The sequence below is a fragment of the Falco biarmicus genome, chromosome Z (genome assembly GCF_023638135.1).
Source record: "Falco biarmicus isolate bFalBia1 chromosome Z, bFalBia1.pri, whole genome shotgun sequence".
NCBI classification, from domain to species: Eukaryota; Metazoa; Chordata; class Aves; order Falconiformes; family Falconidae; genus Falco; species Falco biarmicus.
The window spans coordinates 70,478,677-70,622,855 of NC_079311.1; the positions used below are offsets into that span (position 1 = coordinate 70,478,677).

General features: G+C 39.9%; 3 protein-coding genes across 3 annotated transcripts; 2 read left to right on the forward strand and 1 right to left on the reverse strand.

The window, feature by feature from the left end:
• Positions 1-13,509: 13,509 nt before the first annotated feature.
• Positions 13,510-38,400, forward strand: PRKAA1 (protein kinase AMP-activated catalytic subunit alpha 1). Its single transcript, XM_056325324.1, has 9 exons — positions 13,510-13,710; positions 20,305-20,446; positions 22,046-22,139; positions 23,804-23,948; positions 25,753-25,840; positions 26,712-26,936; positions 31,271-31,757; positions 32,127-32,253; positions 35,271-38,400. The coding sequence occupies exons 1-9, from the start codon at positions 13,581-13,583 to the stop codon at positions 35,513-35,515; spliced, it is 1,683 nt and encodes a 560-aa protein (XP_056181299.1). The 5' UTR covers positions 13,510-13,580; the 3' UTR covers positions 35,516-38,400.
• Positions 38,401-39,615: 1,215 nt separating this feature from the next.
• Positions 39,616-87,802, forward strand: TTC33 (tetratricopeptide repeat domain 33). Its single transcript, XM_056325327.1, is given in 6 exon segments — positions 39,616-39,763; positions 40,263-40,491; positions 67,067-67,124; positions 67,126-67,149; positions 75,541-75,672; positions 85,029-87,802. Coding segments are annotated over 5 exon segments (786 nt in total). The 5' UTR covers positions 39,616-39,763; positions 40,263-40,270; the 3' UTR covers positions 85,380-87,802.
• Positions 87,803-92,968: 5,166 nt separating this feature from the next.
• PTGER4 (prostaglandin E receptor 4) lies at positions 92,969-103,824 on the reverse strand. Its single transcript, XM_056325326.1, has 2 exons — positions 102,818-103,824; positions 92,969-95,107 (listed from the first exon to the last, which is right to left on the reverse strand). Exons 1-2 carry the CDS (start codon positions 103,646-103,648, stop codon positions 94,514-94,516), a joined length of 1,425 nt encoding a protein of 474 aa, XP_056181301.1. The 5' UTR covers positions 103,649-103,824; the 3' UTR covers positions 92,969-94,513.
• Between the last annotated feature and the right edge of the window lie 40,355 nt (positions 103,825-144,179).

Here is a 144,179-nt window from a genome sequence, read left to right on the forward strand (position 1 = left end):
CAAACCCTCCCAGCACTGGCATAACTGCACTCTCTGACAGCTGCAATCAAACTCCTATTAGTCTAACTGCTAACACTGCTATCAGTGACATGCTGACTGACTGCAGCAGGACCAGCATTTGAGGTAGTCCAGGCTCCCCTAAAAATACCACTCTAAGTGATTACTGTAGGAAAACACCATGATTCTTGGTCTGAAAGAACCAAGTATCAACGAATGAGGAACCTGAGGTAGGGAAGGAAACAGCTTTTTTGGTTATGTGGCAACTATAGGGGAGAAACCCAGACCTAATTTTTCTGAGCCCAAGCAGGTTAGTTGAATATAAGCCTCATTGTTTAAAGTTATGCCAAATGCCATTCTGCTGATGTCTTTGATTTCTCACAAGATATCTCATCCTGTTTCAAAGCCCTCAGCTATTTGAGAACTGTTCAAGGTAGGCTACAAGGACATCATCCCACTCCATATTGCTGCTTCTCAGAGAAGGCATCGGCAGAACTGTGGCTGCTTGTTATTGCTGTGACAAAGCTAGGACCATTTTCTTTGATTCTTTTTCTTTCTTGAAAGAGGCGCTGCTTGGCTTTACTGACAGCAAAGTAATTTTAAGCTCCTAAGAATCCAATTGAAAACTAGATAAGTTTCCAAAATACTATTTAAGAACATACTGACGTGCGGAATTAGACTCTATAACTCGAAAGTTATAAAGTAGGTATGTTTATTGCGCGCAGATGCACGGGGGATCGCTCCTCCACAAGCGTGCATACCCGAAGTGAGGAACCATCTCACATTTATACAATGAACAAATGAATATTCAATTAACGCCTATACATATTCGTTACCTAAACCCCGCTTCGTATGTTAATTAGCTTATCAGTCCATATCCTGGAATGTGGTGGTGGTCTTGCAGGTTTGTAGGTGATTCATGTTCTTGTGACCATCCGATCTTCTTCAGGTGATTCATGTCCTTGTGACCATCCAATCTTCTCCAGCAAGGAGACTTAGCACTCCCTCCCTCTAGATAGCATTTGAATGTCTCTCATCTTTTCTCATTCTCATTTAGATAGCTCCTTTGTTAGAGAAAGAAGGGCAGGCGTCTCCTCAAAACTGTAGTTGTCACCGCACCCATGACTAGTCACCATACCCACATTCCTTAAGCAGACACATACAATCACAATCGATGTCCATTATCCCCATTTCACACTATTTCTCCATATCAATACCATTTTCATGAATATAAAGCTTGTCTCCTTACATGTGGCAGAACAGTGAGGAGAGAGCATGCCACAGAAAAGCCATTCTGTCTAGCATGGTGTCAGAGAACAGTGAGGAGAGAGCATGCCACAGAAAAGCCATTCTGTCTAGCATGGTGACAGAGTGTCCTCCCAAAAAAATGGAGACTGCAATTACTGCTTTTCCTCTTGTGATATGCCTAGACTACAGGAGCTGGCACAGGTGAGACATGCATACTATTAGGAGTGGTGAGCTCATAAAACAGCTGGCAAACTTTCTGTGCTGACTGCTGACAAGCTGACTTGTTTTCTGTGAAACATTTAGGACTTGATGTTCCCAGGCTTGTGGCACCTCTCTCCATATCAAACAGCCAAATATGCAGACTTGCTTCTTCCTGTTTTGTTTCCTTATTGCCTGAGAAGTGGAGCTGGTAGTACTTTTTGTCTTGTGACTACTCAAGAGATGATGTGATAAGCTGTAACAATTTGTGAATATGCTCTGCCTTCTCTCTACCTAAGCCTTCAGCATTGGCTCAACTCCTTTTCTCTTGATGGTGATTACAGTGGCCTCCTGGTGAGCTCAGAGTACATGCCTTCAGTTCTCTGGCAGCACATGAACTGGAAAATACAAACCTGACATTTGGCTGGGAGACAAGGGAGGATAAGAGAGTAAGAAGAGCAAAGCTATGTGGTTCTGCTTTTCAAGCAGACACACACCTGGGTTAGTGTACTGTGGAAATCCTTCAGACCTTTGGCTTCCAAGCAAAATGAAATTCAGTTTTCACTGTATTTTATTGTCTCCAACAGTATCTCCTTCCTTTTTGCATTGGTGAGTTGAAACATTTTGTTATTAGAACAAAAAGTAGCATAATAAATCATTCACAGTTTGTAGTCTGCAGCATTGCGAAGCTACAGAATTGTGTAGATACTGCAAGAACATCTGTTTTTCAGTGGCAGTTTTTATGCTTCAGTTCACCCTAAGAATCTTGGAGTTTGCAATGCAGAAAGATGTAAATGCTTTTTCAGATGAGTTTTGTGTAAAATGTATTACAATAAAAAGAAATTTTGCCTCTTGTTGTTCTCTTCTTATTTTTTTAATTTGGTTGTTTGGTTTGTTTGGTTTTGAGTGTTGTGGGTTTTTTTTAGGATGGTAAGACAGTTAGACCAGGAGTAGCCATGACAGATCTTGCTGCTGGATTGTATACACACGGAGCAATTATGGCTGGTTTACCTTAGAGGTGTAAGATGGGGAAATGACTGCCACATTGATGGGAATCTCTTGTCATCTCAGGTAGCAGTTTTTTTAAAAAATTGCTTTTAGTTGTGTAGATGTTTGAACCTAAGAATACCATTTTGACATAAACTAATGCAAATTAGTTAGTACAACTAATAACAATAATAATAATAACAATAATGGTATAGTGACAGTTTCCTTATTCTGCCATTAGTGGCAGTGACCATTTCATATGATATGGTTATACTTACTACAGCATTACATTTGATTTTCACTATTTACAAACGACCTCCATGTTCTTTAAAAACATGGGTTAATCAAGGTGAATAACATCCCTGAGACTGTAAGTAACAGTTGTAGATTATTTGAGATTGACAAGCATAAGTGGTGAAACCATTGTTGGAAAAGGGGCCTTGGCACTGGGTAAGGATACTAGCAGATTCTTGATTGAATGGCTTGCGCAAAATCACCCACAGTAAACAAGCATCACCGAAGTGCCAAAGTAATCTAATCCAGGAGGTCTGCCTTTTGGCTCTGGGAATTAGAGAATAAAGTAAGCCTGAAGATGCAGCATTTTTTTTCCCTAGATGCCTTCAAGAGAAATCTCATCAAAACTGTAAAGACAAAGATGTTTTGATCATGAAAGGTATACCACATACCATGAATGACGAGAACTTTAAATTGCCATTGAAGAGTTGAGCACTATTGATGCTATGATTTATACTTCAAAAGGAGAAAGTGTTGTTAGTATGAGCTGCACATGATCAGGTGATACATTGCCTGATCTGGCAGTAGATACCTACTGGTAGCAACAGGGTATATGGTAAGGAGGATTTTTTGTGTACATTTTAAAATGTACATCAAAACTGCATGCAGTACTAATCAAAGCTACTACAGAGCTCAGTTATTTTCATCTTTATTCAATGGTATGTTCACATTATACCTGTCAGTACAGTTGAGTTATGGTACAATGCCCATTGTGCAACAAGTCAGCTCTGGTGTGAGCAGGAGGTTGGACTAGATGACCTCCAAAAGTTCCTTCCTATATTGTTGTATGATAATAATGATTCAGACTAATGATTGAGGTTACTCTTGCTTTAATACCTACCGAAATCAGATCTGGAAAGGAGGGGAAACCTTTGCTTAAATCAGCAAAGAATTTTTCATTTGTTTCAGAAATGTTTGTAAGGACTGGACTCTTCATCATACTGATATATATTTGTACATATTTTGCCTATATTTTAAAAATGTAATAAGCAGTAGAAAGATATTTTAAATGTATGTTAAGCTCTTATTAAGTATTTTATTTATATATGGAAGTATTTTTTTTTGCTTGTGGTATCTTACAATGTTTTACAGTATGGTAGCTTCTGCTTGATTTTTTTTATTTCTAATTTTATTAAAAGGACTTCCAGTAATTTCTAGTAATTTCCAGAGTAATTCTTGTTCCACTGCTTTTTGGCTGTTTTTAATGGAGCCTTCTTGATGATTATTTGGTAGTTTACCAAATGCCAAAAGGAAGAAGATTTAAAGTTACAGGCTGGCTATGAACAGGAAGGGCTTTGGAGGCCATGGCTGGAGGAGATGGTCTGTCAAGCGCCAGGAGGAACTTTTGTTTTTTAATAGATTTTGCTGATTTTTCTATGTATGCTTTGAAAAATGAAGGTGGCCTTATATTTGGTGCAGCACAGTAGCTCTAGCTCAATCCATGAGCATGGTCACAGGCTATAAGAATAAACCACAATGAAGTGGAGAAGAAAGCACTCAGAATTTGTTTTGGCAGAAATTGGTTAATTAAGTCTGTTCCATTGTTAAAGGAGAAATTTACACAGATGTGGTACTGGTTTGTTTTAATCACAACTCAGAGTTGGGTCACCACTCCAGTGAGTGGCAGAGAACAAAGGGATACAATATATAGTTTATATATACTTATCAAATCATTAGTCAATGGCCGAAGTTTTTAGAAGTTTCCTTTGGACTTGTCAGTTCTGCAAATCCATCACTTGACTCTGTCCCAGTTGATTCATCTATTCAGTTCCAGTTTTTGCCTGGGTTCCAAGGTCCTCCTTGGATCATGATCTTCTTTCTGCCTGCTTTAACTCACACAATCCTTCAAGCACACTTAGTCTTAGAACAAGCAATGCCTATTCACATGTACTATTTTTTTTCTAGAAACACCTGCGTTTCTGAGAGCACCTGTGTACACAAATAGATCATCTATTGTTTCTCTATTCTCCCACTTGATTAACTTCACCAAGTTTTAAACCACCCTTGGATTGGGGCTATAGAAGGGACGAGGCCTGGTTCTGCAACGTAGCAGCTTCAGCACTTTAAATTTCTTAATTCAAAATATATTTCCTTTAACATCCACATTACACAAACCTTAGCTTGGCCAACTTACTATCTTTGTTAAATATGTGGCTTCCCAGGAGTAAATCTAGATGGAATCTCTTAGTATTAACTCATTTTTTCACTGGGAAAACACAAAATTTGTGCAATTGCATATATTGGATGAAAGAAATACATATGTTTGCAGTATTCCATGAAACTCAACTTTTCCAGAAAGAAGAAAATGTATGAATTGAGCTGTTTGGTTTAGGTGCCATATTGAGGGAAACAGCAGTATTTTCTTTATGTTATGCACCATCACTCCCAAAACTGGAACACAGATTCAAACAGCAAAAGGTGAGTATGATATATTAATGACAGCGTTTTAAGAATATTGATGTATCAAGAACAAGTCAAGACCCTCTTCAGTGTCTCAGATGACTTGGGACAAGCACCCCACATATTCTTCCTAGCTTAAGCAGCTGTTGCTAGAACTAGGTTAGGTAATATCTCTTCAGGTATTAGTCAGGTGATTGAAATAAATTTATTAAGGTTCATGGCAGCACTTTCTAACTGTAGAAAAATCTTCCCTGGTAGAAGAGTGTGATTCTGGGAAGCCAAATGGGCTAAAATTGTATATGGAAGACCTCAGAGATACAGAAGAGTGAGCCTGGAGACATGCTAATTTTCTTCTCACCAGCATGTGAGAACTAATATTCTTCTCACCAGCCTACCTTTAGCACACAGTAGACTTGAGTAGGTTCAAGACCTATTCTTCTTCCCAAATATATGGATAAATTAATGAAAATATAGAAATAATTTATGTTTAAAGGAAATCAATGGTGCAAGGGGAAAACAGCAATGTTCTGCCTCAAAATATGATTCTAGAGATTAGTTACAAAAATCACTAAGTTAACTGTGAGCTCATTTTTTGTTTTAAAATTCTGTCTGATAAAACACGCTCAGCTCGGTGTGAATAAAGAAACATAAATGTGGTTTTAAAGTAGTTATGGGCTTTTCAAGGTAAAGACTGTGATGAACAGGTTACCTGAAAGTAAGTAATCTTAAAAGACTAAGGGAGTAATTCCTCTGATCTGTCTTGTTCCTTTAGCTAAGCCAAGATGCCAAAGAGCTGTCAGCCACGGATTTTTGTAGTATAAAGGAAACTCCTGGGTTGTAAATTTTTCAGTTTCCAGGTCTGTGGCAGTCATGTGTTTTCTCTCTCTGCACCTTTAATCTAATGGACATCTTTGGGCTGAGCACGGGATGTGAATAAACACATTACATTGCTCTAAGTTGCACCAAAACCAAACCCAAAAGCTGGGGAAAAAAAAGCTCAGTCTTTGAAAATTATTCTTATAAACAAAAGATAAGAAAGTAAGCGGTGCTGCTGATTAGCATTAAAAAGCTTCTATCATTACCTTTTACAGCGAGTAGAAGTTCAAGTAGCTTCATATGTCTTATACATATGCATCAATATCAATCTGCTGTTTTCTTATTTTAAGGCTGACCAAAGTCTTGGCCTAGGTTATCACAGACTCACAGGAGCTTGGGGTTGGAAGGGACCTCTGGAGATCATCTACTCCTGCTTTAGCCTCTGTTAAAGCAGGTTCACCTACAGCAGGTTGCACAGAGTTACATTCAGGTGGGTTTTGAATGTCTCCAGGGAAGAAGACTGATCATGCTTGATTCGACTTAGTTTGGGAGACTTCACTTATTCTGAGTTTTATGGTTTGGGTTTTTTAAAAAAATCAGCTTAATACTTAAGCATTGCAAACAACTTTGAGTAAAACTAAATGTAGTGATATAAATACATATACAAATGAACAAATATTCTAGTAGTACGCTTGGCTGCAAATATAAAGGTAATGAATGTCTGCTATAGTCTACTTCCCATCTGGTTTTAATAGTCTGCAAAGTGTTTCCAAAAGGTTAAGATCATGCTTTTTGCAACACATCATCGATTTTTCTTTTCCTGATGTTAGATTATTATCCAACTCCACCCTGAAATGTGATGGCCTGACAATAAATATTTTGTCCTAAAATCTCAGATCATAAATTAAGCTAGTTTGTATATTCTGATTTGTGTGTGTGTGTGTTTCCTACACTTAAAAAATGTTTATGAATGAAAATAAAAAAGCTATTCCTACAGGTTTTGTACTTAAAAATTATTTTTCTAAATTCTAGCTGTGACAATGTAAATAAATTACATTTGGATTCCAAGGAAAGAAATTAAGCATTTAACACTGTAGTGAAAGCACTGAAGTAATTTGTAATTTGTCAGGAATTCATTCCTCTTGACTGATGTGCTAAATGGAAGCATGTAGGACATTAAAAGGATCTTTTATAAATATTGGTAGTATTTGCTACTGCTTATGGAATATGTACATGTTCTGCTATTGATTTGCTTGCAGCCACATAGTTAAACTGTAAGATTTCTGGCTGGTAAAATCCCTGTGCACGTATAATGGTCTTTCTGTGCTTTGCTCGAGGAGAATGGTGCCAGCTTTTGCCTCAGTATTTCTGGCTCATTCCGCCTCAGTATTTCTGGCTCATTCCACACAACATAATTTTGTTAGTGTCTAATTGCCAAAAAGTATCAGCTCTGCTAGTTAAAGCAGTTAGAAAGTTTTCTTAATAAAATTTGTACACAATCTTATATTTATATACTGTTAAAAATATTAGTTCAGGGTGTCCTTTGTAGCCCATTCATTTTCTTTAGAAAACATTCTGGTTACAGGTTGGCTTCTCTAAGATGTCACTCAAACTCATGATATGTTTGCCATAGTGTGGTAGTGCTATGGCATTCATCATGGCAGTCACTCCGACTACCAAAGGTAATGAAATTTGGGTTTCACATTTTCTCTTGAGGAACTCTATAGGTTTTGCTTCAGATCAAAAACATGGACCTCCACCTGTTGTCTTAGTATAAACACACAATTCCTCAAAGCATCTGCTAATACCTCATTGAAGCAAACAAGACAACCAATCGTTTGATATGCAGTAAAGAGAATGGGTGTCCCTTGGATATTTCTCAGACTGATTTAGGTATTTTAATAGGAAAACCTCAGTCAAACATTTAAATAATATTAAAGGCAATGGGCCAAACTATTTCTTGTCATTCTCTTTTAGTTGGTGACCAATCTGGCCCCATTTGAGTCAAGCAGTACAACAGTGAAGTACTCTGTTCTAGTACTTCTCAAAGGAGTAGCTGTCAAATATTTAGCTACTTCTTTATCATGGTTTAACCCTGGCTGGCAACCGAGCTTCACGCTCGCTTACTCTTCCCACAGTGGGATGGTGGAGATAATCAGAAGGGTAGTAGTGAAAACTTGTGGGTTGAGATAAAAAAAATACTTTAATAGGTAAAGCAAAAGCCACACATGCAAGCAAAGCAAAACGGGAATTCATTCACCACTTCCCATCGGCAGGCTGGTGTTCAGCCATCTCCAGGAAAGCAGGGCTGCATCACGTGTAATGGTGACTTGGGAAGACAAACGCCATCACTCTGAACGTTCCCCCCTTACTTCTTCCCCCAGCTTATATACTGAGTGTGACAACCTATGGTTTGGAATTTCCCTTTGGCCAGTTTGGGTCAGCTGCCCTGGCTGTGTCCCCTCCCAGTATCTTGTGCACCCCCAGCCCTCTCGCTGGCAGGGACTGAGAAACTGAAAACTGTAAACATCACCCAGCAACAAACAAAAACATCAGTGTGCTATCAACATTGTTCTCACACCAAATCCAAAACAGAGCACTGCAGCAGCAACCAAGAAGAAAATTAACTATCCCAGCAGAAACCAGGACATTCTTAAAAGTACAAATTCCTTGTTGTTAACAGCTGTTTATTGGTTGCCATCACAAGTGCAACATTATTTGGGATTTCTGAAATAGGGGGAGCAATGTGTATCATTCAGTTAAAGCAGTGGAAAAATACAGTTTAAATATGCATACAAGAATATAGGAAAACAATCAGAAACATAATTGCTAAAAATTGAGAAAGAAAAATTATTTGAAGTCATAAACAAAAATAATTTTAAGTCACAGTATCAAGTAGAAAAAAATCTGTTCTTTCCAACTTTCCTTTTTTTTTGGTAGAAGTTTGTTTAGATATTCTTTAGATATAATTTTGCACTTGATTTGGGATATAGCAAAATACGGTAGCTTTTTATAGTGATAAGGACAGCTTTTATTTCAAACTTTTTGCTTTCCATTACTGTATGACAGTCTGCAGGTATCTACACCTCTGTCTTCCATAGTGAGCAAACTAATAAAACCAATCTAAAACTGTATGTGCAATGTTAGCATATTATGAAGTTCACCATCTGAATCCACAGTTACAAATCAGCAAGACATGCATGGGACAGCATGCATAGCAAGCGGCACTCCGTGTGTTGTTACATTCTCACATTGCCATAATTAGCACTTGACCTTCAAAGTATGAAATAGCATGTCTGTGCAGATGACATACTATTCAGAAAAATGATTCACTGAGTTTTGATATACGTTCATAATACTACTTGCACAAATGGCCCTGTGCACTGCTTTTCCTACAATGCTATCTATTGCCCTTTCCACAAAGCCCACAGACAGGACCTTACACAAAATTTAGCTGTTAAGACGCTTCAGGTAAATGTCAAAATTCTTAAGACCTTAGACACAGCCTCTAACTTCGAGCCTGTACCACTTGCTAAGTACTTTTATAGAGACACTTCAGCTTCACCCTTCTGTACTGGACTTAACTCGGTCAGTATACAATAGCCTGGAGGAAAGCAAGAGCAATCACTGACCAGGTGGTGGGGCTGGATCTCACCCAAGTATTAGATCACCTTGTTTTGTAAATACAAGGAGGATGAAGAAAAAGAAGGGAGGGGGAAGGGGAAGCAAAACTCAAACCTGCATTCCCACCTGGCTGCAATAATGAACTTTCCCAAAAGATCAATAACTAAAGAAAAAAAATGTTAGTGGTCTCAGCTTGTGTGTTGTTTTTACTAACAATAAGCGCTAACATGGGATAAAGCCCAAGCAGCTTTTTACATGACTTGTCACATTTGTTACAGACTAGGGACTATAAAGGTCCGAGCGCTCTTTAGAATTTGAGATGTAATTGATCACTGGTGTCCTGTCATCTCCTCAGGTACACTTACAGAAACTGTTTTCAGCTATTTTATTGAATAGGAGCATTCTTACTATGTATTCCCCATATATCTTAGAAATACTGGTACGCTGTTTTAGGCTTTTGGCTGACTAAAGTAACTGCAGATGGTCCCAGCTATCACTTGGCTCAAACACACTCTAATGCACAGTGTTCAACACTTGGAACTGAACTTTTGTTTTTATTTACATGTCTGATTTTGTATTTCTGTGACTTCTGCCAACTTCAGTCTCTCTTTTGTGGTTTCTTCTATGACGCCACTGAAGGCTTCTCGGGTGTAAATCTACTAACTGACCTTCTACAGAAAACATTTTAAATAAAACAATGTCTGGCTTTAATGCTGATTGTTTTTCTGCTTCAGGATATGGGAGGCAGACTGTTGGTGGATAGAATATGCCACCAAGTAAACAGGTGCTGAGTTGACATAGTCAATGTCAAATACCTTTTAATTTTAGCATTTTTTAAAGCTAAGGCCTCATTTTATTTTAGAACTGAAATTCAAGTAATTTAAAAGCCATGCTTGTGGAAGCTAATAGCTGTGAACTTGTTCTGTTTTTCCTTCATGCCACTTCCATTTAAGCAGACATGGATACAGACAATGCCTGATGCTTGCTCCTCTCCCTTCTGTGCTCTTTTTGCACATATGCTGAGGCTCTGTTAGGAACTGAATCCAGCAGCAGAAGACAGGAAGCTCTGCTACAGAGAAATTGCCAGATTTCTGTATTCTCTATTCTCCTACTCTGATTAGAAGAACAAAAAGAAATTGCAGAACAACATGGTTTGCAAGCCTACTGATGCTGAGCATGAATTGTGATTCAAATTAGACTTTGTGTGGGAATAATTCTCTTTAGATGATGACCAGAAAGAGCATAATTAACAGGCCTGAGTTTGGAAGTCAGGACTGGCACCTTTACACATTAACTCACGCTTACTGAGGAACACTAGTGCCAGCTTTTCCTGCATTATGTACTGTCTTTTCACATTAATTTCTTAATATTAAGGCTGAAAGCCTTCACATTTTCCACTCAAAGATGATCCTCACAAAAATGTTTGAAATTAAAATTCTATATTACAAAAAGTATGTATAGTTTTAGTTTCACTTTCCTTGTTTTGACTATCTTACCATTTAAAATGTTATTTTACTTCATGTCATGCAAATTTTAACAGGGTAATTATAAGTAGTCTCTACATTGCTTAGCAGCCTGTGATTTGGCACTGGCTGATCAAATTACTTGGGTTTATAATTTTTATTTTTTTTTAAAAGGATTCTTTATATTTTCTAGGAAATCTTTCAGTATTTTTCTTCCACAGTAATGAGCAGATGGGGTTTTTAATTTTTTACCCCATTAGGGTAGAGGGATATTTTAAAATATAAGGATCTTTCCATGGACCAGAATTTCTGTTTTCCAGCTTCATGTTAATGACTGTAACACAAGTAACAACAAATGTTCTCTGAATCAGATTTAGGACCATTACTAGAAAAAATCAAAATTTCTATGCACATTTAAAAATCTTTATATTGTTTCTGAAATACATTTATCTATTTGCAAACACATTCAGGGGCTGTGCTTAAAGTAGGCAACTGAAAGCATTTTAGTCGATATTCACTTAGTCTGGAGAATGGGGGAAAGGAGGTGAAGGGATGGGAATGGCCTGTAACCTTCCTCTTCAGTCGATGACCTCTCCATGCAAAAATACCCATCCAATTGTCACTCTTTCTGTAGGTTCATCTGTTTCTTTGAAGGCAGGATTGGAAAGTGATTAAAAAATAATGTAGTTATAGTCAATAATAAAAATTATGGTCTATGGTATGCAGAAAATACACAGTGCAGGACTTAAAGGAAGGCTACTGGCCTAAATGCAATATTAATGAATGACTTGGCACAACAAACCAGAAGACAGGTTATCTGGTCAAGATGGCAGGAGTATTCCCATAACAGGGTCTGGATTTGGACCAGAGAAGAGGAAGGGAGAAGGGGGAGAAAAACTTACAGATTTAATTTTCAAGGTTGATTGGGAATAGAGACTTGAGAGGTCTATTTTTTGAGGGTGGCTATGTTTTCTGTCATAGTGTCATCTCTAAAATGTGAATCCATTCCTGCTGTGCAACAAGCCAGTCTTACACACTGAGAAGAGATACTGTTTTATTACAGAGCTGGGCAAGTCTGGATGCTGGCCAGCATACTGCATACTGCAGTACGAAGTTTACAGAGTTACAAACATTATATGCAAAATGTTACTGGACTTTCACTGCCCAGAGGGCAGGTCCATACAGATGATTTGGCACACATCTGCATATCCATTACCTATAGCATGCTCTCTGAGGAAGGGTCTGAGTGGGCCTGGGACCTTCCCTTAGGGGTGTGATTTTTTGTATTACAATGAGGATAGTTCACTCCCAGGGCCAGGCTGAAGGCCGTCGGTGCTGACTCATGAGTTTAACGTGACCACGATAGTCTTAAGTGTGCATGGCCTCCATCACAGAGACAGCATGCTCTTTGTTCTGTCTTTCCCGAGGCTGACCCCCTTCATTAGAAGCCCCTTCATTTGTCATTCTTGACAGCTCTAGAGGGTCAGCTTGACCTAAACTCTTGTGTGCCTATTTGCCTAACATAACAGTTAAACACTCAACCTGAGTTCAGCACTAAAGCAGAGTTCAAGAATTTGGGAGTTTACACAACAACAGGATCCCTAGTGCTCATTTTTTAGTAGAATTGACCTTCTTGGCAGCTTACTCTCTCAAATTACTGTAACGAAGGACTGGACTGGACTGGCGTTTGCTTACGTTGGAGCCAAGGAGGGAGGCCAAAACACAGCTACACCCAGCTTGCTTCATCCTGAAACCGTGACAGACCTGTCTTCAGTGATGCGCATGGGTGGTCTGGAAACACAGTATGCTCCCTATGCACACGGGGTTTGCTGGCCATCAGCCGCCACAGCATCGCCGCCAGAGCCAAGGGTATCAGCAAGCAACCGTGTCTCGCACGGCCCGCGGCAGCGGGGCACACAAGCCACCGCTCAGCCGGTGTCGCAGGCCTGCCCGCCCGGGCGCTGCAGGCCCTCCGCCCCCGCAGGCCACGGCCGTACGGCCACCTCACCGGCACGGCGCGGTCCCTGTCAGCAGTACGTGCCTCTTCCCCACATCTCCGCACGCTGGTGCCAGGAGGGGGGAGCGCCACAGCCCCATCTGCCCGCGGGTACAGGCCCCGCGACGGCGCCGGTGCCAGCCTCGGCGGCCGGGCGTCCTCGCCCCACACCCGCCGGCTGTGCCGCCCCCGGCACCGGCGGGCCCGGGCGGGAACCGAGGAGGGAGGCTCGCACCCGAGCGCCCCACGCCCTGAAACACAGGTAAAGCCCCTCAGCTCCTCGGGTGGGTGTTAAAACAGGGACAACCCCCCCGTCCCCTCCCTCCGCTGCGCAGCCTTTGGGGGCCGTTCCCCCCCCGCGCAGTCCCGCCTCGCCGCCAGGAACCGCACCTCCCCGGGCGCCGCTGGGCCGAGCCGGCCCCCCCCGCGCACCGCAATGGTTTAACCGCGGGGGGGGGCCGGGAAGGTATTTAAGTGCCGGGTTCGCTTCCGGGTTTCGGTGCGGGCGAGCGCTGTGTGGTTGCTCCTCCCCTGCCGGCGCAGCCCGGGCAGGCACTATGCGCAGACTCGGTCCTTGGCGCAAGATGGCGGCGGCGGATAAACAGAAGCACGAGCACGGGCGGGTGAAGATCGGCCACTACATCCTAGGCGACACGCTGGGCGTCGGCACCTTCGGCAAAGTCAAAGGTGAGCGGCGGGGAGCGGCTCCGCCGCCCGCCCCGCGGAGCAGAGCGGCACGGCCCGAGCGGGGCGGGGGGGCTGCGGCGAGCGGCGCGGCCCGAGCGGGGCGGGGGGGCTGCGGCGAGCGGCACTGCCCGAGCGGGGCGGCGGGGTTCCCCTCACTGGGGCCGGGCGGCCGCCGAGGTCCGGCCAGGAGGGCGTGCGGGGCCCCGGGGCGCGGGCCGTGCGTGTCCGGGGTCCCGCTGCCCTGGCGCGGGCTCGGCGCCGCTCCGCCTCCCGCCCGGAGTGCTGCGGCGGGCCGAGCTGCGCGGGGGCGGCGCCGCTCCCGCCGGGCCGGGTGAGTCACCGGGCTGCGGCGGCGCTGGCGGTGCGGGGCGGCGTGGGCGGAGGGCCGGGGAGGGCTGCAGGCCGGGCGGGGGCCCGGCGGCGGCGCTTCTTGGGGCAGTTAGCGGGGGCCCGGCGGCGGCGGGAACGGCTGTCTCGTCTGTGTTTACGGAAATAATCGGTGGAAACTAATGATGCTGCATTTATTGAAAGTAGTGCCCAGTACGTGAGGGAAGGGGGGAGTCCTGAGCCGCCCGTACGTTGCGTTTTGCCGCACAAGTACTGGCACTTGCTGCCCTGGTAAAGAAGGCAAGATTTCTTTCTCTATAAAGAGAGAAATAAGCATAAAAAGATGAGCCTGGAATTGTTGGATTAACTGGCAACACAGCTGATGCACGGACATGCAAAGACTTTATGTGAAATGTAGTTGATCCAGTGGTTATCAAAGGTTTTTTTTCAGCTGAGGCTTTAAAAATATTTCCTAGTAGGAGTGCAGGCACTATGCTGCAAACTTGAAGCCTAGTAGAAATGAAATAGAAACTAAACTTTCCCTTGATGCCCGCCACCTGTGGGAAAACTGCATTAGCTTAGACTGCTCCTGCTGTGGTGTTTGTGAGAATTGTTCAAATATTGGGGAATGCAAATTGAAAACATTCTTTAACAAATAAGTTGGTCTAGATTCAGGTTGTATTATTCATAAGGTTTTTTATGGTTAACTTAATGAATTGCTTATGGTTATAACCAGTAAAAAACTCTGGCTAATCCTGTTGTGTCTAATGTGCTGGCTGGCTTTTAACATGATTCTTTTTTTTTCAGCATAGATGTTCCTATTGTATGTTTTCTACCCAAGCTCTTTCAACTATTGGTATGTCCTGAAGAAATCACTGATGTATAGAAAATCGGAGTATATTAATCTCTAACAACATTTGGAAAAGTAGTGGAAAATATTTTGCGAGTAAAGCCCTTTGAGTCTCCTTTTTTCAAGGCAGGCTTATAAATTGCCACCCCCAGCCACAGTGGGGAGCAGTGAACCTCACTGGCAGCTGCCATACCGGTCTTTTCCTTGGGAATTTAGCACCTCTGTAAACAGAGAGATGAGATAGGGCAGAAAATGGCATTAGATTCTCTTTCCTCCGGGAGAGACTAATGGTTGAGGGGAGGAGTCAAAGGCATGCTGCCGTTTTTTTTGGCCTGCCAGTGCACTGCACAAAGCTAAGGCTGGCATACCTGTTAATGTTCCAGTGTGCTCTTAAATTTCAAAGTGCTGTTGTACTACTACTGCTGTTATCTGCATTGGCAAAAATGTGTCTGAAGATTAAACCTTGGAAAGATGATCAATTTGTGGAGCTACTGTTGTAATTTTAGTATATTATTGGACTTTGCTACTATTAATATTTCATGAAATACACTTAGCTTGAAACACTTAACTGAAAAAAAGTTGCCATTTTTATTATTGCTCTATTTCCTTAATACCCCTCTGTCTTCCTTATTTGATTGATGTTAGATGTTCTTTTAGGCTGCTTTGCAACTACTGACTATGTGAAGAGTACACATGTGCATATCTGAACATATTTTTTCTTAAGGATGGGGGAGAAATCACCTGGTGGTGAAATGCAGCATCATTCTGCATACAGAATACCTTAAGTGGCTTGAGAATATATTTAGGATTCAGAAGCAAGTGTTAGTGGTCATGGACTAATACTTGGTTTCCTTATACATACTGGTTTAAGGTTTGGTTTTTTTCTCCTGCCCCTCCATGATGCACTTTGTCTTGCTTTAGCTGTACTTAATAAAGTATTCCATCTATATTGCACTGGTTTTCTTCCTGAGCATGTATTTCCTTTATTTACTACCAGACAATCTGTGATTGTTTTCTGGTAATCATCATTATTTTCCTTCTCTGACTGATAAGATTTTGTCAGTTGACAGTCAGTTGGTCAAGACAATGATGAAAGACCCAGAAATGGACAGAGAAGATCAGTTTGCTATCTGATGTTGTGCAGCAATATGCCATTGCACAACATTAACTCCTGGGGTCTTTTTGTTGAAAACATTTCTTTAGCTCGTACTTTTAAAGACTGCTTTCATCTGAGCCTGGGGTTGGCTGTTTGATGTATTACTGAAATGTTTCATTAAGCATGATGTATGCTTGTTAAGCTTTTTTTTTCTACAAACTTAATTACAGGTACTTATATTTCATAGGAGTGTTGTGTTTACTCGGGATGGCCTCATAGTCAGTTTTCTTTGCAACTGAAGACATGCTGAACAGAAACAGTTGAGAAGTCACTGCTGCTTTGAGATTCTTGTCACTGTCTTGGAAATCTTGATGTTATGCATAGTCATCGTGAAGCTTGAAGACAATTGGTATTATCAGAGATTACAGACCTAGTATTTCCCTATACTTCTTTAAAGTTAACTTTCTGCAGTGATGCTTTTGAAGGACTGAGACCTGGTTGAGGATTAGGGTGACTAACATAAATATATTTTGATTAGTTGCAATTTGTGAGACTTTCCTTTTACAGGTAAAACTTCTGTCAAGGGATGATACAAAGTAGCTTTCTGAAAGATAACAATGGCTGCTTACTTTTCTACATGCTGTTACCGTATGAGGTCTTGCTTTCAGTTCTGTCTTCATGCTAAATTCAAAAGTAGTCAGCAGTCTTACCAGTTCATGTCTGCTGTTTTACTGGTAACAGATACCTTGAACCGTTTCCAAGAAGACTATTTTATTTCCTGAAGTAGGCGGCTACTGGAAACTCATATCTTTAAAAGCTAGGTTTGTTATAATTTAAATTGAATTTAAAAAGGAAGGCAAAAATTGCTGAAGAAAATGGTGATTTAATTTGAAATGTTTTAAGCTAAGTGAACAGGCTTTTTAGGACCTGCACAAAACTACAGTATGTTTTCATTACAAGAGTTTATTCAAATTTGGCAAACACAGTTGAAGCAAAAAATGTTGTTTTCTTCCAGTCAATGAATAAAATCAAGGCTTAGGCACAGTCTTGAAGGTTGTGACAGCTAGAATTGGTTTCAGTCAGCTGCAAGTTTTGTTAAATTGTTAGGTGAAAAATGCATTTTCAAGAACCTCTTATGTGCCTTGTATATTGAACATAAATTGTTATAGCAAATAAATTGCTTTCTAATGTTTTTCTGAGTTCTAATGAAAGTCCAGTTTTCATCTAGACTGACAAATCAGAAATGAAACAAATTGGCTGATAAATGAGACTTTATAACACAGTGCATGTCAGAACTGAATATTTATACCCTAAGCTGTAGAATTGCTAAAATATGTATGCTACTTACTAAATTAAACACCTTCTTAAATCTACTTTGTAGAGCAAAGGAAGATGTGAATTCATGTATTCATGAAGATGCAAATTCAGTTCCATCTGAGTGAGGAAAGAATGAGGAAAAACTTCCTTACTTTGAGGGTGACAGAGTGCTGGAACAGGCTGCCCAGAGAGATTGTGAAGTCTCCTTCTCTGGAGACATTCAAAACCCACCTGCATGCAACTGCAGCCTGCTCTAGGTGAACCTGCGTTAGTGGGAGGATGGCTATATGATTTCCAGAGGTCCCTTCCAACCCCAACCATTCTGTCTGACTGATTTTTTTTGGGTAGCTTCTAAGCTACTTTTTTTGCTTACTAACAAAAATTAATGTTAAATTTTAACTTACTGATTAAGATTTTGTCAAATACTTCTGGCTTACTTCAGTTCACAGTATTGATAGGCAAAGGCTGTAATTCAAATGGAAAAGTTGGTTTTCTAATGCTTTGTGTTAATGATTCATTGCTCCTTAGGGTTTGAACATAGGTAGTATAATTTGTTGGGTACCTTTAAAAGTTCAATCACATTTGAACAGGGGAGAACAAGGGGAATGTGATTGTTTTAATTGTAGATCTGGTTGAAAGAAAGTAATTCTTATAGGTGATGTTACCGAAATCTCAGAGTGAAGAACTTATCGACACCAATGTGATGTAGATAAGCAGACACTTCTTTATTAATGGCCAGGTGCGTGAGCGAGTCCTCTCACGATCAACGCACGCCAGGTCCCAAAATCAGATTCCATATATAAAACTTGTTCATACATATTCATTAAATATTCATACATAATCATAATATTTCCTGTAAATCATTAACATACTCTCCTCCTATATCCGATTCTGCGCAGTAAAGGTTAGAAAGGTCTAGAAATGGGTCTAGGGTACGATTTGGGTAGGTGGTATATGAGTCAGTGGTCGCGATCTCCCCCTGCCGGAATTACCTTTTACTAAAGTTCACAATTTCTTGGCAGGTAACTACAAGCTGTTCCAGTCAACTCTCCCCGGTTTCCATTAATCTCATATTCTGACATTTCAATACACCTCTACATACAGAAGACTGGTCAAATACAAAAAACCTTTCAAACCCTAAAGTTATTACCTAAGTTTTAACAATGGTTCTAGCCCCTTCTAGCCTTGGTACAGGATGTACAGAAGATCTCATAACAGCTTTTACTGTGCGGCTATAAGTTTCATTTAAAATTTTTCTTATCCTTCTATATTTTCATTTTATTAAATGATTTTATAAAATCAATCAATCTTAACTTATTAACAAATCAATAACAATGTGATTGTACAGTTCTAGGTAATCACCTACCAATGCTTTGTGGTCTGTCTAAAACTTGTGATGGATGTGTGCTTTGTCAGGCATTCATTGGCAGTGCAAATGTGCCTATCCAGTGTTTTGGTTATTGTGGCCATTTTTAGGTAATGGCCCTTCTGAGTAAGGGGATGTGTTTTTTGACTGTGCAGTTGGAGCCTTTCTGTATTCTCGGGTACAAAAGGCATTTCAATGCCACATTGTGATCCTTCAGTCTTGGGTAATCCACTGTTTAGTTTGCTCCCTACAGGAACTTGGATCAGCTGCTTTATTTTACACAGTGGCTTTTTTTTTGTTTTAAGAATAATCATCTTGTTATCTCTGTCTGCTTAGAATTTCTTCTCACTTGCATTGGTTTTTAGCTCAATACAGAGGCAAAAGGCAGCAGTAAAGTCTTGTGTTGGGAATGAGATTTAAAGATTGGTAGGTGATTGCTAATTCTATCCAAATTATCTATTGGATGCAGAAGGATTTTTGTGCATCACTGGTGTTTATCACAGCTTTCCATGGATATGTTTAAATAAAGCTTGAAGCAGGTCTTAAATTCTCAAGTGTGGGGAGGCACCCAGGTGAGTATTGTGTTTGGTACATGTCTGTCTGGTGTCCATTCAAGTGGGCAAGGATGAACCATTTGGGTGTCCCTGGAGTCTGGTTTATCTTCAAAAAGTAAGAATTAGTGTGGCAAATGAAAGTAATGTAAGTTATGGTTTGCTATGCAACGGAAACCAATGCAGATACCGAAACCTTCTAGTGGAAAAGATACTTATCTTCTGTGGTTTATCTGTGATCCAGTGTTGGGTTTAAGAAGAATATCCTTAGCAACTTTGCAGCTATTTCCAAGAGCATCTGCAAAGTTAAAGACTTTAAAAAGTGTAACTGTCTAAGAAGTATTTTATACTTTTGTGTTCTACTGAAAGAAATTGAAACTCCTGGAAGTAGGAAAGAAGCTGACAGATGTATGAGGTTGTGTGTTTGCATTACTTCTTGTGGTTATGATTGGATTTTATTTTGTGCATTTCCTATAGCTTTTGCCACTTGTTTAATAAAACTGATGTTTACTGCACAAACTGCGGAGCTTGCATAGGGTCACACTGCTCCAAGGACAGACAAATAATGTTCAAGTAAACTGATAAGATACTTTTAGTGGTGAGTCAGTGTAATTGCTGAAACAGGCATCTTGAGGGAAGGATAGCATGATTTCTTGAAGAGTGATCCTTGCCCTTGCACGTAAAGTAGAAGAGCTGCAGGTAAACATGTCTGAGTGGGTTACCAAGTAAGCCAAAACCACAGGGAGAGAAAATGGTTTCCCTAATTAGCAAGGGTGACAGTGCTTTGAGTTATTTATTGTTTGTTTGCAATAGTGCAAAAAAGTATTCATCCTACAAAACTTCTGAGGGCCAAGTTTAAGGTTTTTCTTAAATACCCCATTCATCTTGCAATGATAGACTTGTGGGAGAAATTGGAGTAGGGCAGGAGAAATGACATGCCATCTGATTTTTTTCAACGTCCCCACAGATAATGGGGATATGTGGAATGCTAACAACTTGTTTTTCTTGGCTAAAGTTGAAATGGGGAAATTAATGTCTTTACAGAGCAATTGAAAACCCTGGCTAAATACTTCTTTTTTCCTTGCAGTTGGCAAACATGAGTTAACTGGGCATAAAGTTGCGGTGAAGATCCTGAATCGACAGAAGATTCGCAGCCTTGATGTTGTAGGAAAAATCCGCAGGGAGATTCAGAACCTCAAACTCTTCAGGCATCCTCATATCATTAAACTGTAAGTTTTGCTTTCTATAATCAAACATAATTAAGCAATAATCTTTTTGCTCTTGCTGATGTGAAACGTTTAAAAGGCAATACTGCTAGCAGTGTCTTGTCAGGAAAGTAACCAGCTTCCAAGTATGCAGTCAGTATCCTATGTGTTTTCACAAAACTGATCTTCCCTACAGGCCAGAGAGCTACAGATAATATAAAAGGTAATGACATGATAGATACTTCTAGTAGCATCCCTTTTAGGTTTTAGCTGCTATGTCAGTTTTCTTTTTCTGGTTTTATTTGATCCTTTTTCTGCTTTGAAAATGAGTTATTAAGAACAAGGTTGTAAAGTGCATTTCTGTAGTCAGTTTATTATGTTTTCTTATTTGAAAAACATGTTTCTGACTGTATAGAAGCATGGATTTAACTTTTGGATTGAAAGGGTTAAAATACTATTTCTCTAGTAGTCTTAGCTGTGATATTTAAGTACATGAGGTACTTTGAACCAAGGTATTAGAGAGAAAATTGGTAAAGGTAAAGCATCTTGGACTATAAGATTTTAGGTAAAACTAACTTTGAAGATCTCATGTAAATAACTGCCTCAGAGTATGGAGGTTATTGAAGTGTTACACTATAATACTAAGCTGCTAAAATAGTCGCACACATAATCATTTGTGTGTGAACACATTTTGAGTCTGAACTCATTGCTGTCAGTGTAGTTCAAGAATAGTTTGTCTCAGTAAGCTGAAGCATGTCTATCTTCCCCTTTCTGTGGGAATCAGTGTTTTGAAGAACATTGCGGTTCTGTAGTGTATGTGTGATTTCAGTTGTTATTACAGTTTGGATATTTGCAGGCGTAAGTGTACTGTCTTGAAACATTCTTTCTTTGCTACTTCCTGTCTTCTCAATATAATATCTGAATTTTGGCTGGAGTGTTACCAGTGTTCATTTTCTTGTTCCATTAAAGATTACTTCTGGCTGCTGTAAGCTGTTTTTATTTTTTCCCCTTTTAGGTAAGGAGGATATGTAGGACAAAATCAGAATCTCTTAAATGGGGAGTTTGGCAATAAACTAGTTATACCAAACCTTTGAAGTTTTGAAATAATTCTAACTCTAAAGTATCAGTACTTAGACCTAAATTTTTCATTAGTATTTTTCTCTGAAATATTATGTTCATGATTATTAAGAGTATTTTTTTCTGGTCTTGAAATACACTTTATGGCAAGTCAGGTTTTTGCATGTTAAGGTTGCAAAGTGTGTATTTTTGAGACACTGGCAAAGTTCTTCTGAATTCTTTTGTCACTGCACCAAGCTGTCTGTGCAGCAGCACTGCAGATAGTTTTATAGAAATCATTTGGACTAAGCTTAGTTCTTTGAAAGTACAGTGACTAATATTCCTGGCATGGAAAACAAATTTCCTGCTAGCCTTGGCAATGATAACATCACATAGTCAAAGGAGAGGAGATAGCTTCTGAAAAGTATTGTCATTTCAGTAGCTGTAAATTGGCTGAAAAAAACTTTAAAGAATACTTTTATCTGACTCTTCTGCACAACTTTAGTTTTAACTCAATGTAACTAGCATCTTTTACTGTGTAGTCTAACAGGTATCTTCTTTTATCAGGTACCAGGTCATCAGTACACCAACTGATATTTTCATGGTGATGGAATATGTTTCAGGAGGAGAACTGTTTGATTATATCTGTAAAAATGGAAGGGTAAGGAAGCAGTCCAACTCTACAAATAAGTGACTTGTGTTCTGTTACTGATTTTGCAGCATTCCTGTGTCACCTGACACTGAGGGGACAGACAGGTTTTTCTTTTGGATCCTTGGGCAGGATGGTGTAATTAAAGCTGTACTTAACATGGTATTATTAGTGTAGACAGAATTTATGATTAGTGGCACAGGATTTCTACAAGCAGAATCAATGTAGTACACTTTGTAAGTCACATCATACAGAATTTATAGTACAACTTGTCATTTCTAATCACCTAGACACTCTGCATATGTGGTTTGCAGTATCAATATAACAATCACAGTCTAGACCTGAAAAATCATATGAAAGAATGAGCTGCCCACTCAGCCCCTGGAGGAAGCAACAGATGGTGGTGTCGTCCCTGGCCGCCAGACGTCATGGGTCTCACTGCCTAGCAGCAGTTGTGGTCCAGGTTTCCCACTTCGGACTTGTAACAGTGTGATTTGTATGGACAGTGCTCTGGGTGCAGTTACACTTCTCTGTTCTGTGATGGGGTTGGGGCTGGCTGGATGCCTGGGACCTTGAAGGCTGGTAAGGAAGGGCTTAATCAAGCCTGGTGCTCACGAGTCTTGAGGCCGGTAGGGATGACAAGAAATCCCTTTGGTTTGTCTGCTTGGTTCACAAGACCTTCAGGGCCTGATAATGAGGGAAGGGGCATGAATATGTGACTTGCTTAGTCACAGAATCACTACTTGCCTTATAAAATGGCACTAGTTATGCTAACCACATGAGCAGGGGGTACCAGTCGCACTCTGTTAAATGTTTGTTTTTATGTATTCAGCATTAATTTTCCTGTTAGCAATTAAAATACACTTTATGACTGCCTCTTCTGAAAGTAAAAATTGTAATATGTTAACATATTTCAGATCCTTATGTATGACTTGGTCATGGCATTTTTCCTCTAGTGATTACTGGTATGTTAATTTACAGTAACTGGGTATAGACTGGATGGATATGTATCCAGCTGAAGTGGCTGAAAATTATTTCCTCATTATAACCCATTACTGCAAAGCTACCATTGTGCCCTTATTACCCTCTTCTACTAGTGGAATAGCTTCTGTGAAAGCTCTTGAAGTCACTTCTGACAAACCATCTAGATAGCCAGGATGCTTTTAATTAGTTGTTAAAACAAACTAATTTTTGGGTTAGGCACAGGTTGGTAGGAAATGCCCAGTTAAGCCTGCTGTTTGGGACTAGCTGCTACTGGCATAAATAGCATCTAAAATGTATCACTTCTGTGCTGCATGTTTGCAGCTTGTCTACTTAAGTCTTACACTGTGCTTAGATGTGGAAGTTTGTTGATACTACGGTAAGACAAAGTTAATACTTGGGTGCTAGTGTTTCTAGTTACTTAGTATGTAACATCTGTCTAACCAATTTCAAAAGCATTACAAAATTTCAGTGGCTTTGAGTCTGTGGGTGTGTTGTAGTCATTTTAGAGCTATAGTACTAACAAAACGGTGTAAGCTATGAAGCTTTCTGTTACAAGTTCTGATAATCTGCTGTAAAAAGTATAAAAATGATAAATGATAACTTCAGGTCATGGGAGAATTTTCTTTAATATGAATGAAAACAAAGTTATCTTCCACTGTTTTGTAATTGTTTAAAACCTTTGTCTGTCTTAGCTTGACGAGAAGGAAAGTAGACGTCTGTTCCAGCAAATCCTTTCTGGTGTGGATTACTGCCACAGGCATATGGTGGTGCATAGAGATCTGAAGCCTGAAAATGTGCTGCTTGATGCACACATGAATGCCAAGATAGCTGACTTCGGTAAGCATTGCTGTGTTATATCTGATTGCATTTCTGGTGTTTAGATCCTGTTAATTACTATGGAAAATATTTTAATTAAAAGTATACACTTGAATATCCTGTTGGTGGGACACAATACAAAAACCTGAGGAGAATGAATGTAAAGCAAAATGATGTTTTTGCACATGTGTAGAACTTGTTTTCCTCTCAAACTTTTTTAGGTATTTTTGGTAACTGGGTGAAATTGTGAATGGATTTATTTGGTTTTGTGTAACAGTTTTCTCTGAAATGCTAAATAGGTTTATCTCCTGACCTTTCTACTTCAAAATTTACTCCTATTGCCTGTTTCACAATCTGTAAAATGTAGATGCTTAGCTCTCTTGGAAGTACAGTGCAAGGGCAATTGATCATATTTAAGAACTACATTGCTGTAGTAGAATACACTAGTCCTCCTATTAAACTACTCTAAAATCACTTCAAAAACTCCAAATATGTGATTGAGAAATTGGGAATAAAGTAAGAGCAGTTAATCTTGCAAATCATGCTTTTTTTGCTATAAACAATTAAGCTTTCTAATTAGGCAGCTATATACTAGCTGTGAACAGCTGCTAAGAAGACTTGGGAGCTAGTTCTTGGAACTATGTGAATCAGGAAAACTTGCCATATAAGCATAGTAAGGTATCCATACTGCTACATCATGATATATCTCTTATAGTGGATAATACCTGCCCTTGTAAATCATTTCGAGGTCTTTGAGGAAAGGTGTTAAGGTAATGCTGAGTATTTTAAGTATATTTTGTAAGTATGGTGTTGCAGTATGTGAGCACTGGGAATCGTATTGATTTCTTGTGTATACAGAATGCTTTGGCTGAAACTGCTTATGTGGTAAAGAAATCAAGTACAGTAACTTATAGAAATGTATTCCTGTAACTTAAGTTTATCAGCAAAGCTGTAGTGTTCAGTTAGTTGTGACTAGTGTATTAAATAAGAGCTTAATAAAAGCTTTCGTGTATTAGAATATGAAAGCTAACCAAGCTGTACTCTTTCATCTCCCACTCCCTTCCCTTTCTCCCATAAAAGGGCATAATTCCATCTCTGAGACGGAGTTCTCTGCCTTATGGTAGTCTTGATCATGCAGCACTGAGGAAACTAGAACATATTATCCACAGCTATTCTTTAAGTGGTAGTTCTTTACTAATATTAGTCTGTACTGAGGGCTGGTGAATGAAGATGGCTTAGTTCTAAAGTACACTTCAGTAATTGCTAATGGAATATCTAAAACCTAACTACTGAAATGCAGTGATTCAGGAACCAGCTGAGCAGTGTGGATGTCTAAATTGTGGTGAAGTCATGTGTACTCCTCAGTCTCCTTACTCTGTATAATAACCTCTTAAAGATTTTTAGGCAATTCTCTGGTATCATCTTCCACTTTTGCATTTCGAAATAAATGTGGTTAAGATTTTCTTGTTAATGACCAAAATTGTATCTGGCTGTGCTGCTCCATCTCCCTTAGAGCAACTGTGTTCTGTCATGCCTGTGTCATCCAGATCAGACTGTTTTTTTGTCTTGGAGTGAATGTGTTCTCAAATTTTTCTAGGTCATGTGCAATAATGGATTGGTGTTACTCATCTGGTAAACTAAATGAAAGATTATGTAGCACACTTAGATAAAAAAAATCAGTAATTCCAAACAATGTTATTTCTTTACTGAGATAAATATGTTAATTTTCTGATTTGAATTACTAGTTGTTTGTTCTAAGTGGAATATGCAGTGTGAAATAATTTTGCTGTCTGAATTTTTAGTAGTTACTTTTATATACTTTCAGGTCTATCAAATATGATGTCAGATGGAGAATTTTTAAGAACAAGCTGTGGTTCCCCTAACTATGCTGCACCAGAAGTAATTTCAGGAAGGTAGTTTCTTTAATATCGGATGCATGTGTGCATGTATTTCATCCATTTTGCTGCTTGATTCTAAAGGCTGTAAAGCTACTTCAGTGGACAAGCTTGATGCTGAGAAACTGTGGGCTGACCTTTTAATTGTCTTGATAATTTTTCATGAGTACTTAAGGCTTCTGTGACCTAATTTTGCAATACCTCCTGTAAGGTGGAGGTCATTTCTAATGCCCCAAATCCAGTATGTACAGTGGGCCTGAATTGGTTTAAAATCTCACTTACAGCTGGGATCTTGGAAGTAGAGGTATGGCTAGAATTACAGGCAAAAGTCTGGTGTGAAGCTGAGTAGCAGGGAAATAACTGCTGCAGGGTAGATGCTTAATCATAAGGTAACTTTGCCTTTTTTGGAATCTTATGATTGTCAAATCTGCTGCTTTGTTACCCACCCTAATGCTGCCTCTCTTGACTGGAAGCCAAATGTCTTTTTTATTCATGTGACAAGTTCTGCTATATGGACTAGTCAAACTTTTCAGCCTCCCAGATTTGGAGGATAGATGGTGTTGCACAGGTTCCATTATAACAGTGGTAACAATGTACGACATGAGCTTTCTTAGTAGTTGCGAATTTATTTCAGTTTGCCATTGCCTTAAATTGCATTTGTAGGTTATTGTTATACAGTAGAGGAGAAAACTACTACATGCTTGTATCTTATATATTTAAAGAAGGAGGAGGATGCACGGCATACAAATGAAATGGTATAGTACTTGCAGATTAGTTGTCCTAAGTGTATACGCTTTTAATTATTGTGATAGAATGTAAGAAAGTAGAGGAAATAAATATAAACTTAAATGTATTAAACGCAAATTTCTAATGGCTAACTCTTTCCCAGATTATATGCAGGTCCAGAAGTAGATATTTGGAGCAGTGGGGTTATTCTCTATGCTTTGTTATGTGGAACGCTTCCATTTGATGACGATCACGTGCCAACCCTTTTTAAGAAGATATGTGATGGTATCTTTTATACCCCTCAGTACCTGAATCCATTGGTAATTAGTCTTCTGAAGCACATGCTGCAAGTCGATCCAATGAAGAGAGCAACAATCAGAGACATTAGGTAAAACACTAACTGATGTCTGATCACAAGATGCTGGAATGATAATCTCAGTGCAGATACACAGAACTATTGTTCATATAGCTTGTCCATGTTTTATAGGCTGAGATGAAAAATTCAACGTCTGGTGGTTTGGCTTTAGCTCTGATGCTTCTGATTTCCAGTGGCCAATGAAGTGTCTATTGGAGGTCACAGTAGAACAAATTATATACATGACATATAGCAATTCTGAGAAACTGCTGGTTTAAGACTGTTACAGCAAAGCTGTTTAACGGTAGAACAGTTTGCAAAAAATACAATGTATTGACTTCTCTGGGCAAAAAATTCATTGCTGTTAAACCCCACTATTCTGTACTGTGAATGTCTGAAAGGAAGTTATGGCTCCTTAATCTAACTACTGCTTTTATTTGTAATTCTTTGGACTCTGAAGAATCATCTGTTAAGACTGAATATTCCACGTGCAAAATAAAACTTTCTAGCTTCAAAACCTTAGCATGAATTTATGTGTAAGCGATAGTTACCGCATTGAATACTGGTAAGTTAAAGTTTATAGGTACAGATAGCCATTGTAGGCTCCAGATTCAAAGAGGAGAGAGATTCTGGAGAAGGTGACTGCTTTGACAAGTGTGCAGTGGGTTGAATGTAAAAAAATAAAAAATTGGTAGCTGATAGACATTACATTACATAGCAGCTTAGTTATGTTTTCCTGCTTCCTTTATAAGAAGCTCTAAGGAGAGAGCTCTGATACACTTCCTAACTTAAAACCATAAAAGAAGCATTTTTACTAAGGTAGTAAGTCTGCAGTGTTCATGTTCTTTCAGTAGGACAAAGCCAGTGGTACAGTCATCTCTTGCTACTTTTATTACCATGGAAAGTACTTCCTTGCAGAAATAGGAGCACTGTGAGAACTAAGCATTGTAAACCATCGTGGATAGGAACTTAGTCAGTCAAGTATGTCTGGAAGAGAAGTGGTGTGAAAAAGATGTTGAAAAAGGTTGGTTACAGAGCATGGTTGGTTTTTGAATCCTAAACAGTTCTGTTCTATTAGCCATAAGACATGTCACCTTATAGTTTAAAGGACAAACTGAGCTGGATTAAATACCCTAATTCTTCTAGAGAGGTGCATGTATACATGCAAGGGGAGGGGCCCACTGCCATGAATGGTAACAAAATATTCCTCTGGGTTCGGTCATCCAGCTAGGTATGTGCTTTCTAGTGGTACAGGAGAAGCTTTTTCTGCTTCTGAATTAATTGGTTGCTTCTGATGAAAGTCTGTTTTACTCAACTCATTTGTGCTGAGACATGTTCTTAGGCTCACACTGACTAGAGCTTGGTCCATCGTACTGATTTTGCCTGGGATAGCATTTATTTTCTTCATAGTAGCTTGTATAGGGCTGTGTTCTGGATTTGCGCTGGGAACAGTGTTGATAACATGTGGATGCTTGTTACTTCTGAGAATAGCTTACACAGTGTGAAGGCCTTTTCTGTTCCTCACGCCACCCCACCAACAAGTAGGCTGGGGTTGCACGAGAAGTTGGGATGGGATATGGCTGGGACAGCTGACCCCAACTGACCAAAGGGATTCCATGCTGTATGGCATTATGCTCACTCAGCAATAAAACTGGGAGGGAGGTTGGCGAGGTAGGCTGCTGCTCATGGTCATGCTGATGGCAGGGCATCAGTCAATTGGTGGTGAGCAATTGCTGTAGTTTGCACCACTTGTCTGTCTTGGGTTTTATTTTCCCTCTTTTTTCTTCTCCTTACAAACCTTTTTTAAAAAATGCTTTCTAATTTTCAAACTTAACCCACGTTTTTCTCACTTTTGCTCTTCCTATTCTGCCCCTTATTCCACTGGGGAGGAGTGAGGGAGTGGCTGTGTGGTGCTTAATTGCTGGCTGGTGTTAAATGGTAACAGGCCTTTTTGGTGCCCAATGTGAGGCTCGAAGGGTTTGATAACATATTTTACCACAGCATATTAGATGGAATTTAGAATTATTACCTGTTAACAGTTGCTGCTCACAATATTGATTTATCTGTTCTCAATACTAGTTTCTGATCTGTGCCATGTTCCCTTTTTTGCTGTATGTGTTAAAGACTGGTTTTTGGCTTTTGCAGTTTCCTGCGCTCTGTAGTGCTTTAGTAATGTTTTGGTTGGGAGAGTTGTTACTAAAATGGAGTGCTTTAGCTTAATCTGGTAGTTGGGGTCTGTAGTGAAGCTGTTAATGTACCTTGGGTACCATCTCATAGGGACAATTAACTACACTTCTTTGTTCAAGACAGTTTTTTTTGTGGAGGAAATACAGAATGGCATCTTCACCTTCTGTAATGTTTTATCCCTTGATAGAATAGCTCTTCAGTGTCTTGAACATCCTTTGGTAATCAAAATACTTCTACTGGTATTTCTTAAGAATATTGATTGAGCTTTTTCTGAGGTTAACAAGCTATTTAGGAATATCATGAGGCCCGACAGCAGTGTGGTTAAGGATGGCAAGGCATTTGGGAGAATGTGGGCAGATACCTAGAAAGTTTGTCACCTCCAATAGTCTGGGACTTCACACACAAACAAGTGGGGTCCTGATAAAGTGATACAATATTTGAAAAAGATGCCCTGGCTATTCCAAAGAGTCACTGCACTGTGCTGGAGCCTGGCCTGCGCCTACTGAACACTATTAAGCACTCTCGAGGAAAAGAGAAGGCCTTTGGATCTGAAAATACACCAACAGGCTGTGACTAGGCCAGAGACACAGCCTTCAACTGTGTAAGTTGCTCCTATAATTAAAAAGAAACACTCAAAGTGGAAGTCAACTCATTTCATAAGGGATGAAAAAGCTTCTCCTAGGAGGAGCAGGAGAGAGAATCAGAAGAGGCAGCCTGTTCTGCAGCAGAGCAGACAGAAAACACTCGATCCCTATGCCTGAGTGAGCTGCAAGTTAAGGAAAAAATATTTCAGACCTCAACTAGGAAAGCAAATTCTCAGCTAGTTACTCTGATGCTGAGATACTGGGACCAGTAGTCAAGAATTAGCAGGTAAGGAAGCCCAGCAGCTGGAATTCCTCGCTAGAGATAGGGCCATTGATAAAGGGATTGTAAAAGGGGAGTCCTCAGTCTTAGGAGGTGACTCCTGTAGAGGGTCAAGGACCGCTATCTCTTCAAGGAAGATCTTTCATATTCTCTAAGCAAAGGGACCACAACTGAGGGAAGTATCCAGTGTCTGAGGGAATTAGTCATCATGGGGGTGATCTGTAGTGGCCTGCATGACAGCCAGGTATCTCAAGACCTGGATGGAATCTGGTGCACATGGTCCATGTTGCTATAATTGCAACTGATGTCCCATAAGGGCACTGATGTCATATGCCAACACCCTGGTGATAAGCTGGACAGACATAGAGGCAGCAATTGTGGATGGGCTGGCCAGCAAACTGAGAATTCAAAGAGAATCTTGCTTCCTTCATACAGGCCTGTGTCTCAGCTATGGAAAAACCCACAAGTTTCTTTCTCACTTCTGATTTTCCTCAACGTCCTACTGGGGTGAATTGAGTGAGCAGTTGTGTGGTATGTAGTTGCTGTCTGGGGTTAAACCATGACATCCATATAACTGCTCTTAAACCTGTAGCCATCTTTATCCTACAGGCTAGAACACTTTCAAGATTAGCATCATGCTCTATCCTTTGGCTAGTTAAGCGGCTTAGTCTAGACACACAAAACAATCATTTTTCCTGGTCAGTATTTGCTTCTTTCTGTGTCCTTCCTTTTCTCTCTTACGAATATCAGCTGTTGGGTACCATAGTGAAGAGGTCCAGGTTGACCCCTCTATAGCTTCCCTCAACCCTTTTAAGTCTTGAACAACAGCTAGGGGTGTTTTGAATGAAAAGATAAGCAGCTTGTTGGGGATGGGGAGCATGTGACTTCAGTGTTCAAAAATCTGTGTCCAGACATCTACCAAAAAATTGTTCATCAACATTTCTTAATTGTATTATGTATGTACTTGAGGGTGGACAGCTAAAATGGGTAGTATAAGAATTTCAGTTGAAAGGATCTCAGAACTAACATAGTGGAAGTAAAAAGCATACCATTTATATAAAAAGTTGAGTTACACAGATTTCTGGAGTGCAGGTAGCTGAAAAAGTTACAGAAAGATTTTGTCACCTGCAAAACATCTAGCAAAACCTTGTGAAGGTAATGTTTACTTTTCTTTATGTACTGTTTTGTCTGCTGCACAGAAGGGACTTGGACTGACAAATGTGATTGTTGTACAGATTAAAAAAAAATTAAACATTTAATATTGAAAAGGTTTGGTTTACATATGTAACACTCAGACTCTTTATTTTTAAATCTAGGGAACATGAATGGTTTAAGCAGGACCTTCCAAAATACTTGTTTCCTGAAGACCCCTCATATAGTTCTACCATGATTGATGATGAAGCCTTAAAAGAAGTGTGTGAGAAATTTGAATGCACTGAAGAGGAAGTGTTAAGTTGTCTGTACAGCCGAAATCACCAGGACCCTTTAGCAGTTGCTTACCACCTCATTATAGATAATAGAAGAATAATGAATGAGGCCAAAGACTTCTACTTGGCTACCAGCCCACCAGATTCTTTTCTTGATGATCACCATCTGTCTCGCCCTCATCCTGAGAGAGTGCCATTTTTAGTAGCTGAAGCACCCCGTCCCCGCCATACTCTTGATGAGCTGAATCCACAGAAATCCAAACACCAAGGTGTAAGAAGAGCAAAGTGGCATTTGGGAATAAGGAGTCAGAGTCGACCAAATGACATCATGGCTGAAGTTTGTCGAGCAATTAAACAACTGGATTATGAATGGAAGGTAAAAGAATAAAGGATCTCTACAGGAGACCAACAGCAGATTTGTTTGAGCTGTGTAGTTACACAGCCTGGAAGTCTCAAACCATGTTCTGTGCTGGAAAATGTCATGTGCTGGTGCAGACTGTTTGTGGCTGCCATGCAAAAAGGGTTTGGGGGGAAGCTAGTCATGCTGACAGGAAAAAAAGTTTTGCTACTGTGTCTAACTTTTCTAATGGGGCTATAGGAATGTTTTTCTGTTGGCTAAAAACCCCCACAACTCTTAACAGGTAAGCCTGAAATCACTTGATAATACCAGTGAGTTGAATTGGCAGAAAAAATATGCAGTGCTTTTCAAGCAGTTCTGGTAACTAACTCAGATCTTTTGTACTAGGTTGTAAATCCATACTATCTACGTGTTCGAAGGAAGAATCCAGTAACAAGTGCATATTCCAAAATGAGTCTACAGTTGTATCAGGTGGATAGCAGGACATACTTACTGGATTTTCGTAGCATTGATGGTATGTGAAGACATTAACATAAGTTAATGGAGTTGTACAGCAAATCATTCTAAATGCAAATGTCTTAATTTTCTTGTTTAGAAGTGAATTGTTGTCCTTAAGTTTAAGCTGATCAAGATCTGTATTAGTGTTTCTTTATTCCTTCCTGGTCAAGTTTCCTGTGATCAGATGGTTAGCTGTTTCATTCTTTAAATAACAGAATTTTAGCTCTATCAACTCCTGAGCTGCTCCATTTTCTGTCTGCATGAGCACTAACACCACTAAGTGCAAAAGGGGACAGGTTTGTGAGGGCTGAGATTTGGATCATCCTAAACTGTCCTTGGAGCCTCACTCCCGAATTTAAACATTGATTTAGATCTTAAGTAAGCATGTAAAAAACACCTCCTAGTGAAGATAAAACTTGGCATCTAGGCATTTAAATTTGACTTGGACTGTTCACTGCTGTACTGAGTCTGGCTGAGATGGAGTTAATTTTCTTCACAGCAGCCCATATGGTGCTGTGTGTTGGATCTGTGACTAAAATTGTGTTGATTACACCAGTGTTCTGGCTGTTGCTGAGCCGTTCTTCCATAGTATCTAGTCTGTCTTTTTCCCCAATCTGTTACACCCAATAAGTGGGCCAGGGATGAGCAGGAAGTTTGGAGGGAATGCAGCCTGGACAGCTGAGCCAAATTGGCTAAAGGGGTATTCTAGCCATATAATGTTAAGTTTAGCAAAGAAACTGAGGGGATGGGCCTTTGGGGAGGGTAGACTTGAGACTGGCTGGGCATTGGTCTGCTGTGGAGAGGTGGTGGGTGGTTGCCTTTGCATCCATTTCACACACACACACCCTTTTCTTTCTTCCTCCTATTAAACTATCTTTATTTCTGTCCATGAGTTTCCTCACTTTTGCCTTTCCAGTTTCCTTCCCTGCTGTGCTGAGGTATTAGCTGCCAGGCAGTCAACCCACCAATGATACTAGTAGACAAAACTTGAGATAGGAGTTGTATGCTTGCAGTAGCTGAAGTCTTGAAAGCAGTTGGTCTACCCTGTAGAAGGATGGATTTTAGTGACAGTAGCACAGCATACATATCCCAGTTGGGTACCTTTCTGAAAATGGAGGAGCTAATACAGACTGGCCACAGTGCTTGTTGATGGGCATAGTAGATTAAAGCAGAATTGCCCACAGCCAGTGGTGTAGATGACATGCCTAGGAAAAAATGTGACATGGAAAAAGGATTTACTGGAGTGGCTGGATTGCAGTGTAGGGTGGCTAAAGCAGTGCAGTTCTTTCCTCATTCCTTCCAGCAATACAGGTGCTTGCTTGGATCCAGGGGTACGTGATACAGGGGACTAACAGTCACTTTCCTGTACTGACCTGTTACCGAAATCTTGGAATAAAGAATTTATCAACACCAATGTGATGTAGATAAGCAGACACTTCTTTATTGACGGCCGGGTGCATGAGTGAGTCCTCTCACGATCAACGCACACCAAGTTTCAAAATAATGTACCTTATATAGAACTCATTCATACATATTCATTAAGTATTCATGCATAAACATGGTATTTCCCAAAAATCATTAACATACTGCCCTCCCATATCCGATTCTGCACGGTAAAGGTTAGAAAGGTCTGGAAATGAGGTGGTACATGAGTCGGTGGTTTTGATCTCCCCCTGCCGGAATTACCTTTTACTTAAGGTAACTGTTTCTTGGCAGGTAACTAGGAGTTGCTTCACTCGACTGTCCCCAGTTCCCATTAATTCTACATTTTGACGTTTTAGCACATTCTCCTAGGTTACATATAAACAATCATCTTTAATCTTAAGTCTGTTATCTAAGTTCTAAACATTCTTACTAGGTGATTCTGACCAATCCCTTCGGCCTTGGTACGGGGCTGTACAGAGGATTTCATAGTAGCTGTTGGTTGCTATGCAAACACGAATTCCACTAAAACTATATTCCTATTAAAATAACTCCATAAAATCAAATGTGTTTCTATAAAATCAAATGTGGTTAATTCTAACTTATAACAAATCTGTAACAGACACACTGCGGTATAGGATAAATGTCATCCCTGTTGGAGGGGAGATGACAGCTTGGAGCCATGCAGCTGGGGGGAAGGGCAGCCTGCTGCAGTCCTGGCTTCAACTCTTGAGGGAGTACAACCCCAGGGCATGGATTTGCCATTTCTCTTCCAACAGTGGGGCTGATTTGACTTGACTTTCTCTCCACCACAGTTAACTGTTCTCTGTTCCCTCTTACCAAGCTGTAATTTAAAGTAGCTTTGATGTGAACACAAGAGAGACTGCCTTTTCACTAATTTCTCCTGGAAATAATTTTTCTGGTGCCATGTGGGCGTCAAACTCATGTTCAGAACTTAAAGTAAGAACAGAGATACTTCAGCAAAACATTACTTCTAAGATGAAAGTGTTTCCTCCTCATACTGATGGTAAACTGCAGCTGCTGCAGCCAAAATGTGCAACATACTATGGGGAAAAACTTCCAGAAGTGAAGGATAAATTAATATAGATGCTAACAATTAATGTATCAGGTAATTATAATAAAAATGCAAAAGACAACAAAGTATAAATAACCAAATATAAAGAAAACAAACAGAATAAAAATAAAGTAGATGCTAGCAAAAAGCATCTACAAAATACTTGAACTGTTACTGGTCTCTAACCTTATGATGCTATCCTATTTTCGGTTTACGTAACCTAACTGGAACTATTATCTGCTGAAGTTAGTTCATGAAAAATATGGCAAGTGCTGGTCTAAACTAGATGTAAATGGTTCTGTAGCACAGTTCAGAGCACAGAAATAATTTGCTTAAGGACACTTGCTTCTGTATTAATAGATTTATAAGCTTTTTATTTTGTGTCAAATATAAACAGCTTTTTCAATCTCTGTGTAGTAATCAAGATTTTTAAAAAACCAAATTGAGAAGTGTGAGAAAGTAAAGATGTTTGCTGTTCATGTAACTGATTTGATACTGGTACCTAACTTTCTTCCTCACTCCCCTTGCCCCCTCAGATGAAATTACTGAAGCGAAGTCTGGGACTGCAACTCCACAGAGATCAGGTTCTGTGAGCAACTATAGATCCTGTCAAAAAGACTCAGATGCTGATGTGCAAGGAAAATCTGCAGATGCATCCCTTACCTCGTCAGTGAGCTCTTCGCTTGACTCTTCTACAGCTGACTTAACTCCAAGACCAGGGAGTCATACAATAGAATTTTTTGAGATGTGTGCAAACCTTATTAAAATACTTGCACAATAATTTTGAAGATGGGCTTATTTCTTTTATAGCAATAAGCATGCCTAAATCATAGTCAGATGCTTCCAATTATAATCAAGTTAAATTAACTATGGCGCTGAAAAACTAGCTGCAGAATGCAATTTGCACAGGGATTGAGATTATTGGCAGTTAATGTATATTATTTTGAAGCTGGAGTGAATTCTGATTATCCATTGTCAAATAGCATAATACAGGTACAGGAAATCACATGCCCTTGGGGCAGAGTTTATAACATTTTACACTGAGTGCACATTAGGCTGCGTATAACTTCTAAGTTAGACAGAGCTTCTTGGTTTTTTCACTGGTAATGCATACATCTGATGCACTGTAAATGTACATTTACTATTTCAGTGACCTAAGTATGACTTGTTGGTCCACCATCTACAGTTGTGACTCAGAACTGTCAAAATCTTCCAACAGTAATGTGTTAAAACTGCTGTGTTTCTTCCCCCTTATTTGACAGTAAATGATAGAGAATCACATGTTACAATGTACTACTTCTAACAGCTGAAAAATTTATTAAATGCATGCAGATCTAACCAGTCAGAAAAGCATGTAGGTGCTCTGTAATGCACCAAGGGTGAAATCCAGTGGGCTGTGAGTCCAAGTGAGTCCACAACAACTGTTAGAAACTTAATGCTGAGAAGACTTGGCACCCCATGAACTGAACAAAATGTTGCTCTGTGAAGGAGAACTGTCAGCAAGCTCCTGATGGTGTAGCAGCATAGCAGGTCCTTGCTGCTATGGCAAGCTGAGAATCCTGTTCCTTAGAAAGACATGGATGTAATTAAAAGCATGGCCTAAGGGCTGTTGTGTGCTATTTCAGAATCTGAAATTGTCAGTTTTTAAAAAATTATGTTGACACTTTGAAACAGCTGTTTAGAACTTGTTAGCATATACTATATAGAATTCATTTGCAGTTGAAACTACATATATAGGTTATTTTTCCCTATGCCACCCTTTATAGCAAACTTTGTTTGAATTAATTGTGAAATTAAATAGTCTTAACTTTTCAGTTGAACATTGAAAACTGATCATGACAACTTGAGTGGTAATATTCAAAAAGCTTTCAACAGTAAATTGCAATTACCAGTAATGTAAATCCTTCTGCATTTAATGATTTTTGCAATGTTTCAGGGAGAAAAATGAACCTTATGTTAAAACCACAGCTAGTACTTGCACAAAAACATTCTCTTGCAAACTCTTAGGTAATTAGCTACAGTTCCATTTTCATCTAGCACTAAAACATAAATGATATGTTATAAAATGTTTAGTTTTGCACTCAAGAATTAAGGTTCTCTTCAAAATAAACTTCATTACCTACTCTGAAAGGTTGCTCTCCCAGGGAGAGACTGGAAATCATGGCATTACTATGAACAGTGAAACCTGGACTCTTAAAATATATGGGGATTCTTGCCAATGACTGATACTTCAGCCATGGAAAACTGCTAGCTACAGATGTAAAGTTTAATCCAGGCCAACTGGCTTCAGTCCAGAAGTTCATGTTATGAACATGCATGGAAGCTGAAGAAACATAAAGCTGCTTTAAGCCCCAGAACAGCTATAACTGTGTTCTGAACTGGGCAATTGTGTGGTCTGTCTAGTATGTAGGTACAAGTTACAACTTCAGTTCCTTATCCTCACACACGGTCCCTGTAATGCGAGGCTGTATTACTGCATCTCAAAGTGAAAGATTTTCCTTGCATTAAGCTTTGGGTTTAAACTCCTGAGATTGAGATGTCACATGAGGGACCAGCTGCAAATCCTAGTTTTAAGTCCTGTTTTTAGTCTTGTAAGAATTGGTTCTGATGTGCTGAATAAATTGGTGTGTTCATTTTTGTTACCCTTTTAGTTTGAAATTGTTAAATATTGCACTTGCACAAATGTAACAAACGCACAGGTTTTTTAAATCTAGTAATTCCTCATCTGGAACTGCTTTGGGGTCATTCTTGCATATATTAATCTAAGTATTTTTAAATGGTATCTGCTCCTTGTAATGCTGACCACAAAGGCAAAGTGGTAAGCTGCAAATAGCTTTTAATTTTTATATACTTTTTTGGCCCTCTTGTGCATTAAGACAACCACGATTTTTCCTTTGTCTTGGTATTTGGAGGTTAAAGTAAGTTTCTGGCAGACTTGTACTGTATATGTAGTTTTAAATAAAGTAAACTTTATTGGTATGATAACAGTTTTGATGGCCAAAAGTTTTATGATTGAACTGAGTTTTTTTATAGGGTATGGGGGAGGGAGAAAGGGGGACTGACAGCCTAGTTGAACTAAGAACAGATGTCTGTTGTGTGACTTTCCTATGCTTTGTAGATCTTGCTGTTGAAATTGCTTTCTTCACATGTTCGTACTGATCTTGCACACCTTTTTTAGCGTTGTGCTACTATCTGCCAATAGGCTGTGAAACAGAACCTCACTAAGAAAGCTGCCAGGGTTGTAAGGAGGCATTTTATGCAAATAACACATCGGTCAAGTATGTTACTCTGTTTTCCCAAGCTTCCTCCTGTTGGAGTACATCGAATTATCTTGCCTTTGTATTGTAATTTTTTCAGAAACGTGGATGAACCAAATTGTCCATGTGCAATATAACTCACAAGGTAATAGATAACAAAATTCATCTTGGTGGTGCAACATTTAAAAAAAATCATTTGTCTTGATCTAAGTGTTTAATACAAACTTGGAAATAAATTTTATTTTACTGGTTGGTTACCATTGTAAGATATGAAGTCCTGTTAACTAAGATGTGCCTACTTCCTATGTTAGTTTCTTCTGACAATGCTGAATGGCAGAAATGCTTGTTTATAACTGTGTAACTTTTTAAACTTTGAAAAATTAAAACTAAGCAAACGTGGACTACTGAACCATCTTGTTTGAAACTGTGCGTGCTGTCTCCTAGTGTTATGTATGTTAAAAATAACAGACAGGGACTGGTATACTTGTTTTAAAAACAACTGCAATTGCAATTTTAGAGTAGGTAGCAATATGACAACAACAAATTACTGCAGAATTCCCAGCTAGGCAGGCTGGGCCCCGTTTCCCTGTAGATCCCTGTAAACCCTTTTGCTGCAGAAGGGAGCGCAGTCGCGGGTACAGAAGTCCCCGTTTGCCAGCGGTGACTCCGCTTGCCCCGCACCTTCCACGCACCGTGAGGCGTTTTTTTCTCGGTGCCTGCCTCTCGAACCTGCGAGTAGCTTTGGACCCTGTCGCCTGTCCTACATTTTGCTGCCTTTAGGGAACGCGCCTCCTTTCCGCCCGTGCGCGGTCGCTTGCGGCGCTGCCCGCCCGGAGCCGCCCTGCCCGCGGGGGCTGTTCTCACGACGAGCCGCCGGTGCCGCCGAGCCGTGAGTGACGGGCGGGTGCCGGCCCCGCTCTCCCGTCACCTCGCGGTGCTGCAGCGGCAGCAGCAGGCGGCGACCACGGGCTGGCGGCTGTCACCGGGCCGCGCTGCCGGGAGCGCTTCGCGCCGGGCTTACCCAGAGCCTCACGGCCGCGCCCCTCGCCGAGCAGCGGGGCACAGCGCAGCCGGCCTCAACCCCGCGGCACCCGTTTACCGAGCTGGGCCCGCCTGCGGTGCCCGGGTGCCGGCAGGCCGGTTCGTGCAGGCCGGGCTCCCCGGCACGGCCACCGCCGCAGCGCTCTCCCTCGCGCCCGAGCCGGGAGCCGCTCCCGGGGGAACCACAGTTCCTGGCATGCCCCGCGGCGCCCCGGGCTACCCGGCATGCCCCGCGGCGCCCCGGGCTACCCGGCATGCCCCGCGGCGCCCCGGGCTACCCGGCATGCCCCGCGGCGCCCCGGGCTACCCGGCATGCCCCGCGGCGCCCCGGGCTACCCGGCATGCCCCGCGGCGCCCCGGGCTACCCGGCATGCCCCGCGGCGCCCCGGGCTACCCGGCATGCCCCGCGCGGCCCCCTGCCGCTGCCCTTCCTTTCCCCGGCGGCTGCCGCCCCGCCCTTCCGCTTCCTGCTGGCTGCTGGGTCAAGGGTCGCGCGGGCCTGCCAGCCGGAAGAGAAGCGCCCGGCGGTGAGCGGCAGGTAACAGCCTCCTGCGCGCTGCCTGCGGCCCGGGCCGCGGCGGGGTGTGGGTCGGGGTCGGGGCCGGGGCCAGGGCCTCTCCCGCGGGGAGCCTCGGACGGAGCCGGCGCTGGACGCGGCCTCCCTCAGCTCTGCTGGCGGCTCGGCTCCTGCTGCTTCCCCGCCGGGTGTGCCGGGCCTCGCTGCCGGCCGGGTGAGCGCCGAGCCGTAGGTCCCGGGGGTGCCTCGCCCGGGAAGCTGCCCCGCAGGCGGCTGGGCCGAGGCGGGCTAGGGCTGTGCAGCGGGAGGCCGGTGTGGCTGGCGCAGCTCGCAGCGGGCCCGGGTAGTGGCCATGTCTGTGGTGTGTCTCTCACCTTGGACCGAATCGTTTTAATTCTGCTTTTGTCTGGTTTGTGCTGTGTTAGCGTCAACGTTTTAAGGCTTTCTGGTGTGTCAGAACTGTGGCGCTTTTTTTCTCTCTCCTTTTTTTTTTTTCTTTTTTCGTTTTCTTGCTGTAGAACATGTTCCAGCTGAGCTTAAACTTATCGTTGCCTGATTAACACCTCTGACGAAGCTGATGGACAGAGTTTATGTGGGGGAGTGGAAGTCTATTACATAGTACTGTTTTAGAATCGAGATGAGTGAGATTGTATTTTTCTTCTATGTACTTAAAAGCTATGTTACCTGGGAATTGAAAATATGTTTTTCTCTAGTTCTCCAAATGGCTTCTTTTGGGTGGAAGAGAAAGATCGGTGAGAAAGTTTCAAAAGCTACTTCTCAGCAATTTGAAGCAGAAGCTGCCGATGACAAGGATCTGGCTGATGATGATGATGCTAACTGGCTGCATGCAACTAAGAGAAGAAAGGAAAGTCTCTTAGAAGACTGTGTAAGGAGAAGTAAGGAGCTGAAGGATGAGGGTGCAAGTTTGGCTGAAAATAGGAGGTACTAATGTTGTCTTATTCTTTTTCATTGACTGAATATGTGCAAAATGGTATTTTAATTCTTTCTGTAAATGCTAGGTAGTTTGCTAGTAGCTGCATTCACATTTTTCATACTCGAAAAAGTGATCACTTTCTTTCTGCCTTTACTGTCTCATACTAAATAAGTTGTTTCCTTTGGTGGTGTTGGCAGTTTTGAAGTGAAATATGTATTCTACCTCATTTTACTATGTTCATGTAACAAAAAAATGATAGAAGGGGGAGTGGAGAAACTAATTGGATCTGAAAATTGAAAGGATTAGTAAGATACAGTGAGGTAAGCCACACTCTCAGTAATGCTTTGGCTACTCTGGTAGGTTTCTCCTCTCTTGTAAATGTGTCTTTTCTCTTATTAAGAGTAAACTTGCATGTGTACAGTGTCAAGGTAAATACTTCAAAGCAGCTAATGAACTGTTAATTTGTCTAATGCGTTTGGAAGGTGAGGTTCAGGTAGCTGCTCTGAACATCTGATAGCAGTATTGAATCTTGATAGTCTGGCGATTTTGGAAGGATATTGCAAAGATGGTTCCACTAGCCTGTTATGCTTCAAGCAGAAAGTACCTTTGAAGCAGGGGAGGGCTAGAAGAGGGAAAGAGAGACTATACATTTGATTAGATCTTTTCTGGAGGGGGAAAAACCAGTTCCCTTAAATAGTCCCCTTAAAATCTTCAGAATACTTGACATTAAATCTGTATCCTGATTTTACTTGTGTGAGGATCTCTGCTTTATTCATTGGCCTGGATCAGACATAATGTTGTTTTCCCAGTAGAAACAATTCTGTAATAAATCAGTATGCACTCTTGTGCTGTTAAACTTATTTGTGTTAAAATTTTTCATCCTAAAAAAGAGTTCCCTGGCCAATATGGAGGAATCAACAATTTAGAAGTTTAAAGCAGGCAAGTTTATATATGATAGTAAACACACTCTGTGTGGTCTGGTCTGATTTAAAAAATAATAAATGCAAAATATCTTTGAGAAAAAGCTCATTTTCAAATGTTTAAATACAGTTTCCCCTTTTTGAATGGTGACACTGTTGAGGGGGGCAGTGATTCACTTCTGTGCATCCTTTTGTGCTCCTGAGTTCTCTAATTCTTGAATAAAATTTTGAAACCTTTTAAAGTTGACTCTAAATTTAAACGAAGTTAAGTTAAACTAGTTTTAAGCCTGCTGCCATCCTATTAATCTATACCTTTAAAACAGTAGTTGCATAAGTTGTTGCATTAATATTAATAGCTTCATTATTAAAATGAAGAGTGTACCAACTTCTTGGTTTTTAACACTGGAAATAAATTATACAGTGGCCTGCAGAAAGTTAGGTCTGTTCTGTGCTTTTCAAGATACAGAGGTTGTGTTTTTAAGCTTGAGAAAACATAATTTATTTCCAAATGTTTTCATTCTGTATCTGGTAATCAGTAATACTTACTATACTTAGATACATTAAACAGATATTGATTTTTATTTCTGTCTTATCTTCCGTTTTACCTTTGCCTTGTGTTTTGTTTTGGATTTTGGATGTTGTCTATCTTTGTGGATTTTGGTGTTCTTTTTTGATTATTTGTTTTTATTTATTATATAAAGTGCAATAAATCTCTTGAACAGCAGCACATAATCTGTTGTATATGTGATTTAGGGCAGGGAGATAAACTGCTGTGTATTTATTTTGAGTAGCAGGTAATTTTTGGTGCTTTTAATATCTCTGCTTGGTCTTAAGAGACTGAGTTTCCTTTAGCTGTCAGAAAACCACACAAAAGCTTAACCCATCCATTAGTAGCAACAAAAGGTTGTTCTGTGCATTTGGTGAGGGCTATATCTCATCAGAAGTGCTTATGAGAGCTGCTGAGAAATAAGTTACAAGAAATTAAAATGCAGCTTTTGGGAGGCTTATCACACTCTTGTGTTAATGCTTACATCTGAGGCGTAATGGAAGTTCTAACTTGAAATTGTGGTTTCCCTCAGTTACTCTAGCACACTGTACAGTTTAATCAATTATGGTAGTATGGTGCTGTCAGGGTATTGTTTTTCTTTTAAGCAAAAGATCTGGCTGAAAAAGATTTCATGTAGACACTAAACTTGCAATGGGAGGCTTTTGTAACTTGAACAGGTTGACATGCCATTAGAGGGAACTCGATGCAGACTGAAAGGAATGTATATTCTCTATGGTGGAAAGTGATTCCTGTAATTGTTTTTCAGACTTGGTCTGTTTCTTGAGTACAATGTAAGCAAACTCAAGTGAATAATTAAATACTTAATGTAGATAGTTTTCTGAAATACCAAATCATAGTAACAGTAAGAAGGATTTGAATTGGACGGTGTAGCATTTGGACAGAAGGATGGTATCACTTGCACTGAAGAGACTCGGAAGAAAGGCAGAGCACTGGAAAGTAACTAAGATGGCATGTTAATTAGTGTTGCTTGTGGAGTGAAGAGAATCCTGAAAGAAAAGAGGCTTGGGAAGAAGGAAGAGGCTAAAAAGGAAAGAATTGAAAGTAATAAATTCAACTTCCACTTCTTAAGGAAAATAGATTCTGAGGTAATATGCATGTCAAAATTAACATGATGAAAGGTGGATTTCATAAGCAGATCTGCTGTTCCTTAGCTGGAGTACTGATTACCACCTTTAGGCTTCATTAGTCTGTTGCTTGTTTTTGGTGGTAAGGGAAAGCAGTGATGGTGTTACACCCCCACCATGGTTTTGTTAGTCTCTGTGTGTGCAGTAAGTGTTTCTGTGGATGAGTGAGATGTGATTGACTTGTAAAGTGACTGTCAGTGCTTCTTGGGGGGAAGCCTCATGATCACAGGTCCTGGTTCTTATGGGGGACCATATGGGACATGGTTCTCATATCCTCCCTGGTACCTGCTTGAAAGTTGAAACAGCTAGGCTCATCCAGTCCAGGAGGTTCCTGCAGAGCATTGATGGTAACTTTTTGATGCAGATGGTGGAGGAGCCAGCAAAGCGAGATGTGCTCTTAGGTGTTGTCTTCACAAACAAAGAAGGACTGGGTGGGGATATGAAGGCTGGGGGAAGCCTTGGCTTTAGTGACCATGAGATGGTGGAGTTCAGGATCTGGCATGGAGGAAGCAGGTCAGTAAGTAGGATCTCAGCCCTGGACTTCAGGGGAGCTAACTTTGGCCTCTTCAAGGATTTACTTGGAGGAATCCCATGGTTTAGGACTCTAGAAGGGGATCCAAGAGAGCTGGCTGATGCTCAAGATAGGTGCATCCCTGTGAGTGGGAAATTAAGCAAAGGGGGCAGAAGGCTGGATGAGCAAGGAGTTTCTGGCAAATGTGTAACAGGAGAAGGAAGTTTATGACGTATGGGAAAAGGGACAAGCCGTTTGGGAGGAATATAGGGATGTGGTCAGAACATGCAGGGAGGTGAACAAGGAAGGCTAAGGTCTGTTTGGGGTTCAGTCTGGTGAGGGAGGTCAAGGACAACAAGAAGGTCATCTTCAAGTAGTTCAGCAGCAAAATGATGATTAAGGGAAATGTGGGCCCACTGCTGAAAGAGGTGGATTGCCCTGGTGACAAAGGATACAGAAGGCATTCAGTAACTCTGCCTTCTCTTTGTTTCAGTTTTTACTGCCAAGGTTGGCTCTGCAGTTTCCCAGACCCTGGAGGCAAGCGAGGAGGTCTGGAGAAAGAAAGACTATTCTTTTGTCGAGGAGGATTCTGTTAGAGATCACTTAAGCAAACCTGACACTCACAACTCCATGGACCCTGTTGGGGTGTTATTGCCAAGCCACCCTCCACCATCTTTGGAAGGTCATGGAGAACAGGCGAGGTGCCTGAGGACTGGAGGAAAGCCTCCACTCCAGTCTTCAAAATGGGCCAGACGCAGGAGCCAGGAAACTACAGGCTTGTCAACCCCACCTCCATCCCTGGAAAGGTGATGGAACAGCTTATCCTGGAGGTTATCTGTAAGCATGTGGAGGAAAAGAAGGTTACCAGGAGTAGTCAACAGGGATTCTTCAAGGGGAAACCATGCCAACCTGATAACTTTCTGTGATGGAATGACTGGCTGGGTAGATGGGGGGAGAGCAGTGGATGTTGTCTCCCTTGACCTCAGCAAGGCTTTTGACACTGTCTCCCATAACATTGTCACAGGTAAGCTCAGGTGCCATGGCTGGATGAGTCGACACTGATGGCGATTGAGAACTGGCTGAAAGGCAGAGCTCAGAGGGTTGTGATCAGCAGCACAGTCCAGCTGGAGGCCTGTAGCTCACGGTGTTCCCCAGGGGTCAGCGCTGGGTCCAGTCCTGTTCGTTTTATTCATCAGTCACCTGGATGAAGGGACAGTGTGCACCCTCAGTAAGTTTACTGATGATGCAGAGCCAGGAGGAGTGGCTGACACACCCGAAGGCTGCGCTGCCATTCAGCGAGACCTGGGCAGGCTGGAGAGTTGGGTGGAGAGGAACCTGATGGAGTTCAACAGGGGCAAGTGTAAAGGACCTAGGGAGTAGGGTAGGGTAGGGGTTGACCTGCTGGAAGGCAGCTCTGCAGAGTGTAAGGAACAGATATATTGATAATTGCCTTAAACACTGCCTAGTGCACAAATTCAAGTGGACCTGCTGCAGATCTGTTCTGCTCAGATTGGAGAGGAACTGAAACAAGCTGTAGCTGCAAAGTGAGCTGCTGTTGCCTACTTTGGTAACCACAGCGTGGTACAGGATTGCTGCGATGAGAGATGGGATGCTGTTTGATGCAAACAAATGTCAATTTATTGTACAGAAGCATGAGTTTACATATATTTTCAGAAGTTGCACGTTTTAAACAGATCATAAGGATGATGAGGGGCCTGGAGCATGTCCCTTCTGAGGAAAGGCTGAGAGAGCTGGGCCTGTGTAGCCAGGAGAAGAGAAGACTGAGAGGGGATCTGATCAATGCATGCAACTATCTTAGGGGCGAGTGTCAAGAGGAGGGGACCAGGCTCTTTGCAGAGGTGCCTGTGACAGAACAAGGGGCAATGGGCACAAACTGCAGCACAGGAAGTTCAATCTGAATATGAAGAGGAACTTCTTTGAGGGCAATAGAGAGGTTGTGGAGTCTCCTCTGGAGACCTTCAAAACCCTCCTGGATGTGGTTCTGTGCAGCCTGCTCTCAGTGAAGCTGCTTTAGCAGGGGCTTGGACTAGATCTGCAGAAGTCCCTTCCAACCCCAACCATTCTGTGAATAACGGATGGACTTCTTGGGGGTCAGAATTTATACAGCCTGCTTCCCTTGCCATTGGCAAGCTCAGGAGTGCCATGGGTGAATTGTTTTGCAGGTGGCAGCCCTCTGGGTTTTCAGTTTTTGTGGGAGATACTTGAGGAGTGTTTGTACCTGCTGTAATGTGTGTGCATGAACCTGTTAGGGTGGGGCTGAGACAATTGCAGAAGAAAAATGGTAATGAAGAGAACAGTTTCTAATCTAGATTTTAGTCATTTTGTGGGATGGGAAGAAAGATGGGGAGACTGTTGGAAACAGGTGTTGAATTAGGTTGATTATCCCTGTGGGTCTGTTAATGTGGAAGATATGGTTTAGGAAATTCTGACCTCAAAACTTGATCAATATGCAGTTTTGAACGTGACTTGTGAATGAGTGATCTTGCTGTCAGGACTGAAAGAAGACAGGTGTGTGGAAGAAGTGTCACACTTGTGTGCTTTTTCTGATGTGTGGGAAGGAGCAATTAAACAAACATATACAAACTTATGCACAGTCTTTTGGGAAGCAGAATATTGACTGTTGGTGGAAAGAATGGAGAATATTCCAGAGGAGAAACTGGTTTGGTTTATATTAAACTTACAGTGCTGGTGGGTTATCCAGCTTGAGACACTGGTATAGATGTACTCCCATATACTGGAATTAAAAAAAAACCAAAACACACACCCCCCAGAAAAACCCAAACAAAACCTCCAAAATTAAAAAAAGCCAACAACCATAATTCAGATTAGTGGTTGGTTGTTGTTTGGTTTTTTTTTGTGTTGATAGTCCTACACTGTTTAAATCTGTCATAATCCAAAAGGATAAAAGCTCACGTGTTCAGCCTCAGTATTTTGGAGACGGCAGTCTGCAATTACAGTGTATTTTGGCTGGTAGGTAGGTAGTCTTTGGCTGTGGACACAAGCTTAAGGACAGGTTTAGACGAGCTTAAACTTTGCAGTATAATGTCCTCAGACATGTGACATGTAGAGAGCTAACGGCAAGGAGAAGAAAAGCTTCTGTCGGACTACTGTCTTCAACATAACCGAGTTGCAGAATCATGTAAATTGCTTTGCAATCCCCTCGTGCCGTTTTTGAACTATAGGCGCTGTTGTAGCTGGTCCTGAGGGTGGCGATAGAGTTCTTCTCAGTGTACCCTGCAGAGATGCAAACATGCCCAGCTAACTACTTTCATTCTCTTTTGGAAATAGACACTATTGCATTTAAATCCTTATTGATTTGCATTTAATTTTTCAATTTTGCTAAATAAAGTTACTACTGCTTTCACTTCGGATTTTATTTCTTTATTATTCCATATTGCATTAAAAAAAGTATCTTCATCTCTAAAGCTGGTGCTGGTTTGGGAAGATCGTGTTTTCAGCCGGAACGCTCTTATGTTTTGGCCAAGCTTACAGGGATTTGCCCGTGTTAAAATAATTAGTAATGTCACTTGGTGAGTAAATTAGACTGTTTAATAAGGTTTTAGTCTTTCTTTAGCTTTCACAGCAGCAAATTAAGTAAAGACATCTCAAAGTGCTATGAGCAGGCCAGGTAACAGATCAATTTTCATGGAACTTTTTACTTTTCTAGAGGAATTAATCTTTGGGAATGACTTATTTTCTAATGTGTTAAAAAAAAATAACTTCTATGAAGGGCTACTTATTGCATATTTTGGCAGTTGAGACTTCCTTCCCACCCCCCCCCCCCAAATGCTAATATGCCAGCATCACTTCAGCATGTGTAGTATGTGATTCCTTAGCTATCTAAGCTAGATGTTGTGAGGTGTCAGTGTCAGATGATGAGGCACACTCCTTTAAAAAGTGTGTTTAATGTACTGGTAAGTTAAGTGTTATAAAAAAAGTATTTAGCAGATGGATCAGAAATCTAATACCTATTTAAATGAAGTTGAAAAGCCTTTCTGACATGTTCTTGCAATGTTTCTATTTGTTCAATTTACCCATGTCTTTCGGGTTTAGATTATGATAAATATTTGATTACTAATGAGTTACAAAAGTGCTAAAGTAATAGAATTGCTTTCAGATCATCTTGCTAATTCATTTTGATGAGCTAACATGGCAAAAGGTTAAGATCATCGTGTCAAAATTGCATTTCAATTTTCAGTCAATAAAACTGATGTTACTTACATAATAGAATGTTAATGAAGAGGTTTAGTGGAAGATCCAACACCTGTATTTGGCAGAAACATTTCACCAGTTTAATAGGCTGAGTTATATTATGGAATAGCCTAGGAGAAGTAATGTACGTTAGAGGGAAGAGGGGTCCCGGAGAGCTGGTTGCATTTTTTTCAAGTTACTTCCTCCAAACTCAAGAATGGCTCATGCTGATGAGGAAATCAAGGAAAGGTGGTAGTAGTTCTGCGTAGATGTACAGAGAGCTTCTGACAAAATTCAAATGTAAAATGGAAATGTAGAAGAGGTGGGAGCAGGGTCATGTGACCCAGGAAGACTGTAGAGACCTGTCTGAGTATGTGAGGTGGGATTAGGAAAGCCAAAACCCACCTGGAATTGAATCTGACCAGGGATGAGAGGGACTGCAAGAAGAGCTTCTACAGGTGTATTGGCAGCAAAAAGAAGACTGGGAAAAATGTGTGTCTTCTGCTGAATGGGCTAGAGAATCTAGTGACAAAGGATGCAGAACAGGCCCAGGTACCCAATGTCTTCTTCGTCTCAGTCTTTAGAGATAAGACTTGCCTTCAGGAACCTCAGGCCCATGAAAACAGAAGGAGAGTCTGGAGCAAGGAAGACTTACCCTTGGTGGATGAGGATTGGACTGAAATGTTTATACAAACCTGGCATATAGAAGTTAATGGAACCTGATGATGTGCATCCATGAGTGCTGAGGGAACTGGTGGGTGATGAGCAAAGACTCTTCAACTGCATTTGAAAGGTCATGATGACTTGGGGGTGGTTCCTGAGGGCTGCTAGAAAGCAAGTGTCACTTCTTATCTTCATGAAGGGTAAGGAGGAGGATTCAGGGACTTACAGGCCCATCAACTTCAGATCTGTCCCTGGGAAGGTGATGAAGCAAATAATCCTGAAAACCATTTTGAAACATGGGAAGCACAAGATTATTGGGAATGTCTGGCGTTGATTAGCAAGGGGGAAATCATGCTTGGCCAACCTGATAGATGGCAGATGACCAGAGAATGGTGTGGACTTTCCATCCTTGTTGATATTCAGAACCTGGACTGTACTCTGAACTGGACAATAATGTGAGCAACCTGCTTTAGCTGACCCTGCATTGAGCAGTGTGTTTGGACTAGGTGATCTCTAGGGGTTCATTCCAGTCTTGGCCATTCTGTAGTTGCATACCATTAAAACTACAGACACAGTTGGAATACAGAAGGTAGATGCTCAGACTTGGATTTGACCGTACAGTTCATTGGTGTGGAACCTTTCTCGATGGATGGGAAACTTCTTTATTTTTCATTTTGTTTCACTAGTCCATATATCTTTGGTGGAATGCTTTGGGTACAGAGAGATGGAAAAAAAACGGGCAGTCTTTGCCTTCTTAACATCTTGGCCTGATATCTGACCTTATTTAAAGCAAATACATATCTCAACAGTTAGAAAATTAGAAGGATTGATTCAGTAGATAATCTGGCAGTATATGAATTCAGCTTTTGTTTCTGGCTCCTACAAAAAAGTCTAAAATTCTGTTAGACTACTAGTATATTGCATTGGGAATGTTGACTCTTCCATAGCAGTGATCTGAACGCCTTACACAGTTGGATTTTGGAATTAAGTATAGGCAAAATCACTAGAAAATTTTTATGATGAAACTAGGAGTATGTAGTGAGTACTTAATCCTACTGTTCCTTGCAGGCTGAAAATAACTATTTGGTATCAGTCTTGGGTATAATTTGCATGCCAGGTATAAGTAGCAATTCCATATAGTGCTTACTCTTTCAAAGTCAATGACCAATACCAGTGTTCTCCAAATAAAACTGAGATTAAAAAAAATTCATAATTGCTAGCTTTGATTAGGTGGAGTGTTTTCAGTCATGCAAAAATGCAGAGAAAATAGGAAGGCTTACCACTGTAAGTGAAATTCTATAGTACATATAGGGTAATGATTTCTAGTCAAAATGTCTAATCACTTTTACATGTTTTTCAGTGTTTAGCATTCCTGTCTATTGTGTGCGTATATATAACTTCCTTGCTGTTAGCTTATTGAGAATGCCTTGCACATGATATGCTCACTAAAATTAGTCTAAGGGTGTATGAACTGTTACTCAAGTGTTAGGACACATGAGCTGAAACAGAAGAGACTTTGAACAAGTATGGACTTCTTACCTCCATTTTTTGGGAAAAGCACATGTTGCAGCTTCTCTCTTATTTGTCAGAACACATGGTTTGTTTTGCAGGCCTCATAACATTTCTGCAGGAATAGTAATAAAAAAAAAAGGTGCAGAGAGTGTTTTACAGTGTTTAACCACCCTCCCATAAACTGCTGTTTGAAGTAACATGCTAATTTTAATCTTTAATTTAATTTTTGTTGCTAGCTTTATTTATTACTGTTTTTCCTTACTTACTGGTAGAGTTGTTGCTTCCTGGTAATGCATCTAGTTGTCCTCTCGCATTGGGGAGGAAGTTCTTTGAAGAATGTTTTCAGTAGTTGCTTTTGTTTAAATTGCAATTTATCTTTAATTTAGCTATTTCCCTTTGGTTCTGGCAAACATTATTTTCCAACAACTGGTTATTATTTGGCAAAGTGGGAGATCAGTTTTGAAATTGTTACTAATTTAGTGCAGATTTTTCTTAGTGTGTGCAAAAGGGATTGTGTTTAAACTGTACATAGTTTAATAATTTTGAGAGTCTTTTTGTTTGAATTATTGTTACTTGAGGATATTGAATTGTAACAATGTAGTATCCATCTGTGTTTGAATGTGTGCATATTTATGTAGGTATATATTTATAAATAAAAAATGGAGTATTCATGGAACAACTGTAGAGTATAGAAGCATCTATATGTGTATTTGTATTTTCCTTAAGTAGAAAACATGGTTTAAGTGATGCCTATATATGATCCTGTGTGACTTTAGGCACTTAATGGAGTTAGCCAAGATATGAATCTGTACTTATTCAAGGTCTGTACTTATTCAAGGACTTTTCACAATGTAAGGAGAAAGGTATCAACTTAATTCAGCTCACTTAAGAGCTTAAATTGCAACTTGGAGGTTGCTGTTGCTAGCTGGTGACGCTATAGATACATTATGTATCTGAACTGTTTTGTGGCGCTTTTGCCTTCCTGAACAGGGTGGCTATGGACAAACTGGGAGAGCGCTGCCTGCCCCCAGCTATGCCAAGGACCACCCTGTAAGACACAGAGTAATGCTGCTCGGGTGCCGGTGTCTGGAACATTCCCTGGCACTGTGAGTGTGCCAGTGCAGGAGCAGCCTGCAAGGCTACAGGGTGACTGAGGTCTTCCTCTAAGTGCTTGAGGTTAGGTACCTAAACTTAGGTGGGATCAATTGGACCTAACTGATGAGACCTGATTGGAGATGAGGGATAATTTATGTGTTATCTGTCTTTGGATTTCAGTTTAGAGGGTCTATTCCTTCTATGCATGAAATAGAACTTAAGAGAACTTGTGAAGTGAAAAGCTGTTGTATTCACAGGTTGTATGCTATGTAGTGGTTTTTTTTTTAATTAACTCTTCAAAAATGTGTCTTGTTTACTTAAAAAAACCCCTTATTTAAATATGTAGAGGAACTAGAGAAGCATGGGTAAAATACCGATTCTTAAGTAGAAGTTCAGTCAGTGTATATTAATTTATATGTATTTTTTAATATCCCGATGTAGAGGAGTCGTGCCTGACAAGTACTTTCTTCTATCCTTCTAAAGGTGATTGATAGTGGTAGATGAAGTGAAGTTTCTGGAAAATGATGAGTACTTTACATTTAGTTTAGAAAAAATTTGGATTTTCTTCTTAGTAATCAGTAGGGCAGGAATTGATAGTTTCTAAATTTTTATATTGCTAGCTGCTTCTGTTGCTTCTGTTTAATTCCTAGCACTTTTATGACCAAATAGAATATTTGCATCTAATCCCAGAATAACTCTGTAGTACTATTTGAAGACCTATAAGGAACTATAAACCATATGAACTATAAATAAATACTATAAATATATAAATACTGATATTTTATTATTTTGATTTTTGTCACATGACAATATTTTACATTTAAATTTTGTCACTCATTATAGCTGTGCTTGAAAAGTTAATTTAAAAAAATAAGTGAAAGCACATGTTCTGGCATTTTTCTAGCCTTGTGAATTATACACAGGTAATTAACTCTTTTTTTTTTTTTTATTTCATTCTTTTGACAGTCTGTGATTTCCTTTGGATCTGATGTCTGTATGCCATGCAGCCTTTGAGAGATTTTTCCTCAACAATACTTTCAACCTTTTGCTGCATATGAGGGATAATAAGCAAAATGCCCAGGTGCATTTTCATTTCTCCTGGGTGTTGTGTTGAGATGAAATGCTCCACTGTGATTTTCTCTCATATTTGGCTTGTTTAGTTTTAGCATTCATCTCTGAAACTGTCTTCATTCCCTTTCTCTTGCTGCAAATTACTGTTATAAACTGGCTGGGACAGGAACCATCTACTAAAATAGTAGACATGGTGGCAGCAAACCAGCACTTTTGCCATCCTGCAGAAACCTGGTTTCTGCTAGCAGGTCTGTACTGGTAGATGACAGCTAGAGATTCGTGTAAATACTTTAATGCAAGTCTATCTAGCAAGTTACAAGAACATGTTTCTGACTTGATCTAGGAGATTTTCCCCATAACTTCACTAAGACTTTCTAATAATGCAGCTTGTAAATATAGAAAATTCTATTATTTATATACATAGTATAGTACTAGCAATAGCTAGTAATTTACATAGATAATCTAAGCAGTTTTTACAAATAAAACCTGGGGCCTTTTCCACTGTCACAGTGCCCAGGATTCCCTTTATTAAATGACATTATATATTGTGATGTGGATAGTGTAAAATACGATTGTATTAAATTTTTTTAAAGTTACAGTTTTGATGTTTTGTTTATCATCCAGTTCTACTGTTAAATATACCTGGTTGCTTTTACTTAAATAATAAAACCTTTGTATTTAGAAATTATTTTTTCATAATAATATTTCTCTTTATAGAGAAAGCTGCAGGGAACAAAGCCTGCAGTTTCCTGATTTAATACCTTTGTCCATTTGCTTTTAAACAAAGCCTAGCTATTGTTGCAGACGAACCCAATATTTGCCTCCATTCCCTTTGTTTCAAGTATCTTTATGGTTCAGGGAATTTAATTTTGAAACAGTAATTCAGTATCCCTTGCATTAGCCTCATTGAACATGTTGATGCCTGTATCTTTCAAAATTTAAATGTGCTGATTTTAAGGGATCGTAATTGCCTGTCAGATTTTGCTTCAGGAGTTTTGTAAAGAATTAAGATACAACAATGTGTTTTGTTACAAATATCTTGGTTTCTGTATGTATGTCAAAATGTTTTATAGTTCCCTGAATGGTGTCCTCCAAATCTTATGGCATATCATGAAAGTATCCTTAAACTGAGAAGGATGCTTGACAGTAAAGGCTGAGAATAAAAACCCTTTAAGAACAACATCTTGTTCAGTTAGGTCTTTGGAAGGACTAGTTCAAATAGCAGGTGGGGAAAATAAAGAGTTGTACATTCTCTTTTTTTTTGTTTTACTTGATGTTATAGGACTGCTAATTGTTTGAGTTGACTTCAGAACATAATGTACTACCTCAAGAAAAATTACTTGTAAGGATCCTGTACACTAATGTGTGGTCGTTAAATTAATAAAAAAATTAATTTCTGATGGATGGACTTTACTTCTTTTTGTCCTGTTCATTTATTTACATATGAATTAGCTATTTAGTAATTTTATAGATAATTTTTAGTTATATCAGGGCTGAGTTAATTGAAAGAAAGGGCTGCTATACATGCTACCTAGCTTTGGTTGTTGGCAAATCAAATAGCTGGTCAAAAGATTGCAGTTCCATCACTGGTTGAGCTGATTTCAGTCAGGGTCAGTGTGACCCAGCTCTCCTGCCCTCTCATTTCCACCCCTTTGCAATGGTCCCATGTTTTACCCTGCAGGGAGCCAACTCAGAGTGCCAGTTTGTCACTGGACTGCTGAGGAAGCCTAGCTGGAAAGTAGCCTCTTTTGGGTTGCTGGCTCTGATATGGTTTACAAATGTTTTTGCCAGAATAGGCAGGAAAATGTATATTGGAGTAAGTGGCAAGACAGCAAGGGGAATGGAGACAGGTTCCTTCATTTATGTGCTATTACTGTCTAGTTATTGCCTGTGTGTTACTGTTACTATATTGCACTTATAATTTGAAATGGATGTCTGTGAATGTATTTTCACTTGCATATGTTTTAGTTTTTACACTTTTAAAATGTTAATCTCCTTCAGAATGAGTCTTAATTCTCTCCATTGCTGGACCTTGAACAAATTACTCTCAGTTCATAAGGGGCTGTGCTAATGTGTTATATGCAGAGTGGTTATTTTCTCTAATTTTAGGAGTACACTTTTTTTATAAATGAAGTACACTTTTTTTTAATGAGGGCTGGGTGCAGAGAGAGTCATAACATGACACAGTTGTTAACGTATATTGCCAAGTATCTTTGGTAAACCATGTGACACATAGGAAATAGGTGCTAAACATTGTACATTTTTCTTACTACAGTCACGTAGGTGACCAGTACATACATCCCAATCTCAAGAGAAGAATCACAGCATTTATAATATGCTCGGTTTTCTAATACAGTGTTTAAATGCCGTAAGTCAAAGGTTGTAGACAAAGAACCATGCCTTTATACCTCTGGATGGTGCTTGGTACACTCATACCATATAGTGCATTCCTCCCCTCTTTCTTACTCTCTGAAAAGCAATCATGGGAATTTTGTTTCCATGAAGAAGTTTTGCTATTTTTAAGTCACTTTAAACTGGTTGCTTTTACAGGCTGCCATTGGACAGGTTAATGGTTGAACTTGACTTGGTGATAGACTTGGTCTTTTCCAACCTAAGTGATTCTATGTTTTCCTGCTAGTCTGAAGCTTTACTGGCTCTAGCAACTAAGTAGGAAACCTTAAAAAACATTGCTTGTGTTTTCTTTGGCCTGTCAGCTGGTAATAGAAATCTAATGTAGTAGACCATGGCTTAAGCATTTTGTCTTCTGCAAAAACTGAGAAATGACAGTTAAGACAAAATACAGTTCATTTTTTTTAGGTTTTATTTTTTTTAACTAGGCCCTTTGGATAAGAGATGTTGGTGACGCGTGATGGTTTGTATTCAGCTAGCTCCACAATCCTATTTTGCTGTATAAAATGGAAGACACCTGTTAAATAACATAAATGTACTGAAAGGAGTTCTGCAGCCTAGACTTTTCTGTAGGAAGCTGTAGGCTTGTTTAATACAAGCTTTCCTGACAATTGGCTCTTGTGGTGATGGTAAATTCACCCGCAGTAATTTGGCTGTTGATGTAGGTGGTTTTAGTTGTATTTAATATAGTTTGTCATTGAAACTTTTCTATTTGTCAGAAGGTTAACCTTTCCTGGTATTTCTCACACATAACTTATGTTCCTAGTCATATTACTTGAAGTATTGCACGTTCTAAAATAGAACTGTATTCCAGTGAAGTATTTCAACTTTCAATCTTCAAAGAGCATTTTTGATCTGAATTTGATTAATATTTATTGAGACTTCAAAAAGGATTTAAATAGGGGCTTAATAAAGAAGAGGTTTCTACAAAGCAGTCTGGGGGGTGGGATCACATGTTGAGATTGAAATAAAAATGTTCCAATATAGAAAACAAAATTTGTTTTAGTCAGCCCTTGCTTATACCATCTTTTTCTCTGCCAAACTGAAAAATCTGTAGCGCTCTTGGTGTGAGGGTCATAAGAAGTACTTGCTAAAGATGCCATTTTTGAAGCAATGAATTCAGTTTCATGACTAACGCATTTGTCTTACTTAGTAAAGATTGTGAACTGTTCCAACATCCAAACACATGCTTGAGTTTAACCATCATGTGAAACCATTATAATATAGCAGTGTCATTTCTGCCTAAATAAAGCTTTCCTTTGTGTTCATGCAGCCAGATGGAGAATTACACTAGGGAGCTCCATGGTGTTTTAAAACAAACTAATGTTTGGACAGGTCATAACCTGGATTAGACTGTTGACTTGGTTTAAGAAGCAAATGCTTTTATACTGGTGCAGAGCAGGGGCAAGAGAGTAGACTGAGGTGAGGAGAGTGAAGAATGACTTTTGAGGATTCTCTTAGAATGGCTCTACAACTTGATATTAAGACATTTTGTATTGCCTTTCAAAAATGTGGCAGAAATCCAGTACTTCTGTCTTGTGGGTGGAATTGAATGAACGAGGTTTCAGAAGTTATTTTTTAAGTAGTTGATTTTTTTTGTGGAATTCAAAATGAGAAAGAAATTCCAGGCAATACTGCAAAAAAATTTACAAGTCTTGTTGACATACAGAATGAAAGAAATGAATATGAAAATTAGAATAATAAATATTTAAATGTGCTAATTATTTTACACAGTAGATTGCTGTCATAAAACCCAAGGAAGTTTTATGTAAATTAGATAAGTATGAGAGAAATCTTTAACCTGGCTTTTTTTTCTGGGTAATTTATAGGTTTTGAATATATTTTACCTGATTGTGAGGGTGCCCAAGTTTTACTTAGTTTTGATCGTCTTAATTTATTATCAGATATGATGGAGAGAGTGAAGTTTTAAATATTGAGCAAAACTGGGAAAAAACCCAACATGAATATTTTTCTCAGTCTAAAGAAAATTCATTGGTGGTGTTCGTTTGTGGATGGTAGCAAGAATGGATCCTTTTCCCAGATGCAACACTGAAGCTATCAAGCTTTGATTACTTCCTTTTTTTTTTTTTTTTTTCCCCTTCGTCTCTGGAGGAAGGAATCTTCTAGATTACAGCTGTGTGCATTATTGCAACAAACTAGTTTCTGTTGTCCTGTTTACTTCTCTGAAAGTGTGTTGTAAATGTATGGGTAGTATAATGGATAGGGTGTCCTTCCAGAACTCAAAATATTCTTTGTGGACGTTCCCTGCTAGGTAGAGTGTAGGATTTGAGTCATAAAATAAAAGGAAGAATTAATTTTAGAAACTGGGATTCAGAAGGATAGGATACTGCAGACTAAATGCCTCAAGTATTCCTATCCAGAAATTAATGTAGATAAAACCATCTGAAATATTAATCGTCTGTTGAATCTTAAATATTTTATTTTGCATCTCATGCTGTGCTACGGGAAAAGTTGAAGGGTATAGTTCAAACAGTTTTGGTGTTACTCTCTTTCAATAGGTACTGTTACGTGTATGCAAAGTGACACTGTCAGCACAGATGATGGATCTGAATTTACTGTTTCTTTTAGGGCTGCTTATCAGTAGAAACAACAGCATTATAAGTGACTAACTAGCTCTGTCATGGAAACTGGAGCACAAACTTGCCTTGTCTGCCCGTTTATAGAGTATTTTTGCCTAGTGACACTGAAGCTTATGACTCCTTGGCTCTGCAGTGCTGATAGTAAGAGTTCCCACTCTTTGTGCCACTTTTATGTCTATGATTTGCGTACTAGTCATCTTGGGATTTGGAAGTGCATGATACATTCCTTTAGTTCTGGATGGTGACAGCCAGTGTCTACACAATCTGTACATGTCTATATTACATCCTTGTAATTAGATCATAGTGTTTGTTACACATCTCTACGTCACTTATTTCAGGAGACTTGATGTTTTTTGCTGACTAGTACCTTGCTCTAGTGCCTTATAGTTGTTTTACATCAATACTTCCTAATCATTTCTGCTATGTGGGGAGGTTTATAGGGTATCTGCCTACTTAATGTATTTAATGAAAAATAAATGAAATTGCCCTTTAAGTCTCAAAATGCCATAGAGAATGACATGTTTCCTCTGTCTTTATCTCTCTTTGTTTGTATTTGTAATTTGTCATTATTACTCTGTGATGCTGACATCAGCAGACATTGAAAAGAGGCCAGAAGTAATAGAGGGAAAGAAAATGAAGGGGAATTAGATTATTTAATACAGACAGCAAGAGTATGTCAACTAGATCAAACGAACGACTCAGAATGTGAACAGACTGTTGCTTTTTGTGTCATCTCCCAAAAATGTTTTGCCCTGTTAATACCCTACTCTTGAGCATCATTTTTTGGCAGTAAGTAATTTTGAGAAAGATAGAGGACTACTGGTATCTAAATCACAGAAACTTTTTTCCATGCTTTTTTTTTTTGGTGCTGTTGACAGCTTTTGACTTCTTGCCCTAGTTTCTATGGCTGATTTCTGAGAACCAGTAGGATCCCCGGTAAGAGAGACAGAGCTTCAGCCATCTGTGGTTAAATACTTAAAAGGTTAAAAGGATTAAATGTATACTCTACTAAGAAGAAAATAGATGGTACCTAGCATTCTAGCTTTACTACTGTGTTTCTAAAGGCTATCTGAACAAATAACCCTCAAGGCCAGAATATGACCTGAAGTTTGGTTCAAATGCGGCATAACCGTTTTTCTTCTATGTTTTTCTTGATGCTGTTTTCTGAGAAACTACTGTTGAAATTATTTTTAGGAATTAAAGTGTTGTATTTAAAACTTCATTTCAGCATAAAATACTTTACTTCTCTGTGAATACTTAAAATATTCCTATTGCGATATCTGATACTTTATTTATATTAATATGCAGATTCTGTTTAGGATATTAAAATAGTGAATTGCTTTTACTGAAACTATACAATTACTACTCTTTTGAAGCCTGTAAGATTATGAAGGTCTCTTCTTACTGCTTAATAATGAAACGTCAGGCTCAGGAGTAATAAAACTTTTATTTCTTTTTTGATTTGAATTTCTGTGTGTAAACCTCAGGCCTGCTTCTGTTTGTCACTGTTTATTTTGGCTTCCTACAGAGTTCTCATCTGTAAAATGACAATTAATACCCAATTTTAATTATGTTAAATTACAAGTCTGGGATTTAGCAGAGTACTCTATGTGTTTATAGATGGTTGCAAAGCAGTTCCTAGAGGGTTCCTTTTCTTTTTTACCAGTTGTCTTACCTGACACTAATGTTGAACATGAAAGCATTCATATTTGTTCTTTTTAGTGCTCTTAAATGAACTTAGTAGTTGTATGACATACTAAATGTTCTCTTGTGTGAGAATATTCCTTAGTGGTGGGGAAGGTCTTGACAATTTCTGTTCTTAAGCTCTCTAATATCACTTAAAGCATATGTGAATATAACCATTATCTCCTCCATATCAACAACTCTGTTGTTAGCACTGCCTTTTTAAATAGAAAAATTATTGTTCTGTTATGTGTTTAAGACAAAGAGGTATGTTGTGTAAGTTGCAACTATAGATATTGGAGAAATACAGGTAAAAGGTTTGCCTGTCTGTGAAGAAGTTCTCGAATATTGCACACTGATGAATTAAGATCTCTCATTTTACACACCTCTTTATGTTCTGTTTTGTAATTTCTTGACAGTTTTGTGTTAATAGGATACAGGTAGAAATAGCTTATTTCTTTTGACGACTCCTTACAGTCAAACATTTATCCATACTGTAGTTTTTAACTTCTGAATGGTTAAAATCTATGTATTTCTCACTGTAGTCTATGTGTTAATATTTCTAAAGTTAATCAGGTATGCATTCAGAGACAGTAGAGTCTTCTGGTTTTCATGACAAAATGAAACCAGCAAAACCACCACTTAATTGAAGGAAGCATAATAAATTCTTCCATTTCTGTTCCTCTGCTGAATAATATCCTGGTTGTCTAAGTTAACAGCATGTAAAGAGAACTAGTGCTATTAACCGTTTTCACTTAAAAATTACCCTGAAAAGTTCTCAATCTATGACAAATAATAAAAATTAACCTTTTGACCCTTTTGAGCATTTTTGTGGGATCAGTTGCAAAGATAAGGAAGTCTTTGTGATTAATAGTGTATTTATTTGAACTTCTGACAGTCTTCATGTTGTAATCTTACTGCAGGTAAGTAAATTCCTCTGTGTAATATCATACAGTTTTATATCAAACCATATTTTCAAGGAAAAGTATGAAGTGCGAGGTCCGGGGAGATTCTGCAACAAGGCCAGAAACAACTCTAGTCCACTCAGTTTCTAGAGTTTTGCATGATTGGCATGTTTTGTTTAGTGGTATGAAACTTGTTTGAGTTTTTCCTGAATAGAAATGTTTTTCTAAAAGATAAAATGTGTGCTTTGGTCTTGCTTCAACCAGTGCTTGCCCATCACTGTGTGATTCTGTGTTAGTTGGAGCTGAAGTAAGTATTTCATGCTTGAAGAACAAACACTGAAATCACCCATGCTGATAGCACCAGTGTACGAAAGAGGCCTTCAGTTAGCAGCAAGAGAATCGATTAGCAGGCAGAGGTATTGCATTTGTTTTGCAAATTTTCTTGTCTTCTTACAGATAACTGTGCTATCTGGGTGGGGTGGACCCTGAATCAGTCATTCACCAGACTGTAAAGTCTTACCACTTTATAATAAGTCAAAGGCAGCAGGGCCCTCAGCTTAAATTCAATATAAAATGTATTTGTGAAAGACATCTTATGGCAGACTGTCAAGTGTAGGCACTGTTTTCTCCCATCATTATCTAGTACTCAGTTGCATTAGCTCCCCTGTCACTTGTCATTAAAATGATTTACTGCAGTATATTCCATTCTTGGCTCTCAGTAAAGTAACTGAAGTAGTAGTGAGTGATTTCTTATGAGATTACTTTTTCATGTTGTATGTGAGGAAATTAAATGTTATTTCCACATTGGGGAGGATGTCTGTCAGGGACCAGTATCAGAATCCTGATTTTGAGGCTTTCGTCTCTGGGTATTGGTTACAATATCATCTTTCTCCAGTATTGGATTTCATACCTTTTCTTTGACAAAGGCAGCTTCAAAACTGTATTTACCTGATAGATGCAATGATAAAAATTGCCCATATTTACATGTGTGGCTGAAATAAAACCTAAGAAAATGGTGAGTGGAACTTATGTTAAAATCTTGATGTTGTAGTTTAACATGATAACAGGTGGTAATTGCTTTTGGTATCTGATGAAACACAATCCCCCATCTGTTATTCTGTGGCAGTTAAGTTTCTTTGAAATATTTGTTATTTAATTTTAATTAAAATTAAATTTAAATACATTTAAATAAATTTGCTATTTAATTTTGTGGTATATTCAGCTGATTTATTTGCAACAGAACTTTGCATTTGCTGCATAGGAGAAGATTCAGCTGTAAAAATTAGAGTTTTTTTCACTATATGCGCTATTAGTGTCCAGGTGCCAATGACCTGGTATTGAGGGGTCTAACACGTACAAGAACAGTAACTCTGATGAATACTTACGCTTTGAAATTATGTGCATTAGCTATGTGCATGCTGGTTTTTACCCCAAGGCCAATTCAATATAGGTTATCTACTTGAAAGGCAGTTACAGCAAGTTTGTGTTTTTCTTTACTGTGGGGCAAGGTTGTGTATATGGTCAGGTGCCACTGAAGAATTGTTGTGCACTACTTTACCTGTGGTGATTAGCGTGGCCATACCTGAATCAACCTGTTAAAATAAAATTGTTGGAAGTTTTAGTAGAAAGTAAAGAGTTGGTTTTAACTTTATCCCTGCACAATTGGATGACATAAATGTATGATCCTTTATTTACCATAAAATAGCTGCACTTCTGAGCTGCAGTAATGATGATGCATCAATAGTGTCACAATTGTCTGCAATAAAAAAAAAAAATAAATTGTAGAGCTGCTAAGACTTAGAAAAAAACATTTACTGTTGCACTTCACGTGTTTAAAGACCTAATGATCTTGTGAAGGCTACCAGTGAGATTACGTGTGCTTTATGGCACTACGGACAAGAATCTTCTGTGCGCACTTAAGGAAACAATTTCCTTTCTCCTGTTCTTGCACACTGTTCTTTTCTAGATGCTTTATAAAAGTGCCATATGCCTCCCTCCCCACCCCACCTGAGGAAGTATTTTGCTGTAAAAACCTAGATGGGTTAGAGGACTCCTAAGCTGTTATACACAAATAAGCCTTGTTACTGTCATTCTCCTTTGTTCTTTTGAGCTTCCTCCTTGACCTGTTCTTTGAATCTTTTCTCCCACAGTCCAGCCTTGCATCATTTCCCGGCTTAAAAAGGGAAGTCTGTTCTTTTAATCAATTTCTGCTTTGCTTTTCATTTGACCCTACAGTAGATTAAAATTGTTCTAGCTGGTGTTTCTGGTGGCCACAGACCAGTCATGATACGAGTATTTGGCAATTAGTCATAATTTTTTTGAAATGTTGTTTTCCACTTCCCTTCCTTAGCTCTGTCTTGTTTTTCCTCATCCTCCTGTAACATCTGATTGTAGAGGTGTCCCTCCAAGTCTCTTAAGAATTCCCAGGAGTTAGGTTGCCTCATTCGTTCTCCTGACACTGTACTACTCTGTGCTCTGCCTCCCTCCTGCAGGCCTGTCTCATTCTGTCTGAATTTGATACTGTCCTATCTCTTCAGTGTTATCTTCAGATATTTTCAGTTTCACTCTGAGCATGCCCTGTCTCAATCTGTTCCTGAAACATCAACTGTGGCAAACCTGTTGGAATAAAGCTACAGGATGCCAAATCCTGTGTGATCTGCAGTGGTGGTTTTTAGCATTTTTTATTTTTAGATATATATATTTATGAATGATTCAAAAAACTGATGTCTATGTGACTTGAACAGGGTTTAGTGTTTGTTGTTGTTCGTTTGTTTTTTTTGTATTTTTTTTTTATTCAGAAGCCTCCAATTAAGTATGTTGAATGGAAATATGTGTTTGTTTTAATGATTTTGTTTAAGAGTTCAAGAGATCCTGTTTTCCCAGAAGTGGTGTTGAAAAAAGTGTAAGCATGAGATGTTTGTTTCAAGAGTTTAGCAAGCTGTAGTAAAACTTGCCAAGTCTGTATAGCTCCCAGATGGTCAGTAGCACGTCTGAAGAGAGCAGTTTTAGTACTTTAGGGGAGCTATGGGACTTCATATGCTGTTAAATAAGAATTGCCAAGATCCATCAAGTCTTTTACACTGAAGCCATCCCAGATGTATCCAGTTCTCAATAATTTAATAATTTTTTATGGCATTGCAATAAAGAAGGGAAAATTACAATTAAGTTATGGTTATAATTGTATAATTTTTTTGTAGTGAGGTGTACTATTTTACTGAAATCACGGTGGGGAGATAAAATTAGGTATACTGTATCTATACTCACAAATAGTAATTCAATACATTAAAATATGACAGTCTTTTTTAAAAAATGCTCTTTATTACTGGAGTTTAGATGCTTATTTGCAATGTAGGTACAGATCAGGGTTTTACTTTTGCTGGAGATATTTATCTGATATTCTATAAAATCAAGATATGCCCATTATTAATATTCTGACTTTTTTATGGTTACATTAGATAAGTTTTTATAGTAATCCCAGACATCTGAACATTAATGGGTCTGTTTGTTGTAAGATTAAATTTTGCTTAAAATTTGTTTTCATTTAGCCAAGAGACAATCATACCTTAAATCATGTATTACTGACACTGCTGATGTCTTAGTATCACCTAATCCTAAGGAACCCTAGGAGAGTTTCTACTCCCAACTCTTTTGCAAAGTACGGTCAACTAGAACTAGTTGCTCAGGAGGTTATCCAGGTAGGTTTTGAGTATCTCCTACAATGGAGATACGTTTAAACAGAATTCCCTGTGCTTCAGTTTGTGCCTGTTGCTTCTTGTCCTGTTACTGGGCGTGACTGAGAAGAATCTGGCTGCATCTCCTTTACTCCTTGCTCTCCCCTCCAAATTGGGTATTTTTACACTTTGGTAAGATCTCCCTTCAGCCTTCCCTTCTCCAGGCTGCATAGTCCCACCTTTCTCAGCCTCTCCTTATGTGACAGGTGCTCCAAGCCCTAATCATCTTTGTGGCATGTTGCTGGACTCACCTGGATATGTCCATGTGTCAGTCTTACTTGGCAGCCTAGAACTGGACCTACCACTCCAGACATGGTCTCACCAGAGGTAGGTCACCTGTTTGTGTGCTGGTGATGCTAAGGCAGCCCAGGGTGCTGTGGACCTTCTCTGCCGCAATGATGCATTGCTGGATCATACTTAACTGCTTGTCCCCTGGGACTCCCAGGTCTTTTATCTGCAAAGATGCTGTCCAGTCAGTAGGCCCCCAGCCAACTGGTGCTTGGGATTAATCTCCACTTTGGTAAATTTCAGAGGTTTCTGAAGAAGGTCGATAGCATCACCCGTGGATGGATCTGTGATTTTTGAGTCTTGTTCTTGCTTCTGAGATGTTATTTTTGATGTAAGTTATTTTAATTTTTGAAGTCCTAGATTTCATATCCTTTTTCTGAAGGGACATAAGATTCAAATGTGTGTTACTGTGCATCAGCTGTAACCATAGCATGTGTTCTGAGCATGTGTGCTGTCTTTCCATATCAGGCATATGTTCCACATAGACCTCAGTGGAACAGCATTAAGATAAAATTCATTACTTGACTTTTGCCAGCCAAGACATGGCAGTTTTTGCAGCTCTACTGATGCATACCGACTTGTTAACTGCTAGTCACTCAACTGTATGTGAGTTTATTTACTTGCTAAGGAAATAAGTGGGTATAGCAAACAGAATGCTCATTAAATTTGCGTTAATTATATTAAAGTTTTCCTTTTGAAAACTAGTTCTTCCTTACAGTGATAAAGGTCTTGTATGGTTCAGGCCAAAACAGATACTGAGAGACAGTAAAATTATCTTTTTTAAATAACTATTTATTTTACCACGCTGGCTCTGTGTTACCTCACTTCTTATGTCAGCCAAGGTCTATGGTTTTCATAAGACAGTTATGGGAACATTGACTTCACAACTCTGTCTTATATCCCCAGGCAACTTTTTCGGTGAGGTGTTTGATATTTAATACAGCATATAATCTTTTCCTTTAAAAGAGTGAGGTAGAAAATTCTTTGATCAGTGGACTGTCTTTACAGAAAGGAATTTTTTCCAAATTTGCATTACTAGAGCAAACAACATGGCTCAGTTTCTTTTGAAAAGAACAGTCTCCTTAGTTTTTCCTGAAACAACAATGGAAACATCTTTTCTCCTGAGTATTTAAAAGAATAGAACAGTCGTGTTTTATCAGATTTTCTTTTTAAGGAAATATTCTTGTTAAGGAAATACATGCACTGAAAATATAAATATTTCACAACCATGTGGTTATCTCCACACTATAAACTGGTAGTCAGCTGACAGTCTTTTTGAGCAGGTGGTTCAGCATGTACCTGCAGACAAATCTTCCTTCTCCATCCCTCTTCTGTTCTGTTCTCAGTCCTGGGAAGCGATTCCAGCATTCCGTCATTACTTGTCTTGGATCATGCTTTCTGAGGCTCACAGGCAGAGTTGAGCAACTTACTACTCATACACAGAGCACACGTAGCATGACCTTTCTCTGAATGGATGACCTCTTTTCCCTGGCCCATCTTTATTCTTCTGGCAGAGTTGACAAATTGGCAGCAGAACAAGATTTGGGGGGTATATTTTCTTAGATTTGGCACTCCCCTTCCGAGGTAGCATCTTCTTCCTATGAGTTTTTATCCCATTCAGATTGATGCTGAGCAATGATGTCCCCTCCATGTAAGTAAAAATGAAGATGTCTGGAATGCAACTTCTATCTTACATCTTTCTGTTTGCAGAATGCCAGTGTTCGTTCCTTTCTGGTTACTGATGTTGTTACTGCATTTGCTCTGTTTTAGTAGTCTTTTTTTCTAAATTGTTTTGCTACAGTCACAATATTACATCTTGCTGTGTGGCCGGGACATCTAATTGAGCTGACGACTTACCTTATTCATAAAGATTTTATTGTGCTATGTCTTCACTAAGTCTTAAACAAAACTATAATTTACTCAAAAAGTATTTCTTGCTGACTACATGATAGCTTAAGGCTTCTACTGACATCTGTAGAAAATGTGGTGATTTTTCCTTTAGTGTGCACATCTGCCTATGAGGAATGAACTGAGATGACAAATAAGCAGCTGGTGGGTAAATTCTAAGGAAATGTGAAAATTTATTGAAACATCCTTTGCTCGGGCACTCAAACATGGTGCTTGTTGGTGTCATTGACAAGCTGCTAATACCTGAATCGTGAGACACTGATTTCAGTTGCATTGCTTTTCAGATCTATTCTTCTATTCCCAGTGAGTTCAGAACTTCCTGAAGTCTTCATGTGCCCGCTCTAAAAAACTTGGAGACATAATACAAGCCAGAGGACTGAAAAACAGGGAAGGGAAAGGGAAGGAAGAATGGGAGTAGGGGAAGATAACTGTTTTCATATGAAGTGCATGTGCAAATTAGTTTACTTTTATATATACTGTATTAAAATTGCAGTGTGTGTATCTATCCAGGGTAACTGGTTTTGTACCTTTGCAGTGAAATCAATATAAATACAGGAGTTCCTAAACAGTTCCATAACAAAAGTGGATTTTGAAATAGATTCGGGGAACGTGTGGCACCCCACAGGCTCATCAATGTTATCTGAGGCCACCTTTAAGTCTGAAAAGACTGCACCCCTCTAACTGTGTCTTATTATGCTGTTACAGTTCTTCAGCATGGTTCAGAACCTTAGTATGCATTCGTCCAAGTTTTACATTTTTGTTAAGACAAAGACCTACTTACTGGTTTTGGTCAGCTCTTCTGTTCTGTTTTTTAGGGAAGGGCAAGATATTATGAAGATACCGTATGTTTTCTCTGAGTTGGATGATTTCAGTATAGCTGTTTACTTTCAACTTCCTTCTTATATTTAGATACCAAAGTTACTCAGATGTCTTTAGAATTTTACAGTACAGAAATGCAGGCGGGCAACTCCTATATGTCAGCCTTTTTAGACTGAAAAGAAATTTTAAATTACAGCTGCAGCAAGGCATGTTGGGTTCCAGATTGTATTTCTTTATGGCTGATTAAGGATTTTGACAGTGGAGGGTAACCGGACTGAGTTCAAGATCTCTAGTTTTTAAGTCATTGCTTTGCTATAAGTTTCCTATGTTGACTTCTAAATTCATCTGAGGCCAGTTGTACAGCAGTCATTAGCATCCACTTGGTTAGAACAACAGACAGCAGTTCCCGGAAACAGTTGAGTATGTCTTAATAGGGAAGCGGTTAGAAGAGTCATTCATACTAATTAGATACCATGACACTTTAATTAGGACAATGTCAGGATATAAATAGAAATATCTGATATCTCTAAATATAGTGAGACTGTAATATTGTTTTAACTACAGGTACCGGGAGGCTATTCACAAGTGGGATGAAGCACTTCAGTTAACTCCTGAGGATGCTAACGCTTTATGAGATGAAATCACAGGTAAAGCATGACAATTCTTTATCAGTTTAGCAAATAAAACAGAAAACATTGTGCTTGTGAACAGGTACTGTGCAACACTGTGTAGTTGTTCTGTGCATAAACTACAGCACAATTCAGGTTTTTAATTTTTCCCCAACACAATGGGGTATCTTTAAACAGGAAATAATGCTGTTAACGCAGCCAATCACAATAAATAGCATCTTTGTTTAGGACATGAATTAGGATGTTACAATGTGAAAGAAGCAACTGAAATATTTAAAAATTGTTTTGGGAGGAGCAAGGAGGGCCTTATTGTGATGATTAGCAAATTTGACCGTTATAAATCTGCCTGCTCTTTCTGAAGAGTTGGCTTAATACTATCAACACCAAACAGGGATGCCATATACAAAATACGTGTTGCAGTCTGTTTTCATATTAAGTGTTATATAGATAAATGAATCTTGGAAAAGACCATTAGACAGAGTATACATATGATGTTAATTCATCTAAGCCTTTATTTTAAAGCTGTTCCGAGGAAAAAGACTTGCCAGCCATCAGTGCCTCACTTAAATTATGAGATCAGTTTGTAATTTCAGTGTGTGCTTCCATGGCTTAGATGCCAAAAGTCAAAAATGCCAAGATCCTTGATTTTGTTTCGATTGGGAAGCTTTTGTCTCTCTATCTATATGCAAGGGGGCAAACCCACATTTTTTTTTTTTCTGTATAAAAAAAATGCTCTTCTGCAAAAATTATTTTAATTTGGATTGAGGATGAGAACAAGAAATGTATGGCTTCTTTCAACCAGCTGGACAGATTAGAATGGGAAAAATTATTTTTAGGCTGAAAAACACATTGTTTAAAGCAGGAGAAAGGAAAAGAAGTAAAATCATGGTACTTCAGTGAATGTGTTAGGTAATTTGTAGGAAGCTTGCAATATTGTTTAGTTTTGGTGTTACTGTAATTCTTATATTAAAAAAACCACCACCCCCTCCCCACAAAAAATCCAACAAATGAACAGCACACAACAAAAAACCAAACCAAACCCCCCACCACAACACACGGCCAAACCCAAAACCCCAGACCAGCAAAACCCCCCAACAAACCCCAAGAAGTAAATCTGGTTGCTTTCCAAGATGTGGTGACTGCTTTCTTTTTTTTTTTTTTTTTTTTCCTGGATGCTATCACATCTCCTCACAGTCATGAAGTGAAGAAGGTTTGATTCTGCAAAAGAATTAATTGAATAATCGTAAGCTCATTTCAATGAGCTTTCATTTTACATAGCTGTGAAAGGTTTAGGTCTTACTTGGTTTTGCATTTGGTTTGAGAAATACTTTATGGCTTTAAAGGTTTTTCTTCCTGAATTATTTTGGGAGTAGTGTATTGTTGGATTGCTTTGTCAATGTATCATATGTGTATAAGGGATCCAGACAGACTGTGTTAGGAAAAAATCATGGAGAGGTATGTATGAAGGGCTGATTTTTGACGTGATTCATTAATTCAAATGGTGTTGGTGATAAGACGCAGTAATTGTTTTTACTTTGACGCTGAATTTTTCTAGTGCAATTAACTTACTCTGTTCCCACATAGTGCTGAAAAGCGGGCATTTGTTCTCCCCACTTTCTCACCAGGCTAGTTTTATAGTCAATTATTTCTTCTTAACTTTTAAAACAATGGCAGATGTCTTTTTAGGAAAAAAAATAATAATCTCATCATGTTGTTCAGATCTTTGTGGAAATGTTTCTTCTGCTGTGTTACATTCTCTTAACTTGGGCATGCTTAGGATCAGATCTCTGTGTTGTTTAGGTAGCATGTTAGTATTTACAGATCTCCTATATGATTTAGGTGCTTGCCTGCATACTTCTGGAGTTCTGTGGCAAAAACCATCTTAAACATGTAAACTTCCATTGAATATTTAATTACCTTTGGATGCCTTTACATTGATGCTAGCTTAAATGAAAGATCTGCCTAGCCTAGTATCCTGACAACTTCCAACAGTGGATAGCTGGGTATTCATACAAATGGTACAAGCATGTAGCAGTACTTCCCCCACGATGCTTTTCCCAGCCTCCAGCAAGCTTTGACCCTGGTACTTGTAAGTGTTTAGAAGTGTTTGAAAGGTTTTTATTAAAAAAAATGGTCTCATTGCTTTCTGCTGTCATGTAAACAATTGGCATCTGCAGACCTATGTGCAAAGGATTTCAAATCTTAAATGTGCACTGTAGGAAGAGACAGAATAATACAATTTGGCTTTAATTATCAGCTTTCCAAGTTTCCATAAAGGTTGTTAACTTATCTAGCTGTTCATTTGTACATTTAATCTTTAACTCCACTGGAAAATAAATTCTGTTATGTGAAAATGGTATCAGTCCTAAAATGTTGGGGTTTACTATCTTTTGAATAAAACAGACCATCTAGTAGGATTTTTTTCTAGGGTGGAAAGAAGTGGTTCATGTGCTTTGGTGCTGACTCCTTAACACAGGGTGTTTTTGAAGTAGCCTCTATTTTGCAATTAGATTTTCTTTTTCTCTTTTTTTTCTTAAAGTCAAAAAAATGCTCTTGAAAAGGACAGCTATGCTCAGTGGGACAAATTAGTGAATAGCTGTCTTGTAACAGTTCTTTATAAGGGTCTTCTGTGAATGCAAGAATTAAGCTAGCTCTCCAAAAGTATTCTAATCGGAATTGTACTAAAATTAAATATTTTCACAGTGAAAATAACAGGAGAACAGGAAATTAATGTTAGCTTACCAGCATCCGAACTATGTGACTTTCCCAAATGGATGCTCACTACAGCATCCTTCAGTCAGTGCTCCAGCTACAATAACTAATACTGAGGGGTGGTTGCTACTCAGCACTCCAGTCCCTGTATTTCAGCTGGATGTCAAAACTGAGTTGGAGGAATAAGGCACGCGGCTGTCCTGCCGACCAGGAGGAGCTGAGAAACTAGCTCTGTGACTCTGATTTTTGAGAAGTTATCTTTGGCTGTCTAGTGAAGCCGCTGGAGTGTAATGAAACCTGAAGGAATGAAGGAACCCAGGCCTCTGCTTCCACCATGCCTTTGTTTCCTTTCCTGAAGAGGAGAGCAGTGCTGGGCAGTTGCACTGTTTCTCTTTGGTTTCACTTTCTGATGTTGTGTAACACTTCTGTTACAGTGTGAATGAGAACACTGTAAGAGTTTATGTACAAAATACACATTTACAAAATCATTGCTGGAATAATTTTAACTAAACCTCTAATCTTTAAATTGGTAACATCTTTAGTACATGTAAGTAATTATTACAGATGTCTTTTGGAGTATGACTTATTCTTACTGGAAGCTGATTGGTATAATGTGTAATTTAATACCTTCCTACTTTTAAAGGCACTAATGTGAGCTGTAAAAATCTATTTTTGCCAAAACAGAAATACATAATTTATTCCAAAATTATTCTGGTTAGTATTTAAATGATACTGTCTTAGGGCTGAGTATGTTATTCCAGTCCATGATACCAGCACAAATACTGCTGCTATTATTGTGTAGCTAAATGAGAAAATTTCGAAGAACTGTACACCAACTTCAGCAAGGGTTTGACCAGCATTGGGCCTATGAAAATCTTGTCTGGGTATGTGAGTCACATACTAGGGGAGGTGATTCATGTTAAGAATGACTTTCTGTGATATGCAGAGTTTCTTTATGGTCTATACTGATTTTTCTTTCAATAAGGAAAGGTCTCCTCATGAGGTGATTTCTTTTGAGAAATGACATTGGATGGAGTGTTTTGCATGGGCTTGAATATCTGTATACCATGTCACATTTGTTAAGATAATCTTATGTGGGGTTATCTAGCAGCTTCCCTGTTCATTAGTATTTCCTTTCTCAGCAGCGAACTTAAATACCCTGTTGTTTAATACGCAGCTCAGATAACTATGCTAATGACACAGTAGGAATCTGTAAATATTTATGGTAAGTTCTGTCAGATCTGTATTTTAACAGATGTGGGGACAAATGTCTTCCAGTGTTTCTGAAGAGTGAAAGTCATGTTTAAATTTCCCAGTTGTCAATGACACTTGCAGTAATTGTGTTTCCAGAAAAACATATGGGCATTATGGAATTGCTCAACTGCTTTAGAAACCCATAAAAGTTCTTGAGATTTTTTTTCCATTGCTCTCAGCCCTCTGTTCCGCTTAAAGATAGATTAATGTGGTGTGTGGAGAGGTTAGGGGTCACTTAAACTGTTCTTTGCATGCAACATCAGTGTATATACTTAATATTCCATTGTCAGCCTAAACTGCTCCCCCATGGCAAGTAAATGTTTGTGCAGGCAGCTAATTTCTGTATTTTGGTTGCACAACGCCCCCCCCCCCCCCCCCCCCCCCCCGAAACTTAAAACCCACAACAGCCTTGTATGATTATAGTATTAGATAAATAGTATCATAAGTGTATTCAAAGAAGTGTATGAAGTCTACCTATATTAATGCAGTGACTAAGACTTCTTGAAATTAATTGTGGACTAAGTTTCTTTAACATTGACTGAATTGTTTTGTTACTGCTTTGAATTACAAAGATGTAGGAACAGGCTTTTGAGACATTCTTTGAATTTGGGTCTGAACGTTTGTATGCTGGACCCTGTGGGACTCTTTCCTGAGTGAAGAGAGTTACCAAAGGACTTGCTACATTGTGTAACACTGTTGGGAATCAGGTACTCTTGCTATTCTACACTACTCCTGAGAATTTGCCTAGTTCATGTAGCTCATCTAGTAATACTTCTACCTCAGATCTCAGAGGACATTGTTGAACACACTGTGGAACTATGACAGTATTGCTAAAGTACACAATACAATTGTGTATAGATATTTATAGAAACAAGTAAATAAAAATGTAAACAAACAGGTTTATTTCCATTTAATAAGCTTTTTGGATGTTTGTCATAAAATGTCTGAGGATCTAGTTTCTGTACAACCCTCCATCTTGAATTCGCATTCACTGAACCAGACCAGAATTTCAGATGTATTTTTTTTTAATAGGCCAAACACATACTCATATACAAATCATTCCATTCCCCTTCTAAAGTGTGTGCTGTTTTTTTTTGTTTTGTGGGGTTTTTTTCTTAATGTTGAACTCAGTGAAGAAATAATACCAACTTCCAGCCATCCCTCTTGCTGCTTAAGAAATGATGAGGGTCCTAACATATGATCAGACTCACAATCCCAAGTTTCGGTTATGACAAATCATCTAATAATTGATGATTATTTTTAATTGTTTTATTTATTTTTTTTAACTGGGTGGTAGTGCGAAGGGTTTATCATCAAAACATTGATGTAAACTCTGCAAGGCTATGTAGCAAAAGGCATTGCTGTGTGGTGTAGTGGCAGTTGCTTTACTGCATGGATAAAGGTAAACTGCTTGTGGGTGGGAAGAATTTTATGCATCACTGTTTCAAAATGGGTTTCTGGATGGAAGAAGAAATTGGAGTTTCACTGGACTTTGAATGTATCTATATATAGTGATTCAGCTGCAAGCCAGTGAGCTCATTTTAAACCAGGACTTACTCAGATTCATAACACTTCCAAAATATTGTGTGTAGGACAGGATGGGTCATTCTGCTGCCTGGATTTTTAATACTTGGTCATTCTCCTGATGACAGTTGCTATGTTTAATTGGGGTTTTTTTGCCACTGAGTTCTGTTAATTATTTAATCTGTCTGATGTACACTTTTTTAAAAGCTAGGTTTATTAACCTAAATCATTCTAGTGACAAGGTTTTTCTTTGTTTTAATGCATGTAATAACGTTAAGTCTGTTGGAATAAATTAAATTCTGAAAATCCACCTACTGAACATCTTCGTAAGGTATTTCCCTCTAGTAATTTTTAATATATATATGCATGAGAGTCTTGAGATTTTTTCTGTGTTGTAAGATTTTTTCCCCTAATTGTTTGTTTAGTTTTAAGAATATTTTCTCATGAAGTGTTGTCATTATAATTGGAAAATAAAGAGGCAATGAGATTACTTAATTGTGAAACTTGAGTGCCATCCTGCTGATTTGTTTGCAAGTGAAAATTGATCTGAGAAATAAATTTGAGAGCAACAGGAAAAGAATAGATTCTTAGCCTGTTAGCACTTAGAGGTGTGTTTATAAGCAAGCACACACATCCTCATCTTTACCTTAGGTGATTCTGGCAAAATAGCCTTTTTCTGCCATGGCTTGTTTCAAAACAGATCAAGGACCTATTTTGCTGGTAGGATTGTCTCTTTTGTGAAGGTTTTCCCCAGCATAATTTTGATAAGTAAATGCTTAATATCTTCATACTGTCAAATGACATGGTTATATTTGTGCATTTTTCTGAATGCTTGGCCATCTGAAGACTCTTTAAGTTGAGATGCTAAAACATTGAGGCAGAGGGATTTAAATGGAATTTTCAGTGATCTGTAGTTCCTTTGTGAAGCATCATGCTATTTGTCTGGTCATTGAAAAATACCCAAATGCAAGGGAATTGGTTTCTCTAAAAAACAATGATCTGTTTAGAAAAGAAATGTTGTGCCTGAGTACTCCAATGGTTTGTGACCTTTTTAGAATAATGCTCGTTTGTTCCTGTTTTTGCTAGTAATGTGGATGTTTTTGCAGGAAGTAACTATCAGAGAGTGATAATTATCTCTGCTGTCAAAAAAGCCCTATCAAACCCAGGTGAAATGGGTGTAAATGTAACTTGAATCAAAAGAGAGTGCACAAAGTTACTGAGGAAGTAATGTAACTATATGCAGGTCTGGGTTGATGCTGATGATGGCTTGCAGTTTAGAGTCAATTGTGCTGAGGTAGTCCATAAAGGATTAAAAGAGGGTCAAGAGTTTGTTGCGTTAAGTACAGTGGAGCTCCTAGCCAGAAACACGTGCCACACGGAGGAGTTCACTTCGCCCTTTTGAAACGAATTCAGCCAAATCATGCTTATTTTGGGAGGAGCCCGTGCGGGTGTGTTCTATCCAGAGTAACTGTTTCAAAACAGTTACTGAAGTTCATTGCCTTAAGTGTAAACACTTTAAGAAAATAAGAAACAGTGAAAATGAGGTAAAATTGAGCAAAGGTAAGAGTAGCAGCAAGCATTTGACAGAATTTCGGTGTGGGGTTTGCTACTGGCTCCCAAACTGATGTTTCAGTCACACATCTAAATGAAAAGATAATAGTTTTATGATCAGCTCAAGTATTTCAAGCATATGGGCTGAAATGAAAGACCTGGGGGCATCTTTGTTAGAAGCAGCAAAATAGACCATTATGTTCATGCCATGTTAGAGCAAATAAGAGTAACTTACTCAAAAAGAGGTAAATAAAACAGATAATATAGATTTCTAAAGCAAGATGAGAAAATCAAGCTGTATATGGTGGAAAGTGAGAGCAAGACCTTGAAAAAGACATTGAGTGTCAAATTTCAGGTTAAATAAATGCTTTTTGCACTTCAGCAATAATCGTAATATGTTCTTATATTATTCATCATACTTGTGGGTCAGCTGGGGTGAAAGTGGTTGCCCACACATGAGTCTTACTCTTGTGGTTGACATTCTCATCATACCATAGGAATGCAGTTGTCATTTGTTTCTTACACTGGTATCTGTCACCATAGCATGTGGGTGTCTGAAATCATGATCTCAGAGTGATGCAGGTCTTCAGGTAATGTGCCAGTCTCATGGTGGTCTTGGAAAAATAAGGCAAGCTTTGAGGCATGTTATATATCATGAGTTTTGATTTATAGGCTTAGTTATGGAGATTCAATGCAAGGATTAGAATACTATGGTAACAGGCTGACACGAACCTGCACTGCTGAGTAAGAGATTTCCACAGTCGGCAACTTTTTTATTTTTTTTTTTTGACTTAGGTGACTTCATGTCTTAAGTTAGGCTTTGCTATGGCAGAGTGCGTACTCTCCGAATACAACAGTCATTGTTAAGGGCTGTTTCTGTGTTGAATTACAGGGACTGGTTCTATAGTTATATCATGCACACTGCAATTGTATTTGGTAGATTCCAGTCTTCTATTAAAAAGAAGAAATGCAACTCAGGAGTTTTTCAGGAATACTTGCTTTTTTTATTGTGTTTAATTCTTGGTGTGTTTGTCCTTCAGTGTATTCTGTTACGCTTCTACAGTGTAGGATTTGTAGGGAGGAAGGGAGAGGGAGGGACAACTTCAGAAGCCATTAATCTACTTGTAATAGAGTTGCTTAAATAGTTCAGATGAATCATCCTCTAGCACGCCAGTTTCTCTGCATGGGCTATAAAATGATCTGGGTGGCTATCTGAGATTAGATAACTAACTTTTAAACTAATAAAAGCTAGGTAAGATGAACCTGCCCTTAGTTATTGAAACAATGGTGGTTGCCTGGGTAATCCCAGAAGACTTAAATCTGTTTTCAGTTGTGCTTATTCCTCTTATTTTTCTTTTTCTGTCATAGGTCCTGATGTCTTTACATGAAATGTTCCCAGCAGTGCATGCAGCAGAAATGGCTGTCCAGAGAAACCCACGTTCCTGGGATGCCTGGCAGACTTTGGGACGTGCCCAGCTTGGATTAGGAGAGATAGCACTGGTAGGAAAACTAACAACATTAATATACTAAAATTGTAAACCGCATCCTCTGAATTGCGTGAGAGAATGAAAGTACAGAAATACAAAGGTATATGAATATCCTTATGTAACCTGAAAGCAGGCACGGAAAAAGGTTGTTGATGTTTATCTCCAGTATTCCCTCTACTTCATTGTTTTTCACAAATGTTTCCGTGTGGTTTTGTTGATGGGTTTGCAGAAGATCTGCCTAGCTCAAAGCCTTTTGTGTTATATACTATATTAATGTGGTGGCTTTATGCAATAGAATAATTAGGTTGACTTAACTGCATATACTACGTTCTGGGTACTGTACTGCTGCAGCACAGCTCACCATAGTTTAAAGATAAAGTGCATTTCCAGCTGATACTCAGGCTCAGTTTTGTACATGCCTGCTAAAATTCTTGTTTTCCCTGTCTCCTACTCCCCTGTTTCAGGTGCAGCAAATCATATATGCTTATTCATGCTTTCCTCTGGCTCCTTGACCCCAAATGGTGGTTGAAATTGCTTCTTAATAAGAGAGCAAAAAGGCTGGGAGGCTCTGCAGTAGCTGAAATACATCTTTTATCTAGCTGCAGCTGTATGCCGTGGTCTTGTCCTGGCTACGTGATGTGATGCAAAGGGAGGCTTCCCCTATATCGTATGACCCTCTGCCTGTAGGCTATACACCTGTAAATAATATACATAATATAATAGTTTTCTGCTAGTTAGTATGGAAACATAGTGAGTGAATTTTTTAATTCAGACATGTTCACGGAAGTCCATTAGAAAAATAATTCATGGTGAGCTTTCAGATGAGGAAGGATACAGGTTTTATTTTATTTCTATTAGAAGTAACTGTGTGCTGGTTTGATTCAAGTAATTTTATCATTAATCTAGAGTGTTTTTGCAAAGTCACAATGTTTGGACAGAAAATTTTCAAGACTGAAAAAATAATTATGATTTTTTTTCGAAGGAGGCTAACAGATTATGCAAACCCAGTTTCTTTTTAAAGTGTAGTAAGGAGCACTATTTAAAGAAAACAAAACAAAACAAAAGCTGTTCTAGGGGAAGGTGTCCCTACACATGGCAGGGGAGTAGGAACTATATGATATTTAAGGTCCTTTCCAACCCAACCCATTCTGTGATTCTATGAAACCCAAATGATGAGAATGACGTAAGACAAAACATGTTAGTTGCAGATGTATAGTGTGCAACAACCTTATGTTGTTGCAGTACCATAATATGAAATATTTAATATAAATTCATGCATATCTGCATTGCATAACTGGTGACATTACATTGGCTTCGGTGACATCAAAGGTAAGAGTAGGCAGATGGTCTGTCCTGTCTGGATCTACAATCTGTGAATGTTATCCTTCCTGAGTGTCAGAAATTTTCGCTGTAAATTATGTGTCAGATTCTAAAATGCCATTAGTCTCAGGGAAGTCAAGGTTTTATTTCCTGTAAGGATCCTAGGCAACTGATGCTGCTTATTCTATAAAAATATGCTGCAGTTACGTGAATTATAGATACTGATATTCTGATACTAGTTATACCACCAGGTCTGCTCACTGGATCCTGTAAGCTTTATCTACATTGGCAAGTCATATCACACCAATAGGAGTGGATATCTTGAGTCAGTAGTGCTGGCGATCCGGTGTTGACATTACATTCATGTTGTTCTACTGCAGAGTAGCACTCCAGGTGTTCTTTTGTAGTGCGTTGTTGAGCTTAATCAGAAAGCCATCTAGTTTATGTAGTCTGAGACTATTCCATGATGCAAGCAAACTGAAACATTTTAAGTGGGAGCAACCAGAGATTTGCATCAAGGTACATTATTCATCTGAAACAAAACACTGCTGTAGGTGCTCCTGTAATGTTAGACTGACCTTACTGTCTGTGAAGAGAGGGAGGAGGAGTTGTCACCGGGTAGTTTGCTCTCTTAATGTTTTTTTCCTCTGTCTCTGTTTGATCAGGGAGCCCAGGGGTGGGTAGCTCCTGTTGGTGTCTCTAGTTCTTTACTGCTGGCTGTTTCTGCGTTTTTGCCTTCCTGTCTTTAAGGCATGTTGAACTGCCTTCTGATGACTATATTCTCACCTACAGAGAAGAACTAGGAGGGTTATTCTAAAATGCAGACAGTGATCACTATTTTATTTTGGAACAAGTGATTTTTTAAGGAACCTTAAAAGGTTATGACAGGAGTAGTATTAAAAGGTTAAGTGATTTAATAATTATTGAACCTGTGGAGGCTTCTTGACCAGGTGATCAAAGTCATAATTATCCTTTTCCATTAGTCTTTCATGACCATGATTTTCTAATTTTTCACTGCCTTACATTTTTTACAAAGAAAAGTTAATAAAGCATAATTATCAGGGCTTCTTAGTAATGTTTGAGATTTGGGAATTACTACCCCTCTCAAGGCAGCTTCTTCTGTTTCTTTGTTTCATTTCTCCCCGTCAGTGTCTGTCTTCACTACCCACATCCTGCCAAATGGTCTGTTGTAAATATTTTTATTACTTCACAATGAATGATGCACTTTTTCTTGGGAAAAAAACAATTTACTGAATTTCAATTTCAAGTTTCCCAGGCCTAAAACACAGCTTCTAAACAAATCTAATTTTTATTATGATCTGTGTAATATATTTTTCAAATGAAAAAATACTTGTTTTGATTTAGATTTGTTAGACTTGCGACAAAGTGAGATAAATTAGCCCCTTTGTATTTACCATTTCCAAAAGCTGTTTGCTTTTATTTTCTGAATTTACTGTGTGGGGTAATTGAACAGTAATACTTGAATATGAGCAAGCAGAACTTTATTTCTGTAAAGGCAGAAATTCCTTAGATTCTACAGATCCAGTTTGCAAGAGCATACTCTAGTAAACTTTGCAACATGAATGTAGAAACTGCAGAAATGTAGTCAGGCTTGCAATATTTTTCTCATTTAATTGTAAACGTTTATCAAATTATATTTACTGTACTGGTGTTGACAGCTTAAGCAGTAACCATTTCACACTGATACCTTCATTAGAATAGTTATTCCCATGAGTGAGTGAGCCCCACGCCATTAAACAAGCAAACAAAAAAAGAAAAGCAGCATTAAGAAAAAAGACCAACTGAAAGTGACTGAGTCTCCTGTCCTGGAGAAGTTCATAAGCCATCTGGACATGGTCATGGGCAGCCAGCTGCAGGTGGCCCTGCTTGACCAGGAGGTTGGCCCAGATGACCTCAGACTGTCCTGGCCACCCTCAGCCATTCTGTGATTTTGTGACTGAAGCTTACACCCTGTTGTGGGAGGGGACCACTAGGTCAAATGTAGAGTGCTGAAGATTACAAAGGTTAGTGGGCAGGTGTGTAAACATGGACCAGTTGTGTGTGCCTTTTATTTGGTGTTTTGAAGGATGTGGTTTGCTATATTGTTACTAAGTAGTTTAGCAGTCTTTTAAGTGTGACACTACATTTTGTAAAAAGAATTAAGCCTTGACAATATGAATGCTCAGATCAGCCCTTTTATTTATCTTGAAAAAAAAAAAAAGGTTTAGATCTTTCACATAATGATGGGAGTTACGAACTAGCAAAGAGAACCATTACTGCATTTTGTTGTAATCCAGCTAATTAACATAACTATGAATTTGATGGAATGTTTCAAAATGTTACTATTGTAAGCATGTAGAAACATAAAGATTTTGATATTCAAAAGGAAACTGATGGTTGGCTTTCCTTTGAAAAGCAATCAAGCCTGTGCTTCAGATTGTGTTCCTATCAACTTGAGGGGATAAATTAGTCAGATTTTATTTTTATAGATTTCTATGAGATTGAAATATTTAATTACACTGTTGTGGTGATCTTCCTTCTAAGCACAACAAAATGTATGGATTTTTTTGTAGTGACGGCATATTTATCATTATATGAATATAGTTGATACTTACTATATACATAAATGAAAAGAGAAAGAGGCAATGCAGTCTGAAAAATGGCAACCTGTTTTATAATTTGGACCTAGAATGTCTTGTTATTCCATTTACAGTTTGTGTGTCACACTTTAAAAGGTACTGCTGCTGCTCTCCTTATCAGGATTGCATTGGAACAGGCTGCCCAGGGAAGTGTTGAAGTCACCATCCATGGAGGGTATTTAAAAGGCATGTAGATGTGGCATTTGAGGACATGGTTTTGTGGTGGACTGTGGTTGAACTCGACCTTAATTGTCTTTTCCAACCTAAATGATTCTATGATTCTGTAACATTTCTTTAGAAAATAATGAATGTGACAGGGCATATTGCTGTCCTGCCAAGTCCATCTTGAGCTGCACTCTGGTCACATACGCATTCTAGCATATAGTATTAGGGAAGTATTAAGTTGGAGAGAAAATAAAATTCTTTGTCAGTTAAAATGGAGTTCTGTTCAATTCTTTTCAACCACTTTAAACACTCATACCCAGTTGTAGGTAATACCAGGTAATAGACAGTAATACTAGCTTCCTCAGAGGTCCTGTGTTAGTCCTGCAGCCTCCAGCAGCTATAGTGTAATAACTTATTTTTTTTAACCATTGTTGGAAGTCATAAATATATTTTGATAACCCACCTAATGATTTTTTTTTAATTGCATGAAAAGAAATTTTACTCGGAGGTGATTTGTATTTTGAGTCAAGAAAGCAGAAGGGCAAGCAACTCTGCAGAAGTTTGAATGCCCTTTCTGATACATTTCTGGCAGGGATACTCAGTTCTTGCCAGTGTTCTCTGCTGACTTAGCTGGCATCTCTTGTTCACTTCTCTTGTCAGATGCTGAGGACTTTTGAGGCTCTAGCCATGATGAAGTAGTACATCTCCACTTAGACCCTGTAATTAAAAGTATTAGCAAAACAGATGTAGAATATATGACACACTTCTATTGGGGAGAAAGTTGTTTTACCATTAGTTTAGAATTCTTTGTAATAATGGTATCAGTATAAGTTGGTAATGGAGAGATAAATGTTTTCTGTCCTCCTGATATACAAGTTAAGAGCACTTTGGGCTTTATTTTCTTGGGCTAAATTTGTCAATTCCTATAACGGGATGGATTTATTTTAATCTCTCTATCATCTTGGGTGTACTAGAGCATGGTATAGAGATCTCTATGACAGAGGCTGCCTGAAGCAGTGACTTCTGTAGAGCGTGCTGCAGTGTCTTGCAGGGATGCTCACTGAGGTGTAAAGGCAGACAGGCAGTAGATGTTGTGAGGAAAGGGTGCTGGGAAGAAGTGAGTTGGTACAAGAGGAGATCTGGGAAATGGGAATACATCGCCAAAGCAAAAGAATAAACAAGAGGAGGATAGAAATGTCTTCAAAAAAACAGGAAGAAGGAAGCTGTGGAAGTCAGGAAGAGACACCTTGAAGAGAAACTTGGAAATGGACAACATGGCTGATGGGAAATTTTCTGAAACTTTAGTCTTTACAGAGATGTGTGTCTGGGGCTAAAGAAGCTGAGGAGATCTCTATCAGTTGCCACAAGCCATTCATTATGCTCCTGTTCTCCTCTCATACATCCAGGCTCAGGCACTGTTCTCTGGCCTCTCATGCCAGCTATCAGACACTGCACCCCAAGGAGGACGTGTGCTAAGTCAGCCCTGGGAGTGATGCATCTTCATCTATGCTGCATAAATTCTCTGCAGTGGAGAACCTCCAGCATAAGAGAATTAAGCTAGCATAATCTCACAAACGTCTACAAAATAGGAACAAAGACTTCTATGGGTTTATAACTTGACCAAATTCCCATAGATGAAAGACAATAATAGTCTCTCATACCTGGAATATTGCTTACTATATTTCAAGTCTTTTCTCCAAAATATGAGAGCACAAGAACCTTTGAATAAAATGGTTTTATAAACGTAAGAACTGCAAAATATTAAGTGGTCATGTCATTTTTGAAGACAGAAGAATTATTTCTGCTGAAATGAAATTACCAGAGAGAAAATTTTTATTGAAAAGAAAAATTAATCTGAATGGAAGAGTTGCGTAGAAAAGCTCTGACAGTTTAAAGTTAAAATAGATAACATATTTACCTTTCATATTATGTCATATAAACTATTAAACTAGAGTGAAAGTATGTGAAAGAATTGGATATTTTTTTTGTTTAAATAAGAGAAGTACAATGGAGAGTCCTTAAATATGCTAAAATTTTGCAAATGTCTCTTTTCTAAAGGTTTCTGTGAAAATTATTTATGTTCACAGTGAATGGTATAAGAGATAAGACTTAAATTCCAGTAAAATATTAACATAGAATCATAGAATAGTTTGGGTCAGCAGTGACCTGTAAAGGCCAGCTAGTCCAGCCCCCTGCAATCAGCAGGAACATCTTCAACCAGATCAGGTTGCTCAAAGCCCCCTACACCTGGCCTTGAATGGTTCCAGGGATGGGGCATCAACCATCTCTCTGGGCAACCTGTTCCACTGTTTCAGTACCCTCATCATAGAATTTTTTTTCCTTTTATCTACTCTGAATCTGTCTTCTTTTAGTTTAAAACCATTACCTCTTGTCCTATCACTACAAGTCCTGCTAAAATTTCAATCCCCATCTTTCTTATAAGCCCCCTTGAACTGTTGAAAGGCTGCAGTAAGGTCTCTCAGGAGCCTTTTCTTCTCCAGGCTGAGCAACCTCAACTCTCTCAGCCTGTCCTCATAGGAGAGGTGTTCCATCCCTTTGACCATTTTTCTGGCCCTCCTCTAGATCCGCTCCAACACGTCCATGTCTTTCTTATACGGGGGACTCCAGATCGGGATGCAGTACTGCAGGTGAGGTCTCACCAGAGTAAAGGAGCAGAATCACCTCCCTCGCCCTGCTGGCCACGCTGCTTTTGGTGCAGCCCAGGATTTGGTTGGCTTTCTGGGCTGCGTGTACACATTGCTGGTTCATGTCCAGTTTTTCATCCCACCAGCACCCCCAAGTATTATGTTGGATGCTGTAAAAAGAAATAAAAAAATCCATATTTAAGTGTCATTAAACACAGAAAAGGATTACGTATAGATGTATACACATCTTCTACTGATGGACGTCCTTCGAAATAGGTCAGATTGTGTCTGTCAGATGTAACATAAAGGCCTAATACAGACCTTGGGGCCAGATGTGAACTGCATAACCTCTTAAAATGCTCCCTTACATTTTTTTTAGGTTATAAAAATGTGCTAGAAAAAGTATAGTCTTGATCAGAACAGCCCTTTACATTTAAAGACTCTGCAAACCAGCAGAGGAGTTTCTGCTTATGGTACAAATTGTTTGCTACAGAACATCCTCTTGTGAAATGAAATCTAAAGTATTTTGAAAATACAAATACATAGTCTCTTATATGCTGCTTTTCAAAATGAGACTAGAAATTCCAAGTTTATCTTGTGCCTCCGTGTTTTCCTGTAATGCCAGACAGGCAGTTGGAAAAGGAGATTTACATCTCCATCAGGGGGGAAATTAGAAGTAGCACTGTTATTCTTTCTTCTGTCTTAATGGAAATTAACGGCTGTGGAAGCACCCGCAGTGGCAACATAAAATTTTGTGTGGATGATGGTTCTGTATTTTTCAGTGTTACATTGCTGCTTTAAAAGGAATCCCATTGAACTTCTGCAGCACTTAGAAATTACTTTATTATTACCTATTTTTAACAATGTTATACACAGTCTTTTTTTCTATATTTCTATGTTTTCATGCTGTATTATATCAGTCATTGAGGCAGCTTCTAAGCTTATCAAATGTTACCTTATATTTGACTACTGTGTTTGGGGTTGTTTATTGTGCATGAGCATCATTATATAGACAGGTTTTAATTAGGGGGCCTCTTTCATGGAAGGCTTAAAAGCAGATGGTGTTTGTTTATATTTTGTTTTCAACAGAAATAAAAAAAAAAAAGAGCATTTAGTGTTTACTTGTAGCTCATGTGTCCCTGGAAATTAAAAGCTAGCAAAGCTGAATAAAATGACACTGTTTTGCAAGAATTGCACTGTACTCCTTCTGTTTAAAGTTCAGCATGCTCCTACACTTCTGAGCTGGCTGTGGACCAATAGTAAAGATTTTTCCTGGAACTGAAAGGCTGCCTATTACAACAACAGTAAGGCTGATAGCATAATCAGCATTTCTTAAATCTGATTTATATCTCTTTTCTGCAGAGTTCACATCATTCAGAGCTTATATATTAATCTGTACCAGCAGAAGGATGACTTGGCAGTTTCTGTCTATGTAGATGAAAAGTTATGAATTTTCAAATTAATTTGGATGCTTTAGGTATTTCTAAATTACAACAGAACGTGGAATTCAATGGTTGTCCATATGTCTTTAAAGTCTTTATATGCAAGTTGCTATAAATTTTCCCAAATATAATCCAAATCCATATCATCACTGTTTTCCCATCCTACAGGAAAGCTTCTTCTATCATACAAGAGTTTGGTCACTCATGTAGCCATTTCCATAACTTACCATACAGTCATAAATGTGAAAGACACACCTGCCTGTTTGTACATACACATAAGTCTGTGTAGGTAAGGTCAGTCTTGGCCTTTTCACTGTTGATATAACTATAAATACAATATTGTGTTGTGATTCTTGGTGTATCCTTTTTTCAATATTGTAGCAATCTCTTATTGCCAAATATCACATCTACTGGATTAGATGGTCAAATTTTTTTATGTATTTAACAACTTCTGTGTTGAGTATTTGTATTTGTGAGACTTTTCCCAATTGGGCTGAAATACAGGAGAAACAGTATTGACTGTACTTGCTTGTATTAATATTACATTGTTCATAAAATTATTGGAGCTCTTTCATAGACCAATTCTCCAAGTTGGGAATCTATTTGCTAGTTTTGCTTGTTTCGGTGCGTTTGCAACCACAAACTTGTTACAGAAACTGCTTTTCATGGGGCTAGGATTACTCTAGTATTAGGTCTGTATGTGAAATGGCTACATGCTACTTTAAAAGCTACTTTAAAATATTAGTGCTACTTCAAATCCCAGTCATCCCTTTTCTGTATTTCTGTATCTGCTTTTGCCTTCATGTACCTCTGATGGTAGGAGAAAAGTGGGATAGAAAACCATCAAAACAAAAACTATTTTTCTTTTACCTTTTTATTTACAATATTATTTTTTACATGTGAACTTTTATTCGTGCTCGTGTTGCTAGATGCCCGATTTGTTCATGCATTCTTGGTACTTTCAGGAACTTACATGCACAGTTCGCTGGGGGTGACGATCCTGTTGATCTTACAGCTGAGGGAGGATTGTTCTACTAAAGACAGACGGGAGTAAAAACATTTTTGTTGTTGCTTGAATGATGTATGTAATATTTTTTGGTTAATTTCTATGATGAAATGTGTACACTTTAAAGTGTTTCTTCCCCATTCTGTTTATAGGCAATCCGAAGTTTCCAGGTGTCCTTACACATCTTTCCAATGAACCCTGAAGTATGGAAAGAGGACCTTTCCTGGGCAAGAAAACTACATGAACAGCAGAAGGCAACAAAGACTGAGGCAATGCAAACACTGGCAAAAGAGAAAGATCTTGCACAAGAACCAATCCCAGACTATGACTTTGAAAGTGATGAAATTGTGGCAGTCTGTGCTGCTATTGCAGAGAAGGAGAAAGCTCTTTCAGCAGCTAAAACGGTAGTGATTGTGTCTGCTTCAGGTACAGTAGAGACTGTTACTGAGAAGGAGAATTGTCCTACAACTCCTGATGAAACTCTTTTCATCAGAGCCCGATAGAGCAGCCTTATGGGCTGCCATAAGAATGAGTGGTATTTATTGTATTGGGCTTGCTTTATTTTTGTTTTTTGAGCAGTGGGAGAGCCTATAAAAGCTAAAGAACTGGAAGTTGATTTTGTTTTGTAGATTTAAAAAGCAGTCACCTGAGTCGTTCCATCCATATCTCTGGAAAAGAAAGCGAAGAGTTGATTCTAAAAATCTTATGAACAAATGTAATACTAAAATGCTCAACTACATTTTAACAACTGTTTTCATCTTTATGTCTTTCATAATTTTGCAAATTAATGTCTACATTTTTGCAGTAATTCATAAGCTTCTATTTAAACTGTAAAAGAAAAAGGGATTTAAAAAAAAAAAATCTGTTTCAATCCTTACTCGTTAATTTTATTTTTCTTCCAGTTAAAGTGTGAACTGTTCTTTGTTATCAGAAGTCTTTATTTTCATTAAGATTACTTTTTCTATGAGGAAGTTTCCTATGAAGCGGAGGTGGATTATTATTTCACTTGTGTGTGTGTGATAGATTGGGCTTCTGATTTGGAGTCAAATGAAATCAGTAGAAACCTTTGTGTTGCTTTCATAGGTGGATGGGTTAAACACTTTCCGATTAGATGAAAGGAAATGCAAACAAGCATCTGAATGCTTAGTTATTACTAAATGTTTCAACAGATGAAAGAACATTCAGCTGAGACTGAAACTGGCCTTTATCTTGAGTGCTGTGTGATAGACATCACCAAAAGTAAAATGGTGGGAGCTGGAAATAGGTACGTCTGAAGTGTATTACATTTAGTCTTTTCTTTCCTAGTGAGGCTAATTTCATAAAGAGAGTCAGTTTGTTTGTCCTGATTCTCATGTCCTGCTATTTAAAGTATGTTCTTAATGAACCACTTTTTCAGTACAGCATTACCTGAGTCTCCCTTTTTATCTTTTTTTTTTTTTTTTTTTGGATGCTGTGGTGTGTATTCACATTGTGTTAAGAGGCATAACATAGGAGATTTGTTTGGTGTTAGTCTTTCTTTAGGGAAGGGGGCCACAGAAGTGAAGTCAGGTTGTTTCTTCGATGCACTCTGTTCTGGACTGCTCTCTTTTCATTGTCTTGGAGACATGGTAGAGATGGTCACCTCCTAGCTGGACTTGAAAAAATGGTCAGCTGAGGAGTTCCCAGAGAATTCAGGCTTGGGAACACATCATTTCTACTTCATTTTTATGACATTTTGCATGATAAAAACATTTGAGTAATAGTTCTGTAGGTGAGTGAAACCTTTTGAAATCAGTCGTCTTTCCATTTTCCATATCTGATTTCTATTTTCAAAATAACACATTTTAAAAGAAAATAGTGTTGCTCGAGAGCATAGTGATTTTTGCAATAGAAGGTGCTTTGTAGAAAAATTACCTCAAATCACACTTTCAGTTGAATATCTTTATTTAAGAGAACGCTTACAGACTTTGCAGTAATTAATTATCCCTTTCAAAAACTTAATTGCCATGTTGTACTTACTAAATTTTCATTAATTTTTACAAGATTCTTCGGAATATATTTTTGTATTGGTGTGAAATTTTGGATCTGTACTTGCACATGCACACTTATACTTTTTAACATCTCCTCAGTATTCAAAGTAATCATAATTACAGCAACTAAAATATATTAAGAAATCTAAAAAATTACCAGGTCATATTTTCATTTGTTCTTTTGGTTCAAAAATAAATCTTAAATGCTTACTGAATAGGCATTAGATTAAGATATGGTTTGATAGATGGTTTAAATTGTCCCAGTTGAAGAATTTTTTAGTCTCACTTTCCCTAAGAACTGAAATAATACAATCTACTCAGCCATAGGAAGAACTAGTGTGAGAAGGATTTGGACAGATTTCTTCAAAGAGGAGATGATTCCTAGAAAAGGAAATGTGTGAGAAGCTGTAAAGTTATGTTTTCATTTTGGAAGAGATCAGCTATAACCCAACACAATTTTTTTTCTTTGCACTTTATACTTGCATCAGTGTTATGTATTTACTCATACAGGAAGGACTGCCTCCCTTCTTTCAGAGCTCCATGTTATCACAGAATCTGTTTCCAATGAAATGATTCACAAATTCCTATTGACTTCAGCACTGCTGGGCCAAAGTAATGGAGGGGTTTGTATCTACACCATTGAGCAGAATGTCCATGCTGGGTTCAAGGGATGGTTGTTTCCATCCTCTGTACTAAATGTGTTTCCCTTCTGATTAGACTAGGTTATAAATTCTAGTTATTGTCAGGACCATAGTGTTTTATAGAACACTGTAGAGCGAGTAAGTCTTCGTGACACTGTTAAACTGGGAAAAAGTGCAAAAATTGATGATTTAAATATTGGTTTTTGTGCAGCATGCCGTGTTTTGCATGTATAGGAACTTTTGGATCTGTTTGAATAAAATACTGACTGCTGCTCACTGATGCCTGTTTATTCTTTTGTTTATAATAGGAATAAAGGTTACCGTTGACCATTTTAGAATTTAATCAGTTGGCTTCTCCTGTCTCTGCTGACAGGAGCAGAGGCACTTTTTACTGTTTACTGTTTACTTCTGTTTACTATAACACATTGTTAATGAGTTATAGTAAAAAAAAAAGACATATCAGGAAAAATGTTTAATAAAAGGTAGTGCTCAGTGCTTTTAAACCTCTCAGGGGTATCCAGATGAGAGGGGCCCAAAGGAGAAAGCTTTTGTTATCAAAAACAGGATGTCTGTGAAGAACACTCCCACTTTGCCATCAGGAATTCATTTTTATTGTTCTTCATCATCACTAGTGGCAGTGGCTGCAGTAGCTTCCGTGTGTTTGCCTCCCATATGAATCCTATATTAAAATGGTGGAGTGTTGCAACGTTGTTAAAGTGGAAATCTCAACAACAGTTGGTTAGGTGGATTAATTTTGCTTAATTTAAAATCTACGGTTAAATATTCAAATACTTTTTTTCCACCTTTGAATCTCTTTATATCCAGTGGAAAAAGATACACAGCCTCAGAGGGCCATTCATGTGCCTTGTGTTAGGTAAATGTCTTAAGATGAGCTGTATCAGCCTCCCAAGGTGCCTAATTTCCGTTGAGTACAAGGAAACTGAAGGTGACTGACTGGCAGTTAACTTCAAATGCTGAAAGAGGGCAGATAAATTCCACTCTTACAAACAGAGATAAAGTATCTTTTAAAAATTCAAACATAAATTGTACTGAGAGAGAATAAATCCTTTCTGATGACACTAGAAGGTAGAAATAGCACCTCAAGAAATAGGATTTTAAAAGTAGTTATGGAGGGGAAAACAGCCAATGTAACAGTTTACTGTAGTTCCAGATAGTTGTCTGAATATCTGTTGGTGTTGGGGATCAAGAGTAGAGCGTAACGTTGGGAACTTGGCTGGTCATACGAGGTAAATGCCCCCCAGATCCTAAAACCAAGGTGAAGGAGGCAAAGGCTAATGTTGAGGGCAGGTGCTCTTTTAATTTATTTTAAGCTCATATAATGGCTGTAAAACTACAATATGTGTAGTTAGGGCTGGGGCACAGGAAAGCGGAAGCATGTGGGCTTGGTTTTTTGTCAGGTTGTGGACACCGTGTGTTTATTGTAGGTTGGTATCATGGTAACTTCTTAAGTAGACAGGAGTCCTTGGCCAGTGGTATTTCCAGAGAGGTCTAGTTTAGAAGCAGGGGCAGCTTATGATAGTTCGGTCACGCCAGATGTGCTGCCCTGGTTTTGAGGGCTGATTTTCTAAGAGCTGCAACTGTAGGAGCTTGTAGGGTTTGTACAGGGTAAATGATCAAGGGGAAAGATCAGACGTGGGGAACGAGTTGACCGTTTGGGTTTAGGAAGCAGGTGTTTTAGACTTCAGTTGGTTTCCGCATCCAGTAAAGCTGGCAAGTCTAGGACAAGGCCTAGGTGTGGAAAGATGTGGTGGTATTTACTAGCTGTAGTAGTACGTCTCCCTTAGGAAGAATAGATTTGCAGTTGTGTCTAGGAGTAGAAGTAAAAAATTTAGTAGGAATGTTCTTGGTTAGGATGATGGCTGGTGCTGTCTGAAGATAGTGCATCACATTCGTTTTAGTGCTTTGGCATTGCGTCTGTAGCACACCAGTGTGGGTTAGGCAGTGCTAGTGTTGCAGACAGCAGAGATGTATAAGCTTGATTTAAAACAGGATCCTACAGCCCACCCTTACAGTCCAAGTCCTCTCTCAGTACACCCTGCACCCTAAACCTGGGCCTGATCGTAATGCTAATTTATATTATTGATCAGAGATTCAAATTAATCTACAAATTTTCATAGAAGCCACTGTCTCGTACAGATGCTGGCTGTTGTCCTGCCTGTGGTGGGTAGATCCTTCAAGCTGGGCCACAGAACAGGGCCTTAAATTGAGTTAGGGCTGGGGTTTGGGGCATGGTATAGGTGGGAGGTCTAGCAGTATCTCTGGATGGAAAGCGTTCTGTGAAGCGGTGGGCTGGGACCTGTGGGCAGGACAGACTGCTGGAAATGAGGCAGCAGGACTGCCAGTCACAGGACTAGCAGAATGGAGTTTGAGAGATACAGTTTTGGTATGAGAAATTGTTGAATGGCAAATCTGTGCATTTTCTGTGAACACAGACGATGGGAGGGTGCATGCAGGTGTGGAAGACAGGCTGTTTCAGGGGTGTATGGGTCTCTCAGGGCTGGAAATGGAAGGGAGCTTTTATGTGTGAGAAGGGAAGCCCTTTTGAATGTATAGGAACTATTCATAATACATAGCAGGAAGATAAACTTTTATCTTCCATGTGACAGATTAATCTCTACAAACTTGTAGCTTAATTTTATGAGATTTATTGTTCTCAGGGAAGCTGAGGAAGACAATGTGTTTATGGTCAGTGTGGATGAGGGTGCCAAAGCTGAGCGGGACTGTTGGACCGGTAAGGAGACATAACTGTCACCCTAAAAAAAGCCACACTTTGCCCAGTCCTTTTAGCCAGGCTACTTCTGAACACCCTATCTGTGTTTGCAACTAGGCAGTAGAGGTGCTCCCATTCTGCCTTTGTGCACTGCCACTGGGTTGTGGCTGGCAATTCCAGTATTGCTCAGCAGACTTGTAATCTGTGGGCTGGTTGGGAATCCTTGGGTTCATTACTGAGGGAGTTAGTGTTGATGATGTGTGCTGTCAGTCCAGTCCACTGTACACACCAGCAATGCAGCGGGCAGGAGGAACACCCCGGGCTTATCGTAGCAAAGCTACTTAAGAAGGTCTGTTCTTGCTTAAAGATCTTCCAGACCATACATATTTCTCGTCAGTAATGATGAATAATAATAAAATAGTATTAGTGAAATAATAAATCAAATGAGAAACCAATAAATAATAATAAGCCCTTGCTTATTTAAATACTTACTGTACACTGTTGATATTCTGCCATTGCGCACAGTACCGATAACATAGGTGTGCTGCTTTGGGCCAGCTGCAGAGGTGTGGTACAGTGTTGGTACAGGTGGTGTGTCCGCAGGTGGCAGTCCCACCTTCCTGCTCTGCTGGGTATATTTCCTGCCTTGGGAAGTATGATGGGTGTATTCTATTTGTTGGTCACTGGTAAGCAACAGATCATGGTTAAGTGGTTTAATTGCAAAGAATTCAGGCAGACCTTCGTCTCTAGCTGCAGTAGGAACTTGACTAATACTCTTCTCCAGCTTAACTGGTGCAAAAGTGGCTTCTGCTGCAACTATTTGTGTAGAGATTTAGCTTCACTTTCTACATGTATCAAGGCAAATAATCTCAGCTCCTCCTGTTAAAGGAAAATGTATTTGATTTTTGTTTGTGTTATAGAATTGTATCATAGAATCATAGAATCTTTTAGGTTGGAAAAGACCTTTGAGATTGTAAAGTCCAACCGTTAACCCAGGACTGCCAAGTCCACCACTAAACCATGTCCCTAAGCACCACATCTACACGTTTTTTAAACACCTCCAGGGATGGTGATTCCACCACCATTTCCCTGGGCAGCCTGTTCCAACTCTTTAGCACCCTCTCAGTGACAAAATTTTTCCTAATGTCCAGTCTAAACCTCCCCCAGTGTAACTTGAAGCCATTTCCTTATGTCCTGTCACTAGCTGTCTGGGAGAAGAAACTTACCCACACCTGCCTACAGCCTCATTTTAGGAAGTTGTAGAGAGCCAGAAGGTCCCCCTGAATCTCCTCTTCGCCAGACTAAACAACGCCAGTTCCTTCAGCTGCTCCTTGTAAGACTTGCGCTCCAGACCCTTCACCAGCCTCGTTGCCCTTCTCTGGACACGCTCCAGCACCTCAGTGCAGTGAGGGACCCAAAACCAAACACAGGAGTCGAGGGGCGGCCTCGCCAGTGCCCAGTGCAGGGGGACAGCACTGCCCTGGCCCTGCTGGCCACGCTGTTCCCGGCACCAGCCAGGGTGCTGCTGGCCTCCTTGGCCACCTGGGCACACGGGGGGCTCATGCCCAGCCGGCTGCCGACCAGCCCCCCCAGGCCCTTTCCCCCCAGGCAGTTCCCAGCCCCCTGCCCCCAGCCCGCAGCGCTGCGGGGGCTGGTGTGACCCACGGGCAGGACCCGGCACTCAGCCTGGTTGACCCTCACACAACTGGCCTGGGCCCATCGCTCCAGCCTGCCCAGACCCCCCTGCAGAGCCTCCTGCCCTCCCGCAGACCAACGCTCCCCCCAGCTGGGGGTCACCTGTGAACTCACTGAGGGGGCACTCCATCCCCTCGTACAGGCTGTCGATAAAGCTATTAAACAGAACCGGCCCCAGCACGGAGCCCTGCGGAACACCACTGGTGACCCCTCGCCAGCTGGATGTAACTCCATCCCCCACCACGCTCGGGGCTCGGCCAGCCAGCCAGCTTTATACCCGGCGCAGAGTGCACCTGTCCAGGCCACGAGCAGCCAGTGTCTCCAGGAGAATGCTGTGGGAGATGGCGTCAGAGGCTCTGCTAAGGCCCAGGTAGGCTACATCCACAGCCTTTCCCTCATCCACTAGGCGGGTCATCTTGTCGTAGAAGGAGATCAGGTTCATCAAGCAGGACCTGCCTTTCACAAACCCGTGCTCTGGGCCTGATCCCCTGGCTGTCCTGCATGTGCTGTGTGATGGCACCCAGGATGATCTGCTCCATAACCATCCCTGGCACAGAGGTCAGGCTGACAGGCCTGTAGCTGCCTGGATCCTCCTTCCTGCCCTTCTTGTAGACGGGCATGACGCTGCCTGACTTCCAGTCTTCCAGGATTTCCTTCTGGTTCTTACTGATAAGCACTGAACCCTACTGTCACCATCATTCACCTCACACAGCGCTATCCCTCTGCCTCTACTTGCCTATCCCTTCCGAACAGTCTGTAGCCATCCATTGCAGCACTCAGTCATGCGAGCTACCCCACCGTGTTTCTGTGTCTGCATAAACAGTTTTCATGGCTCTGTGTCAGTGCTTGTGGGGACACTTGATGATGGCTGCCTCTTGCTGATGGTGATCATGGTGTTTTGGAAACTTACAGGACAAAGTATGCTTTGACAGTAGCTGAGCAAAAAGCATTCCAAGATGGGAGATTTACTATGGTTAGGAGCTGGCACCGAATGGCAGACTCAAAAACATCTGAGATCAAGCAGAACATTTCCATTTAATTGTGATCTCCAGAATTACTTTGGTCAGTACAACTGCTTAAACATATCAACATAAGGCTCAATTTTCATTACAATAAAGCATTCACATGAAAACACTTTAAGCAGCATAACAGTATTTGACAAAACATCCTCCAAATATCTGTATAGAATTATTTCGATAAACAGTGTTTCTGGAACAGGATCTAACCCTTACAACATAAAACACCAAACTCCTTTTCGTTAGTGGTTAACAGCTGGTTTTGGTCATGTGTGTGCCACTAAAACTCTAGGAACAAATGATTTTCAAGGGGTTTAAGGCCAGGATATGGTTCTGTATAACCTATACTTTTAAATGAAGATTCTGCTTCCGTGGTTTTGTACATTTATTTGATGGAGTATCAGACTACACAGTCATAAAATTCTATTTACTATTTAAAGTAAAATGATAAATGTTATGCAAAAATACCTTTATTACACCAGTGATGCTTTAACTAAAGTGAATATTAAGACTATTAATCAGGGGTTGAAAGTTTTAGGCCCCGATACTGAAAGCACTTCTATACATCCTTAACTTTACATGTAAGGAGGCAGCAAAGGGACTACTCTGATGGGCGATGTTAAATGTGTGCCTAAGTGTGTGCAGACTGTGGGCCAAAGTACTCGGAGAGGCGCAGATGTGTTATACAGAGAAACATTCTCAGCACATAAATAAAATCTGGCTTTTTTAATATGTACATATACTGAAAAGTAATATTCTGAACTGAAAGGATGTGTTTTCTTTTTCTGTTTTAATAGCGCATATATTCCCATTTCACTCAGAAAGTGCTTATGTATGCTCGGCTAGAGAATTACCTCATCAGCTGTGACTCTAGCATGAACAAATCTGAACCAAGAACGTCTTATCAGCAGGCAATACTAGGGGAGGAGAAGGCTGGCAATTGTTTCTATATACCTTGTATTAATAAAAGACCTTCTCATAGAGAAGAATAGACTTTTAAATACTTTCAATCCTGATATATATACAACGGTAAAAATTCACATTTTCATGCTTTAGTGAGACACTTTAAAATCCTGCCCCAGGCAGCTCTCAGAGTAGCTATGTCCAGTTCCTAGCAGCTGCCTCACGTTCAGCTTTAGTACCAGAAGCTTAAACTCTTGATAGCTGAGCAACCATGGGAAGAGAAAACACAGTTCTACCAGATTTGGGAAGGGAAAGAAAGAAAAAAAGAAAGTGATGGGTCTTTCTATTTCCAGAGGCCAAGGAGCTCTCCTGTGTCCCAGAACAAGACAAAGCAATTTATGTTCCCAGCCCCACTAGACTTTCCTCATACCGTTTCTGATGGCAGGGCCCCAGTGCAGCGTCGGTTCCACACAGTCCTCAGTAGTCTTAAAAGAAACGTACCCATCACATGGCAAGAGAAAAATAGCCCTTTGGAGCACAGCTGAACCCCTCTCCCCTTGAATAGGCAGAACACCTATCTATTGCACCAGTTTTTCCAATGTACCAGGAAGTATCCCCAGGGTTGATGCCTTTCATGGCCATCTATATACACTTCTCTGACAAATTCAGTGTCTCTGTGGGAAAGGTGACCTGCAGAGGGCTGCCCTTGGATGCAGAGGTGGTCCCGCCACCAGACCTGATTTCATTCACCAGGAAGACGTTCTCAGAGTCCTGCCCCTGCGAAGAGTCTGAAGTCTCCGAGCTGCGCAGTGTCCTTACGGAGGTGGTGTCGGACTGAGCCAAGCTGGCACTGGGGCCTGGAAGCAGCACACGGCCCTTGATGCTGCTTTCGCTTAACTCGGGAGGATAGAGCAGCGTTTGAGAGGTGCTGCTGATCTCCCGCAGCTCACGGGAGATGAAGGAGGGTGACTGGCTTGACATGGCAGAGGAGGTCCTGCGGCCGTCCACGCAGTTGAAATTGCCCCCTGAGTGCTGCCTTCGAGCCCCTCCGATGCGGCAGAAGAGGCATTTGATCTTCTCGATGGCTTTGCTGAGCACAGTCTTGCGAAGGAGGATGTAGACCCATGGGTCCAAAATGGGATTCACCGAGGCAATGCGGATGGCTTGCAGGTCAGGGTTCTGCCCCACATCCTTCACCGATTCCGGCTGGTACAGCTGGTTCACAAAGACACGGACCTGCCCAAGGAGATGGGGGATAAGAAACACAATTACATCAGCAGATGTTTACATTTCAAACCAGAGATCTAGATTTGCTACTGCAAGCTATGACAAGAAAAGAGGCCGGCAAAGCCATGCATCTCAGATTGGCAGCCCTGAGTTTATTTTTGGAAACAGCAAAAAAACCCAGAATCTGCTGTAAATTGGCCTTCTTTGTTACAGATAGGAAAGGAACGGCTCTTTCTTTCTCCTTCCCCTCATAATGAATCCTTGAACCTCCAACTTTTGGCTGATATTTTTAAAAATTCCTTTTTTCCTGATAGAACTCGGAAGCAAAGACGTAGACCTACATCCTGATACCCTAAGCCTTAGGCCACCCTGACTGAGAAGACCTGGACAATCAGTTTCTCTAGTGAAGGTTAATAATTGTTTGTTTAGAAACAAACTGAAACACAGGTTATAATCCAAGTATACCAGGCTTTGGAAACAAGTCCAGAGCTGTCAATTCCCAAGTTTAGAAATGCATTTTCCTGGCACCTGTCCTTACTGGAATTGTTTGTATACCCTCAACTACTTGCTTGCTGCAGGATAGTTTGGAAAACCAGAATTATTATTTAAAAACAAACAAACAAACAAAAAAAACCAAACCCCCCAAAAAAGGAAAAGTCCCGCAGCTAGGAGATTTTTAACAGGTCAGTGATGAGATTGCAGCACTGGACTGGAGTGCTTTGCTCTCCTACATGAGCCAGCATTTTGGTTCTACTTACAAAAGCATAAAAATATTCATGAAGTGGTCAAGAATTTAAGATGTTGAAGCTGCTCCATGAAGTAACTATTTAATTAGCAATTTTAGTTTATTATGCATAAAATGTAACACTAAAGGATCCTGTCTTCTACACAGAAATGTCTTCTCCAGCTTCTTCCTTTGAATCCAAAAAAAAAGCAGTAACCTAGGCCATCTCCTGGTTTAGAAGCGCTTTTGTAAATACAGCTGTGAGTAAGGCATAGCCCAATTCTTTGATGTAATTTTTTTCCAGTGTCAGTAAGGAGGATGGAATCATATGTTTGTTATGTTGATCAGTCTCAAACAGCTGTTCCCCGTTTTAGCAAGACCCACATGGCATCCAATTATAGGGAGGCCTAGGAAAGCCACTGAACAGAATTGATAATGGAAGATGCTGTTTTCTTCAGATTCCTTAAGGTAACTGAAAATAAATCCCTTAATTAAGGGATCTTCTTATCTGATGCAGTAAAAATCTAGTAGCAAAATAATGAGGATTTTAAAATCTCGTCTGACTTCTGAAATGAATTGTCTCGCCATGCTAGGAGGTTACAGACAAGAAGGCAAATGAGCATCTAAATAGTTGAGCCAAACAGCCCTCTTAAGTCATTTTTATTAGAAGTTCCACACGTGAAGCTGTCCAAGTCTGGCGAAAAATTTTACAATTCTGTTTGTTTGGAGAAATTTTCCTGCAGCAGGGCAATGTGATGGCATTTGGCTTGCCAGAATCCAGAGGCTGAGCGTGCTCCAAAGCTATCAATGAACTACATTGAAATGATGCAGAGTCCCTCTCTGGAAGAACTATACATACAGCCTCTCTCTACCTGACTGTCAGAGACGACTGCCTACGTTTTCTTTCTCAGCACTTTTCTGTAGGTTTACAGGTAACAAAACCTGCCCACGGAATTCAAAACATGGGAAAGCCTTGAATTTATGCAGCAAGATAATGATCCAGGTTTTATTCTCGGTTGCTTTCCTGATGATTTCTAACATCGTGGATGAACACCATGGATGCCTTTCTGACAACTAATTTACTGACCTTATTTTTCTCTTAAGCGAAATGTGCAAACCGAGTACTTCAAAGAGCATTCCTATGCGTGTGGAACTTATTTTTATGGGTTTTTCTTTTATAAATCTTTACTTGCTTCAAGGATTTCTGTTACTTGCTTTGTATCAGCCTCCTGCCTGATGTCCCTCACTACGTGACTCCACGTGTCACTGCCTGCGCCAGTTCTTTAATTAGGCCCCTCCAGAGGCCAAAATTTTTAAACACCTCCAGCGCGGCGGGTACCCACCGATTGCACCCACCCGCCACGGCGGCCCGGGGGGTCGCGGCGAGCCCCGCCCGTCCCGAGGCGCCATCCCGCAGCGCTCCGCCAGGTGGCGCAGGCGCCCCGCAGCCGCCACCGCCCGCCGGGGCGGCCACTCGTGGGAGGGGTCGGGCGCCGCGGGTCCCTGTGCCCGCCCGCGCAAGGCAGGGTCGCTACGCACCACCCCGGCGCTGAGCCCGAGACGCGCCGTCCAGCGTCCCCGGACCTGGGAGGCTGAAAAATAAAGCTGGCGCGACCCGTCGCCTGGCGTCGGTGGACATCTGTTCGCCTGAGTGTTGGCGTGAGGTATCTTTCCCTTCCACAGTGAAAAAAGGTCACATGTACGAACATACAAAGGTCAAATATAGAAGCCGACAAAGGTCAGCTTTCCCCGGGGTATCATCCTGTGCCACGCCGACGTCTCTTCCCAAAGGCTCCTGTTCTCCCTCAGCGCCGAGGCTTCCCCACGCAGGGCAGCAGCGCAGGTGCCTGACCCGCACCGCTGCACAGGCAGGTGCCCCGAGAGCCACGAGTTCAAAGGACAAGGTGGAGGGAGGGGTGGCCTTCTAGCAGCTCGTGGAACTACATACAGTCATTACCGGGAGGATTAGAGGTGTGACAGGGAGGGGTATTTGCTGATAAACTCACTCAGAGCGCAAAACCAGCAGGCACACTTTGAAAATAGCTGGAGTACACAGTCCAATTTTGGAGACATGACTTTTTTTTTTTTTTTTTCTTTTAAACTTGGAGCTATTGTTACACCTCAGTGATTTAATAGCAGGATTGTTCTTTTGATAAGCAGCATATGAAATTGAGGTACCTATTTCACCTTTCTCTGTCTACCTGGCAAGCTTCATGGGAAGACAAAAGCGTCTAAGTGCTAACTCTGTGGCTGAAAAGGACAATCACTAATTGTACAGTGAAGCTTGCTTTATGTTATTTCTGTCCTCTTTATTTCCTTGTGACAGATAGGAGGCACATATAGGTTAAAGATTCACAAACCAGACATATTTAGTGAAAACTCTCAACTGTACTTAACTGTTTCTACTTCCCAGAAAGGTCCCATGTCTTTCATTAGAAGCCCCCCCCCGAATGTCAAATGCCTTTATTAATTTGGACCTGTTGCTGGAATTGACTACATCTTAATCACAGTGAAGTAAAACTTAATCTGTGTTGGAATGTCAGTTTTATAATTTCTTCACCTACTGGTGAAACAGCATTTCCTAATGCATCATCTACAAGAACGGCAAGAGATGTATCCTGTTTTGGCTATGAGTCTTCTGCTGCAGGAGTTAGCATGATAAAGGGTATTGCCTTGCACCTTAAGTGCCAAGTTAAGTGGCACCCGCCACAGAATTAGCTAATCTGATGCTTGAAATTGAGCAATTTAAGATCCTAATTAAAGAAAGAAGCAAACTAGAAAAATTTCAAATGTCAAAAGAATGTGTTTTGTATATTAGCTTTTTAGCTGTAGAATTCAGGCAAAGTACCTTCAAAGTACTAGCAGTTTGTTTGCAATTGTGTTAAGAAGCACATAGCTCCAAGGTATGTTGAGTCTATGCTCAAGTGATAGGTACCTGTAGGATCAGTCCCGCATGCTGCTTGCTGCTTTTCCTTTTTACTAACTACAGATGCAAATCATGATTTCTAATCCTATGAAGTACTATGAAGTGACTTGTACAGTTACAGTCACGCTGGTAATTGTCTTCATAGCTTCTACCTGCCCTCAAAATCTCCCCACATACTGACAGGATAAATTTAAAAACTGTATGGTAGTAAGCAGGAACAGGTTTTTCAGCTCTACAAGCCAGTAACCTTTGCCCTTCAAGGCCTTGGTGTCTGCTTGGTGTCCACTCCATTGCTCAAAAATTACGTCTGCTACATCACTGCTGGCTGCAGACAATGCCCGATACTTAAAGAGAAAAGTCAAAACCAACCAAGCCAAAAGAAAATCCAAACTTCTAGCTCTATTAAATATTAAGTTGGAAAGTCCTGATTATTTTGTGCAATCAACCAGATGTACACCCTGAAACACTGTATTATATTTTCCACTTTACCGTAATTTAACAACAATGTGCAGTGGTCAGGATCAGAAAATGATCATGCACTTTAAAATCACAAGACTATCTGACAGGCTGCTGGAGTGAATTACAGACTTTGAGTAGTGTGTGCCTACTTATGCTTGAAAGAGCTAGTTGTTGTGTTTCTTTTAAAAGGCTGGATAAAAATTCCTACTCTATTCTTGACAAAATGCCTCCTAATATAACTTATTCCCTAATTTTAACTCTATCCAATTCTATTTCCTAAAAACTCACAGTATTTTAAAAGATAAGATAACCGGTGTGGACTGCAGACAAGAGTCAGCATATAATTTAGGTATCTTACTTAACTTTTAAATTTTTGTCTGATTCTTCTTCATGTCCTTCACATCACTTTCCGCTTATTGAGAACACATCAGGTTATATCAAAAGTTTCCTTTCACTGATGTTTTTCATTCAAGTTTTTTGATCAGCCTTCAGTTCTGTCAAGTTCATTCGGTATTCTGCACAATCCCCCATCATTTTGTTACAGCACTTGTCAGTGTAAAATTTTGCTGATTTTATGAATAAATCATTAAGACACTAAACAATCCTACTTGTAAACTGAGTGCTGAGGCATCTCGTTATTAAAAACTGCTGTTGTCTGTGACTCAGCTTGCTGTTCTTTAAACACATTTTAAATCAAGACAAGCCTTTGGTTATTATTTCAGGGCCATTTAATATTTAAAGACATTAATATTTTTTTGTCAAACCCTAATAAATGTAGGCTTCCAGACTGCCTCTGTCTGCTGTTTTATTATGTTGTGAAAGTGTTCATTCTGAAATGTTAGAGGTTTAAGTCTCTCTTTCAGAAGTTGCTTTGCTTTGACTGAAGTGATGGTTTATTCAGCTGAAATCATCAGTAGGTAGTCAGCTCGTCAGAAAACTTAAGTCACAAAGCACCCTCTGAGCCTGATTTGTGTATCTGAATCATGCCACCACCACCACCACCTTACCACTTGCATGTTCTTGATGACTGTCAGGCTGCCCTGTTACAGACAAGCTTGATGAGGGCCCCCTAGAACTCCTCCAAAGTCCGTGTTAGTGATTTATTTGTCTCTGCTGCTGGCTCTTTCTAGGGATTTATAGCATAAAGATGTTGCTTCTCTGAGTTTCTCCCTCGGTTCTTAACCTCAGTCTATATAATCAGAGGTCTTAATACAGTGGCATACACTGCAGTACATCATGGCACAAAGCAGCATGTACGGTCCCGCAGGGGGAGGCAAATGATTTATAAAGCTGTATAACAATGAAGAAATTCAACCACACTGATGATGAGTGTATTTGTTTGTTAGGGATTTTTTTAAGAAAGCTTACTTTTTCTCTTAGTCATCCCTCTAAGTGAAGTGGCAGTCTCTTACCTCATTTTAGATACGGAAAAATGTGCTGCCTTAGCAGGGAAAATCTAACTTTCATGAACACTCCCGAGGTAACTTGTGCCCTTGTAAGTAGTGAAATCAAGGTCTGAGAGAGCTACACAACATCAGCACCTGCACTTTCACATACCTTCTGCTATATACAAGTTTTTCAATAGCTACTGTTTAAGTAATAAACCTTTCGCCGCACCCAGGTTCATTAGTTTTAATTGTCAACAATCCTCCAGTTCCCTTTCTGGTAACCCCTCCCTCTTGATTCTTGATTCCTCCCCCCCCACTCCCCGTTTGGTTTTTTTGGGTTTGGTTTTTTTTTTTTTTTTTTGTTGGGATTTTTTTTTTTTTGTATATTCTGTAAAAGACTGCCCAGGTCCAAATGTATATGAACAATTTCATTCTGCATTTTATATTCAGACTTCTCAGCCTTCTAGAAGCTCCTTCACAGGATAAGGTTTGTCTTCTTTCTGAAACTGCTGAAGTCCACCACGTTACGTACATCCAACACTGTGTTCATTTCCTAGAAGGTACTCTCTGCACTTACTAGCATCTCTTGAAAAGGCAATACTGTTCTTTTGTAAAGTAGCTGATTTAATACTAGATTAATCAAATTATGTACTGATAACCCACAGTACTGTCAGGGTTTTGGCCACTGCATGACCTGATGCCTCCCAGGTCCCTGATTCGGCAAGCCAGCCTACCCCTGCAGCTCCCAGAGCTGGACCGCAGGGCAGGTTGTGCACTCCATTGAACACATGTGCACCTCCCAGACACCCTGCATGCAGCTGTGACAGCACCTCTCCTCTTCCTTCAGATGTCAAGCAATGAACGCTTGGCATCGTGCTGGTCATGCCACGGCACAACACAAAATGACAGCGCTGAAGGATGGGAGAGGGCCTTCGGCGACAGCTGGGGTGCTGGTGCTCCAGCACAGCCACACTTCACTGGCTCCAGTTTATGTAAGTAATGCGGCAAAACTGGCCCAACCCTTGTGATTACAGCACCTCTGAAGCAGGGGGACGGACTCGCTGACATCTCAAGTCCTGTTCACACGTACTTCTGCAAACTTCCTCACCATGGTACCCACTATTTGTTTTGCATCCCCAGCTGGCCAGCTGTATTTTGCACATGTTGTAGCCCCTCTGCAACAGGGGTATCACCCTACGGAGCATAAACCCCCTTAAAACAATCCTCCTAAAACCACTTTCTGTCTGACAACCACTGCTTGGCTCCCTTCGCTGTGTTTTGGAAGGTGGCGAATAAGGCGAGCCAGCTATTTGTTTAACGTCTCCAAGCCAGAGGAGAGAAGTTTGCCAAGCCTTATTATGGTGGGCGGCAAGCAAGAACTGAGCCTCCAGCTCACGGGTTGGGTTTTTTTTGTCTTCCTTGGAGATAAGGTGGAGGAAGAGAAATAAGTGGATCCTGCACGTTCAATGTAATGACACTAATTGTATCAGCCATTTCAGAAAATTAGCAAATGGTTTGTGGTAATGTTGACATTTCGGTATGACCTCTAGGTTTACGAGGGCCAGGTTCCTCCAACTCCCATTTAACTGGGCATCACACCAACACATGGTTCCACGGAGTTTACTCCTCCCACAGCGGGAAGCTGCTGTGGGGATGTCTGCGAGATCTACCCCAGAGATGGTGGGTGGATCCCTCAGGAGGGGAAGCTCAGCTCAGGTCTGGCGTGTGAAGCACTCTGCGTGCTGCTCACGTAAAGTGAACAGAGCTCTGTCCTCCTTCTGTGCACCAAGGACCACTGTACCCTTCAGCAACAGTGTGCACACTTTTAAAACACAATAAACATGCAGAAATGCAGACCAGACCCAAACCTCACTCATCACAAATTAATTTTGGGAGTGAACTTTAAAGTGCCTTTAGCTCTCTGTAAGATTTTTTTTGCTGTGTGGATTCCAGTCCAACAGTGGAAAAATTACTGAGAATTTTTGGCGCTGTATTTTAACCAACCAAAGGAGCCCAGGACGTGGGATACGCACGTTTCTTTACTTGTGAATACAGATCCACACAACTTTGTCTCACCATGCATGTATGCTAACAGCCTCTAAGTTACTGTAACAGTTTGCAGCACCAGCTGAACAGGACTCTGCCCTACAAGCACAGACTAGGAGCAGAAAAGGCTCAGTGGTGCGGGTGATCAAAAAGAAGGGTTGCACAACGTTACTCACCACCAGAGGAATGGAGCAGATGACCACCACCAGGGAAGTGGCAATGAGAAGAATAACCATCTGGATCTCTGCTCCAGCCATTCGGCGGAAGCTCCGGCGTCTGCGAAAGTCAGATAAACGGCTGGAGGTGGTGTCTGTCCCCAAGGATGTGCGTCGCATGAACTGGCGGTGCATACGAATGAGGGCTACACACACCAGGATGTTGCAGATCACGGTGACCATGATAAGGAAGGAGCTGAAGCCAGCATACATGTAGGAATATGCTGCATGGGTGGCCTCCTTCGCTCGCCAGTCTATGAAGCACCAGGTGTAAGGGTACTGCAAGGTAGATTTGCCGAGCCCCATGCTGGGGAGGGCGCAGAACAGCACGTTGGAAGCATAGATGGCAAACAGCGTGAGCCCTGCCAGCTTCTTGTCTACATAATGGTTGTAGAAATAGGCATGGTTGATGGCCAGGTACCTTTCTATAGACATGGCACAGATAATGCTGAGGCCAGAGAGTCCAAAGAAGAGGAGGATGAAGGAGCTGTACTCACACAGCGCTGGTCCTCCTGGCCAGCGGTTCTGCAGGTAAGTGGCAATAGTGACCGGACTCACCAGGCAAGTCCCCAAGAGATCGGTGACCGCCAGCCCGCACACCAGCGTGTAGAAAGTGGTCTCCTTCTGCTCCTTCCTGGACTTGCAGAGCACCACGATAGCTATGAGGTTGCCCACCACGCCGAAGATGAACATAATGGTGGGGATGGTGGGGGGCTTCCCGCCCTCGGCCCCACTGGCGGTCCCGTTGGCGGAGCTGTTCGCAGGTGGCATGATGGTGGGGTTGAAGGACATGATGCCCACGCTGCCGCTGCGGAGTCAAGCAAAGGCAAGAGCGGGTCCGCAAAGGAAACGCGGAGTAGGGAAGGGGGCGGGTAGCCTAGCGTGGAAATAAAAATTCAAATGAGGGGGAAGTTAAAAAAAAAAATAAAACCTGTGCGTTTTAGTTAAAAAAAGAAGTCCTAAAAAGGACCCGAAGCGGGGTGCCGTCCGGCAGCGGGCGGGGAGCGGCGCTGCCTCTCCCCGCGCAGAGCGCGGCGCTGCGTCCGGCCGGCAGCGGCAGCGGCAGCGGGAGCGGCAGCGGGAGCGGGGCGGCCCGAGCGCGGAGCCGAGCGCGGCGCAGCCGGTCACCGCCCGGCGCACGGGCGCCGGGGAGGGCTCAGCGCGGCGCTGGGGCGGCCCTGGGCGAGCGGGCGGCGGCGCCAGGTGCCCGCGGGGGCGGCGCGGGAAGGTGCCGGAGCGCGGTGCCCGCCGCTCATCCCCTCCGGCCGGCCGCGGGCGGTGCGGTGCGGGGCGCGGGCGCCGTCTAACTCCCCGCGGCGCTCCCGCCGAGTTTCGCCGCGGAGGGCGGGGGCGGCGCGTGCAGCCCCGCCGCTCCTCCCCGCCCCCTCGCCCCATTGGCCGCGCCGCGGAGGGCAGGTTGCGCGGGGCCGGGCGCGGGCACCTCCGCCCGGGGCTGCCGCCGGGGAGGGGAGGGGAGGGGGGGGGGCAGCGGGAGGGGCGGGGGCGTGCGGGGACCGGCGGCACCTGCCCACTCGCTGGCCACTCGGTAGCGACAGACGGCAGCGGGAGCCGCGCTCGCCTTCCCCGCACGGGCAGCGCGGCGGGCGGGCGCCCTGCGGGAGCCGCGTTTGCCGGGCGGCCCCGCCACGGTCGAGCGCGCAGCGCCGGGGGGGCCGGGCCCCGCGCACGGCGGCGCTCGCGGGGGCTGGCGGCTGGCGCGGCGGCGGCGGCCGGGCCGTGCGTGGCGGAGGCGGGCGCAGGTGCAGCAGGGCGGTGCGCGGCCGCTCGGCGTCCGGCGGCCCCGGCGGTGCCCCCGCGGCTGCGGCCCCCGAGCGCGGGGCGGCGTGCGTCGCCACGTGCCGAGGGCCCGTGCTGTGGCGAGTGTGCGACAGCCGTGCGTGAATCGGAAGGGACTTGCCGGCAAAGTCTCACCACGACGGCTGGGTCTGCGGCGGGGCTGGCGGAGGGACAGCGGGCGCTTTTTCCCGGGCGGTAGCTGTCACCCGTGCGGCGGTGGCGGCGGTGGCGGCGATGGGGTCCCTCGTCCATAAACACGTGCAAACCCTGCCGCCGCCACAGGTACACGCGTGGGAGTTTGTGCTGGGGGGTCAGGGGTGAAGCATCACGCCGCCGTGACGGGTCGGACAGCGGGTCCCGCCGCCCTGACGCCCTGTGCTGTGCGTTAGGTGACGGCAGCTGCTACAAAGGACGCAAAACCTGCGCCCTGAAGCATGGCATCAGTGTGCTTTAGAGGAACCTCTTCTCTGATGTCAAAGCAACATGTAGTATAGAAGCCCGATCTTCTATACCCTCACCGTCCTCCCCCCTCTCTCTTTTAAGCCTGTGGCAGCGATACCTGAGGCCTTACTAGCGGTTGGTAAAGTCACAGCAATAGGATATACTGGCAGCAAAAGCACTGACAGAACAAAATGTATGAGAGAGCAAGCATGTACTGTGGAAAAGAGAATGACGAGTGAATTTTCAATGCTGTATGAACAGACGTGAAGAAAAAAGTGACTTTATTTGATCAGCTTTTCAGTGTATTCTTACTTTGAAAATTAAAATTCAGTTTTAGAAAAAATGGTTTTGAAACAGTGCACATAGAGGCAAAGAAATGGCAGTAGTGGTGGCGGTGTGGTCTCAGAGAAAATTAACTTTTTTAATTTTTTTTTTTTTTTAATGGTTGGCTGGTATTGACAGTTCTTTATCTTTTACAGAATTGGGAAATCGTTCCGTCACCAGCACAAAGCTTCACGTGGGAATAGGGGTAGCTGAATTAGGTTTGCGTAATTGTCGGAAGCAAATTATAAGCACTTCAAAATACTTTCAAAAGAAGGCACAGCACAAAGGTGGTTTTTTCTTACCTTTAAACAGTTTTTCCAGCAGTTCCAGGAAACCTGACCCAGGTCCAGAGCCAGCCCTGAATTCAGCGGTGTGGTTGCACTTGCTTTCTCAACAGTCCTCCTTTCCTACACTGAGGCTTTGGTGCTCTGGTACTAGAGGCCCTAATGTGGGATTAAGTTAAGACAGGTGAAGCAGTCATTACTAGGATGGGAAAAGAATTACCTTGCTTCCCTGAAGTGATGCAAAGGTTTTTAATGTCTTAGGGCAGAGGAAGTTATTTGCTGCCTTTTTTTTTCTCATTTTTTTTCTTACCTGTAGATCCAGTCTTACCATTTCGGCCATCTCGTAACAGACTGTGTGTCTTCAGAAGCCTCAGTCTATCGTTCGGGGTGCTCAGGTCCTTCTGTGCATACATATACATGTCTGTGTATGTGAAGCAGTGAATGCTGTTTTTCATTCTGTAAGATGCAATGGATGCATCTAAAAAGCTAATTAAAAATGCAGGGAGGCCAGGAAAATCAATGAAGAAGGAAAAAAGTACAGTTTTGAATGTAAGGATAGTAAGATGAGTTTTGTAAACCAGTGTTAGTTCTTTAATTAGAGAATATGACAGAAGTCAGTCTCAGAATTGTGGGACAGGTTGCATGTGAGGTTACTGTATCTACCCGTTGTGTAAAACTTTTAGGGTTATTAGTAACTTCTGGGAGTTTTCCTTTGAAGGCTTCTAGTCAAGATGAAAAGCATAATCACACAAAAGCCTTAGTCTTCAGAGCAAAAGAGAGACTTTAAAGTGGAACTGAAATACTGAAGAAATTCCACTTGCAACATGAATAGTCACGCTGTCATAGCGGAAATGTCACAGATCCTAGCATTGAGTAACCACCAAAGAACTTCTCTTTGTGTGAAAACTGCTTAGGTGAGAAGTCAAAATACAAAGAAAAAATGACAACTTTGGAGTGATAATCATGTATGGAAAAAAATAATCAGTTCATTTTAAAAATACTAGATTAGAAAACATGGACACTGAAAACAATTGAGATAAACTTCTTGCCTCAAAGTGAATGTTTTCTGATTTTAATGTTGTTAGAAGATTAATTCTGAAATACATGAGTCAGCTACTATTTTGATAGCTTGATTAGTTGAGCTGTATAACTAACTGTGGTCATATTTCTAGGTTGGTGAAAGATTTAAATTAAAATACTTGACTTTTTTTTTTTTTTTTTTTTTTTTTTCTTCTGTGGTGTGGTAAGAGGCTCGTATTTATTCAGCATGTCTCAGCAGCCACGTGATATCCCTTGTAAAGCTCCTTTAGCCAGCTGCCGGTTCCGAAACTGTACCTGCATTGCTCAGGGCCAGCTGGAATATAGACAAATAAACTACACAGAGGTCTCCTTGCTGTATGTAACTGCAATTTTAATAGCAAAATGCCCATGTAGGCATATGAATTGATGGATGTTTTCTGGAGGTGCTTCTACAGGAGCTATGTGTTTGGTGGGCTGTAGAAGTGGATACAGAGCCAACTCGGGAAATTTTGGACTGCTGTTAATGTGCTGCACGTCTGAAAAAACTTACTACGTGTTAAACTCCCATTAAATATCTGAAGCTCAGTAACATTCTTGACTTACTCAACAGTTTGTCAGCCTGTCTGCTTTGATGGGAAATTTGGCTGTGGGAAAACTTTCTTGATGCTTTTTTGTTGCTTCATTTTTGTTCAGCTGTCATGCTTTTGACACATAAAAGTTTTTCAGGAAAAAAAAACCCAACCATTAGATTAAAGTCTGTATGCCAGAATACAATCATTATTAATAGAGAATGGAAACAGACTGAACTAGGTGTTACATAATAGTATTTCTTTAATTAACCATTAGAAAAGAAAAAAATACAACAGGAGTAGGTTGCAAAAATGTTTAAAAGGAAGTGGGGAATTCTGTAATGTAACTTGAATAGAAATAGCATTGTAAGTAGATAAAAAAAAATATATTTTAAACCACGTAATATTTTCCTGCCCACATATTTTCCTATAAAATCATCACAGATTGTAACAGTATTAAATTTATTTTAGGAGTTCTGATTATTACTAGTATGACTGGTAACATTACTAGGATTTCTGGCACATTTCTGTTGTGGCACCTGATAAAGATTGTTGCTGAATGGGGGATTTCCCTGGGTGGGGGAATTCTCTGGGGAGTGAGAGCAGTGCTCAGGTCCCCTTGCCCTTCTTTTGCTGCATTACTTTCTAGGAGAGAGCTGCAAAACTGCCACTGCCAGGGGATCTCAGGGTGTGCTGGCGTGCAAGGCACCTCTGCACTCCAGTAGGACACTACTGTGCCAAAAAAACACAGGTCTATAATTTACTCCACTGTCATGTGCTGCTGAAGTTTGGGGCTTTTTGCCTGTTTAAATGATGCTGATAATCTTTATAGTACACTGAATGACCCTTTTCCTCTGTAATAACATTTGTCACTGTATAGCGATTTTAATGCAGTTATGAAGTCTGCATTAACAGTTAAAATACTTTTTTTGTTTTTCAATCCATTTCTTTGGAACAGTATAGATTAAGTTAGCTTCTTTCTCAGCTGTCGCTTATACCATTTTTTCTGAATCTTTCTGTTTTTTTTTTAAGTTTGGCAGTTCATTCTTGCATTGCAGAGGCCAACAGCATAAAAGGGAAGTTCATAGAAGAGCACTAATAATTAGCTGTCCCAACTATTTACTTATTTTAGAGTCCTTAAAGTAATTGTAGCTATTTCAGGTCATACCTGTTGAATTACAAATAGGCAGCTAAGTCAGACCTTACGTAGAAAAAAAACTAAATGAGTTAAAATTAAATTAAAATGAAAATGAAAGTTTAATTAAATTGAAAATTAAAATTTAATTAAAATTAAATAAAAATGAATTAAATTCCTCTTGGGCACAAACTGTGTCATCTTTACTGAAGTAAACTAATATATTTTTGGAACACGTGCTGGATTGGTTTTACAGGGAACTTCAGAGTATACTTTGTAAATATTACTAATTGGAAATTTTTGTGTTGTTTTAGCTTTCCGCAGTCAGCTGTGTGTGGTGGGCCATTTTGTTGTGACAAGGTATGGCAAATGATGGCTGTGGTGGAAGCAGAAACAAGCCAGCATTGCCCTGGAAGCAGTTCTCTGGCTGGTCTTACTCAAGCCTCGCTGTTCTATAGCTTTTCCGTGAAAGATCTGAAGACTGAAGGCTCTTCCCAAGGATCCTGACTGTAATTCTGTGATGGTATCTGTGTGCCAGAAATTTTAACAAAGTGGCAGGCTTTCTTCTGTTTTTTATTGAGGTGTGATAAGGGGACCTGGGAGTGTGTTAAACAGCTATACTCTGTATCTTTGAAGAAAGAACTGAAGCTGTGCATTTCTGTTTGAAAGCTGAAACTTTTATCAGGTGTTGAAAGCAGTGTACGAAAGGCACCTGTGATGAAATTGCTGGACTGGTGATTTTTGCAGCCAGATTAAGTCACGGAAGTCACTTAACTCATGATATGATTTTGTAGGATTCCTTTTTATATTGTTATACTTGGCTTTGTTGGTTGGCGGTTTGGTTGTTTTTTTTTTTCTTTTTTTTTTTTTCCCCAACACCTCCTTGTAAAATAAACTGAAGTTTCTCTAGAAAATTTACTGCCTCTGTATAAATTATGTTACCTGTTTATATCGTGGTGAAGCACTGCAAGATTTTCAGTAATTTTGAAGTGAAATTTGTTTTCTTCAAGTTACCTGGACCATCTTTGGAAAGAGGGCAGAATCCTTTGTAGCACATGCTGGGGCTGTATGCTACCTTTGCAGCATGAAGGCTGGCTTGGGCATGTGATTTGAGGCTAGATATAAGTTATGATCAGCCGAAAGTTTAATAGAAGTTTCTTCTTGTACCGTCCTGCCCACTATGGGGCTGGGTTTCAAAGTGTTTCCAGCTGTCAGGGTGGATTAACAATTAGTAGTGCAGTGCAATGGGTCGTTTATTGGCTGGTGGAAGAAGTCTCTTAATAAATGCTGAGGCTGGGTTCTTTGGGAAAGATTTTTCCTTTTTATAAATGCTTGCTATGGCAAGTATTCAGAAAGTTTTTGTACACTATGTAACTACTGTATGTAATCAAATCTTGCATTTGGGGAGCTATATCACTTTAAGTCTTGAATTCTGGGAGATTCCAGGAGCAAGAAAAAGAATACAAAGTAACAAGGATACTGGATACTATCTGTAAATCAGCAGCTTAGGTCTTAGGAAAATCTACTTAAGCTTGTTGAAAAAAGGCTAATTTTGTGGGAATGACTTGTGCATTAGGTGATGAGTCAGTTACCTTTCACTAAGAGGACACTGGCTGCAAAATCGTTGGAATAAACGCCAGCTTTTAGGAAGCCTGCAGCAAATGACAAAACTGTATTTGCAGCTGAGTGCTTTTGGGAAGGTCTGCAAGAAGTTTTTAAGGAAAAGTTTTCCTGCCTGTAAATTCTCTGCTGTTCCAGCAGAGGGTAGTTTGTCCTCTGGGAAGCTAGGTGTATTGAAGGAATGATCAGGAAAGGTAATTTGATGATTCCCATTTCCTTTTATTTGAGATAGGGCAATAACAACAGGCTGACCTCATCAAATTAACAAATGCTGAAACATACTGTTAGGCTACGGTATGTTCTTAGGCTGGAACTGGAAAAGGCAGCCAAATTCAACAGTACTCCCATTTCTGTCCTGCTACCAAGCGCTTCATTTGCCCTTCAAGAATTAATGCAGTTTGCTTAGACTGAGGAGAGTTGCATTATCAGCCTGATGCTTGAGAGCTACTTGACTTCATTTGTCACCTAGTAAAGTAGATACAACATGAAACATTTTTTTGTGGCAAATGCTTAGAATCACTCCAGTTGAAGAGTATACAGCTTGTTTATAGTTGCTTAAAAATTGTTTTGAGATCTCTACTAATGCAATTGTGCCTGGTTTTAGCTCTTCAGGGCAAGGCTGTCTTAGCTGTGGTAGTTGAGAATGCACACCACTTGAAGCCTGGTGGAAGGTTGGAAGTGGTGCTGCGAGTGCTGGTATCTATCACCCTTCCTTCTGCCACTGTACCTGCTGCTACAGCAGCTGATGTTAAAGAGAATATGTTTGTGGATTGTCATGACAGAACCCGCCTGCATCTGCTCTCTGCTATACCGATAGTGTGTGGTGACTAGGGGGATGCTCTTTCTGAGTTCTCCTCCAGTACCTTGTTGTAAATCAGTCGTCAGGGAGCAGTACTGCCAGTCATGTGCCTGTGGCTGTCAGTCCTGAAGTGCAGAGACGCTCTTCTGATGTGAGAACATGTGGGAGTGCAATGACCACAGGACCTTTGGAAGGATGGCAGAAGGGATGTGCGGATCCACAGCTGTTCTGTTGCCATTGTTCAGTGAAGCTCTATTACTCAGAACTTGTTTCCATTCAAAGCAGCATTTCAGCTCCTCATGGATATTAGGCTTTTTACCTCATTTCTAGAAAGAGTAGTCTGATCCAGTGATCATGGAAAGAAAGGGCATGGCGTGTGCTGAGAACCCCACGAGGGAAACTAGATATGGGTCTATACTTCAGGCCCATTTGGACCTCTGTGGATCTGGCAGCTGGCATGTGAAACTTTCAACACAGCCACTGTTAAACCACCTAACTGAGTAGTAAGTAACAGCAACTAATACATATAATTTTATTCATTTTAGTCAGAAGTCTTAATATAATCAGTACTACACTGCATATTTTAATTTTGAACATCCGTATTATTTGCTCTGGGGGTTGGAAAAACCCCCAGAAAACAGTACTCCTTTATGAAACCTGTGAATATGGTTAGTGTCAATCATGTCCATGGAAATGTTTCCATGGTTAGTTTGATCTTGGCATTACTATCACTCGGAGTTTTCTCTGTGGTGCATGGATCTTCTTTAACTTTTTTTTTTCCCAATATATGTCTGAGCCAGGTAGTCCTGTAAGTCAAATCTAGCCATATCACCCTGTGTTACAGCCTTTCTCCCCCTCTTCAAATTTTGAATTTACTTTCAGAAATGATACATTATTGCTTTCTATTTATTGGAAAAAAACCCCAGACTACATCAGGGATGAATAATGTATCTAAATTCTTTATTTTTGAGCAATACGTGTTTAAGCAATTACCTTGATGCCATTTTTAAACTCATATTCTACATGATCGAAGGAATACTGAAAAGCTTTTATATGGATCAGTAGAAGATTTATGTCACACTCTCCACTGATTATACGAGAAGCCTAGGCAATTAATCTCTTAAGGCAGGCACTTTGGTTAGGTGTCTCACTATATGTGGGATGATTCCAGGCCTGAGTACTATCCAAGATTGCTGTTGTCTAAACATGAGATGGACAAAGGAAGGTGGAGGAACCCAGGGCAGCTTTTCCAAAGTCACACAAAGGGTCACTGCAAGAATTGTTACTTGCCCATCCCCTGCATTGATCCTGTTGCCTTCCAAAGTGGAAGTAGCTTTATCTGGAGGAGACAGATCAATTTGCAGTGGATGTAATATATTTAGTATGAACTTTACACCGTTTCACTAGTAAGCAGTTTGCAAAGGGCTAAGGTCTGATTGATTGAGACTGTAAGCTTGTTACAGATGTAGAATGTATGTGTTAGCAATTAATATAATTTAATTAGGCATAACTAAACTTTGAACCACTGCATTCTGTAATAAACAGTTCACCATTTATTAAAGTTATGTATTAGCTTAGTATTATTTTTGACCAGTTTGTAAGTGAATCTTCATATGTACGTCTGGTACTTATATATCCTATCCATATTTTATAACATCTGGCTGTGGTAGAGTGGCAGATTGGAACAAAAATGAACTTACTCTTTAGAAATGTAGGTAGATAATAGTTTTAAATATCATACAAACTGAATGCCTGATACTGTTTTCTTCACCAGCTGGTAAGCCTCCCACTGTCAAAAAGGCATTCAGTGTGTTTGACATTAAGGGTGGGGGAATGTTTGTGTAATTATAAATGTTAGACTTGCAAACACGCCTTTTGATTGCAACAGCCTGGACTTCCACATGTCAACAGGAATCGTAACTTTTCACAAGACAAACCTTGGTTTATGTACCTTGGCATTGTTGCTGGTCTTTTCTATATAATTTCAGTGTGTATTTTGCTAAATTGTAGCTGAATTTTACATGTGTGCACATTTCAGATGAGACATGTAGATAATGTAAGTAATCTTGACTAAACATTCAGTTGCTACAGCTACTGTATGCAGCTGTAACAGTTTTGGTATTGTGATGAAAGCTCAAATCACACTGAGTATGAGTAATTAACCTGTGATCATGCAGGCTTGTGATATCTTGTGCAGTGCTGCTGAGCCTAATATTAATTTTAGAACGGTTGTTGGTTGCTGAGGTCTGAACATTTTCAAGGAACTCTACAATGATTCTTTCCTAGTTCTGTAGCTTGAAAAAACTTAAAGTGCTCTACAGTGCTTCACAGGTGGTCAGTTGTTGTTGTTCTGTGGTTTTATTTGGTTCCAGCTGGAAGAATTATTTAAGAACTTGAGGATGGATTTTGGAAGCAGAGTGGCTGCAGTCCTTGCCTAATCTGAGGAGGAAGAGAGAAAGAAGACTGAAGCGGCCACCATGTCATGTGAAGGATTGTACTTTAGGAGTGTTTGTTTTAGTGCAGTTAGTGAAGTGTCTGTGTACTTCCCATCTTTTCTTCGATAAAATGACTTTCACACGCATGATGTGTTTTGTAATCCTGGAAATGATCGGGCAGTTCTCAGAGAAATGGTAGCTCAGCATGTATCAAGTTTTGTACCAAGTATTTCTGTGCTGCGGGAGACTCCTTGAGACATGCTGACAAGAAAGAAAAAGGAAAACAGTGCTAAGGAGCCGTGTTTCTTGTTGGACTATAATGGCCTATGGAAATCTCAAAGGTTTATGCTATCTTATTTATAATTTCTTCCTGCATGTATATCTGTAATATGCTCGTTGCAGTAATGCTTCAGCCGCACCTACCCGAACAGGTGCAAGTATAGCAGTGCTGTGGGACACCCTCTCTGACATCTCAGATCTGGAAGGAATGTGTGTGATATATCACTCCATTCATGGACATGTATGCCATGTGGAAAGCATTCCTGCATAATGCCCTGATGCATATTAATTAGACAAGTGAAATACTCATGTGATGTAAATCAGATCATTTCTTGGAAGTGTACTGATTCTTATCACACTGAGAATGTAACCCAGTATCCCTAATTAGGGGAAATTACAATCTGTGTTACAAATAATCTAAAATAATTTTATATATGTTCAGGGAGAGAGATACACATAGAATGTTTTAATGATTAATGGTTAATCATGTTAATTTTATTAGTGTGATGAGAGAAGGGATATTATCTGTATAGCTGTGGAAAGATGGCAGCTTTCAAGAAGATAGCTGGTGTGGCATACAATTTGTGGGAGGTTTGGTGATAAGACTGGAAATTATGGAAGAGAGGAACACAACAGAGCATATGGAGAAGCAGAGTTGGAGACTTGTTTTGTAGGTGCACTTCTTTTCCTCCGAACTTCGCAGTTTGTACGTCAAGTTTTCTTGACTCCATTTCCTTGTGACTTACTGTTGAATTACAGAAGTGCTCTCGGCCTGGGCTTCTCACTCTTAAACTCTACTGCCTGGTGTCCACCCAGAATGGTGATTCCACCCAAGTCATCAATGTATTTTTCCCCGCTCTGGCAGCAGCACCTTGCATCTTGATCTCTTCCCTGACTTGCTGGACACCACACTCACAAAGAAAAGCACAAGCTGCTGCAGCCTGGAGCTCTGCAGCACCTGGGTGCTCGGTGCTGGTGAACTGACATCGTTCAGACTAGCTGCTTAGGCAGCCCCTATGAAAAGGAGAGTTGTATGGCAAATCCCAGCAAGCTGAATGGAGAGCTGCCTGGGAGAGATCTTGACAAGAACGTCGGGCGGGGGAGTGCCTTAGGCGGTGTCATTGTCTGGGACTGGGATACCATAGTCTCCTTCAGCGCAGGATCCCTTTCCTGAAATTAGCCATATAGCCTTTTTTGTTCAAAAACTCTTACTGTTCTGTTCCTTGCCTGCCACTCCCAACGCATATTATGCACTAGCTCAGCAGTTAAAAGGCAGCAGGCTTGTGCTTGGTTCCTTCCTCTGCCTGAGGGAGCTCTAATCAGTGTCTCCTATCTTCCAGGAAAGTATCCTGGCTATAAAATACTCTAGATGGGATGTTTGCAGTGTCTCCTTTGGAAGGTGTTTTGCTTTGCGTGGAATAATTAAATATTAATTGGGAGTGCAGAAGAAGATCCGTTTATGGATTAGCTCACACATCTGGGAGTAGAGAGGCAGAAGTTTTAAGCCCTAGCTCCAGGGAATGCTTGTCATTAGTCCTGCTGTCTGTCTTCATCCTGCTTTTCTGAGGATGTCCTTGATTAGGGTGTCACAGCTGAGGGAAGCAGAGGAATGTGGAAATATCCATAGATATGAACAGAAGTGAAACTGATTAAAATTAAGATGGTACCAGAGATGTCAGCTATCTTGAGCAATAGCAGCTGAGTGTGCTGATGTTTGGGGTTAATCATCATCAGTGATGATGAGTATCTAATTTTGGACCTTAAGCACCAAATCAAGCATCTAAGTCCTGCCTGTAGTATACTTACCATCTAAGCATGCATATCAATGCTGAAAATGTAAGGTATTTTTAAAGTCCTGCATAATCTGTTGTGCTGCCATCACTGCTTTGATCCCTTTTGTGTTGTATCTGTTCTTCTTTGTGTCTCCTATTTTCATGGGTTCCCATTGTTGCCACTTATTCTTGAAAGAATGTCTCAGTTCCTTTTTGCTAAATTCCATGTCTAACGTTGCTTCTGCAAATGTTACATCATGTATCTGTTCAAAGCTGATTATCTTACCAGTAGTTCCTGTAGGTTGTTTTTGGCTGTGATCACTGCCTTATTGGGGTGCTTTCTGATAGCATATAACCAAATTGACTAATATATGACGATGGTAGTATCAATGTTCTTTCTGCTTGCTTTTTGTTTCCTACAGGAATGAATTGATCTATTTTGTCTGAATTAATATCCTAGGATTTGCTGATTATTTTACTGAGTAGTCATTGGTAGTCACCTTTTGAGAGACTAATAGCTCACCCAGTATCTTACACAAATGTATAAATGATCCACACCAGTCACATTTTGATCAGTGATCTGAACTCTTCCAATGGTTTGGAACTGTGAAGATTATAGGACTTTATTCTGTTTCTTTAATAATAATTATGAGCATCAAGAAAATAATATTTCTTTTTTCAGTTCTACTACTGGTTCAGAAGAAACTGTGATGATAATTGTATTTTCAAGCTGTAATCTGATACAATTTTAGTTGTAATGTACTCAGCATATAGTAGTGACTTCAGTCGAAAATTGGATGTGGAAGTTAGCGTTCTACTGCAAACCGCATTCTTTAGCAGAATCCAGAAATAGTCAAGAAGGCTAAACAGGTGATGGTGGTTGGCTCTCACTGTCACAAGACTTTGCTAATAAACAGTGTGCTTGGTAAGACTCTCCCAGTAGTTAGGGAAACCCCAGTAAACCCAGAAATTTCTGTAAAAATATGTGTGACTGCTGTAAATGTCTAATATCTAGAAATTGTTACTAGAAAATCTAATGTTGTAGATACCAAATTTTGGAGTAGTTCCTATTCAGGAAACTTAAATGTCAGAGACATCTGTAGTGAACAGTGTTTTGAGAAAGTGTGTCTGTTGCTGTAGGACCTTACTGGCAGTTGTAAGCATTGTGTTTTGTCTGGGAATAAGAAGAGAATGTGTTAGAGCAATACCTCATCTTTTATGAACTATAAAACCTGGTCTAGAGTCCATTATAAAAGTAACCAGAAACCTGTTTAGATGTCTGAAATACCACAGCATGGCAGATTAATGGGTATTTTAGTGATACTGAGAACTGTGGTATTTGTTTTAGTAGACTAGCATGAACTTTTCAAAACACTAGCTGATTTATCTGGAGTACACACAGATATTAAATATCATCCATTTTAAAGAAAATGGATCATCGTGCTATTTCAAGAATGCCAGCAGAGGTAGTTTTGACTATATGTTTTCCCATTGATTTAAGAGCATGATGGATTTTCGTTCAGCCCCCAACATACATTATCTAGCCCTTTTATCTGTGCAGAGACAGAATAAGAAGCACTTATTCTTGTAATACTTGTGTGAAATGTTTGCAGTGATATTTCATTTTTTTCTGTGTGCTGCATTAAGCCAATGATAGTAAGTATAATGTATGGTTTTCATTCAGACTGATGTACTCAGTCTCTGTGCTCAAGCTGTTTAGCATTGCAGTGATTTTGGATATCATAATTCAAAACTGAATTAACTGCTTCCACATTTTTTTTTTACTCTGCAGCTCCCAGATTATTTAGTATTAATGAGAAAATCTGATTCCCTTTGTGAATTTACTGGTACAATGTAAAGTAGTTGTGGTGCTGGTCTTAGGGGAAAAAGCACATAGATACGCTTGAAACTGCCCAGTTACTAACTTCTCTCTAATTTCCCCGTAAGAGGGAAGAGGTCAAGAGGTCAGAGAGATTTTGATAGCCAGCCAAGAAAGCAGCATCATAAATGTTTTAAAATGGCAGATAAAATTTCATTTACTGTGACCCGTTCCTATGAAACTGTAGTGATGCACCAAAGTAAAACCAGATTGAAATCATGCTGTTCTGCTCCTGGCTGGTCTTTTCAGGACACTTACCAGTATCTTTGCTAACTAGTTGAACCGAAGGTGCATTGAAAATGTCATCAGCCATTGTCATGATGAGGTGCACAGATGGGCTAAAAGTTCCTTTATTTCTTTGTTGGCTATTCCTTCACTGAGAGATTGTATGTTAGGGATTTGAATATACATTTTTTTTAATCTTAAAACTTTTTCTGTGTTCTTAATTTCATTCTTCACCTCTGTTTTTTTTTTTAAGCAGCCTCAAATTTTATTTGAACTGTCTGATTCGTTCGGTTGTGTTCATGTGTCACAGAGACCTGAACAGTGGGTAAACCTAATATGAAGTTGATAACAATGAGTATAAAGTAATGTTGGATAACAACTACAAGCCTTGACCCAGTTTCTTGTTTCATTTTAAAGATTGTCTTTTTTTTTTCTCCACCCTTTTTCTCATGTTGTGTGTGTGTTTATAACCCCTGAAACTGCCACTTTGAATTATTCCTGGAGATAATGTTGATGCAATTTGTATGTGGGACAGGGGAGTCCAAACTAATCGCAACGTTATCTCCTGTGTTCAGAACACCAGCCTTAGTGCCATTTCTGAACTCTAGTGGGGTGTGTGGTTTTATTGCAGAGGAGCATAAAAAAAAAATGCATCCTAAATTTACATTTAATTTCCTCCTTGTGCTTGAATTTGGCCTCCAGAAGTTTGTTTGGCGGAATGCTTAGTAGAGGCAAGAGAACTCTTGAGCACTAATGAGGTACAGAAAGATAAATATACTTCATAATAAATTTATGTTACTATCCACTCAGAACAAGTTTTAAGGAGGCAAATGAAAATTAAATATTTATAAATAAAATGAACTGAATTGCAAAACAAATTTCAGTCTTTAAGAGGAAAGGGAAGCCTTCTGAAAGCTAAAATTGCTGTTACAGTAACTGGAAGGCTCAAATGTTGCACAAGAGATTTAGACTGACAGCAGATGAACAGTTTAGGGAAATTAACAACTGAGCAGCTCTATTACCAGTAGATATAATAATAAGTCCAGTAACAGACTCAGCAGATGACTTGTGGAGATTATGTCCTCAGGATTGGAGGGCTACTAAGGTGTGTAGTTTTTTCACCAGATTTAAGCCTTAATGACCTACATTTAAAAGGCATGCTGAAAGATGCTCCTGCCAGTTTCTAAGAAGGGAGCTCAGACATTAGTAGAATTTGTCTTCTCAGTAGGAGTATATATTCTTACCCTTGTTCTTTGCTTTTTGTTCTTGCTGTTTGACTTTCAACTTGTTCCTGAGCCTTTGCCATGGTGGCTGGATGCTTTCTTTTTGCTAAAAATAACTTAGAGTTTAAGAAAAGTTTAACAAAGGCTTTACTTGATCTCCTGCTGAACTCTGCATTTCAGAAACTTTGGTCTAGTTGATTTAGATTGCGAACTTTCAGCTTTAGGTTGTCCAAAGGAAGACCATTGTCTTCACAGAGATTAGATAGCAAAAACCTAACCAATATGGAGATTTTCATCCAGATAATGACTCTATGCAGATCTTTACGGATGTGTACTTGTTGATCTGTACTATAGGGATTGATAGCAATTATAATCTACTTTGTATTATATTTAGCTCAGGATGACAGATTGAAGAAGTATCTGAGAGGACATTCATTGCTTCTTTTCAGTATGGCCTTTCAGTGATGCAATGAAAGAGAGAGAGACATTTTGAAATAATGCCTCTGTTAGGTAGCCTCCATTTTGCTTTCCAAGAATATTTTCCTGGTAAGTCCAGCATTTCCCTCTTTCTCTTTTTGAGTCAGAGGACTACCCATGTCACCATTTCCTTGGTAATTATAAGGTCCTCCCATGAGTTTCTCTGTCCTTTTGCTTCTGAGTAATGCCTTCTCTCTCACTTTATTTTTCGTCCTTTTTTTTTTTTTTTCTTTACATTATTTTTATGTCAACGTATCTTAATTTTTCAGAGGCTTCTGTGAACATTGACTCCTCTTGGATTTGCCTCATGCCTTTGGTATCCCCAATGGTTCAGATCTCCATTCACCTGGACACTGTAAACTAGGAAAAATACTTGGTGGGTTTTGTTTGCTTTTCCATTTCCAGGTTTGCAAATACAGATCTACTCCTATTGCCACACTATTTGGTAATGTAAATATTTTCTATGTGTATGTTGCTTGTAGTAGCTTTTCTTTGAAAAACAGTACTGCTGTGTTTTTTTACAAAGTTAAACCTTCCTGAATGAGACTTGAACAGATGAAAAAGATGGGTTGCTAAGATACTTTTTTGTGCCATGAGTTAATGTCTGACATTAAAATTGTGAGATGGGTACTCCCAATAGAACTGGAGAACATAGTCTAAAAATTCAGTAATCATATTTCTTGGATAAAGTATTTCTTTTAAAATCCAGTGTAATTAGCAGATTACATATGCCATCTGTCTGTAAGCAGGGCAATGGACAACATCCTGGAACAGAAGTGAAAGCAAACAAATTAACTAAGGTGGGATTGTAATTTTAATTGCATAACCTTGAATGTATGTCAGCAAGAGAGGCAAAAAGCAGAAGAGGGTGATCAGAGGCTTGTGGATGGGTGTTACCCTGTACACGTGCCAGCTATTTCAGGGGCTATATTGTTTTGAGCATGTGAACTGGGACTAGTTCAACTGGGAAAAAAGCACAGCTATCTGAAACAGCAATACTGAGACACAGGAATAAAAATAGGTTTCAGGTACATGTTTTAAGAGGTAATACCAATACTTTATATGTATGCTGGCAGCTGGAGAACTCTTGGGCTGGAGAATGGGCAGTGAGGGTAGGGGGGTAGGGCATGAAGTCTGCCTACAGAGGATTTCAAGAACCTTGTGCCAGTGTCAGTCTTGGTGCACCATGGTCTCATGGTCATCTAGTGTGCTTGAAGGACTGAATGTTGTACTTTGTCCTCTGGCAAAGCTACTTATGTTCTTGGCATTAACAAGGCCTTATATAGCATGTTTTCTGTGTTTTCTCAGCCACCATCATACTGATTTATTCAAACAGATTGTGGTTTTATGGTTCTTGGGAATTTTTTGATCTTTGCCTCCCTTCAAATATCAAGGAGACCAGGGAGTGTATTTTAAATCAGTTTAGTAACACCAGAAGAAAGCATGGTGCAAGCCTGGGAAGGCGCACTGGGTAAGCTTTAGGACACAGAAGTAATTTGGTCTTTGTGTTGCCAGACTGGCTGGTGGGAGTAGGTTTTGAAATGTGAGAGGTGTGCTGGAGAGGCATCAAAAATAGGTCAGAACGCAGCTATAACCATGGGAACAGTGGGTCTTGTCGCAGTGAGCCACAAGCAGTTTATGAGACACATTCACGTAAGGAACTGTGTCCTGTGTGTAACTTGGTTTGTACCAAGTCATACTGACCACTTAGAGGAAGTCTGGAAGGTCTGATGATGTCCTGTCAAGCTTTATAAACAGCCTGGGAAGTCTTACGAAAGTCGTAAGTGGTACAGAAATGATGGAAAGTTGAAAATTCTAAAATAACTATTTTATGTATGTTTATATATCCTCTGTCTTTAAAAAGCAAAGCCTACTCTTTCACCTGAAATCTGACATATTTAGCCTGTTTAGAAAGAAGATTGTTTTTGTTTTTCCTGGTAAAACTGTGTTATTGGTAAGCAGAAGAAACAGCTGTGCTTCAGGGCTTTTTTTTAAAGGGAAGAGTTTAACTTTTTAAAATTTTTATATTGCCTGCAGTATCAAATATCATAAGATGTAGCATAGGAATTGAAAAAATGTATGGTATCAGATTATTTTCAGTACTTTCTGATGTATAATATATTTTTTTCTTTATAAGGTGTGAAGTTATTTGCTAAAAATAATCGATGGAAATTGTCTCATTGTGCTTAGAAACTCTGCAGGATCAGCTTTCAGGTTTTTCAACTTTATGAAGTAATAATAATACAAATAGTTGGAGTCCTAACAAAAAAAAATAATCACGGAACAACTCAGCAGGGATTTAGAAATTCTATACAATAGTCATTATGTGTTTTTTTTCTGCAGCTCTCAGATTCCACAACGATCAATTCTGCAGAAGCAATCTGAAGTCTTAAGTTATTACCCAGAAACTTTCTAAGGTAGAGCTCAGTTGCACATGAATAAGTTTACGACTGTAGTTTCTGAAATTTTAGAGATGGGCCTAGCTGGCTGCACTAATGCAATAAAGGCAAGGACAAAAGCATCTCACATTTAGGGGCTCGCTTTGTTGGTTGTGTCTTCACTGGAAAGAACTTTTGCACAAAGAATTGAACGGTATGTAAGAAAAAAGCTTGCTCCACAATCACTGTGGGAAAAAATCTCATAACTGTGCTTTATTGACTATAGGGAAATCAGAGGCATTTAAGGAGGTTTCATATGATGTCTTTAGTCTTACAGTGTTGTCTAGGTTTCTTCTGTAATGAAGGAGCAGCCTAGAACTGCCTCCTATTTTAAGCTACAGCTTTATTACCATTTCAAATGAAACTGGGTGCAGGCTGCATTTCTCTTACATACGGTTTTTTTCCTGTAGGTGTTTGTTGACTCATATGAGGTTTTATGTTTCTGTAAGGTCATTGCCTGGAGTGCTTTCCCCTGAATTTGGAGGTTATTTTTCACGTTAATCTGTTTCCTGATCTCATTGAATGTGGACGTACCAAGGCTGTAGGAGTGTGCAGCTCAGGGATGGGCCTTTTCCTTCCAGCAGGCACCTGGTTTTAAGCATATTTCAGGTGATGTAGAGACCTCCCTGACAGCACATAGAGTTGTTCTCTAAGAGTGTCTGCCTATCCATCTCCTCTGACCTGACCGGGAATCTTGATAACTTACTGAAACAATACGCTTTGTTCTTAAATGGTAAAACCAAGTGTGATCAATCCTGCTCCCAAATGGTGTTCTAATGCGTGGTATTACATCAGAGAAGGCTTGTGGTAGGATACGGGCAGATACCTGTAAGAAAACAGCGTTGATATAAAAATCAATTTCCATGCGATTTTCTAAACTTGCTGTTGTTATATGAAGCACAAGATGTTATAAAAAAAAGTATAGAAAAAACGGTTTGGTTTGGGGCGAAGGGTTCTTTTTTTTATGTTGAGAGTTCTTTGTGAAGGGTCATTTGCAATGTTTCTGGGTTATAGTCATTCTGCCAGTCTCTCTTGGCTGAAAAATACTATTCACAATAGAAAGCAGTCATAAGGAATATAGTTCGACTTGAATGAAATAAGAATCTGCTTTTAATGTCCCATCTGCTGCTGAATATCACTTGTTGCTTGCTACTTTATTCTATAAACTAACCTTACTGATTCAACTTAATTGCGACAATAAACTCTATTGAATCAACTGAAAGCACTATATTTATGGAACTATGTTTAATTAATTTAATTTTTTATCTTTTATATTTTGATTTATCTTCTTTAAAAAAATCATGTTGCACAAACAGAGTTATGATTTTATTGTAGTTTAAGTTTCCCTCCAGTAAAATTGTGGAGAATGGGTTTTATTCTGCAAACTGCTACCCATGTGAATAACATCATGAAATGAACAGCTAGAAAATTTGAGTTAAACTTCACAGTGAGTCCATAGCGTGTGTCTTTAAAGTATTAATGTTGAATCTAGCACCTTCAGTATTACTGTCTTTGGATTTAATGTGGAAAACACTACACTAAGTTAGTTCAGATACATGTAGCTCCTGCTTTTCCTTTAGTCTCTTTGCATTTCTTATTGTTGTTTCCCTGCTGAATTTGATTTAATTTCCAAGCTGTGTATTTTTCTTTAAACTTTTCCCTAGCAGCTTTCGGCAATCTGCAAGATATGTGAAGGAAATGGAAGGAAAAGTTGAGGGTTTGTTTTCTGCAATATGTTTTTCCAAGAAGTTTGTGAACATTCATCATTTTTTCAATGGAAAAAATACTTTCTTGATCATTGTAGGAAGGTGACAGTGCACTGTGAATAAAACAGCATCATATGGTATTCTTTTATGAAAGAACCTGGCTTTTTTATACTGTAAGCACTATAAAGATATTACTCATTAATCATTGTCTGGAACTGAGTCTCAGCTTTAGCTTGCAAGACTATTCCAAGGAACAGAAAGGGAATGGCAAACTTTTCGTATGGACTAATGTTTTTTTACCATGGAGGTAAACTCTGTGTGTACTTTGGCTCTTGATTTCAACTGCTCATTCTGGAGAAACAAATTAAAGGAAAAAAGGCTTAAAGAAGCATGCTTTTGACCTGAAGACAGCTACTATAGAGCTTCCAGTTTTCACTGTACTAAAGAACAGAGACTTCATTGAAGCTCTGGGTAATAAAATGAAATAATGGAAAATGAGTCTGTGAGGTTGAAATAATTGTAGTGATACAATAATGTGAAGACTATTCCAAGGCACAAAGGGACAATTTGTTCCTAGTTTTTGTTTCCAGTGTCCTCTGTTATTAAACACATCTCACCAAAATATTGTCTTAATATCGAAGAACAACATTCTTAATGTCTGTCCTGCATGTGGTAATGCTGATTCAATCCTTCTTGTCCAAACTCTTCACAAACTTATACTGGCCCTGAAAAAAATCACATGTTCAGCAACTTACCTATAAGAAGTGAATTCTTGTTCGTCTTGTTCCAGTATCAGCTGGTGTAAACTCTTTGGGCTAATTTACCATTGTCATTTTGAATGAATTGCATCTAAGTGGCATTGATTCAAATTGGACTGAAATATGTGTGACTTCTGTGGAAGAAAGAAGGAATTTTCTTAGCTGTTTAATAGCAGATAGCAGAAAACGTTTGCTTCATTCTATGCCTGCTAGGAAGGTAAATTCATTAAATCCCAGAGCACGTTACTGTTTTGTGCCTTATGACATTTGCATGTGTACTCACTGAAAAGTAAGATGGTAATTCCAGCAGCTGATATTTTCATCTCAAGATGCAAAAACATTTAGAGTTAAGGAGATGTTTTCTGGCTGTGAAGCTACAACTACATTTTCAAAGTTTTTGGTTTTGAAACCCTTATCTTCTTGTTTATCTGTGATGTGTTAGCAGCCATTGTCTGTTATGTTTCTATTTCTGATGACAGGTAGAAATACCTTTAAAAAAAATTGTTTGAAACCCTGTTTTTGCTGAAGTCAGCAGCAGCTACAGCTGTTAACCATAGTGGGACCAAGATTTCAACATCAGAATCCTCTTGAAAGAGAATTCCCACTTAGAACAAAACCAGCTTAATATTCTTCTTCAGAATGAATTTTACTAGGGATCAGCACAAAGGCTTAAGTGGAACATAAAGATAACAATTTAGTCTGGCTCTGGACCTGAACATTCCAGAGATATATTTCATCCTCTTTAAGCTGTATGGAAACAGTCTTGATACGTACTTCTCTTGTTTATAAACCATTCTAGCACATGATAAATATGGAAAATGCTGTATAGAAGAAACTATTTTTGTTGTTCTTTTAGAAATAAACTATTGACATTCACTGCTAGCTTAAATTATATGATTCATTTCCTTGATTGCCTTTGATGGGCTCAGTTAGGGTCATCAATCTCCTATACTGGCTAAATGCCATTTGTGGCTGGTAACATTAGTGAGTTCAGAGGTACAAAAGCATACAAATCATTGAACATGTTCATATCTAGGAGGGCTGATTCCCACCCCACCCCCCCCCCCCCCCCTTCCATTTTTAGTGTGCTGTTTTGGGACAAAGTGGTATTACTAGATTATTGTTTCACTTGACAGCTGTGTTGCTTCAATTTTTTTCTTTTAATGTCTTGGACTGAGGATGAGTTTCCCCATACTAAAAGGGTTAGGTGAGTGCAATGAAGGAGTTTAACTGAAGTTATATGTATGTATTTCAATGGTCCCACTTATTTGAACAACTAATTTTTATTAGCATTGTTTCATTTTGGAGAACTATTACGGAAAGAAGGTTGCCAAATAAAGCCTGTACAAGCATCAGGTATAGAAACTTTGCACTTGACTCAGACAAGTTTGCTGTTTGTTCCATTTTCCTCTTCTGACCAAGACAAAGGACAGTCTGTATTTTGTAAACACTGATTTAATAAACACAGCTAGTGTTTGCATCGTTGAGGTTACATATGGGATCTGCTAGGTTGAAACCCTAGAAATACACCTGCATGTCCCTCCCCTTCCCCCTCCCTCTCCCCTCTATTTATACACTGGAGCATTAGATCACACAATTCCTGTAATTCTACATTTTAGGAACTGTACCATAGCCTTGGATCTTACCTCTGGTCCCCTCACCCTCAGCAAGACGTCTTTGCATCTATCTTGTTGCAAATGTAGTTGAATTTGTTCATGCACTGAGGGAATGTATAGAGGCACCAGACTAATTCATTTGTAGAACAGGACTTTTTTCATATTTAAAAGTTGGAAAGAACAACATAACATCAGAGGCCATTTTTTTGTTTTTGTTTTTGTTTTTCTTAATCTATGACTGACAAAAAGATGGACTTAGAATTGTTTATGTCTGTACAGATCTGTATGGTGAAGAAGGAAGAATATGTATGCTTACATAGGTGTATGTAAGAACAAAATTCTCTCCTGCTTAGAGAATGTATGTAAGACCTATAGATTGTTAAAGAACCATGGAGTTTTCACCCAGTAGGTGGATTCCTTTTGAATATCAGCACTGAACTTAATGTTCCCAAAACAGCAGAATCTCTCACAGGAAATCAATTAAAATTATTGCGTTCAATATGAAGATGTGTAGAGTCATCTTAGAGTGGGTAGGTTTCCTGTGGCCTTTTACATACTAACTGCAAAAAATAAGCACTTTTTTTCTCTGTCTATAAAATTAGAGCTCATGCAATTGTATTTCTATGAGTAAGATTTATGGTTAAATGTAATAAAAAGTGCAGGCCAAAGTGAGTCATAGCATTCCCTATAGTGAACAGTCCCATAATGTGTGGATAGTACCATTGTCATCAATGGGACTATTCAGCCTCAGGAAGTGCTGTACAGATGGGCTTGTGCAACAGTCAGATGGGCTGGAGTTGTTCACAGTGAGGATTTTAGCATTCATTTCTGGCAAAATTAAATTGTCCTATACTGAGGGGTATATTATGTCAGTTAAAATTTGTTCTGTGCAGCTTGATATTGTGCTCACCTGTCATGTCAGGAGTTCTGTGTGTATGTATCAGCAATTTTGTCAGTTTGTTCAGTAGCTGTGTGTTCACCCACAGCCTTTGTGTGCTTAACGCAATATTCGTCAAAACAGCCTCAAAAATGAAACAGGTTACTGTGTGATCTTTCTCCCTTTTTCCTGGGTGACCTCAGACGTGTGTTCTTGTGTAATAGATCAAAGTGTCGGAATACTTTAAATGGTGCCTGTAGCTCCTGAATATCAATGTTAATCAGTCACCAACATGTCCATAAAATCTGTGTATGGAAGAGCAAACTGTAAAGTCCCTCTGTATGGGGAGGGTATGGGATATTATTATTTTCATATGGGTTTGGAACTGATCTGTTTAAATCCTTTAGGCTACCGATGTTGTGACTTATGAATTAACAAAACTGCCATTTTCTTTTCAAGAAGGGGGTGGGACATCACTTGCAATCCAGGGTCAAATCTTGTTACAACAGAAGCCCGTGGTGAGGTTTGCATTGATGCTTGTGAAGCAGGATTGGGCCCTGAACCACCAGGGTGTGGCTGTCATTGCACTGAACAAATCTTTCACCTGTGGTGTTAACTTTGAACTGGTGCCACATAGCCCTCCAGTAGCTGAGCTGGCTGACGTTGCTCATGCCTCACCTTGTTCACTTTACAGGGGACCCACTCAGACAAAGCTTGAAGGAGGATTTAGACTAGAAATGAGACGTTCCCCTAGACGGGAGCTCAGCCTCTTAAACACCTACCCAGCTTTTTTGAATCTGAATATTTTGCAGCCTTTGCTATCACAAAGCAATAAAAAAAAAAAAATGAGGACAGTAACATGGAGGGGTGAAACAAGAGGTATGTATTGAAGTATGTAATAAGGATAGGTATCTGAATTAGGGGAATATAAACACATGGCAAATCCAAACCAGTAAATATTGTTCCAACTAACTTTTATGGCGAATTTCCTGTTGATTCATTAGGGCCAGGAATTTACCTTGAAACAGAGTTGAGGTGGAGAGTAAAGTTAACTGGCAGTAGCTGTACTTGTCAGCAGCGAAAGTGTAAATGGATTTTCTAATGCACAGTATTATCTCGAATATATGGTATGCTGTGGTAGCACACTGTGTGCCATATGCCTCACCCTTTTATGTTACTCCCCCTCATTTTTAATGACTCGTTCTGTATATTAAGTGTGGAAAGTATTCCAACAGTGAGACTGGCACATTCTTTACACAGCTGAATTGACGCGTCTGAAGCTGCCTCTGGCTACTGCTTATAGACTGCCTTGCCTTTCTTTCATGGGGAATATTTTTTTGCCTAATTTTAGTCATGCAAATCCCGCAGTGTGATGTTGTCATACAGCCTTGTGCAGTGGAGGCAGCAGCCTGCCTCTTTGTCCATATATGGCTTTTATGTTGTTGCCATGTCCCAGCTCTGACGTCACCTGAACATCACATGCATTTCATTTTGTGCAGACTAAGTGCATCAGAGGGGAAGGAAAAGGTTATCTGGAAGAGAGAGAAATATTGATGAACTTTGGGCTTCTGTAATGATGGTAATGAGGAATAATAATACTACTTAATTGTATTTTATCTGATGTTCCTGCCGTTGTCAAGAGAGAGTACCACCAAAATTAAAAAAAAAAGCACACACCACAGCTCAGATGATGAGGGTCAGGGCCAGGGGCCCGGGAGCTGCTCTGTGCTAGCAAGCAGTTCTAGGGCATCTGCCCAGTGCTAGACCTGGGTCTTCCCAGTTGCATCACTAGAACAGCCACTGCAGTGCCCTGGCCCAGGACATCTGCCCCTCTCCCAGGCAATACCTAGGTAGGATTTAGGAGCTGGCAGTGCCCAACATTCATTTCTAGGTTGTGACTTCTCTGTTTTACAGCCTAAATCACTTTAGTAGTAGAGACACAATCAGTTCATTGCCAGTTGGCCTCGGTGTCAGAAAACGGTCCTGGCCACATTTACTTTGCCCATATATACATATATATGCATGTATAAACAAACAAACACATACACATATATAGCCCATGAATCTTAGTTCTACCATGAGGAGATTTGCAAAGCTGTATACACCATTAGACATGCATGTTGAGTATCAGTGGGACATAAAAGTGTAACTCCTGCTAGTGTCCCTGAAGGTTGTGCCTAAAACTCTTCTAGTTCCTCAGATGTACACTTTGAAATACAAATTAGTTTTCTAAGTGCCTTTGTGGATCCTCAAACTACAGCAATTTTCTGGACCAAGTTCCTGTTTTCCCACCTGTTTGTAACACGTTAACTCATTTTAAAGCTTGTAAGTGTGCTTTTCTGAAGGCCTGTGCCAGCACGCTTGTGCTGTCGTGCAGATGTACTGCAGTTTAAGTGGTGTAATTTATTACATTTTCACCATTAAATAGGATAGTTAATGCTATGAGAAGCCTAGACTGAGCTTCCTTACCTAAGCTTGACCTCTGCCAGTTGCATATTCACATATCTGCCTTAGTAAAGCTGTTTTTATCCCCATTTATCTAAATTTTATAGTTGTGTTCAAGGCATCCTTGTTCCTTCCATGGTCAGCAATTTTAGTTTAACATTCCTGTCACTCTTAAGTTAAACTTTGATGAATGGATTTTGATTATCCTTTCTAAACTGCTTTTCACTGTTTCTTTCCAGTGATGGTGTGCCATTTCCTGATAGCTTCTGCCTCAGCTGTCTCCATTGCTGATGTATAATGCATGCCACTCCTTTGTCTCTCACAAATGCAGGGAAGGGACTGGTGGGAGATGAGTTCTGTGGTTCATTTAGTTCAGCAAACTGCAGTCAACTCTGGCCATTGCCAGGTAGCTGAGGAAGTACAAGAAATTGCTCGTAAAACAGAAGGTAATCTGCCTTCTAGGTTTGGCTTACTCCTTATCCCTAATTGGTTTACTGTTCCATCCAAATTCTGCTAGCACTCTATAGTTCTTTTTTTTTCTTCTAATTGCTTCATAACACATAGAAAGAAAATGACTGAGTATAAGTACTTGGCTTTAATCATGTGTATGCTTTATACAAATTAATTATGTGTCAGATGTGAAGTGTCTCCTTTTATATTTTTAAATTTGTCATGTTTTCATATCAATTAATGACCTTGTTCTGGTGTCATGAGGCAGGGAGAAGGAAAACCTTTATTTGCTTTCTCCATAGTTCATCATAATGCACATTTGTCATAGTTTAACCAGGACAACATTTCTCACTGTTGGTCTGTTCTTTTCAGAAGCTAAGTAATTTTATTTAATCCTTTCTGGTTATTGTATATGAGGTTTCCATATTCCTTCTGATCATTTGCATTGCTTTTCTCTGAATCCTGCCTAGTTCTGCAGTATCCTTTTTGAGGCTGGTTAATCAGAAGAACATAACAGCATTCCGGGTGAGACTCCACCACTGATTTATATCATGGCATTACAATACTTTCTGTATTATTCACCATCCTATTTCTTATCCTTCAAAACATCATGTCTGCTTTTTTACCACAGCTCAGCACTGAGCTGAGGTCTTTAATGAGTTTTCTACAGCGATACCAGACTATTTTCCCTAGTTTGCACAGTTAATTTAAGATGATGAAAGTATGCTCTTCCTTTTTTCTTCTGTCCAATAAGGGTTATTTTGTATGTACTAACATTGAGTTTCATTGCCTTTTTGGCGATTGCTTTGGTTTCTCTTGTAAACTTCTCACAGTCCTGTCTGGACTTGACCACCCTAAATAACTTTGAAGCACCTGCAGTTTTTTCTTGCTTACTACTCAGCTTTTGTTCCAGTTATACTTAAAAAGAAACAAACAGCTTGATCTTATACCGATCAACTTACTTTTTCAGTAAAGAAAATTGGCCACTTATTACTGTTTCTTTATTTTTGTGTCTTAACCAATTTTGATTTATGACAGTACTTCACAACTTAAATATTTAACATACTGTTTTTCTGCTGACATTTTGAAAGGGACTTCACTGAAGTCTGACTTTTTTTTTTGTCTTTTAATTAAGGTGCCAACCAGGTCATGTGTTCTGTGCCCTTTTGATTTGTGACACATGAACTCCTGCCTTCTCAGACTGTTGCTGAATAAATCTACTTCTCTGATTGTCACCACTTTCTCATCTTTTTCAATGATGGAAAGAGTTGTTGAGTTCTTGCAGTGTAATAGCAGAGTAAGTGACAGTCACAGGAGACAGGGCAAAGCATTGTTAATAACATGTCACTCACATTGTTTAACATATTTTTAAAGTCATCTGATGATGCCTCCTCAAGCCATTTGTCTCAGATCTTAGCCTGTTCTCCCAGCTACAAAGTTTTCCTGAACATCTGAAGGCTTTCCTGTTACTTAAGGCTAAACACTGCTGCAGAAGCCTAAAACAATGGGTCCTTTGCCTGTCCATCAAAGACACGGAGGACAGGTTATTCCTTCTTTTTTTGCATTATCAGAGTATCTGTAGTTTGTTTTTAGATTTCATGTTCATTCTTTTCTTCCTCAGGGTAAACATTTTCAATCTTCTTTTCACAGATGATGCTATCTAGGTTTCTAATTATTACTGTTCCATGCTGTACCATTTCCAGTTCACACACAACTTCTGTTAAAATGCGGTTCCACAGACTGGACACGGCTGACACTTTTCCAGTGCTGAGCAGAGTGGAAAGAGGTAGTCACATAAACCACACAGGAGGGCAGTTTCAAGGATCAGAAAGCAAAACCATTCTGAGTGTCAAAGAACAGGAAAGCCCCAAATCTGCGGTTTGTTCCGCTGACGATCCCAATATTGATGTTCCCAGATACCTGGCACCAGCTGACTTTGAAACTCAGTTTGTCTCCTGGGACTTTGCTGATCAGGAATGAGAAGTGTGCTTGCTGGGTAGAGGTGGCATGAATAGCCTCAGCAAGTTTGGCTGTCTTTACTTTTATTTGGTGTTTTGTATTATGATTTTGTTAAACATCCAAGCTGCTGTTTTCATTGTAGAAGTATTACTGCAGTATCATTCCACATTGAGTTAAGAGTCCATGTTAAGCCTTTGCTAACTGTTGCTTTTTTAACAGTTTTCAAGGATGAGATTATGAAAAAGTAAGAGTCTGGTTTTATTTTCTCAGTGGGAAGATTCTTTGCCTTCTCTGTTTGGGAGGCGATGACAGTTGAGAAAAATCTTGGGCCCTTACCTTCACTTGTGTAAATTACCTGCTTAAACTTTTTTTCAATGTTTTCATAAATAACTAGACTGCAGTTATTGACACACCTGCTATATATTTTTGTAGAGTAATGCAGGAAATATGTGAAAAATATAGCAATTACTTTACAGCTCTCACATAGTTAAGTTTGTCTTTGAAGAAAAGTGAGAAAATTGTCATACAAAAAGCTGGTTTTATGTGGTATAGATTGGAAGGAGGATTAGATTGTGATGTATTTCTGGCTTTGTAATTTTAAATAAATGCCAGAATTTTCAGAACCCTTGGAAATTCACTATATATGTTTGAATCAAGCTAGAGGAGTCCTATAGTTCAAACAGGCAGTCTGCAAATATAAATGCTATATGCTGTCTGTGGAATATATTACATTTTGACGAAGGAATGGCGCAGCAAAGAGTCAGAGTTTGTAGAGTGGTATCACAGGAGTGGAGCCCATGGGAAAAAGATAAATGAGTGAAGCAAAGAAAGAATGCTGCTGTGATCCTGAATGATGGGCCACTTGTGTGCGTTATTTAGCCATCCAAAGGTGTTCTGAGTGCTGCAGATGAATACCAACCCTTACCCAGCCAAAGCTGTCAGTTGGCCCACACAGTAAGGAAGAAAGTAAAAGAATGAGGCTGCTTTGTTGAACTTTCTGTTTCTCCCACAGCTCTTAATTTTTTAAGGTTTTTAAAGCAAGTTGAATTGAACTGAACAGTGTCTTGCAGGTGAGAGGGCAGTGCTGCTTTCTGCAAAGATTTTATATTTCTTTGAACATCCTTGTTTTTTGTTTGCTTTTTGGGACATTATTGCACACTGACCAGCATTCTTAATTAAATGATCATCAGTGAATGACAGCTGAGAAGCAAAAAAAGTTCAGATTAGGCCGTCTTTGCCTTGAGTGGCACAGTCCTGAATCTTATTTGTTGCTCCCCATTTGCCGAGCTTTGTAAAGATCCTCTGATACTTCTCACAGCATTTCATCTTGATTATCTGCAACACAGTTGTGTCATCTGCAGATTTTGCTATTGCATTGCTCGCAACTTTTCTTGCGTGACTCATTTTAGTATGGAAGATTGGATGTCCCACCTTCAACTTAATAACGTATTGTTCTTTTCTATATGCTTTGCTTTCAGATTCTGTCTATATCACGCCAGTGTTTTATCAACAGCTCAGCCTGTATGAAAGCTTCTTCTGATGACTTGTATAAAGTTTTTCTTAAATGTTTACTTACCAAATTAGTGTCTTGCTGCCATTCAGATCTTGTCAAGGGTTTTAGGATTGCCAGAGGCTAATTAGCCTAGGCTGTAAAGTTTCACCAATTGTTTTTCAGGCTTTCTTGCAGGGAGGGGGAGGAGGAAGTATCTGTATTGAAGTCTTAGGTATGACAGCAATTCACACCAACATGCCCAACCTGAATTAAGTAGTTCTGATGGTGATAACCACATAACTCTGGTAGTGTGGAGCTGAGCACGCATGCAATGTATGTCTGGAAAACTACAAAAACCTCAAATGACCAGCCAGCAGGATGCAGTTCCCTACTCCAGTTAGTGCTCTATCTATTTCCAAGCCAGCTAATTTCCCTACAGTTGTAATTAGTCTTATAAATGCAGTCTAAATACCATGAAGTGTTTTGATAGCACCATCAGAGGATTTGCATTAGGACAATGAGATCAGATGTATATTTTTTGAACTATGTAGTTATTTTTGGGAAGTCTGTACTGTGGTTCTGCCATCTGTTCCACGGACTTGTAGATGGTGCATAAACTTGGCTAGGTAGCTACTGATTTTCTGCATTTCAAAGAACTGTATTACACCCAAAGTATTCCTATTATGGCACAGATAATATAGGTTAGATGTCCTTTGCATATGCTACACAGTACATATTTGTTCATTATGATAAGCTGTTTATAAGCTATTTGTGTTAACATTTGCCATCTGGTTTGCTTCTTCCATAGTTTTGTGATGTGGCTGTCTGGGAATTAGTGAATTATTTTACGTGGCAGCTTCATCATACTTGGTTTTCTGTGCATATGTCTCCACTCCTTTTTCTAAACATATCCTGCTAGTCTTGTTAGCTGCTAACTGTAAAGATCAAAAAATTGATTTTTGCCACCTATCAGCTCCTACTAAATATGCATAGATTTTCAAAGATAAAATTCTTCCACTTTTCACCAGTCTGAACACCTATGAATTTTGGCTGTCTGTATTTATTTCTCACCCTTAGGACAAAGTTTTCTGAAAGGGGACATTAATGCCTAAGGAGCATACTTACACAACACAGCTTGGCAGTTACACAGGTGATTACTATAATTAAGAAAGGAGGGTCTAGTGCATAATGCACAAGCAAACACATTCAGAAGTAACTGCTCAGCACTGGATTTAATTTTGTGACCAGACCCAGCCACTAGCGTTTTGCATAGCTCTGAGTTTTCAGTGGCTCTGTGCCAGCTTACAGCTGCTGTAGATGTGACCCAAGGTATTCAACACTTATTTTTTCAGGAGATAACTCTGACTTATGGACCTGCTGATCTCCCTCTTTTCCTTTCCTACAACTAGCTTTGAGCAACTGTCCCTGTCAGACTGGTCTCAAAACTCACTCCTGTGTACTAAAAGCCCTTTGTAATTATGGCACAAGACAGTGCTGGGCTAAGGACCATAGCCTTTAGGATGTCATTAGCATAGCAATGCCCATGATTACCAGCTTGGTATGAACTAGAATGTTGCCTTGAAGAGCACAGTGCTAATGCAGTACACTGCTTCCAGCACTAGAGTTGGCACATATGGAAGTATTTAATTTCTGTCTGCATGGCACAGCTTTGTCTGTATAAACATGCTTCTTGTACCTCTCTGCTAACCTTGCTTTTAATCCCTGGATCAGTTTGTGCTTTCCAGCCTTCATTACTATCTTTTTCTCTGCCTCTCCTGGGAAGATCATCCTTTCAAATCCTGTGGATGAACGTGGAAAAGGGTTTATGCTCTCATGTGTAACAGCCATTTCATTCTGTTCAGGCAGAATCCATTCAGCTGCTAGTATTTTTTAATCAACATATTCCAAAGTAAATCTTACTGCAAATGCTTAAGATGAGGATACTGTAAAGTTCAGGTGTAAGATGCAGGAGAAAATGCAAATGCAAAATCCATGTCATTACAAAGGAACTCAGAAATAAGAAATATCCATTCAAAAATTTTTTTGTTTGAGCAATTACTATTTCAGCTCCGGGTCTTCTGCCATGATGTGTTCCATGATAACACCAAATGAAATTACCCTTGCTTCTTTAGATTTTTGATGAATACAGCTCACACAACACCATTTCAAGTCTTGGGCCTATTCCTTTTCTATTGCACTATTATACTCACATGTCAGTAGTCTGAGTGGATGCTTTTCTTTCATTTTATTCTCATTAAGTTAGATGTGTCCCTGTTTGTAAGACCAATTTGGAAATGTGAGGCAGAATTTCTCTCTCAGACAAATGCGACCGTCTATTCAGAAAGTGGAATGGCAAGGTCTGGGGCGGGGGATGAACCGATAGTTCAGAAAAAAAATTTGTTCTCACTCAGGAAGATTAATCCTTCTTCCTTAAAGAAAAAAAATCCCAATCTGCTTATTGGTATCTGTGCTGACATTTGTTGCTAGACTTCTGGTCATGAGATGGTGACCAACAAATCCAGGTAACAGATAACTCAGATTATGTACTAATAACTACAGTAGTAACTGGGGACAGTGTGGAAATAGGGTAGAGAACGTATCTGAGGATGGACTTGCCAAACTGGGAGAAGCGGCCCTTGTGGGTGCTATTCAGGTTTGTGAAAAACCAGAAAGGGAAATTTCTGAAATACTGCAGTAATTCTACAATCTTCTAGAAGTGGCACCAGCGGTAAATGCAGAAGGGCATGAACGAGGGAAGTTTGTTGGACATTATTGACATGAGTATGACTAAGCCCTTCAAGAGGGCTGGGGTATAGTAGTTTTACAGAGTGGCAAAGGGCATGGTAGCCCCATGAGTCACCTACCTTGTTTTAACTTACTGCCAAGTTCATACCTCCTCCTTGTTCCTGAGGTGTAAGCTAGATGTATTGCTGGTATAAACTGAATATTCTGTAGTAATGTATGCTTCTGTAAAACTGTTTTATAATGAATGGGAGAAAAATGACTGGAGCTTGCTGAACACATGCTTTATGCAAACAGTCTTTTTCCCAGAATGTTGATAGTCTTCTGATATATCCTTGAGCTCTTCATGAGCTCTACAGTGATTTTCTCCTGCATGGCAAAAAAACCTACAGGCCTACAGAGGAATTTAACTTCTCAGCTAATTTCTTAATTTCATCACTCATATTTAAATACATACCTAATGGTATCTGTTTGGATTCTGTAGTTAGGTTTTGTCTTGCAAGTGTCATTCGTGTTTGGTTCTAGCTGTACCGAAACAAGGAAAACCAGTGAGCTGATGCCATTTCTGTGGGTCAACCCTAGTGTACATTCTAGCTATGTAAGTGGGTCTGTTTTCCTGTAAATTTAATTGAAGGATGTATAAGTATTTTGAACACATGCCAAAAATATGAGATGAAGTTGCTTAATTACATTAATAAAAAGATTCAAAGATGAATAATGAGTTATAAAGCTCGTGAGTGCATACACCTACATAGCTCCAGCATCTGCCTACGTTAGAGTATGTAGAGGGCCTTACAGATGAGTTTATTTTCATCAGAATCAGGTGAGTGTTTTCCATACTGAAAGCAAACTGAGATCTGAAGAGAGTATCCTTCATTGCACATCATGGCCAAAGTCTAAACAAATAGAGTATATCTCCTTTTATATCTGCCAAATTTTACATGAATTTAATACTAATTATTTCAGTAGCTGTGAATCTGCCCAGGCAAGAGAAGTATAAGCCTTTAAAAATTTTACAGTGAAATTCCACTTGAGCCAAGCAATCAGAGTAACTGGTTTGAACAGCAGCTGGCATCAACAAGTTTCTGGATAAAGCGTAAAAAGAAATAAATTTAGAATCATCAATTTTGCAGGTTTTTAACATCTTGATTTTGTATTGCACAGTACTGTGAACTTACTGTTGTTTCCCTCACCTTCAGTTCTCTCAATTTTTTTAAAGACTCGCTGCATCTCTTATGTTTAAAATTAGGCTGTATTTATTTTGAGAAGGTAATGCAACTTCTGTGCTTGTAGTGTGCTAGTTATGGCTATGGGTGCTCTAAAATTAATGTAATAATATTATTTGTCCATGGAGATAAGCATAGAAAAATATACTAGATTTTTTATTAAAATATGATGCATTGTTCCATTCATATACTCTCATTCGCTAGGAGTAAAAACTAGTTTTACCAATTTTTCCACAAAGAACTACCTGCATAGAACAGGTTTTCTCCTAGCAAGCAGAGTTACTCCTGTGTCTTACTGTGATGTTTATAATACTGTGTGTTGGAAGGGCTCATCATTCAAGCTAAGCCAACTTGTTACACAGGTGGAAGATCAATTATGTAAATTTTGTTCTGTTTCTACAAACATGCATTGCTAGAGCACAACTTATACTGACTGTTGGTTATGAAGGCCAGTGTAATAGGACATGGATTCCTGAATCAAGTATGAGAGATTTCCAGTTTTGCGCTAGGAAGTGCATAGGCCAGGTTGTCTGCTGGTGTGAAATGCTACTGAAATCAGCAGTTTTAACAACCTACATACGTTGACTCCCACAGATACAGGACCTCTTTATTTTGGCAGCTGTCTTCCCAGAGGTTTATAATACCACTGTTGCTATTTTAGGATAAATCCTAGACAAGCAGAATCATTTAAAATCAGATAATTATTTAAGACTGATGATGAATTAGGCAAGCAAGTTAAATTTTTTTTGGCAAACACATAGTCTCATTTTGAAGAATGCAGTTTGGTGTTGTTCCAGTGCAGTCAGCAGAAGACCTGCCTCTGACTTTAACAGACAAAACATTCTGTCTTTATGAAGTGTATTTTATGTAAAATCCTTGAAAAGTCAGAGATCCATCTGAATTTTAATTTGGAGTATCTGAGAACAGGCCAAAGTCAAAATATGACTGGGACATGAATTTTTTAACAGCTCCAGTAATCGAGGTACTTCCTGTAGCATAAATTCATGGCTGTCCTAGCTTTTGTCATCAGAGTTTGCAGAGGTATTAACCTGACAGTAAAAAGTCTTAGGGTGGTGTTTGTGAATGCCACTTCTTGGGTGGGAGGAAGGTCAGAAGAAATAATTTCCATTGATAGTGCAAAACTGTATTTAACTAAGTAATAGAAGTGTGGAGTTTTAAAAATAACTTTTGTGACTTTTTAAAATGTTTTATTTAGTATGTGTGATCAGAAATTTTTGTGGTAAGCCACAACAGGTCTTTGTAGTTATGGCTGGTCTTATATTAATGTGTTATAATATGAAGCTCCTAGGTAGCGTTGCTGCAGAAACCCAGTGGGCTGAGGCAATACTTGGTCCATCTGCACGTGCAGTCAGCTTACTGTATATTTGCTGGTGGACCAGACCAGGCTTCAACAGTGATTAGAACCCTGTTGTGTTTTAACTTATGGAAGGTAGGGAAGACTGCAGTGGAATGTATAGTAAAACAAAACACAAATCTGGGGGAAGTGAGATACGTTGATGCTGCTGCTCCAGGGACTACTAGTGCATTTCTATTTATTGTTTGCAAGGCTCTTGATTTCTGCTGCACTCTTTTGGCTGGACAGGACTGACTGATTCTTTGTTAACAAACAGTTTTTACTGTAGTTCTTAAAATTACCAGTAAAATAACCGTAAGAATGGTTACCTAATCAGGAAATGTTGTGTTGTTTGGTCTTTTTGTAGGGTTTTTTTTTTTTTTTTTTAAGTAACAACTGGTTCTGTTGTTTTTTGCTGCTGCTACAAACACTGTGCTTCTACTGTAATTAACATTTGTTCCTTACATACAGTGTCACTTTATAACAGACTTTACAGTATGTTTCAGTACATATATATTTCAGTATATATTCTGTTGCTTAGCAGTTTATGTGCATAGAAATGTCAATACATTTAGTCAAAATGCGTGTAGTGGTATACTTACTAACTTGGAGCTGCTGGGAGCTGGTATTCTTAATCAATCATCTGGGTTGATGTATGATTGTATTTTTTCAAAGGTGATATAAGCATTCTAAACTTATGTCATCTCCTGTAATGTGGAAGCTCTTTTTTCCATCAGTGGATATTGATAAGAAAATAACTTTTGAAACTTCTAAGCATATTAATCTAGCCTTTGTGAAGAGGTGTTCTGTATCTTTTCTGCCAGGGCTTTGCAAAATGTACAATGTAATTTTTCTGCTCATGACATTAACAAATTGTACACTGGATATATTCAGGTAATAGCCTATTATGATAGAAGAACCAGTGCATCTGGAGGCTAAAAAAATTAAGGTGAATTTCTGTTCATGACCTGTGCAGCCACAGGATATAAGTGGTGTCTAGAAAGATGTATAATTTAATATTTGTTAAGCAAATGCAGAGTTAAATATCTTGCTTGAAGTAAATGGAGTGCCAGTAAACTCACCTAGTATACTGTGAAAAAAAAAAAAAAAAGCACAAATAGACAACACTTCGAATAAACTTTGTCAGCTCTTTATTCAACAATGCTTTTAAAAGATCTAGCATAGTGATAATTTGAAAATTATTAAAGAGCATTTTTAAGGGAAGGGTCTATTCCAATACTTAACTTGCTCAGAGTTTCAGTATTTAGCTCTTACGTGAGTCAGTTCAAGCAAAATATCTAAGTGACTACTTGCATGGACTTCACTGGGACTGCTCAGGTGCTTCAAGTTATTCCTGTGTTAACAAAATTATCTAGATGGACGTCTAAGCCCTGAAATCTAAGCTTTTAGCTGGAGCCTTAGGGCTCTAAGGCTAAAATGAAGCTTAGAAGCTCATGGTTTTTAATGAACATAATTCCATTTGCCTTAATGGGTAATATGCTATAGCCTTGCCACCTGGGCAAAGCTTGTGCCTTGCCCAAACAATTAAATACCATAGTTTCTAGATACTTGCGCAAGACTCCATAGAATCTCCTGGACATTCAGAATACTTGAACAGCTCTCACTTTCCTGTCTCATGGCCACAAACTTCACTTGCATTTTAAATTAGAAATAATCTAATACTTTGTGAATTACACAGTGAAAAGAGATCCACTACAGTGGCATATTCTGTAAGTATTAGTAATATCTTACAGCAGTCTGCCTTTATGCATCCTGTTCTAGCTGTGCCCCATTCTGTTTTCATCATGAATTCCCTTTACTTCCCAGCACGTGGTCTGGGCTCCTAATGGAGTTAGACTGCATCCTGTGCACCTATGTATCAAGTGTTCCCTACGCAGCTGGCTTATCATTTCCCCACTGAAGTTATATTCTGCCAGGCGTCTTGCAATGATGCGTTCAGTGCCCTTTTTCCCAAGAACACTTTTAAGGCTGGGCTTCCACAAGGAGGAAGCTCTCTGTTAATTAGGTATTTGGGGAATAGGTAAAATCAGGTTAGCTAGAGTGCAAGGATTGTCAATTTTCTGTCCTCCAGCCCCTGAAGTATTAGGAAAAGGCAATGTAATTTGAAATAATCTCAATTTTGTTTGCTTACCTTCATAAAGGACTTTCCCTCTTGCTATCTATGGAGTGCTTTGAAAACATGCATTGACAGGATAGAGTAGATTTCAGAGGTAAAAATAAATTCACTACATACATGGTGAGAGACAATCCCATGTGTATTTTTTTTATTTAACTGAGTACTTACCATCTTTATTTGAGTACCTCAAATCACAGGTCATGGGAATGTGGTTGGACCACTGAAGGTTTCTAGTCAAACTTTGTGCTCCAGGGAAGACCATCATTCACATTAGGTCAGCCATGGCTTTGTCTGGCCAAGTCCAAAAAACCTGCAGGGATGGAGATTCCACAACTCCTTTGGTTGCCTGCTTTTGTGCCGCTCTGCTAAAGGGTATCTTTAGAACAAGTAAAATTCACAGCTGTAGTTTAAATACTACCAAGTCCAAAAATATCCCTCAGAATATAAATCAGGTACTATAAATTCATCAGCTTTCCAGTTTGGCATAAACCAGTGGTACTCCTTAAGGAAGTCCCATCCTCTACCAATTCTTCTGTGTTCATTCTTACTCAGCAAAAGCGAAAGGTGACTTTTCATCTGGGCCAATTCTCCAACCTGTGTTTGTGTTGATGTGCAAACACTGGTGCTGTAATGAAGCTGAACAGGTGGCCTGCAGCTCGAAAGGAGTAGGTGGCAGAAGGACCAGGTCACTTTATTTTGGGAGCAGTACCAAACTATGCCAGTATAAAGGGCTTGTGGAGTACAGTCTGATAAAACAGTGAAACCATGTTGTACAACGTGGCAATGGGAAAGCTTGCTGAATGATGATTGATGCAGTCCCATTATCTATTTCAGTTCTAAATTCTGACAAATTGTTAAGAAACTTTAAATCCCGTGAAATAATATTTGGTTTACAACTGGCAATATCAAATGTTCATTTCTTAAGTAAGTTTAGTAGGGGTGGAAAACATGAATTTCAAAGATGTAGAAGATTTTAGGTACTGGAAAGAAAAGTATTTTATTCCCCTGTTCCAACACCAGCATGTATTGCAAGTATGGGAAAGTCAAAATTGTAAAACGAAATGCTGGGTTTGTCCTGCCTTTTTTAAACAGCAATGCCACAACAGAAATAATTAATTCTGAAACCTCTTCACGGTTTTTGTGCAGCTTAGTATGTAGGTCTCTGGAAAATTTTCATATCCTGTAGGAGAGTGTCTTCCTCTGACCTTGACAAATTGATTTATAAACAAGGAATACAAGTTGTAATATGAAAACCACCATTGCTTTATACATATTCACTTATAATAGCTGTGGTATTACTTTTTGTTCTTAAATTAATTATAATTCACATCTTATCTGAATTCAGGAAATAGTCTTCAGATTGAAAAAATTGTCAACTCTTTTCTTGGCATCATTTGATGCCTCAGAGCAAAGATGGAGTAAAGTGTTTTCAGGAGCATTTTAAAGAGTGCAAGCATTACAAGCCAAAAACTAGAAGCTTTGGTGATGAGATAATCACTGTTTTCATATTTACTTGTGGTGTAGCAGTCACTGTGCCCTCTGCATTTTATTCCTGGAAGAAATGACAACAATGTGCCACAATTCATCAAGGAGATGTGCATGTGTTTTTCCTCCCTGTGAAGGTACAGAGCCTTTCTCACTGGCTTGGCAGCTGGATCTGTAGTGCTGCACTCTTTTCTTGTTACTATTCAAGATTGCAGACTCCAGTTTCTATAACTGATTATCTTTATGGATGTGATTCAACTCTTATTGAAGTCAAGGGAGAAATATGACTGGTTGAAAGGGGTTTATTGCTGTAAATTAACTGTGTGAGTGCATGTGTTTCCAAGGATAAAGCCTATCTGAGAGTCCGCTCTGAGGGTGGCATTCTACAGGCCTTAATTTAAAATCTTAATTGTGCAACTAAGCAGACTACATACTTCAGATAAACATGGAGAACATCTGTCTTGTTAAAACAGGATTAGAATCCGACATAAGATAGACAGCTTATAATATTTAAAATAGAGTAATAAACAGATTGTATCCTTCACCCTAAAGTAGTGTAGTTGTGTTAGTACAGGAGACCGTGTTATCATTGAGGAAAATAAAATAACATCAAATCATCAGGAGAACTCTTGGTAGTTTACAGTAATAAGCTGGCAATATTTAGGTTTTCAAGCTGTATCAAAGCAATTCCACAGTCAGTTATTTATGATTAGATCGAAAAGTGTTTGACATCTGCTGTGTATTACAGAAGTTAGTGGCATTTGCTTTCTACAGGCTTGATGTTCTCGTAACGATGTTCTACCATGAGTATTTCTAATCAGATTGAAATGCTGTCAAAACAGCTGAGGTTGTATTAGTTCTAGACAGTATTATCTCCAGGAGTTATGTGAAGCTAGGTTTCTTCATTTTAGCAAGTCAAAACTAGACTTTTTGAGAAGAATGATAGTTTTTTAGTAAAGGGGTATCACTGCATCTTAAAATTAACTCTTTGTTAAGGAACAGGCGTGCATGTTCTTTGTTACCTTTATGGAGTGTATTTTATCATAATTTATGAACTCAATATTTATACTAAAACCAGTATAGCGGGGGAGTTTTCTGACATGGGGATTGCCTCTGCATTAGTAGTTGGTGGAGAATGTCTTAAAATAGACTTTTGTGAAAATACCAGAATATAAAAATGTAATCCATATATAATAACAATGTTATGTAAAGATTAATAGATTTAAAAAACCTTAAGTGGTTAAATTGATCTACCTACTACTCTTTTACATGGGGAATTTCCTATGCACATGGTGCAGTTGACCAAAGTCCAAATTCAATCCCAGCACAGGAGATAAACTTGACTTCAGTAGGTAGAACAAATGTCATGGACAAAAGCTTTATGCATTAGCAGCCTTAATGCATGAGCTGGACCTAGGCAGAAAGGGCCATGAGCCTTTGAATTTTTTTAATGATTACAGATAACAAAGGTAATTACTATATACTTTTATCTCTTTAGCTGCCAGATGCAACAATAGCACTTCACTTAACAATGGCTTTAAGTGAGAACAGAAATAGTATAAAGAAAGTATTTTTCTTTGTTTCTTGGCTTCGTAGCTTGAAAGAACTAACTACCTTAGAAGTTTAAACTGGTGGGAGACCAGCATTGTAAGACGAGAGAAATATAGAGAGAAAGCCAAGCCACAAATAACTGCAATATTGTGATCCCTTAAGCCCCACAGTTAGGAAAGGAAAAAAAATCTCCTTGCTGAGAATTCAGAGAGGGCAGAGGAAATAAAATGGGTGAACCGCAAGATGGAAAAGCGGTTCCAGACTATGATGTTCTAGTGACGCAGACTGAAAAAGGTGCTGCGGCACAACTGCACTCTCCTGAGACCCGACAATAGTGAGTTCTATAGGAGGAAAACCACATGAAGACAGTGAGTAAGGGAAACTTTAATACTGAACTAGCCTGGAAGAGATTGCAAATGCAATCGGTTTTAGGAAAGCAGTTCTCTGTCTGAGTGGAGAACAATGAGACCTTATCCTCAACTGAAATGACGATAGAGCATGTACTGGGCATTCTGCTGAACAGCTGACAAAGTAGGGGGAAAAGAAGGGGAGGGGAAAAGGTAAGGATTCGTGTAAAAGGTAAAAAAGCAGAGTGCTTGGGTGAAAGTAGAATGGTAGTAGGGGAAGTTTAAGGCATATGTTCACAATGGGCATGGGTAAATGGAAGATAGTGGCTGTTTCTCATAATGAAGAATGGATCAAGTCCTGGATCCATTAGCTATAGATCTATCAGAATTGGTGTAAAAACAGAGATCCCAGATCCTCTGTCAGCCTTTTTGAAGGATTAACCTCTACTAAGTGGTTTGTA

Excerpts from the sequence above, each read along its gene's own strand:
- PTGER4 (XM_056325326.1), bottom strand. The coding sequence starts at position 103,648 with ATGTCCTTCAACCCCACCATCATGCCACCTGCGAACAGCTCCGCCAAC. Across the intron at positions 95,108-102,817 it reads TCTGCTCCATTCCTCTGGTG|GTCCGTGTCTTTGTGAACCA; the intron begins GTGAGTAACGTT and ends CTCCTTGGGCAG.
- PRKAA1 (XM_056325324.1), top strand. The coding sequence starts at position 13,581 with ATGCGCAGACTCGGTCCTTGGCGCAAGATGGCGGCGGCGGATAAACAG. Across the intron at positions 23,949-25,752 it reads TGCCAAGATAGCTGACTTCG|GTCTATCAAATATGATGTCA; the intron begins GTAAGCATTGCT and ends ATATACTTTCAG. Across the intron at positions 25,841-26,711 it reads CCAGAAGTAATTTCAGGAAG|ATTATATGCAGGTCCAGAAG; the intron begins GTAGTTTCTTTA and ends ACTCTTTCCCAG.